Source organism: Vulpes lagopus, chromosome 8 (assembly GCF_018345385.1).
Source record: "Vulpes lagopus strain Blue_001 chromosome 8, ASM1834538v1, whole genome shotgun sequence".
Taxonomy (NCBI): Eukaryota; Metazoa; Chordata; class Mammalia; order Carnivora; family Canidae; genus Vulpes; species Vulpes lagopus.
In genome coordinates this window covers 130252040-130389539 of record NC_054831.1, presented here as the reverse complement: position 1 = coordinate 130389539, position 137500 = coordinate 130252040, and the positions used below count along the sequence as shown (strand labels likewise).

Below are 137500 nucleotides of genomic sequence, written 5' to 3'. Positions count from 1 at the left end.
GTAAACAAAACTGACTAGCATTTCTGCTCTTACGGAGTTTATAGTGTAGGGATAGGAGTAGCAGACAGTGAAAGTGGTATATAAATGAAATAGAGAACATAAGGGCTGGAAAATAGGTAAGGAAAAAAACGCATCCAGGGGCATTGCTAGTGAGAATATAAAACAGCACCCCTGCTGTAGAAAATACTTGGCAGCTCCTCAAAAGACTTAGAATTACCATGTGCCCCAGCAATTCCACTTCTAGGTATATAACCAAAAGAACTGAAAAAGGGGACTGGAACAGATATGTGTATACTAGTGTCCATAGCAGCATTATTCACGGTAGCCAAAGGGCAGAATCAACCTCTCCACCGACAGATAAATAGATAAGTAAAATATGGTGTATCCATACAGAGCAATGTTACTCAGCTTTAAAAAGCAGTGACATTCTGGGGTACCTGGGTAGCTCAGTCGCTTAAGCTTCAGACTCTTGACTTCAGCTCAGGTCATGATCTCAGGGTCATGAGATCGAGCCCTGTGTCAGAGCCTGCACTGAGCACAGAGTCTGCTTGGGGTTCTCTCTCTCTCCCTCTCTCAGTACCCCCCAACTCACACTCTCAAAAAAAAAAAAAAATACACTGACATCCTGACACACGTTACAACATGGATGAGCCTTGATAACGTTACGCTAAGTGAAAGAAGCCAGTCATAAAAGGACAAGTATAGTATGAGCTAACTTTATATGAAATGCCTACAGATTAGGGGTTCCCAGGGGCTTGGGGGAGGGAAAATGGGGAGCTATTGTTTAGTGAGCGCAGAGTTTCTGTTTGAGGTTGTACATCGTAATTTGCTCGGGGCCGCCAGTGCAAAGTACTGTAAACTGAGTGTTTAAGCAACAGAAATTTGTGTCTCACCGTTCTGGAGGCCAGAAGTCTGAGATCAAGGTGTTGGCAGGGCCACGCTCCCTCTGAAGTCGCTAGGGAAGGATCTGTCCCAGGCCTCTCCTGGCTGCTTGTAGTTCCAAGGCTTGTGGCAGCAGAGCTTTAGCCTTCACATGGCCTTCTTGTGTGTGTGTCCACATTTTCTCCTTTTTTTTTTTTTTTAAGATTATTTATTTGAGAGAGAGAGAAGGAGCAGGGGGAGGGGCAGAGGGAGAAGCAGACTCCCCGCTGAGCGTGGAGCCCAACTTAGGGCTCATTCCCAGGACCCCAAGGTCATGACCTGAGCTGAAATTGAGACTTGGACACTCAACAGACTGAGCCGCCCAGGCGCCCTGCAGTAAAGGCACTTTATAAAGATGCAGCAAGGGCAGGGGCGAGGGCAGGGGTCTTTGTATGGGAGATGGGGAGCCCTGCTGGGGAGGTGGTAGGTAGGATGGGTAGGAGAAGAGACCGTGGACAAGTGGAAGGTCCTGAGTGGCAGGTTCGCTGTCTGGTGAGCAGCAAAGGACAGAGCAGCAGGAGGGCAGGGAGCAAGGTGTGGAGAATGGGAGGAGACGTGGTGACAAAGGATTTGCTTGGGTAATCCTTGCAGGCCCCCGTGAAGATGCTAGCTTCACCCTGTGGAGGTGGGAGCTCCTAGGGGCTGTGGGTAGATGTCCCGCTCAGGGGTCCCATGGGTGCTGATGGGAGCTGATGGGAGCTGGGGGGCAGCTTGGGGGTCACTTGGCCCAGGCTGACCTCCCGCCTGCAGTTCTGATGCTGACCTTCAGGCGCCGCGCTGTCTGCGCACCGCCCCTCCCACCTCTTCAAGCAAAGTTCATTTTTCTGCCGGGAAATAGGGCTACCTGGTTCCACATCTCAGCTTGGGATCTTCCCAGCTTTGAGGCCAACCAAGTCCCCTAATTGCTTTGAGCCCGTCCAGGCTGTGAAGTTGGGACATGGGTCTTTACTTCTCAGACAATCATTATGAAAGTGGAATAGGATGTCAGGAAGCCCAGTGCCTGGCCCATAGGAAGCACTCAGTGCAGGGAGATGTGGAGGTGGCGGTGTCCACCTTTGGCCTAGGCCCTGGGGTTGCAGCCCTCATGGTGCTCCTGGTCTAGGGATGAGCTCACCCCACCCCAGTCTGGGGGCAGGACACCTCTGTGGGACAGGCCTAAAGGAACGGGCCAGGCAAAGAGAACCCATGGAAAGAGAAGGGAACAGCATGCATGAGGGCCCTGGTGCTGGAAGAGGGAATGTTCTAGAATTTGGTACCTGAGTGTGATGTGGAATGGATAGCTTGTAAAAGGTGAGAGGGCTGTTCTAGGGTGAGCAAAAGAGCCTCTGTGTGATGGCAAGGACATTGGGTCTCATTCTGAGGGTTGTGGGGGCTGGGGAAGGGTTCCACAAGAGGGTGAGGGCCCCAGCATGCTGCGGGAAGCTCATGCAAGCCGCTGGGTGTGGCAGGGTGGGTGAAGGTACATGAGGAGCCTGCAGGCCCCATTCAGGCAGGGGAGGCTGGGGCTCCTGCACCCCTAAGCAGGCCTCCTCCCTTAGGAAGCGGCGAAGGGCTCAGGAGCCCCAGCCCCTTGGAACGCAGCCCTGGCTGTGAGCCGCCATCCCCAGGACCCACCACCTCCCCAGCCTCTCCAGACCTGGACCCAGAGGCAGTGCGGGGGGCCCTCCGGGAGTTCCTGCAGGAGCTGCGGAGCACCCAGAGACAGCGGGTGAGGCTGGGTATGAATGGCTGGAGAGGGAACCGGGTGGCCCAGAGGGGTGCCGCGGGTTGTCAGAGCCGAGGTCTTCCTTTTCCCCGGTTGTTGGGGCCTCAGGATGAGCTTCGGGCCCAGATGAGCACCCTGAGTCGCCAGCTGGCTGAGTTGGAGGCTGAGCGGGACAATGCAACGTCACGGGTGAGGCAGCTGCAAAAGGCCGTGGCCGAGAGTGAAGAAGGTGAGTGTGACACCCCCCCCCCGCCCCGGGTCCTTGCTCTGCTCTCTGTGCTTCTAGCAGCGGCAGTGGGACCTGTGGGATTGGCCCGAATGGCTCCTGTGTCCCTGCCCTGGCCACCGTGACCTGAGTTGGAGGCTATCTCCTCTGGGGGACCCTCCCTAATTAGCCCCACTCCACGTGTCCAGACCAACAGGCCCTCAAGGGCCCTGTGGTGGGTGGAGGGCAGGCCGGGCACCCTGGTTCGGGTCTTGAGGCTGCGCCTGGCCAGGCCTGACGGGGCTGGGGTGCTGCAGCCCGGCGTGGTGTGGATGCGCGGCTGAGCGGGGCCCAGGCCCAGCTGGCGCTGCAGGAGGAGAGCGTGCGGCGTAGCGAGCGGGAGCGCCGGGCCGCCCTGGACCAGGTGGCCACCCTGGAGAGGAGCCTGCAGGCCACGGAGAGTGAGCTGCGGGCCAGCCAGGTAGGCGGGAGCCGCGGGCCACGGCGAGGGCAGGGGGTGTCCGCGTGTGCCTCAGCGGCTGCCGTGAGTCCTACTCTGTGCATCTCTGTTGCCGTCTGCCTGGGTGCCACACCCACCAAAGCGACCGCCAGCGTGTGACTGTCCAGAAGCACATTCAGAATCCACCCTCTCGTCCCTCCCTGAGGTCACCAGGCTGTAGAAGGAAAAGCCTGGGCTTGTGAGCCTGATGGGAAAGAGCCCAGGTTCAGTCCTGGGCCTGCTGCTCGTTTTCCTCCTCTGTATGAGGGGAGCACCGCGATTGTCCCCCAGAGACGATGCACGAATGGTCTTAACATGTGTTCAGGGGACCTCAGTTTCCTTGGTCTCTGTGTAGCCGCACAAGCGGTGCTCTGGGGGTTCTCTGTGTGTTTGGGGGACATCTGTGCTTGTGTGTGTGTCTGGGACAGGACACCTTGGCCCTGGTGGTGACAGTCCACCTGGGGGACTGACAGCCTTTCTCACGGCCTCAGATCCCCCGCTTCCTCCCCCCTTCCTCCCTGGCCCTCCAGCATCGCCCCCATAGCCCACCCCCTGCCTCTGGCTCCAGGTCAAGTTTGAGCTGGATTGTTATGTCTGTGGTTCCAGCTCTGGCCTCGGGCCCAGCCGCAGGGGCCGCGGGAGGAGGCCAGGAACAAAGCTGGGCAGGGGCCAGAGTGGGGCTGCCAGACCCAGACATGGCAGTGTTGGGGCTGAGCACGGCGGCAGAGGGGCCAGGCCTGGGGAAGGGTTGTCCTCGATGTAAAGGACGGTGGCGGGAGCGGAGGGGCCCCAGTCTGTCTTCCTGTCCTCTCCCCACTCCTCAAGCTTCCTTTGCTGTCTGACCCCCTGTGAGGAAGAACATCACCCCCCAAAACCAGGTAGAGCCCAGGCTCCCACGCAGCTCAGCTCAGGTCACACAACCAGCTTCTGGACCCGCCTCTGGAGAGAGACGCGACAGCAGGGGAGCCCTGGAATCTGCATTCTGGCCCTCCCCCCACCCCCCAGGGCTCTGTGAACACCTAGTACCCCTGGGCCAGGGCAGTCCCCCCACTATACCGATTATACCGATGTGAAACTGGGCCCCAGAGCAGGAGGAGAGGATCCTGGGTCCCAAAGCCTGTTAGACCCAGCCAAAACCAGAACGTGCTCTGGGATCCTCGGGTCAGCCCATCCTGCGAACACAGCGGCAGTCTGAGGCCTCAGGAGGGTCACAGGCTGGGCACCGGTCACCCAGGGAGTGGTTGGACCGGCCACCTCAAGGCTGAGGGTCCTGAGGGGGGGTGGGGTTGGGGGGTGGCCGGGCAGCGGGGGCCTGATCCCTCTACACCCACAGGAGAAGATCAGCAAGATGAAGGCCAACGAGGGAAGGCTGGAGAACGACAAGCGCCGCCTGAAGGAGGTGCTGGACGCCTCCGAGGGCCGCACCATCAAGCTTGAGCTGCAGCGACGCTCGCTCGAGGGGGAGCTACAGCGCAGCCGCCTGGGCCTGAGTGACCGCGAGGCCCAGGCCCAAGCCCTCCAGGACCGGGTGGCCTCCCTGCAGAGGCAGGTGGGTCCCCAGTACCATCTGCGGGCTCCTCATCTGGAGCCCAGTGCTAAGTGCTTTATGGGGATACGTCATACTCCCAACAACCCTGCGGGGCAAGCAGGGTTTCTTTCACGGACGACAGAGGCTCAGAGGTGATGCCATCACCCAAGATCACATAGCTAATAAGAGACACAGACAAAATTAGAGTTCAGGACTCTAACAGAACCTGTGCTCACAGGAAGCCTGTGGGACAAGTTAGAGATGTAGATTTCACTCATGCCCCTTTTTGCCTTGGCTGCCAGGAAGCTCAGCTTTATTTACTTATTTTTTTAGAGATTTTATTTATTTATTTATTCATGAGAGAGACAGAGACACAGGCAGAGGGAGAAGCAGGCTCCATGCAGGGAGCCTGATGTGGGACTCCATCCCAGGTCTCCAGGATCACGCCCTGGGCCAAAGGCAGGCACTAAACTGCTGAGTCACCCAGGGATCCCCGGAAGCTCAGCTTTAACTAGAATGTTCAGTGGCTCTGCTAGCCCTGCATGGTCAGCCACCAAGGCCAAAAGCAGAACATTTCCAGGTTGTGTGATTACTCTTTCTCCTCTATAGCAGGGAGGAGAGGGGAATGAGGACAGGGAGAAGGCCGTGGGGTCTGAGACAACCAGGTGGGTGGCACTCCCCGTGAGGGTAGTTAACTAGCAGTGGGACAGGGCCCAGGATGCAGTGGGCTGAGTCAGTGGGAGCACATGGGAACGGTGAGCATCAGGGATGAGGTGGGAGGAGCTGGGCTTGGGCTCGACCTCCCTGCTGGAGGCCGTGGCGGGAGCAGAGCCACTTTACCATCCTGCATGTCTCCCTGCCAGGTGGCGGACAGTGAGGTGAAGGCAGGGACCCTGCAGCTGACAGTGGAACGGCTGAGCGGGGCCCTGGTCAAGGTGGAGGAGAGCGAGGGGCTCCTGCGGGACAAGGTGCAGGGCCTCACAGAAGCCCTGGCCCAGAATAGCGCCAGCCTTACCAGCAGCCAGGACAAGAACCTGCACCTGCAGAAGGCCCTCACCGCCTGTGAACATGACCGCCAAGTGCTCCAGGTATGGGGGTTCCGGGGCCTGGCTGGGAGTGAGCTCTGAGAGTTAGCCCCCGAGGGCAGGCCTGGAGGGGCCCTGAGAGGGAGCCAGGCAGCGGGGCCCTCGGGCACCCTAGGGAGCCAGGCAGAGAGGCTTTGAAGGGGGGTGGGCCCAATAAAAGCATCTGCCAATAGGAGACTTGCAGGGGGCAGTAAGAATCAGCCTACTCGTAGAGGCTTAGAGGGACCCAGAGGCAGTGTTGTGGGCAGAGTTGGGGTCGGGGGGGGTCCCCACGTGATGAAGGTCAGTGGGCCAGGCCCACCGTCTTCCTCGCCCTCCAGATAAGGTCTTTGAGCTGTTTTGTGGGCTGTGACCCTGACCCGGAGGTACAGAGTAGAGGGGAGCCTTTGCTCCCTCCTGGCCCCATCAGCCCCTGTCCCCCAGGAACGGCTGGAGGCCGCCCGGCAGGCGTTGTCCGAGGCTCGGAAGCAGAGCAGCTCCCTGGGTGAGCAGGTGCAGACGATGCGGGGCGAGCTGGCGGACCTGGAGCTGCAGCGGGCGGAGGCAGAGGGCCAGCTGCAACAGCTCCAGGAGGTGAGGGTCGGGGGGGGGCCCCTCTGTCCCCAGGACGCTGAGGCCCTCAGGTGGAGTGGGACCTTCCTTACCCAACCTTATCCCAAACCCAGGCCCAGCCTCCCGTGGGGAAGCATGGTCCGTTCATCCCACAGCCCAGTTACAGAGATGGAGAAGCTGAGGCTGGCCTCAGAGGTGATGAGGAGATCACCTCGGAGAGGTGACCTCGGGTGATGATGTCTGGCGTGGGCCTCACAGCCGCCCTGCCAAGCCGAGGCCGGCATCACCGTGGCCACGCTTCAAGGGCGCACTCCGAGGCCCGGCAGCGGCGTTAGGGGCTCCCTGGCTTCTGCAGGTGCTGCGGCAGCGCCAGGAGGGTGAGACTGCGGCCCTGCACACGGTCCAGAAGCTGCGGGACGAGCGGCGGCTGCTGCAGGAGCGCCTGGACAGCCTGCAGGGTGCCCTTGCCCAGCGGGAGGCCGAGAAGCGGGAGGTGGAGCGGTCAGCGCTGCGGCTGGAGAAGGACCGGGTGGCCCTCAAGAGGATGCTGGACAAGGTGGGCTGCGCCTCGGGGCCCTCCCCTCCCTTCCTCTGGGTCCTAGCCCTGCTCTCGGCCCTGTGTCTGCAGGGTCTGGGGGCCTCGGGTGTCCCCGGTCCCTGGTCTTGCCGCCTCAAAGCTGCCACCCCTCTCTGAGCCCTCTCTGAGCCCCCCCTGCTTCGGGCACCCTGATGCCCTCCTGCTGTCCCCGCCCAGGTGGAGCGGGAGAAGCTTCGCAGCCACGAGGACACAGTGCGGCTGAATGCGGAGAGGGGCCGCCTGGACCGCACGCTCACAGGGGCCGAGCTGGAGCTGGCTGAGGCCCAGAGGCAGATCCAGCTGCTGGAGGTCCAGCCCCTGGCCACCCTCTTTCTCCCTAGCCCCGGACCCCACCCCCCGCCCCCGCCCTCGGCCTGAGTGCTCAGCAGCCCAGGGTCCTCAGCCTTCATAACCCACAAGTCGGACCCTTGGAGGGGGCAGCCCAGAGCCAGGTCCCAGAGGGAGGGGTCCTCCCCAGCGTGGAGCGAAGATGCCCCTTAGCATGTGAGCCTGTGTGGGTGTGTGTGTGGACATGTAGCAGCGTGAGTGTGCCGGGGAGTATTCTTGTGCATGTGGCATGAATCTTGTACATGGATGTGGCAAACCTAAGTATTAGGAATATGTTTTATGTGTGTGTCTCTCTGTACAGATGTCTTCATATATGTAGGTGTGTGTAGTGTTGGGCTTTTGCACATACGCATGTATCCGTGTGAACACGGTAAGTATTGACACGCTGGCTTTTGTGCCTGTGTGTGTGTGGGCCGGTCTCTGTTGGACTGTATCCCTGTGGGTGTGTGTGCATGTGTGTGCATGCGTGTGCATGCCTGTCAGTGGGGCTCACTAGGTCCCCCGACCCAGGATCCACAGACCAGGTGGGCCAGGAACAAGGGAGACAGACAGGGATCTCTGCTGCACCTACTGCCTGCACGGACTTTGTCTTGAGGGGCCTTGAGGCTCCTGGGAGGTGCCTGACATCCCCTTGCACACACGTGCCTGCACACACACGTAGGGCCGACCCCTGACAAGCCGCCCCTCCTGCAGGCCCAGGTGGTGGCACTGGAGCAGGACCAGAGCCCAGGCCGGCTGGAGGCGGACGAGCAGCGGCAGCTGGAGCTGCAGCAGGAGGTGGAGCGCCTGCGCAGTGCCCAGGTGCGGACGGAGCGCACCCTGGAGGCGCGGGAGCGGGCCCACCAGCAGCGGGTGCGCGGGCTGGAGGAGCAGGTACTCGGCCGGGCTGCGCTCGGGCCCCTCCCCAGGACGCAGCAGAAGCAGAAGGACGTTCCCTCAGGAAGCCGGGCCGGGGTGGAAGTGTGTGGGGTCGGGGGGGCGGGCACAGAGGGCCAGCCTCGAGCCCTGGTAGGAGCCCTCAGTGGCACCCATGACCCAAGCGGCCCGGTGCACCCACGCTCGTGTCGGTTGTGGCCTAATGCTGGGGCTCCGGTGTTGTCACTGGGACTCAGTCCCCTTGGCGTGGCTCTGCTGTCCTCGTGGCTGTCCCCTGAGCACTGCAGGTGGCCTGAGCGGGCCCCAGCCTGGGTTATCCTAGAGGAAAGGGGGCCTTTTTCCTGGGAGCGACAGCACGGGCTGGGGAGGACCCGTACTGGCCAGCGTGGATCCCACTCCCCTTCCCACCCGTCCCTGACCTGACCTGTGCACGGGTAGGCCAGCCCTGGGTCACGGGTCCCCCGTCGGACTAGCAGCAGGCCTAACGATGAGTGTGGGGACCGGGGGCCCCCTGAAGAGATGGGAGGAATGGCCAGAAGATGGCCAGCTGCCCCGTGGGACGCACGGGAGGGGAAGGAAGCACCCTGGTGCTTCATGAAGTCCGTTTTTTCCTGGGACAGGCAGGATGGGGTCCCTTCTGGGGCCCCAGCAGCAGCCACCCCCCTTCTCTGACACCAGGCTGGGGGCCTGGGCCGTGGGTCCACCTCCTCTCTCTCCTCCAGGTGTCCACACTGAAGGGGCAGTTGCACCAGGAGCTCCGGAGGACCTCAGCGTCCTTCCCCCCTGCGTCCAGCCCCGCGGGGCAGTGAGCCCCTTCCTCGCTGGCATCCTGGAGACGGCTGCGGCCCGGGCAGGACGGCAGCCCCCTCTCACTCGGCCCGCCCAGGCCCTGGCCTGTCCTGGCCACCGGAGCTCGGCCACCGGAGCTTGGCCGGGGGCGGGGAGGGGCCGGGTGGCAGGGCCGAGGGCCGGGGACTCCAGCAGCAGCTTCTCGCGTCATCCGTGGGCCCCGCTTCGGTCTGGTCCCTCCCGGGGATGAGCCTCCCGAGTGGCTGAGCCGAAGCCGGGGGTCTCCTGGACCCCCCTGCCTCTGGTTGGCCTGGAGCATGGGCTCCCGGGAAGGCGGGGGAGCCTGGGAGGCAGAGACCCAGGCCCGCCCCTGGCTTTCCAGAGCTCTCTCCGCCTTAGTCCAGCGTGTTTGTCAGGAAATTCCTCAGAGTCCAGAGTCCTTGTATTTTTATACCTTTTTACAGTGTTAACTGTTCAGAACGGTTGTGTTTTTTGTAGCAAGGAGACCTCATTTTCTAAAAACGGTTTGTAGAGACGTGTCCTGCTACTTGGGTACTCCTGTACTCCTGCGCCTGAGAGATGCGGCGGCAGCGAGACAGCAGGGCCTGGGCCAGGAGGGACGGGGCGGGCGGCCGGGGGCGCGCAGGGGGAGGGGGCGGCTCATGGAGGGCCCTGGCATTCCCAGCCTCCCGGGATGTCGGCACAGGGAGGTCCCTGGGTAACAGATGGGACTGTGACCCGAACTGCTCAGGATCAGGACCGCAGAGGCAAGACCACAGGTCACCTGAGCGGTCCCTTCTCCCCAGGGGGCCAGGCAGCCTCTGGGTGAGGACAGGTGGTAGTGGGAGGCCGCTGGCCACCGCTCTGGCTCCTGCCCGAAAAATGACCGAATCTTTTGTAAAAACCATTTTAATTTTGTATAAAACAAGGGTGGTCTATGCCCGGGAGCTGTACGAAGTCCTAGTGGACCAGCTGGGGTGTGAGGGGCACAGCCTACCTGGAGGGGCTGGGGGCAGGGGGACGGAGAAGGCACATCAGAGGCCCGGATGCCCCTCATCGGGGGGTGAGCCCTGGGCAGTGGGGAGCCCCCCTTGGGCCCCGCGGTGGCCGCAGGCTGGGAGAGGGGCCGAGACCAACCCCGCGGGGCCGTAGTCCACTAACTTCTTACAGAATAAAAGGAATGTCAGGCTGGGGAGAAAAGCACCAGGTCAGGCAGGGCCTGAGGGCCCCGGATCCGAGAAAGGCCCAGGGCTTGGGGTGCCAGCTCCGCCCTAGCAGCCCCCGCAGCTCCTGGCACAGGAGGCCGCCACAGACTGGCACAGGCCGCTGCTGGCCATCACGCCACATTTGGAGAACTTGTCCCGACACAGGTCAGCTGTGGTGGGGGCAAGGAGTGGGGTCAGGGTGGGGGAGGTGATGGAGAATCAGCCCCCTTCTTAGCCCTGAGACTGGGAATGTCCTGAGGCTAAGCGGCCAGGAGGGAGGGCAGGACCAGGTGGGCAGGGGAAGGGATGCTGAGGGGTAGGGAGCGGGGAGGGGTCTCGGGGTGCAGGCCCTCCTACCTCGGAGGAGCTCCTCGTGAGCACAGACTGTGCGGACACAGATCTCCTTGTTTACCACGTACACGCGGCGGAGACTGGGGGTGCAGAGGGGATGGTGGTGTCACCCCAACCTTACCCAGCCCCGCAGGGGGAGCCCACGCATCCCGCCCCCTACATCTGGGCTCAACCAGGGTAGGGTTCCACTTCAGGATTCCCGCGTCCCTAAAGCCCACCTGGGCTGGCTGCTGCCCTGCACCCCGTCCCCCGCCCCACCCCTGCTCACCTGTAGAAGCAGACCTCATTGAGACACTGCTTGCAGGGCTTGTGGATGGAGTAGAGGCGGGTGCAGGGGTACTGCTCCTCGCGGCAGTCTGTGTGACAGGCGGGATCAGATGTGGGGCTGGCGGGTGGCACCCAGGTCTCCCACCGACTTGTTGGCCCTCCCGAGCTGCCCGCTTTTACACGGTATATACGTGCACGGGCTCGCAACCGCACTCGGAAGCACATATTGGTAACTGATGGCAACCCACTGCCACCCCTGCCACGCGGGCACGTGCAGGGCTGGGCACGCTCACCAGAGCACCCCCGAGCACTGAGCTCGGTGAGAGCAGCCCTCAGTCTGGCTCTCGGGCTCCTGGGGCAGCTCTGTTGGCCTGGGCTGCTGTTCCCCTTTGTGTCACCTGCCGCGGGCACCACCCAGTCCTGCTGGCTGGCAGGCAGGAAGCCCCAGCATCTCCCTTCCCCTTCCCAGTGTCTGGGGGTAGAGGGCCCTTCCTGAGCCCATAGCCAAGCCCAGGAGGAGGGGGTCCCCCAGAGCTGCCTGGGGGGCCATGGGGTTGCTGGCCTAAAGCAGGGGCAGGTCTGCAAGCCCCTGACCCTACAGCCACCCAGCAAAAACAAAAGGCCCGGCTGTCTCCGTCCCAAGAGGGCCGCACCCAAGCGACCCCGATTTCTGGGCCCGTGCCCCCGTTTTCTCCAGCTGTCGGGGGAGCTCTTACCCAGAGGCCCAGGCTCCGTGGGCTCTGTCTCCACGCTTCCAGGCGCTGGTGTTGGGAGAGGGGCAGGCAGAGATCACTGAGAGGGGTCCGTTCCGGGCACCTGTCCCGCCCTGGTGGGGCCCCGCTCCCGGGGTGGACAGGAGCCGGCTGCCTACCTACGGTGGGGGCTGGGATGACTTCCTGTGGGACTTGCTGCTGGGACTGGAACTGGAACTGCTCCGCGGGGGGCCGAGGAGTCACCTCTGAGACGGGACGATAGGGGGTCCACTCCGTCCTCTCCACCCCAGCCCCCAGCTGCCCACCTCCCGCCCCAGCCCTTTACCTTGATAATCATAGTAGTCCGGGTTGTCTGCGAACAAAGACGGATACGGAGCCGTCGGGGGGCAGGCGAGCTCTCGGTCCCGGGGGCCCAGGAGGTCGGGGCGAAGCCCAGGACCACCGCCCCCTCTGACTCCCGCTGCCCTAACCCCCGGGCCCCTGCTGGTCATGCACACGGGGGGCCAGGCCTTGACGTGGCAGGGGCGTGGGGAGACCTGCGCAGGGCGAGGCCCTTACCTATCTGGTCACTGTAGTGGGTGTACTGGACGTGGTCCGGGAACGGAGGCAGTGGGTCGAGGTCGTATTGGCCCTGAGCTAGCAGGCCAGCTGTGAGGAGGCAAAGCATGACGGGGTGCCCTGTGGGGGCCCCGGGGCACTTCTGGGGAGGAGACGCAGAGGTCCCAAGGGCCACCCGCGAGACCCGGAGATTCTACAACCAGAGTCTCAAATCCAAGGGGCCCGAACTCCTTCCTCGACGGTAAAGGCCCTCACATTCCCTGCATCTGTGTCACCCTGCTGACCTTTGCTGGCCTGTCCCCCCCGTGCTAGTGTCCTGGCTATTCCTGGAACTCAGCACACTCCTGTCTGCCCCAGGGCCTTTGCCCTCAACTTTCCCTAGGCCCGTAATGTTCGTTAACTTCCTTCACGTCTCAACTAAAAAGTCAGTCCCGCCAAGAGGCCCTCCCTCCCTGGCCCAACCACCCTCTCCACCTCCTCCCTCGTTTCTTTCCATCCTAGAGAGACACGCTGACGCTGACGTTTATCACATGCACCTGATGTAGCAGCCTGAGGGCAGGGATGTAGCAGCGGGGGGCTGGCCCAGGGCCTGGCACATAGTAGGAGCACGGCAAGTAGCTGTCACATGACACGTTAGACCCCGCCGGCCCTTCACCCCCATGGGCAACTCCTCATTTGACCGAGAGGGATCAGGCCCTGGTCAAGGTTGTGTAGGGTGGCTGGTTCCCAACCGGGTCGAGGACCCAGACCTACAGACTCCCTGCCCTGTGCCTCTCCCTCCTACACTTGGGCTCCCGGCAGGGAGGAAGAGCAGGGGCTCCCAGTGCCCGGGCGTGCACCCACTCTCCAGAGCCCCGCCCTGGCTGCTGCTGCTGCTGCTGCTGCTGCAGAGGCCTGGGGTCAGGGGCTGGGAGGGGTTGGCCAGGCCAGTCTGTGGCCCAGGAACCCGGGGAGCTGAGCTCTGGCCCCAGGGCACAATAAAGGTTGGGCCCAGCTGCCCTCCGGCCACACCCGGGAGCCCCCCAGGCAGGAACAGGAGCCACTCACCAGGCAGGAACAGCAGGAAGAGGTAGGCAGCTCTCATGGCTCCGGGGTGAGGCCGTCTGGGCTGGTGTCAGGACAGCTGGAGGAAGAGGAGGGGCAAGCTGCGGCTCCGGTGGGGACGCCGAGCCCACCTCTGCTCCCCCCCATCCAGCCCAGAGAAGGAGGCCCCGGAATAGAAGCCAGGGGGCCGGCGGGGCGCGGCAGGGGCTACTTCGGAGGGACATCTGCTGTCCCCCGTGGCCCAGCGGGCGTTCGGGTCCCGCGGAATAAGGCCTCCAGCCTTGCAAACGGACAGAACTCAGCCTGCCCTTCTCACCAAGGGGGTGTTTCTGGCTCCCCACTAGCCTTGACTCTGCTCCCCTCGCCCACAGCCAGGCCCTCCTGAAGCAGCGCCTCCTGGGGTGTCATGCACTGACCGCATGGACCCCTGACCCAGGCCCATCCTCAGGACCCTGCTCTGCCACCATCGCTGCTGCCTTGCGGCTGCCAAACCCACCACCTGTTCCCAATTAGCCCCCGGGCCCTGAGTGTCTTGCTCTGCAGGAAACCGCATGCATGCATGGGCCCCGGGGCCCGAAGGGCAGCCAGGCCTGGGCAGGGCTCCCACCCCCAGAAGATTCCTCTCCTGCCAGGCCTCCGGGCTCCTAAGACCTGGCTGTCTCCATCGCAGACTCACGAGACTAAGGTCTATTTGTCTGGAGCAGCAGGAAACACTTAGGGTGGAGTCTGAGGAGAGCTGCTCTGGATCCTAGAAGGGCAGCGCTGGAGGGACCGTGATGTCACCCGGCCCGGGGCTCCTGAGCCCCCCAACTCTGCCTGACAAGCGCTGTGCGGGTCATTCTGCGGGGAGGGCCCAGTGGTCCGCAGCCTTCACCAGGCTCCCGAAGTCCAAGAACTGCCGTCTTTGGCCGCGCAGTGGGCTTGGCAGGCTCTGCGGGTCCCCGTGCACAGTCCCAGCTCAGTGGGAGGCAGTCTCAAGACTGTCATCCTTTGCCGGGAGTCCGGGCGAGTGTCCAGGGCTCAGCCGTCCAGGAGGGCCCCTCCCACCGCGGCGACGGGAGCTCCTGCGCCCAGCTAGGCAGCGAACCCAGACCCAACCGCCCAACTGCCCGCTGCTGCTGCCGCCGTCTAGGGGGAAGGCGAAGGGACGTGGGCCTGTGGGCATCCGTCCCTCTCCCTCTCCCTCCCAGTCCACAGCCTTCGGGGTCCCAGCCTGGCTCCTCCACTCACCACCTCCCTTCCTTACTGAGGTGGGTGGGGTGGGGTGGGGATGAGCCCCATGACTCAAGCTGCCCCAGAGGCAGGGGACATCTGGTTCCCCACATTCTGAAAACCCTTGGCCTTCTCCTGGCAGGAGGGACGGAAAGACCCGGAGCTCTTTCCTTGCAACTCCCCACAAAGCCTCCCTATCCTGTCCTCGTCCTCGTCCCCCGGGGCTGGTGGCAGCCAGGCCAGCTGGACCTGTCATCACTCTGGAGCAGGCCCTGAGTTGGGGCCTAAGGGGCCTTAAGACGTGGGGCGGAGCCGTGTGCCCCCCAAGCCCCTCCTAGGCCTCCCGGCCCCCTGCCTGGCGTCTTCCTCCCCCAGGAGGTCTGGCACCCAGGCCCGGGCCCACCGGGAGAGCGGCCCCAGGGCAGGAGTGCGGGAGTCAGGACCGGGAGCCGCGGGGGTCACGTCTCCGAGGCCGTCTAGAGTCGGATTTGGCGGCGCCTCCCCTGCCTGCCCCCACCGCAGGCGATGCAGGGATGGGGCAGGGGCGAGCGGGGCCTAGGAGCGCAGGCTGCCCGGGGAGGCCGGCGGGGGGCGGGGGGGGCAGATGTGGGCGCGCGGCTGGGAGCCATCAGCCGGCTCGCTCGGCTCCCCGCGCCCTCCCGCGCCCTCCCGCGCCCTCCCGGTCCCGGGGTCCCTTTGTCTCCGCTCGGGCCGCCGCCCCGCCGCCCCCTCCTCTGGCTCCCCCAAACTCGGGCCCCTCCAACGACCCCCGGCCCCCCAGGTGCCCCCCAGCATCTGCTCGCACGGCCCGGGGTCAGGAGGGTCCCCGCCCGGGCCGCGGAGCCCGCACCCCCCCCCCCGCCCCCGGGCCCCCCGCCCCCGCCCCCGGCCCCCCGCACCCGCACCCCGCCACCCCGCACCGGGCCCGCACCCCGCACCGCGCACCCCGCACCGCGCACCCCGCACCCGGCCCGCGCCTACCTGGTCGGGTCCCTGCGCCGCCCGCCGAGTGCGCCCGCGCCGAGCCCCCCTCCGGGCCCCCGACGGGCCGGCGCCCGCCCTCAGCCCCGGAGCCGCTGGGTCCTAACGCGCGCCCCGCCCGCCGCCGCCGCCGCCGCCGCCGGGGAGGCCCTGGGGGAGGCCCTGGGGGAGGCGCCCCGGCCCCGCCCCTCGCGCGGACCGCGGGCCCCACAACGCCCGGCCGCCCCCGCCGCGTCTGGGCTGCTGTCTGCGGGGGGTGGGTTGTGCAGGACGCGCCGCCCCATTGCGCGGAGGAGAAGACCGAGGCTCCTAAGGGGCCCGCTCAGCTCTGTCCCCTCTGGCCCCCACAGCCTCCCTCCCCGGCCAGCTCCAGGGGGGGGCCTGGCTTCCAGAACCAGCACTGCCCTCAGCCCCTGGACCACAGGCCCCCAATATGTCCCAAGGGCAGCAAGGCCTGCAGCAGGACGCGCGTCCAGGAGGCCACCCTGGGCAAGGGCGCCGCCGTCCATGGCTCAGGCCACCTCCCTCCCTCGCTCGCCGCCCTGCGTCCAGCCCAGCACCCAGCCACCAATCCTGCTTCCAGATGTTTCTGGAGCCCATGCAGCCCCCTCTGCGGTGTAAGCCACGTGAGCTCCCGCCCGGCCTGTGTAATGGCCCCTCACAGGCCCTTCCCCATGGGCCCTGCCCTCCTGGGCCCACCTCGGCCACTGGCCCCTTCCTCCATAAGGCCTTTTGCTGGGTTCCCAGGGGAAGGAAGCTAAGGCTGCCCGTGCCCCCCCACCCTGCCCCCCAGGACCCTGCCCTTCATCTGGGTCTGGCTCGGGGCTCCCCGCAGCCCAAGGGCCTTTGGGCACTCTCACTGAACCCCTTCCTCCGACGGGCGCCTAGCTGCTCCTTCCTGCTGGCCCCCTTGGGGGGCCCCCCTCCTTGGGGTTAAAGACCAAGCCTCCCTCCTCCCCTTTCTCCCAGCGCCCCAGGCCCTTCTGCTCCGCTGCTCACAGCTGTCCTGTTGGCCTGCGTGTGCGACCAACCAACCGTTTGAATCCGGCTCCTCTCCCACGTGAGCCCGCGAGCTTGTGAGCTGCGTGGAGACCGCAAACGAGTCTGTTTTTGCTCATCCCCCATTTAGGCTCATTAGGCCCAGTGCCAGGCTCGGAGCAGCCGTTCAGTAAACGTCAATGGAACGATGAACGTGCGCTCAGTGCTCCCGGGAGAGGCTGGCTGGCTGGGGTGTGGGCTCCCGCCTGGGCCGGGGAGCGCGGGGATCTCCCTTCCCCCAGTCACGCACCCCACAACTGCCTGTCCCTTGAACTCCGAATCCTATTAGGCACAAACTCCGTAAGTCCCATGCATCATTTGTTCCCTGGTGCTGGTGTGTCAAAGGGATGAACGAATGAAGGAAGGAGTGGATACCAGCCGGGCCTCCCCGGGGTCTGCCGCTCTTGAGCAGAGTCTGGCTACCTGGCGCCCTCCCTGCTCTTTCTAGGTTCTTAATCCCACTAGGGGAGGAGGGCGCACCTGACAGAGGGGGCAATGGAGCCCCACAGCTTCCCATTCCCGGGGCCAAGCCCCCAGATCCTCTCTGGGGCTTCGGGCCCCTCCCCTGACCCTGAGGACCTGAGCAGGGGGCGGCAGCTCTTTGGGGAGGGTGTAGTGGGTGCAGACACTCTTCTCCCCACGACCCTGGAGATTTGCTCCTTCCCTGCTGGCCACTCACACACGGCACAAGCAGAGGCCATCCCGTCTGTCGTGCTAGCACCTGTGCCCAATACCCGAGTGACTGAATCGGCTAAGGGGACAGGAGGGCCTCGAAGCCAGGCCTCCAGGGACCTCCAGCCTCCCCCCGACCAGCCCCAACCACCCCGAAATGGGCTGCCCGGTGCCTCTGTGCCCAGTACGGGTCTACGGCTGCGCCCCTTATCGGAAGCTGCTTTTTCACACCCCACACCCCACCTTCTCAGTTTGACTCCACATTTACGGAGCTCCCTCCCGCCAGGGGAGCCAGGTGGGGCACCCAGGCTTTCTGTGATGAGGTCGGCGGGGCTCCCCGGGGACAGGAGGCGGTCCTGCTTTCCTGCTCACTCCTGCCCAGCGCAGACGGGCCGGATGACCGAGTGGCCTCTCCAGGGCAGGGCTTGGCCAGTGTCCCGCTGGTGGGATGAAGTCAGAAGCACCCACCCTCCCCGGGGGGACAGTGCACGTGGCTCGGGCTGGGACAGACGTGGGCTCGGAGCCTGGACTTTCATCCGAGAGGGAAACTGGGCCACAAACTCATCATGGGGTGCGGGGGTGGGGGCCGAAGGGAAGTGGCCTCGTTCAATGCCTCGGAGCCGCTGGCTCTTGGGGGACACAAGTCTGTTCTCCGGCTGCCCCCACAGGAAGGCAGGAGTAAGAGTGTGGATGCTGGAGTCCGAGCCAGCTGGCCCCACCTCTGACTACGCACGTGGCCTCTTAAGCCTCAGTTTCTCTATCTGGAGAACGGGGACGAGACTCCACAGTGGCAAGGACTGAACGACGACACACGTGAAGTGCTAAAGGGAACACGAGGCATGGGCTCAACCCGCAAATATAGTTCCTGTCAGATGAACAAACGGAGGCCCAGAGAGGGGAGTCGCCCAATGTGATCTGAAAAATCAGGGGTGCCAGGGGCAGACCCATGCCAGGGGCTACCAGCTGGACACCCATTCGTGGTGCCACACAGGAGACAGGCTGCGCCAGGAAAATATCATGACTTTATTTGCTACACTGACAGCGGCTCCGGGGGAGGGGGGCGGGGGGCTGTCGTCTACACAGGATGTCTGAACTGGGGGACAATATTATTTCCCCAGCTGAGGGCAGGGGGGCCGGGGTGGGCAGATGCGGGACAGGAGCAGGGCATCTGCCAACCTCCGGGCGGTGGCTGTCTCTGGAGGTGGGTCCCAGTCGGTGGCTCAGAGGCAGGGAGATCGGGCGTCCGGGGTGGCCAGGCCGCGCTACCTCACGGGCCCGGTGGGCGGCGGCCAGGGCTGCTCGGCCAACTCCCGCTCCAGCTGCTTGAAGCGCTTCTTTGAGGCCTTTTTGGGCCGGAGCCGCCGCAGGCAGGCCGGGAGGCACTGGTCCAGCACGCTCTGCGGAGGACGGGGAGGGTGCAGAGGGGCAGCTGTGACTGAGGCCACCCCCCAGGGCCCCTCTGTCCCCCAACCCAGGGCAAGCCCCACCTCCAGCACGAAGGCCGCCACAAAGTTAAAGGCCACCAGGCCCAGCAGCAGCAGCTTGAAGCAGGTGTCGGCGATGTTCCTCAGCGCCAGTGGGCCCTGCAGGAGGCCAGGGACCAAGAGGAGGCCCGCCAGGATGGAGCCCAGGAGCGCCAGGGCCAGCAGGAAGGGCACTGGGGGCGAGGGCGGCATCAGGCCAGGGGGACCCCCACGGGCGCCAGACCCCCCAGCCCGTCCCTCCACCCGCACCCGGCCTGCGGGGCAGCAGCGGTACCGTTGGTGTAGAGAGGCCGGCGGAAGGGCGCCCCCTTGGACACGGCTGCGGCCAGGATGAGGTACTGGAAGCCAGACAGGGAGAAGACCACGGTGTTCTCATAGTTGGGCAGGTTGTCGGGCGCGGGCACGGTCTTGTTCAGAGGCACGAACCTGGCGGCACGAAGACCCGGGGTCGCGAACGGGCCTGCGGAGGGCAGGGGCAGGCTCCGCGGGCGGCCCCCGACTCACCAGGGTTGGGCCACGGTCAGGAAGTAGCCTCCCAGCTGCACGCCGGCCACCAGCACCACGTGCAGCAGGAGGCTGCTCAGCACAGGGACGCTGAGCAGGGCCCCCGGGGGTCGTGCCCGCCCCAGCGCCAGCGCCGGCCCCGTGCGGCTCATGAGCACCGCCACCGTGGTGGTGATGACCAGGTCGATGGCCAGGAACTGCACGTCACCCAGGTTGGTGTTGATCTGCCGGCAGGGGAGGGAGGGCAGAGGGCGGATGGCAGGGGGCACCGGGTGGGCCCTCAGGAGGCGGCGGGAGGGGGGGAGGTGTGGCTCTTGCCCTGCGGCCTGAGGGCGGGGGCAGCAGCCTCCTGGCTCTGGGGAACTCCCAGTCTGATGGGGAAGCCGCTGCCCTGCCTTCAGGGTGTCCCTCCTCCAGTCTGAGGGAGGAGGCCTGAATCTGATGGGGTGGCTTCCTCCTGCCTACAGGAAGCTCCCAGGCTGGGGGGCGCTTAGGGTCTGCCCGCCGAACCCCTCGGTCGCCAGAAGACACCACGGTTCTCGGTGGATGCAGGGACAGATACTAGCACGAGATCGGCGCTGCCCCACTGTGTCGCCTGGCTTCCCGGGGGGGCGGGGGGAGAAGGCGCATGTGCTCAGAGCGGAGCTGGGGAGGTGCCCTCTGAGCTGCTGTGACACGGCCAAGGTCTGAGCCAGGCGAGCAGGGCAATAGGTGCATCCTGTCTCCGGCCTTGCATGGGCTCTGCCTCAGTCTCCCCTGTAGACGGGAGCTCCCGGAGGACAGGGACATGTTAGCACAGGACAGCTGCCCCACTTCTGAGGACCTACTGTGTGCATGAGGCACTGTGCTTGGTGCCTCGCCACCCGAGGTTCAGGAGTCGCCCAAGCCACCCGGCTAGAAAGCGGCAGGGTGGGGTCTGAGGCCACGCCATCCATCCCAGAACCCGCTGGCTGAGGCCACGCTGCTGAGCGTCCCGGCTCTGGGCCTGCTCCCGGCAGCGGGCTCTGGCCCACTCACCGTGTAGAGGATCAGGACGGAGATGAACTGGGTCAGGCTGTACAGAGCCATGTACTTGAAGACGCTGAACGAGGTGTCGAGGGAACACCGGCCTTCCCTGGGAGCAGGGTAGGGGCGTTATGGGGGCCCAGGCTGGCTGGCGGGCCCTGAGGGGCGCCCCTCCGGCCCCTGCCCGCCTCACCTGATGACCATGGGCACACACTCGATGCTGGCCATGCTGGAGGTGAAGGGCGAGACCACCGAGGCCTCAGCCTGGGAGAGCGAGATGCCCACGTCGGCTGCCTTCAGGGCCCCGCAGTCATTGGCGCCGTCCCCGCACATGCCCACGCAGTACCTGCACAGAGGGGGCCTGGCTGGAGCCTGTGAGGCGCCTCCCGTCTGTGCAGCCATCCCTCTGCCCGCATGTGGGAAGGGCTGGGGCCCTGCTGGCCCTTGTGCCTGGGACATCCCGGGTGCTCGGTAAACTGAGGCAATGACTACTTTTGGTGTGAGGGACCCAGAAGAGCCTGTCCGGGTTCTCCCAGAGGGTGATGATGACTCCTAACGCCTGCGGTGGGGTGGGGGGGCTCATGCATGATGCCACCCACCGCAGCCGCCGCCAGGGATCGGCTTGCCCCCCGCAGGTCCTTTGCCTGCTACTCACTGGAGCTTCTGGAGCTCACAAACCAGCTCTGTCTTCTGCTCGGGAGCCATGCGGGCAAAGACAGTGCCCTGGACCAGGATCTGAGAGCACAGGGAGACAGGGAGACTGAGGCAGCAGCAGGGTCAGGGTGGGAGAGCCACGAGGAGGGAGCGGGGCGCGGGGGCGGCTTCGAGCCACCAGAGGGGCTCAGGGGCAGCCCTACCTTGGGCAGCAGCTTGGGGAAGTGCTTCAAAAGGACACCAAAGGTGGACCCGCTGAGGGCCAGGTGGCTGGATCGGGGGTCTGGCTCCATGGTGTAGCTTGCGGCCTGGTCGGGATCCTGGGGGCCCGGGAAGCTCAGCTCAGCTTCCCCTGCCCACCCACGAGAGAGCTGGGGCCTGGGTCAGGTGACACAGGGCGGGGTCATCGGTGGGGTTCGTGGCTGGAGCCCCGGCTCAGCCTCACCTTAGCCCCGTTCACAGCTGCGGGGGATTCCAACGGCAGGAGCTCGAGGGAGGCAGGCTGGCCCCGCTCAGGCGGGGTGGCGTGGATGATGACCAGACGCTCCCGGGGGCCCACCATGCCGCAGCCCTGGGCCACGGTGACTGCTGTCTGCAGGTTGTCCCCTAGGAATGTGGGGGCAAGGTGAGAGCCCAGCGGCGGCCCGGGGGGTCACCCTCACTTACAGATGAGACACTGAGGCCAGACACGGTCTGTGTGCTGTGCCTGGTGGGGTGAGCTCAGGCAGGTTCATCAAGGTCTCTGAGCCCCGCCTTCCTCACCTATGAAACCTATGAAGGTCTTAGGGGACAGTGGGGACCTGGGCCAATGTCCCACACATACCACTTATGTGTGGACTTCGCTGGGAAGGGTGTGTGCGTGTGTGCGTCTGTGCACGCAGGGACGGGGAGGACGAGGAGGACACAGACCTACTGGGCCCCTCCGTGTTGCCCTGGCTAGAATCTTCTCTTGCTCCATGAAACTATCACCACTTTCCAGGGTGACATAATCCCCCACGTCCTCTAGGGGGAGCTGAAACGCGGAGAAGTGGCCCAGCGGGCACAGGGCCGGAACCCAGGCAGGTGAGCACCACCCGCGGGGCCTCTGGAGGTCGTTCTACTCCTCCGGGCCTCACCTTCCACCCTGGGCAAGTGGAAGGTTGATTTCCACTTAGGAGGGACACTGTGAAGACCGAGGAACGTGTGAAAGGGGCCTGGCCTGAAGCAGGGGCCAAAAAGAAGGGGTGCTGCATGCCCTTCCCTCTGCCCTCCTGACCCCGGCCCCGTGGCCAGGGGCACCTGTCACCATGACGGTGCGGATGCGGGTCCTCCGCAGAGCCTGGATGACCGGTGTGGTCTGGGGCTTCAGTAGGTTCCTCATGACCAGCAGCCCCAGGAGACTCAGCTCCCGCTCCACGGCGTCCCTGGAGGGTGGGCAGACCGGGTCAGAGGGCATGCAGCGGCCAAGGCCCCCCCCCAGCCACGGGGCAAGGACATCTTCCCGGGGCTCTGCCTGCAGAGGGCCTGAGGCACAGTCCCAGGGGGTGGGGCAGGGCCGGCCCACCTGCTCAGCTGCTGAGCGGCCTCCAGGCTGGGCACGATGGGCAGTGGCTTGCTGGCAAGGGCCACGACGCGGTAGCCGGCGGCCGTGTAGCTCTGTAGCATCTGGGCGAAGTCTGCGGGCACTGCCAGGGAGAGGCAGGGGTCGCTGGGACGAGGGGGTGGGAGGCTGGGGGCCCACCCCCATCTGGGCCGCGGCGCCCCCCATCCACCTGTCTCCGGGTTGCAGAGGCCTGCCACCAGCTCCGGGGAGCCCTTGACGTAGGCCTCCGGCTGAGCAGCTCCTGGCCACGCCACCACCACGTTCATGCGCTGCAGGGCTGACGAGAAGGGGAAGCGGTTGAGGATGCTCACGGGTACCGGGGGCTCCTCCTGCAGGGAGACAGAGGGGCAGCTGAAGGGCCGGCCTGTGGAACCCCCCCTCCCCAGCCACTGCTCCCCGTCCCCCGCCACTCACCCTGCCCTGCAGCTGGGCCTCCTGAAGCGGGGGTCTCATCACCGCCAAGACCTGGGTCCCGAACGCGGAGTCTGCAGCCGGCCCCTCCTCCAGGACCTGGGGGGCAGGCAGGGAAGGTTGGCCTCCGTCGGGCCGGGCACTGGCTTGGCCCCGGGCAGCCCATCCTCGGCCCCGGAGGGAGGCGGCGGCAGAGTCAAGTTAGACTCGGGGAAGACTTCCTTCACGGGGGACCAGATGGAAGTCAAGAACATGGGCTTTGGAGTCGGATGGACCCAAGTCCAAACCCTGGCTTTGCCACTTACAAGTTGCAGGGTGACCCTGGACAAGTTATTCCAAATCTCCCTCGGCCTGGGCTTCCTCCCTGCGAGGCAGGTTTGGAAGCTTCCTTCCTGGGCTACAGGAGGAGCACGAGCCAAGGCCCGGGCCGCGGGGTGCTGGCACAAAGTGGGTGCTCGCACGTGGCCTTGGCCATTATTAATGATGGCGGCACAATGGATGCCACCCGAAGTCCTGGAATGAAGACCAGGCGGGGTTGGTTAGAGCCCAGCTGCCCAGAGGCAGGGGCTGACCTGCTCGGCCTCCTCACCCAGCCAGTAGATTCCACCATCTTGAGGTCCATGGGGTCGCCCACGGGGGTGTCCTGGAGCCGGCTGAGGGCATGGCAGGTGGCCAGCGCTCGGAGCAGGGGCCCCGCGGGCAGGCGGCGGGGCTCTGGGACCAGAGGCAGGAACGCCTGCCCTTTTAGGGGCACCACACCCATCACATCCAAGCCGTCCTCCGTGAGGGTGCCCGTCTGCAGGGGGCAAGGGGCGGGCCAGTGATGAGTCCCGGGAGGAGCTGTGTGCGGCTGCGCTGGGCGCCCACACCCCGGGCCAGCGGGGGCCCCTGGGAATCCCGGGAGCCAGAGCAGGAGCCAGAGGAGGTCCCTCTGCCAGGGCCGCTCCCCCCAACCCCCGATTCCTCTGTCTGGCACCGCTGCCTCCAGAAAGTCTTCCTTCACCCTACGGCAGGTCAGGTGGTCCCTGCCTCGGGCTCCCACCACGACCACTTTGCGACCCTATCACTGGTTTGTCGCGGGGCCAGGAAGAGGGCCTGGCCACACCCGGCGCACGGTGTGCGTGCTGAACGGGCGAGCGAGTGAGCGCCCGCGTGCCCCACGCTCGGATCCAGCTGCCCAGGTACACGTCCGGCTCCTTCGCCAGCCTGGGGGCTCCGAGAACCCGATCAGGCCCCACTACTCAGTTTCAAGACTCGCTGGGGCCCCCAGGGCCCTCAGAATAATTAACGTCCAACCTCGCCAATGGGGCTGCCCAGCCCCCCCGTCCCGCCCGAGGCCCCACTGTTCCCAGTGCCCAGGCACCCCGTCTGTTCCTCCGAGGAGCTGACTGCTCCTCGGCTCCCGCCTGCCCTGCCTCCCGTCTTCGGTGGTCCCCCCTCATTGAGGTCAAAGAGGAGCCTTCCCTGAGGGAGTGACCCCCACGTCCCACCTATAACGTTACCCAGTTCAAGTCCTCCCCCAAAGCCATCACCACCTACAGCTCTCTGTGGGCCCTGATCCGCTTATTCTTGGTTGGGGGGTTGGTCTCTGCTGGGTCTCGGCGCCGAGAGCAGCACCAGGGAACGACTAAGTGACCTCAGACGGTCTTGCCTGCCAGACTGGGAGCCGGGCATGCGTGGGAGCTGGCCAGGGGGTGTGGGGTCTCTGGGCGTTTCTGGCCCCAGGACAGGGCCTGGCACCAGGCAGCAGCCTGCGTTACTGACTGAGGAATGCAGGCGTGGAGGCCTGGCTGGGGCGCCCGCGGCCCCCGCCCCGCGGCCCCCACCTTGTCAAAACACACGAGCTGGAGCTTGCCCCCCAGATTGATGCGCAGCGGGTGGATGCAGAAGATGCCCTGGCTCCGCAGCCGGCTCTGGGCGTAGAGTGTGCACACGGTCATGGCAGCGGGCAGCGCGGGTGGCACCACCACCGTCACCAGGTCCAGAGCCCGGATCACGATCTCATTCAGAGGCACCTGGCGGGAGGCACCGTGACTCCAGGGGCCAGGCTGGCCCCGGGTCCCCGCCGGCCGCCCCTGCCCAGTCCCTGAGGCTCACCCGGTTGCGGTGGAGGATAAAGATGCTGTAGACGGTGCCGAGGAGAGCTGGGGAGACAGCAAGGGCTCAGTGGGATTTGGGATAGGGCTTGGGGGAGGGGGGCACCAGCAGAAGGCAGTGCAGGGGGTCACTCACCCAGGACAGAGAGAGCAGCCACAAACTTCATGCTGTGTTTGTAGAACTTGAAGTCGATGGGCCGGGGATGCAAGATGGAGCTCACCAGGCCCCCTTTTGCTGTGCAGAACCCTGGGAGCAGCCAGGGGTGGGGGTGGCGAGGGTCAGGACAGGCCCTCCCGGCCCCTGCCCTCCCGCACCACACTGGGGGCTGTGAGACCTGCTGCTCCTGGGAGGAGGCATCACCCAGTGTGGGGTGACTCGTGACGGCCCACGGGTCTTGCCCGGCCCTCATGGGGCTTAGTGAAAATGGAACGAGTGGACGGTATCTATGAAGTGGGTGGTTTCACTTTTTAAAAATCTGGATATGTGGCTCTTGCTGAAAAACTCAAGTCTGGTGACGCTAGGGCCCGTTCCCACGTGACAAGAGCCTGCCGGCGTCGTACAGGCCTGTTCCCTTCCTAAGGGGTGGGCTCCTGCTTGCTGGCCACAGCCCCGCGCACGTCAGCCGACCGCACGCATGTTGGAGGTGTGGGGGACTTGCCCAGGGTCCCCCAGTAGGACAGCGGCAGAGATGGCCCCTGCCCGACCCGGTGGCATGAGCCCAGCATCCCCTCCTGCCTCCCTGCTTCCCACCTGTCTGAGTCACCACTGCCAGGACATGGGGTCCGACGAACGCCCGGGCCTGCAGGACGAGGGTCCCACAGAAGAGTGTGTGGCGCCGGTGGGTCTCTGGGCAGTAGGACACGGGCCCCTCCGGCAGGGCCGTCTTTAGAACCGGAACGCTCTCCCCTGGGAGGGATGGGGCAGGAGGCCTGTGAGGGGTCTCCATGCCACTCCTTCCCACACCAACCCAAGAATCAAGCACAGAATCGTTTCATAAGCCTCAGGTCCCACTTAATTCTTATAACCATACGTGTAGGCATCATTGCCCCCATTTCACAGAGAGGGACACTGAGGCTCAAGACAAAGGCCATAAAGAGGCAGCCAGACAACCCGGAAGGATGGGTGCCAGCCAGGGACCAGGAACGTGTGCACATGGATGCAGCGGGGCGGGGAGACGTTTGGACTCTTGGAACTATTCTGTAAGGAGCTGTATCACTTTTGTGACTCAGACCAACACACCATGGGGGGTGGGGGCGCTTCTGCCCTAGGACGCTGCCTGGAGGAGTGGATGTGGGGTGCAGGGTTAGCAACCCAGGATTGTCACTCAGAGCAGAAGGGAAATAGAAACACCAGGGGCAGAGGGCCCAGTGGGCAGGGAGGCCAGGGGCTAGGGGGCCGGGGGGTAGGGAGGCAGGGGGCAGGGAGACTGGGGGCAGGGAGGCCGGGGGCTGGGAGGCTGGGAGATCAGGGGCAGGGAGACTGGGGGTTGGGGGGCCAGGGGCTGGGGGGCCAGAGGTAGGGAGGCCGGGGGCTGAGAGGCTAGGGGTAGGGAGGCTGGGGGCAGGGAGGCTGGGGGCAGGGAGGACAGGGGCTGGGAGGCTGGGGGCAGAGGGTCAGGGGTAGGGAGGCTGGGGACAGGGAGGCCGGAGGCAGAGGCCGGGGGCTGGGGCTGACCTGTCAGGGAGCTCTCGTTGACCACGCACTCGCCAGCCACCAGGGCCGCGTCGCAGGGCACCAGCCCGCCTTCCCGGGGCAGCACCAGGCAGTCTCCGGGCACCAGCTCGCTGGAGTCCACCCATTCCTCCTCTGCAGGCAAGCGGGGGCCTCAGCGTGGCCCGGGCCCAAGCCCCGCCCCAGAGCCTCCCTCCCGACCAGAGCTCTCACCTCCCCCGGGCCGGCACACGCACACCCTCGCGGACAGCTGCACCATGTCCCTCAGAGTCTGGCTTTGCTGTGGGCAGGGGGCACGTGGGGAGTGGGTGGGGGCGGCCCCCGTGGGGACCTGCCCGCCCCGGCCATCCCCCTCACGCGCCCACCTTTCTGGTCTTGTAGAGTGACAGGCAGATGGAGGCAGTAGAGATGAGGAAGATGCACAGGGCGTACGAGTAGTAGCGGTCGGCCAGCCACAGCCCGATGCTGAAGGCCTGGAACCCATAGTAGGGGTTCAGTGCCTGGGGAGGGGCGGGGAGGCAGCATCAGGGCTCGTGTCCCCGGGAGGCTGGCCCTTGGCCCCGCTCAGCGCCCCCAGAGGTCCCGGGGCCCCTAGCTTCTCTGCTCTGAAGAGGACACAGGCACTGAGATGCCAGCCAGGCCCCTGCTAAGCCTGTCATCTAAGTGTCATCCAGTGGTGGTGACAATTCCACACTCCATTTGCAGATGAGGGAACCGAGGCACAGAAGGGTCAGGTCACTGGCCCCGAACCACGCGGCCCCCACGTGGCTGCCCAGGGTTTACACGAGCCCGACTCCAGGAGCCAGTGTGACTTTCATGGGTGTCCGCCGCTGGCTCAGAAGGCCGGGAGGTTCTGTGTCCTCCGGGGCGTCCGGCTCACGGCTCCCCACTGTCCCCTAGGCCATGTCACCTCTCTGAAGCTTGGGTCCTTGGTGTGTGAACCGTGTCCCTACTCATGCAGCTGCCAGAGGGTGAAGGTGGCTTAGGTGCAGCAAGGCCAGGAAAGGCCGGGGCTGTGTGGCCTCGTCTCCCAGCCTCTACTCCCAGCCCCAGCCTGGACCACAGCCTCCAATTCCTCGCCCTGAGCTGATGGGACTGGCTCTGAGGTGACTCTCCCCTATGGAGGAGGGGACAGCTGCTCCGGCCTGCCACTGGCAAGTGGCCCTAAAAGGGCAAGCCCCAGCCAGGGCCACACCACCAATCCAAGCCAGAGCCGGGGTGCAGCCCAGGGACAGTCCTACCTCGTCCACCAGCAGCTGGGGATAGGACTTGACCGGCACGCTGATGACATTGGGGCCGTAGATGGTCTTCCTGTAAGAGAAGTGGCCAGGCCAAAAGATGGAGGGGGCAGTGGCGGCCGGACCCTCCAAGGGCGACAGAGCTCATCTTACAGCCAGGGAAACCAAGGCCCAGAGAAGGCAGGTGACCAGAAGGCCATGCTCAGGGGGGCAAGACAGGGGTCCCCAGGGCGCAGGGCACCCCTGGTCCGGGGCAGCACACCCACCTCACGGCTTGGTCCTGGAGGCTGAGGCCGGAGCAGGAGCGGTGGACGTCCTCGCAGGTGCGGCCGTTGTCCAGCAGGCTGGGGTGGGGGGAGGCAGGGAACACATGTGGGTGACGGGGTGTGGGCACCGCCTCCCCTACCTATGGGACTCGGGGCTCCAGGCCCCTCCTGGCCCACTGAGCTCCTGGGAGGAGGCAGCTCTCTAACTCTGGGCCTAACTTCCTCCAGTTCCCCTGGTCGGGCCCCAAACCAGGAAGAACAGTGAGGGATGATGATTAACAGTTGAGCGACAAGAATCCCTATTTTTTTTTTTTTTTTTTTAAGAATCTCTATTATTTAGCGACGGGCGTGTTCCTCACCACGATGCCTTCCGTAAGTGACTTAACCTCTCTGTGCCTGTCTTCTCATCGGCAGGACGGGGATGGTGACAGCACCTGCCACACAGGGCCACAGCGGATAAACGAGAAGCCATGTAACGCATGTGGCTAGTGCCTGGCACCTACCACGTGACAGACGTGTCAGTGATTCGTGCTGTGCTTCTCTACGCGGCAGAGGCTGGTGCCACCTCCACGTCCCCCGGGCACTCACCTCTGCAGACGCAGCTCACAGTTACTGAGCACTTAGTAGGTGGCGGGGGGCGGGGGGGACGAGACCCCAATCGGATGATCCGAGTCCAGAGCCTAAGGTCTGATTCAGTGTTGCCACCTTGGCCTGAGGCTGAGCCAACCTTTACACGAAGCTTATGTACTTGCCCCTCAAAATAACCCTGGGAGGCCTCTGCTAGGGATTCTCTTTCTGCCCGGGGTACAGACAGGGACTCCGAGGCCGGGGAGGTTCAGCAACTTGCTCACGTTGCCGGGGTCTGAGGTGCACAGCCCAGGGTGGAGCCCACGCAGGGCCACGTCATGCCACCTCTCGGCCCAACCCAGCACGAGCACGCGGTGCCAGCCTGAGCCCTACCTGGCTTGGCAGAAGGCCTGCTGGCTCTCGATCCAGATGTAGCGCTGGCCCCGGAAGAGGTAGTATCGCAGCGTCCGCTGCTTGGTGGGAGAGAGAAGAGGCTGGAGACAGCTTGGGGGGGGTGCAGGGGCAGAGGCCAGTGTCGCGGGAAAGAGGCAGGGAGGCCTGGAGGTGCCGAGGTGCTCGGCCCAGCAGCCCGGACATTGGGGCAAGGGAACCAGAGGTGCGTGGGGAACGGGGACTCCGACCCTCCCATTGTGCAGAGTGTGGCACTGAGGCCCAGGGAGGGTTAAGGGCCCGCGGGGAAGCCAGCTGTGCACTCACGGCCTCTTCGTTCTTGCAGAACTGGGCAGTGTCCTTCCACGCACCCTCTGGGACGGCCCCCACGGCTGCCTGGCTCCGGCCATCCTCCGCCTGGCCCCGGGCCGGCAGCTCCAGGCTGGGAGCGGGCAGGGGTTACCGTGGAGCCCTGGGAGCTGGGCCAGCACCTCCCCATCCCACGCAGCCACAGTCCCTCCCTGGCAGGGAGCCGGGGCTTCTGGGCAGGGTGACGGGGCCACCTCACCTGCCCTCACCGATGGCCTCGGTCTGCACCTGCACAGTGTAGAGCTGCCAGGAATTATCCTGGAACACAGAGGTGGGGGCTTGGTACCAGGAGACACTGGTCCCCTCCCAGGTCCACCCTGCTACCCGGCGGCCCCCGCTGGACAAAGCAGGGACCAAGGACATACATGATGCCCTGGGGAGCCACCCAACTGCCCCTCCCGCCCATTGCTTGGATGGGAAAGAGGAGGCCGAGAGAGGACAACTGTGCGCGGTCCTACAGGAGGTGAGCGGCCAGATGGGGCTGAGACCCCCTCCCCTGCGTCCCCCTCGCCAGCTGCCTCACCTCTTTGTCTCTTATTTCGATGACGAGTGTTTCTGCGCGGGCCAGGTTGCAGGGCCGGAGCCGCAGCCGCACCCCCCACACCGGCTTCCAGCGGAAGAGCAGCAAAGGGATCCCTGCCATCATCCAGACCACGATGTGATAGCCGATGACCCTCCATGGACTGCCACAGTAGCCGCTGAGCCTCTGCGGACGGACGGACGGACAGGCCGGGTGGGCGCGGGGCGGGGGCGCGCCTGGGGCCTCCCCTGCCCACCCCGCCACCTACCACGGATGAAACTGAGGAGCTGAGGGGATCTACAGATGTCTCTATCGTCAGGGTCCCATAGCCGGCGGGCGTGCTGCCCACGAGAGGGCTGCTGTCTGCGGGTGCAAGGGAGACAGGTCATGGGGGGCTCCTCCTTCTCTTATACCTTAAAATAAAATGAGCATCGTCATTTGGTGGCCCCACGTGGGAGCTGCTGTGGTCAGAAAGGAGCCGGAGGGGCAGTTCTCCTGGACGGCCGCCGTCCTGGCTGCTCCAACCCATCTGTCACACCTCGGGGATACACGGTCCCCACTGCACCTGCCATTCCTCAGGTACAGAGCCCTTTGTTAAAACTGACGTGTGGGGCACCTGGGGGGCTCAGCGGGTTGAGCGTCTGACTCTTGAATTCCGCTCGGGTCATGATCTCAGAGTGGGGTTGAGCCGTGTCAGAGTCCACACTGGGAGTGGAACCTGCTTGGGACTTGCTCTCTCCCTCTGCGCCCCCCCCTCCCACTCATCCCCTGCATCCTCTCTCTCTTTTTTTTTTTTTTTTATTATTTATTTATGATAGTCATACAGAGAGAGAGAGAGAGAGGCAGAGACACAGGCAGAGGGAGAAGCAGGCTCCATGCACCGGGAGCCTGACGTGGGATTCGATCCCGGGTCTCCAGGATCGCGCCCTGGGCCAAAGGCAGGCGCCAAACCGCTGCGCCACCCAGGGATCCCCCTCTCTCTTTTTAAACGTTTTATTTATTTATTCATGAGACACAGAGATGGAGGCAAAGACACAGGCAGAGGGAGAAGCAGGCTCCCTGCGGGAAGCCCGATGTGGGAATCGATCCCAGGACCCCGGGATCACACCCTGGGCCAAAGGCAGGTGCTCCATTGCTGAGCCACCCAGGCGCCCCTCTTTCTCTCAAATAAACAAAAAACAAAACAAAACAAAAATAAACAAAAAACCCTGAAACGTTTCCAGAGGTTGGCAGAAGTGTTCCATTGATGGGGTTTCACATAGTTACTAGAATAAAGCTTTTGAGAACCAGCTTGCTGAGACCAAGGACCAGCACGGAGGGGCGGATGGGAGCGGGTTGGACACACGTCCTGGAAAAATGCAGCAGCAGGTGGCACAGATCCTTGTGGTGCTTTGGGTCCTTGGCCTGAAAAGCGGAAGGTGTCAGAACCAGGACCAAAGGCAGTCAAACCTTTAGACGCTGAGCAGCACAGGAAAGGGAGGATAAGGTTATTCAAGGCAACTGTATTTGCAGCTGCATGAGATGAAGGTTCTAGCATGAACCAAAGTGGCACCTGCTGGTGAGTGAGGCCCCTGGGGTCGTGGCCGTGATGGGGCCCAGCCGCCTCGGGACCCGGGTGCCCTCAAGAGTCCTGGCAGTGCCTGATCCTGGAGACGCTGGAGACGCCAGCCTGCTGCTGGAGCTGCGCGTCGGGGGGGGGTCCGGGGCCAGGAACGCGGCGCTCAGGTGTGATTACGGGCTTACAGTGAGAGACAAACACTACGGGGATGAGGCAAGCGGGAAGATAACAGGTTATTTTAGGTGCAAAAGCACAACCTTTGTATTTCTGCTAATGCTGGCACCTGGCAGGGCCAACGAAAGACTTGAAGTTAAAAGAAAACAAAGCATCGCTATTTTATGAACTGGTTCGACAGACCCAATGGCTCAAGCCTTCGCGGGCCTGTTATCTGACTGTCCTGCTGGCTCTCATTCCAGTCTGGTTTCCTCGTGCGTCTGGTTATCCCTGGCTGGGTGCGGGCCCAGGATCGGGTCCCAGGGCCTGGTGAGCGCCCCGAGCTTCCACAGCCCTGTGGAATAGCCCCAAGCTACTCGCTCCCTGGGAACCATGTGTCCCTCTTTTGCATCTGGTCCCCACCCGGAGGGCAGAGGTCAGGGCTGCTTATCCCTGTTCAACTCCCGAGCCCAGCAGAGTCCTGGTGGCGAGGAGATGCTGAGAGGTCGGGTCTGGACTTTATGGCAGGCAGGAAAGGAGCCCCCACTCTGAAGGTGGGAATGGGGGAGCGAGCAGAGAGGAGGGGTGAGGGAGGACAGAAGCTGCTACATCCCAGCTGAGCACTCACCAGCTTACTCAACCCTCTGCGGGGAAGGGCTGACTATCGCTCCCGTTTTACAGAGGAGAAAACTGAGGTCAGAGACCAGCACTAGGAGGCTCTACTGCAGGAATCCTGTTCTTCCTGTCTCCCCTCCTGCAGAGCTGGGGTCCTGGTGGGACAGGCGGCTGGCGGGTGTCCCAGGGCTGCAGAGGGCCTGGGCTCGCCGCCCCCGCGGCTGGGCCACCTGTGGGGCTGAGACACGCAGGGGCCCCTCTGGCAGCAGCGCTGGGCACCCATGGGGTTCGCTCAGAGGGACGGCACACAGCCGGCCAGGTGGGGGCGGCCTGCGGATTTTCTGAGCTCCTGCCCCTTCCCCACCGCAGCCAGTTTCCACCCACAAGCCCGGAGGGTCCCAGGCCACTGTCACAACATCCCCAGGCCCTCAGATGCTCCGTCCCTAGACACCTGGGCTTCTGCAGCTTTCAGAGCAGCCAGCGCTTCCAAGAGCCCACCGTGTGCGACATCTGCTCCTGGCCCGTTTTACCACCGTTAACACAAGAATCCTGCTGCGGGAGCTCAATTGTTATCCCCTTCTTAGGGGGGAAAATGAGGCTCAGAGAGGTTAAGTAACTCGGCCAAGATCACGCAGCAAGTACCCAGCAGTCAGGGTGCGAGTCCAGGCAGGCTGACTCCGGGGTGGGTGGTCTCCGTGGGCTGCACCACGCACGAGGCCCCGTCAGACCAGGCAGCCCGTGCTCTCCTACCCCAGCCCCACGGCCCTTCGTATGGACGGTCCTGACAGTTACTATGGCCATGCCGGTAAGAGCAGCCAACAGCCCCGAAGCGCTTCCCAGGGGACGAGACCCACTCTATGCCTCCACGCAAATCCAGCCACACGAGGAGGTGGACTCCTTTTTCTCATTTTACCAACGAGGCTCAGAGGGACAAAGAACCCCCGCCACACACATACACCAGTAAACGGTGGAACCAGGAAACTGGGGCTGGATCCTCAGCTTTCAGGGCCCAAGTGGGCACTTTCGGAGGCCAGGGCTTCCGGCCAGGCCTCCCCAGGCCTCTCTGAACTTCATGATTCAACAACCCAAGCCCCACCTCCAGCCAGGCCCTCCCTGTCCACTCGGCTGACTCAGAAAACAAACAGAGCCACCAGCTCCAGGAAGAGCCGGGCCTCGGGGGATGGACACGCACACGCACACGCACACACAGCCTGCAGCCCTCAACCGTGGGGGTCTCCAGCCAGCAGCAGAGGCTCAGAGCTGGGGGGGCAGGAGGCCAGGTCAGCCTTCTCTGGGGCTCAGAGACCCCGCCCCAGCTTTCCTGGGGCGGTCCCGTCCCTTTTACTCTCGTAGGAGGGGGGGGGCAGCCCCATCCCGCTTGAGTGAGGCTTGTCAGGAGAGCATTTCTTCCCCTTCCTGGCAGTGGCCTGCAGAGGACACACAGCGGGGGGCCCTCTGCTCGCTGCTGGAGCCTGGAAAGGGGTGACTCCTGGAGCCTGGAAAGGGGTGACTGGCTCTAGCCCCCTGCCTGGGGGGCAGAGGAGCAGGCCTCTGGGACAAATGACACAGCCTGGCAAGCTGGCTTCTCAGGTCCTTGGCCACCAAAAAGCCACAGACCTCTCTTGCCCCACTTCAAAAGGCGGCGGTCCCAGTGGCCACTGGAGTCCCAGCTGTCTTTCTGCCAGAGTCCTTCACCTGCCGCAGAGGCCGGCTCCCTGAGTGGGGCACGCTTCAGGCCTTAGGGCTGGTCTTGAGTGTTTCCGTGGCACAAGGGAAAGAGCACCTCGGGGTTATGAGGGGTTGACGTGAACTTCACGTACATTAACTCACGGATTCCTCACCACCGTTCCACGAAGAGGGTACTACCTTTATCCCTATTTTACAGTTCAGGAAACGGAGGCCGGAGGAGGTGTAGCAGGTTGCCCAGGGGCCACAGAGCCAGTGAGTGGTGGGATCTGATCCAGGCGGTCTGGCTCCAGCGTCCACGCTCTTAACCACCGCACTCCCAACCTCAGGGCTTCTCCCTCAGAGCCCCGGGCTCTCCCAGAGGCAGGCTGTGTTTTGGGAGGGAAGTGCCTTAACTTTTCTGGGTCTTCATTTTCCCTCTCGAGGAGCGTAACTCTGAGCAGCTGGCACATGAAAAAGTGTGAGCAGCAGCCGCCCCAGGGTGTCTGAAGTTCCTGAAGCGTGGGCATGTGTACACGGGCAGCTGCTGGCTTCCCTGCCAGGGAGGTGTGGCTCGTCTCTGACCCATTTCTCAGGCTCTCCTCCCACTTTCCCATCACCCTGTCTGAAGCCACAGCTGTGCCCCTGCTCCCCTGTGCACACTCAACGGCTTCTCCCTGGCTCCCTGGGGGGCTAGGGATGGGGAAGAAGCCTGCATGGCATGCTGGGCCACCCGGAGCGGGTCACTTCGCTGGTGCTAATCTGATTTCATCCTGCAACAGTCCTGCAGTTTATCCCATTTTATAGGTGAGAAGACTGGGTTTTGCAGAGGCAGCTGGCCCCCTAAGGTGTCTAGCAGCTAGACAGGGTCTGTGTTGCTCCAAAGTCCTCTCTGCCTGCCTCCGCCATGCCCACTGGCAGCCATCCTGCCATCAGGCTTGAACAGGGTATCCCCATCCTGCTCATAGCGCCGGGCATGGGGCTGGGACGCAGGAACCATTAACTGAATGAGCGAACCAGTACCCGTGTGGACATCTCGCTTCCATAACACAGCATGGAAGCAATGGCTCGGAGTCACTGACCCTGCCTCTGGGGCAGTCAGAGGCCAGTTCAGAGGGGCGAGCTCCTTTGTCAAGGGCCCCTGCCAGAGATCACCGTGTGACCCTGGTCTGCTTACTCCCCTCCTCCCACCACCTGGGGATCACAATGTTCCCTCTGGGAGGTTTGTCCTGGTGCCTAGCACACACCCCTCACTTCAGGAGCAGCAGCTTGCTCTCCCAAGTCAAGGAAGAAAAAGAGAGAGGCTTGACGGAGGAAGTCCCTTCTGCGGAAAACTCTAGTCTCCAGGCAAGGTCAAAGCCCAGGGCGCTCTCTCCAGCGGGACACCTGTGAAAATACTCGGAAGTGCTTGTTTGTCTCTAGTTATGGTTCAGCCTCCCCAGGGATGGCCCAGGAAGGCCAGGGCAGTGTCTGATCTCTTCCAGTAACACCAGCTCGGGGTGGCCCGGAGCAGGCTGTGTGGGATGAGAATACTTTCCACGATGATTATATTGCTCTTCTGAATACCAGGGACCGATCTTCATGCATCGCCCTCGGAGGGAGGGGATTATCACCTCATTTTACAGAAGAGGAAACCGCGGAATGATGCTTCAGAGCACCTGGCCCAGAGTCATACAGCTGCAAAAGGGAGAAGCTGCAAAGGAGTGGGTCTGAATGAACACATTCATCTTGACTCATCCTCACGGCCACCCCAGGAAAAGTATGGATTTGGATCCCACTTAGCATGAGGCACAGAGAGGTTATTATGTCCACAGTCACACAGCTATGGGTGGTCAAGGCTAGACATGAACCTACCCTGACTCCACGGCCCCGGGGCAATGCCACCAGCACCGGGGAGTGGAGGGGCTGGAGTCAAAGCCATCTGAGAACCTCTTGTTTCCTGCGGAAGCCCTGGCTTCCTGCTGATGACCTGGCAGGGGCCCAGACAACAGGGCTGCCTCCTCCCTTGCCTTGCCCCCCGCCCCCCCCCCCCCCCACAGCCAGAAGCTCCTCTCCTCTGCCAGGCGAGAGGGGATGTGTGTGTGTATGCGTGAGAAACAACCTGCTAGGAGTGCCCTGATCTTCAGCTCTGGAGTTCAGAGGGCGTCTTTCCTCAGCTTTCCCCCTCCTTCCCCGGGGGGGTGTGGGGGGGTGCACTCTGAGCTTCCAGTGGGGTGGGACGAGAGGTGGGAGACGACGGGGAGGGAGAGACCAGAACTGAGGGTGTGTGCAGCTGTCGAGGATGCTCAACCTTTGGTGGACCCTTTGCGGCGGTCTGGGGTCTGAGTGACTGACGCGGAGATGGGGCCCTGCTGGAGAAGAGAGGTCTCCTGGCTCCTGTCACAGCAGGGGGGATTTAGACTCCAAAAGGGGTGGGCTCGGACGCATGGTCTGGGATGGGTAACACGCAGGGTGTGGTCCTTGGACCTGGGTGTTGACGGGCTTCCTCGGGGGAGGGCCTGAGGTAGGGGATCGAGAGTGGCACTGGTGTCCGGGACACTGTGACCCTGAGATTCGAGAGCCCTGGCTTCTCCAACCTCATTCATTCATTCATTCATTCATTCATCCATCAGTCCATGCATCCAAGAGGAACAACCACCCGGAGGCCCGGGATGCAGCGGGTCTTCCCCTCCCTGGACATCTGTCGTTGCAGAGGGAGTGCAGTGGGAGTGGGGACCCCAGGCCTCGGCACAGCGCCCAGGGCCGCGGGAGGGCGCGGGGGGCTCGGCTCCGTGCGCCGCCGCCGCCGGGCTCCGGGCCTGCCTGGGAAGGGCCCGGCGCCCACTCCCCGCGACGGGGGCGGGGGCAGGGGGCGTGCCCGGGGGTCGCCCCCCTGAACCACGAGCCCGCGTGGGGCTGCCGCGCGGCGGCGCGTCGACGGGCGGCCCCGGCCCCCGCCCGGTTCCGAGAGGCCCGAGCTGCGCACTCACCTGCGCTCATGCCGGCTCCGCGAGCTCATCGCCGGCCCCGACGCTGCGGCCCGAGGCCCCGGGCCCGGGCGTCGCGATGCCCCGCGGCGGGGGCGCGGGCGGGAGGCCGGGGGCGCGGGCGGCGGGCGCGGGGGCGCGGGCGCGGGCGCGGGGCACCTGCAGCAGCTGGCGGCCGGCGCGGCTGGAAGGTGCCGCAGTCGGGTGTGCGCGCAGCCCGCCCGGCCCCGCCCACTGCGGCCCCACGTCCGCCCCGCGCGCGGGCTGCCGGGACTTGTAGTCCGAGCCGCCTGCGCCGCCGCAGAGGGGACCCTCCGCCCGCCCGCCCGCGACGGGCCACCCGGGGTGCGGGGCGCCGGGGGACGGAGCCAGGCCTCAGACGCGAGAACACACACGCGCACGCGCACACGCACACGCAGAGCCAGGGCTCTGCTTCAAGGGAACAGCGCAGCTCTGGCTCACCAGCCTCGGATCCACGCACAGGTGACACGTAGGGACAGTGCACGCACCAAACAGGGGGTGACCCTCGGAAACACAGACATGAGCACCGCCTGCCCCTTCCCTCCGCCGTGCGCGGCACACAAGGGGTCAGCCCCAGCTGCCGGCGGCGGTGTGCCTCCGGGCTCTGCAGCCTGCACCAAGCTGACCTCCGTCGTTGCCAGGCTGTGTGACCTCGGGCAAGTCACCTCCCTCCCTGGGCCTCCTTTCAGCGATGCCGCCTCAGAGAGTTGTTGTGAGGCTCACAGGAGGGAAGACTTAAAACACTTGAGGCTGGCATGGCTTGGCCGATGTCAAAGAAGGAAGACAGACCTGCCCAGAGACGCAGGGACTCAGACACGTGCGTGGACATGGGGAGACTCTGCAGCGATGCAGGGAGGCCTCTGAAATCCCGGAGAATAGCGGAGGTAGGGCCCAGACCCCAGGAGTCTCACATCATGACTGCAGATACACCTGCGCAGGTGGGACGCATGGAGGCCCTGACGGGCACCGGACACCTCATACCGGTGTGCAGCATTTAGCACGCTTCCCCATCGCAACAGGTGAACACACGGTGTCCCCTGGCTCCGGGGTCGGTGGCCTCTGGACTAAGGACCTCCAAAGGCCGATGGTGAATCAGAGACCCCAGGGTCTGGGGTAAATCCAGGAAGAATCCTATTAGGATCCTATTAGGGCCACAATGGGACTGGCCCGATCCATGGTCCACCCAGTGTGATCTCCGGCATGCCAGGCTCTGTTCTGGAAGCTGAGAACATGACGGTGAATGGGACAGACCCGGGGAGCAGCCAAAGGCAGGCAGAGGAAAACCCTAACAATACTTGTCATGGAGGAATGCCTGGGGGGCTCAGCGGTTGAGCATCTGCCTTCAACCCAGGTCAGGGGATCGAGTCCCGCATCAGGCTTCCCGCAGGGAGCCTGCTTCTCCCTCTGCCTGTGTCTCTGCCTCCCTCTCTGGGTCTCCCATGAATAAATAAATAAAATCTAAAAAAAAAAAAAAAAAAAAAAGACTTTTCATGGAAAGGGCAGGAAGGAGTCCCGAGCTTCGATGTGGGGGTGCAGGGTAGACTCGAGGAAAGCAGGGAGGCCTCAACAGCATCGATACCTGGCAAGAGCTCGATACACACATTGGCTAAGGGCGCAGGAGGGCCGTGCAGGTGCAGGCTCTGCTCTGCGCAGGTGCGGGAGTGGAACCAGGGACGCTGAGCGGTGGCGGGTGCAGCGGGGCGGACAATAGCGCCTGGAGCGCAGGCAGGCTGCTGGCAGGGCAGCTTGACCACCTGGGGGACGCGGCTGGCTTCACTCAGTTCAGCTGACAAGTCCCGTGTCATCTGCTGATGACATTTCCGGGGCAGGCAGGCTACTTCTGAGTCCCCACGTCCTCCCCCAGGGCTTAGCCCAGCTCCCCTTGCCCGAGGGACCCAGACCCCCACAACGGCTGGGTGCGGAGAGGTAGCCTGCTAGGGTGGCCTTGTCCAGAGGCGGTGTGGGACCGGCGCCGGGACTGGGCTTTGCGATGTGCATCTGGCACTTTCTAGCTGTGTGACCTTCAAAGAGTCCCTTTCCCTCTCTGAGCTCCCGTCCTGGGCTGGAAATCGGCAGCTGTTCAGAGGGCGGAACGAGATAGCCGGTGCCTGGGAGAAGCCGGTTGCTTTCTTCAGCTTCTGGTGCTTGGCTGGAAGCTTCGTAAAATCATGGGGCTCAGGGACCACCCTGCCAGATGGGTCCCCTCAGCCACGCTGCTCATACTGCTGGGCTTTGAAGCGGCCCCACTCTCTGAGCCCTCCGCGAAGGAGATGCACCTGCTGCTCCGCCCAACGCCTGGCCAGGCAGGAGGCCAGAGGACGCTCCCTCCCAAACCACAGAGGATGTGGAAGGCGCTCCCGTCTGCTGGGGCTACCTTTGGGGGAAGTGGCTGTCACTGTGGTCCTCTGAGTGGTCTGTGGGTTGGGCTCCAGTCACCTGTGGGTCAGGACCCATCAAGGAACTTTCCTTAGAGGGTGGCTTCTTCTTTGCCTCCCCTCCCCCCTGCCCCGGGAGAAGGACATAAACTATGCCTGGTCCAAGAGGCGAAAGGATTGACAAGTCACTAGTGTGAACCAGTTTATTCTAGAGCATTAATTGCCTTACTTCTCAATTTCTCCAGTTTCACTAGAGTTTTGCAACGAAAGCGGATTTTCTCACCTAGTGACAAACCCCATGACAAGACGATGGCTGTCTAGACACATAAAGTGGGGTTTCAGCAATTTGCCTTGTAGTCTCCTGGGCAAGGAGGGGAAAGGTTGGAGAGAAATTAGGGTGTTGGGCTCGGCCGGTGGTGCTCTGTCCCTGCACCGAGGGGTCAGTGTGACACGAGAAATGAGCGCTGGTGGTCCTGCCCAGGGAAACCATTCAATGAATGGCTCTGGTCAGGCCGATGAGAAATATCCCAGGTCGTCACCGAGGTGGTCCCTGTGGCATTGAGGGGACTTCCATGCCGTGGGGATTTGAGACAAAGCTCCTGGATTGCGTTTCTGGAGCATTTGCCCTACTGTAGGATAGATGCTTTCTCGTTTGTCTTTATTTTTTGAAAGTTAATATGTTAAGTATTTATTTTAAAATTTTTTCAGTTTTTGGGACCCCTGGGTGGCTCAGCGGTTGAGCATCTGCCTTCAGCCCAGGGCGTGACCCCAGGGTCCTGGGATCGAGTCCCGCATTGGGCTCCCTGCAGGGCACCTGCTTCTCCCTCTGCCTGTGTCTCTGCCTCTCTCTGTGTCTCTCATGAGAAAATAAATAAAATCTTTAAACCAAAATTAAAAACAAACAATTTTTAGGTTTTTTTTTTTTTTTTTAAGTATAAAGGATTCTCTTCCCTGAGTTCACACATCTGTCACCTCACATATTTACTTTTTCTGGGGGGTAAGAACTCACATATTTCTCATTTGGACTCGAGCCACAATTCTGAGGGGTGAATGCCGTTAATTCCCATTTTATAGATCGGAAAACAGAGGCACAGAGATTCAAGTTGCCCAAAGACCAGGGAAGAAGGCATGGCTGGGTCCTGTCTTAGGGAGACTCGAGGAATTCCAGTTACGACCTTTGTGGATGAAGAAGGCCCGTTGTCTGCACACGATCTGGGCACAGAAGTGGCATCAAGGACAAAATACCGTCTTTCTCTGCTCAGGTCTGAAGTTTTTATTTGGAAAGCCTTTGGGACTGTTGAAATGGGACATTTGCCTGCAGCTCAGGGAAAGATGACGTAGGCAGTAAATGCGACTACGGGGGGATCACGTGTTCCCATGTGGCCGGCAGACACAGATCTGACAGGTGCACAGGCAGATTTCGGGGCAGCTCCCGGGACCCTGCCTCCTCCCCGAGCAGGGCGTGCAGAGCTGGTCTCCCCGAGCCATTGCCTTATTCGTGAGAAATCCTGCCTCTACAGATCTAGGCAGGAGGGCAAAGTCCAGTCATCCGTGAACCCAAGGACCGTGCCCTTCCCGGGGCTGACGGAAGCGGATCGGGGGCGAGCGGCCGTGGAAGCGGCGGCCTGCGCTCTCCGTTCTCGCTCCCCAACTTGGGCTCCGCCGCCTGAGGGCGGGCCGGGGTACCCTGTGGTCTTACAGCTGGTGGGGGGTGGAGAATTGGGGATGGCGACCCCGCAGGGTGAAGATCCTGTTCTAATTTCTAATAATTCATTGTTTTCAAAAATTTTTTAAAGATTTTATTTATTCGTGAGAGACACAGAGAGAGAGGAAGAGACAGGCAGAGGGAGAAGCAGGCTCCATGCAGGGAACCTGACGCAGGACTCGATCCCAGGACTCCGGGGTCACGCCCTGGGCTGGAGGCAGACGCTCCACCGCTGAGCCACCCAGGCGTCCCTGTTCCTTTTTAATTTGGTGACTTGGCTCCCAGGTGGGAGGGAACAAATCTTGCTCATCTTTACCCCCAGCGGCCTCCCCTCTCATAATGGTGGAGACGAGTGCTTTTGAGGTGTCCCTTTACAAAGCCAGAAATGCTCGTTAGGGTTCATCCTGGGTGAGTCAGGCATTTTTCTCAGCCACTTGCCTCATGATGCAAGAGGCCCTTGTTTCCTGGGTGATCTCACCGCAGTGGGTGGAAGAGCAGCCTGGGAGCGTTCCCGGGTGAAAGGAGGGTCCGCCCTCCCGGATGGGCAGAGCAGCAGGGCAGTCGCCGTGCACCTGAACCACAGGCCCTTACCCAGTGGTTAGAGGCGGAATATAAACCACACACACAGGTAGATCTTTATTAGCATCAAAGAAGCCCTTATAGGGACGTCCGGGTGGCTCAGTGGTGGAGCGTCTGCCTTCGGCTCAGGGTGTGATCCGGGGGTCCTGGGATCGAGTCCTGCATTGGGCTCCCTGCATGGAGCCTGCTTCTCCCTCTGCCTGTGCCTCTGTCTCTCATGAATAAATAAATAAAATCTTAAAAAAAAGAGAGACCCTTATATATTGGGTAAAAATAGAAGGCTGCTCTTAGTCACAATAGTAAAAAATATGGAAGGCACCCAAGTGTCTACCCACAATGGAGCATTCTTCAGCCTTAAAAAGAAGGTTCTGGGGCGCCTGGCTGGCTCATTTGGTAGGACACGCGACTCTTGATCTCAGGGTTGTGGGTATGAGCCCCATGTTGGGTGTAATTACTTTAAAAAAATCTTTATTTTAGAAAGCGAGAGAGCAAGAGAGAGCGAGAGCAAGACCGTCTTGCGGTGGGGGTGGAGCGGGTGGGCAGGCGGACACAGGAGGGGCAGAGGGAGAGGGAGCCAGATTCTTCAGTACACTCCCTGCTCAGGGCAGAGCCTGACAGGGGGCTTGATCCCATGGCCCAGATATCGTGACCTGAGCTGAAATCAAGTCAGATGCTTAACTGAGCCACCCAGGTGCCCTGTATCACACCCCGTTTTTGTTTTTTAAAATATTTTATTTATGGGCAGCCCCGGGTGGCTCAGCGGTTTAGCACCGCCTTCAGCTTGGAGTGTGATCCTGGAGACCTGGGATTGAGTCCGTCAGGGTCCCTGCATGGAGCCTGCTTCTGCCTCTGCCTGTGTCTCTCATGAATACATAAACATATATTTTTAAAATTTTATTTCTGAAAGGAAAGCTTTCTGTATGCCCATGTGTCATGACATCAAGGTCTGGAAGGAAACAGAACAGTTAATGGGGGGGTGGTGGGAGGAGGGCGTGTGCGACATGGGGTCTGCAGGGCCTCCCACATCTGATCTGATGCACTTTTGCCATCTGGCTTTTCGGTGAGCGCTGCTGCCTTGGTGGTAAAGCCGGGGCTGTGGCGCTGGGAGTCTGCGCTTGCCTCCCTTGCCGGGAGCGGCCCCTCGAGGTCCGCCATGGAACTCGAGGTCACAGGGGACCTGGTCCTTGCTGTGCTGGAGGCGCCTAACCTCGCCTCAAGGAGATACAGTGACTTAGCAAGACAGGGCTTCACGTCATGCTAATCCTGAGCGCTGGAGGAACCGGAAGGCTGCCTGATGACAAGAGCTAACACTCAGTGAGCTTGCAGGGGAAGGGCTGGGTGCTTCCCCAGCCACGAGTGAGAGGGGGCACAGTCACACCCCCCCGACAGACAGAGAGGCTAGGGGGAGAAGGAACCCACACAAGGGCTCGGTTCGGGAGCCCTGGCGGACTCTTCCTTCTGGCACCTGCACATTTCTCTTCAGCAAGTAAAAGGGACGGGCTTGCTTTTTTGTTAATAAAGTAGAATAACATTTATTTATTTCTTAAAATGTTTATTATACATGCTGTGCTCATGGAAAATCAAGGCCTCTGAAGGGACTCAAGTTGGATGTAAAGTGTGTCCAGCCGAGCCGGCTACTTCACGCTCAGCGTCACACTGACGCTTTCTTCCCCTTATAGGTGGCCATCATTTTCTTGATTTCAGCAATAGCTTTGCCTGGATTTAGCCCCTTGGGTAAAGAAGAGAATAGAAACCACTGGTAAGTGAACTGAACGAAGAACCCAGGGTCTTGGGTGAACTCCGCAGCGGGAATAGGGTCAAAGTGAGGTGGAGGCAAATGACATCCTCGGAAACTCAGGGCTCCCCGCGTCCGCCTGCAGTGCCCCCCACCCACCTCGGCCCCAGGGCCATGTGTGCAAAATGCACACACCCCCAGGAGCAGGCAGCTCTTCCACGGGCCACGGCTGGGGGCTCAACCAGCCAGTGGCCTGCAGACCCTTGCATGGGCACCCAGGAGCCCTCTCGGGTCCCGGGAGCGACCTTCCCCAGGGGGACCCTCCCAAGTGCCATTAGTAGTCTGTAGGGTCTGCAGGAGGCGCCCTAATTGAACCCCGGGAGTGCCAACCTCTTACGAGCAGGGAGACAAGTGAAGACCTGGCAAAGTGAGACAAGGACTCGTCTGAGGTTGAAAGAGAGTCACCCGTGTTAGCAGGACGACTCCGACCCTGGCACTGAAGTGTGTGGGAAAGAGGCCGGAGGATAGGTGGTGAAGACCGTGCGCAGGAAAGGGAGGACTGGGCAAGGGTTAGCGGCCCTACCCTTCAAGGGTCCTGAGTTTGCGTGCAAACCTCCTGTCAGCAGGCGTGCAGAGACTAAGTAAACAGGGGGTGGCATTTTCTGCAACTGTCTCACTGGTGCCAAGCGCCTGGCTCTGCTCGAGATCAGGCTGGCTCAGCCATCTGGCCCTGCACCCCCTGCCCACACCCGACTCCCCAGGGCCTGTGCTGTGCTGTGTGCCCTGCAGTCCCCACAGGAGGACCGCCACGGCCTCCTGCCCGCCACTGCGTGCTCCAGGGAACTAGCCTGCCTTTCCAGGCCAAGGTGTTGTCCTGGGAAGCCTCAAAACAGGAGACCCACGGCCACTGTGGAACACCGTGACCTTGATGCTCAGGTCACGTGGGTTTCCTCTACGCCATCCACTTTCCCTCACTCCAGGTGCCGTCTAGACTTGCGGCTGCCTCGTCCCATCCAGCTGAGAAAGTTTTGTCAATTCAACCCTACTGCCAAAAAAGGCACTTCCATAGTGGAAAAAAACAGGTGCGGGAAGAAAGAAAAAAAGAAAAAAAAATTTTCAGAGAGACAGAAAGGGAGAGAGGACCCTCTTCAAAGACTGATCTGGGGCAGCCGGGGTGGCTTGGTGGTTTAGCACCTGCCTTCGGCCCAGGGCGTGATCCTGGGCTCCCGGGATGGAGTTCCACGTTGGGCTCCCTGCAGGGAGCCTGCTTCTCCCTCTGCCTGTGTCTCTGCCTCTCTCCTTCTGTGTCTCTCATGAATAAATAAATAAAATCTTAAAAAAAAAAAACGACTAATCTGGAATAGTCTCCAAAATAAATTAAGGGGAAAAGGCAGCGGGAGACAGAACAGGACGCGTGTGCATCAATGTGCAGCGTGAAGTCTCTGGAAGAGCACCCAAGAGGCCGGGGATACCAGCTGCACGGGAGGCGGCAGGAGACAGGGTCGGGCTGCAGTGGCGCCCTCTGACGCTGCACCCACACCCCTGCCTGTGCCCCGTTTACCACAGGACTTAGCGGGTCTGCGCCCATCTGCACAGCTCACCGGGGGCAGCGGGGGCCCTGTCCCATCCAGACAGCAACCTTGGCAAGTCACTGCCCCCAGCCCCTTCCCGCCCAGGGCTCAGCTCCAGCTCGCCCCCTGCCCCCCAGCGGGGCCTCACCACTACCACAGGTCCCTGAGCACCCCCAAAGCCCATGCGGAGTTTCCGAGAAACACAGGGGCCCAGCCGCCCCCGGAGCCGCCGGCCCACAGCCCCACAGGCTCGGCCACCTGGGCTTATTCACTCCCCGTGCTGTGGTGAGCACATCGGTGCCTAACCTGCCCACAAGTTAGAGGCCCGGGGGCCCCTGCCAGGCCCCATTGCCGACACCAGGAGAAGCGCCATGGTAGAGACGGGGCCCCTGAGAACACGGGCATCCAGGCCGAAGAGCAGGGAGTTAGCAGTCTGGGTTTCCTGTGTAAGGTCGGCTGTGCCGCACCCCCCCGCCTTCTTCAGACTGCCAGCTGGTCACCCTTGTCCACCTCCTGCCTGCTCGCTCGCCGCACCTTGCAGCGAAGCCCTCTGCCCAGTCTCTGCTCAGGTGGCAGCAGGTCCTGAGCCACGGGCTGGATGTGGGGTGGCACCGAGCAGGGGGCAGCCAGTCCTAGCAGGTCGTCCACCCGGGATGCAGGCTGCCACGGACGTGCTGAGAGAAGACAGGCAGCTGGCTGCAGGCAGACGTCAGGGTGAGCCCGGGAAGCGGGAGAGGGCGAGGAAGCGGGGTGAGCAGGAGCCCCGAGACGAGGGAAAACACGGAGAGGGACCTGGGGCTGTGCCACCTTTCCTCCTGTAGTTCCTACCGAGTCACGGTGAGCTTGGGTTCCTGCTCGGGGACTCCCTTGGGCCCGTGTGCGCCCTACAAGTAAACCTTCCTCCGGGGCCTGAGCATGTCTGTTCCTCGCATTAGATGCCAGCCGGAGCCCAGGATCGCGTCAAGGGGACAGGTACTCTGGTGCCTCCCCACCTCTGACACGTGAGCTCGGGGGCAGGGAGGCAGGGCTGGGGGCCACCAGCGCCACGTACCTTGGGGCAGGTCCTTGTGCAGTTCATGATGGTGTGGCAGCGGTACAGAGAGAACGGGTCCTGCAGCTTGGCCAGGCGCTCCTCAGTGAAGTCGTCTCTGGAGTCGATCATCCAGCGGTAGGCCTGCAGAACCGGGGTGGGGGGTGCTGATGAGCCGTACTGGCAACCCAACGGTCAGCTCAAAGCCCCGGGGGAGCAGAAGGGAGGCCCTCAGCTTAGGGGCCTTGTCTCTGCTCTTTAGTTCTTGCCATCTTCCAAGGAAAGGTCCCTCCTTTGTAATTCCTCTCCATCAACGCCCCCCACCCCAAAGCGAACCACACCTGGTACCCTGGTGCTTAATGACGGTGACTAGGCATCGCCTCATTATTTCAAGGTGCTCACTGGCTTCCTGCCCAGATTCTGAGTAGGGAAGGCAGGGCCCGTAAGACATGACTCTGTCTTCACAGATGACTTAAGAGATCTGTCCAGAGATAATATTGGTTCCACTGATGGACTCATAATTGGTCAGTCCACCCCAAAGGCAGCTAACTGCCTGCCCGTGGGCAGCTCCATTCACCAACTCAGCGTGGGTACAGGTGCCAACTGTGAAGGGGTGTCATTACCAATCCTTTATGTAGATGGGAATCAATATTGCTAAGTGGTCACACAGCACATAACTTCCCTTTTTTGGGAAGATGAGAAATGAGAACTTGTTTTTTTTGGAGTTGAGAATCTTGTGAAAAGCACTGACCACAAACTTAAAAAGCACAGCTTTCTGGGAACAAAGGCAGTTTCTTTGCAGGGAACTACACATGTGGTGATGTGCCTGAGAGGCAGTGCTGCCTTCTCGCCAACTAACCCCTAAAACCGGGACTCCAGGCTTTCATTAGCCTGGAAACAAGTTCCAGCCTGAGCTGGGAAGCTGCCCCTCAATGAAATTTCTATTCCCTGCTTGCACTTCAAAAATCCCCACGTGAGGGAGATGGGGGGCCACCTGACAGCTGTGGTCTGGGGAAAGCGGCAAGAGCCAGCAGCATAGGGGATAGGTTTAAACACCTGCAAGGCCAGTTTTGCCAAAATGCGTGCCACGACCCCTCGGGGTGACCCTCACCACACAGAAGTGAGGCACTTTGCAGATGAAGATTTGCTGAAAGCCAAGCGAGGACAATGTAGCCACCTGCCCTGTGACAGGCGCCTGCTGGGACCCTGGCTCCAACAATACGCTGTCCTCTTAGACTTCTGGATGTCTCAGTTTTGTTTTAAAGATTTATTTACTTGAGAAGGAGAGAAAGAAAGAGAGAGGGAAAACAAGGAGTGGAGGGAGAGGAGAGAAGCAGACTCCACATTGAGCAGGGAGCCTGACATAGGCCTCGATCTCACAACTTGGAGATCATGACTTGAGTCGAAACTAAATCGGATGCTCAACAGACTAAGCCAAGCAGGTGTCCCTGGATGCCTGTTTTAAGTTCTCTTAGAGCAGCAAAGGAGCACCTTACCTGCATGAGAACCGCAGGCCCCAGGTATTTGTCTCCATTCCACCAGTAGCTAGGGCAGCTGGTGCTGCAGCAAGCACAGAGGATACACTCGTACAGCCCGTCCTGTGTGGAGGGGAAGGGCAGTCAGGAGCACGTGATGGAAGAGACTGGCATGTGTTCAGCTGGCTGAACGGGAGGTCCAGGATCTGTGCATGAACAGAGCGCCTACTTGCGTGTGAGTTTTCTTGGCAAAATCTTAGGGGTGGCTTGCAAAGATTTATCAGATTCATAAAAAAGATCTTGGTGTTGAAATGTACGTGTTTGTCGGGTTAGAACCCAGAGTTCTTAGGTCCAAGCACAAAGTACTTATCTTCTAATAAACAATAACCTCTCAGTTATCTAAAAACAAAACCAAAAAACCCATTAGAAACCCAACCAACCCACCCAAACACTTCACCGCTTAGAATGTACTCTAGGAAAATGAGGAAGGACTTGTGTGCTGGGGCATCCAGGAGTCTACAAAAGCCACTGCCCTGCCATGTGGAATTTAAGAAACAAGACAGATGAACAAATGGTGGGGAGAGGAAAGTAAACCATAAGAGATTCTTAATAGAGAACGAACTGAGGGTCGATGGAGGGAGGTGGGTGGAAGATGGGCTAGATGGGTGATGGGTTATCAAGGAGAGTACTTGTGATGAGCACTGGGTGTTGTAAGTGATGCATCATTGAACTCTACTCCAGAAGCCAATATTGCACTGTATATCAACTACCTAGAATTCAGATAAAAGTTTGGGAAAAAAAAAAAAAAAGCCTCTGCCCTGGTGCTGAGGAGAGACCAGGCCAGCAATGGGGATACCATCCTCAATGAGCCCCGTGCGCTCAACTCATTTCCCATCATTTGATCACAACAATCCTGTGGCATGAGGACTACTAGAGTCTAGAGAGGTTAGGTGGCTGGTCCAGGGTCGCACAGGCAAGCAGCCAGGGCTGGGACGGGACCCCAGGCAGTCCAACTCTGGAATGCCTGCTCTTTAAACCTGCCACGCTGACTCAATCTGTCCACCCAGTTCTAACAAACTGGACCTCCTGATTTTGCAAAAAACAGAAACTGATTAAAAGCAGCAAGACAGAAGGGCACATTGACATCTGAAGTGACAGCTTATTGTAACAGATGACACACAGTTGATGGTCATGATTGTAACTGTGAGTCTTCAACAAAATCCATGTTCTGTTCAGAGAGCAGGCGGGAATGCAAACTGCCCCACTGATCTAGAAAGCATATGGGATAGGCTCAAGAGCCTTCGTGATGGTCACATTCTTTAGCTCACTTACAGAAAAACCTGTAATAAGAAAAGCTCCAAATTTTGGCTAGAACTTGAAAGATCAAGATGTTTATCTAGCCTTCTTTGTAACAGGGAGTGACACTGTCCAACAGTAGTGGAATGGTTAAATAATATACAGTGCATTCAACTGAAGTAGCAGAGAACAAAGTCTAAGTGAATGCTTACGAAGAATGCTCAAGAACACAGGAAAATGCTTACAATAACCTATGTGAAGAGGGCAGGACACAAAAGCATATTTGCATTCTGATCCCAGCTACATAAAAATGTAGCAGATAAAAGAAAAGCAAAAGTAGCTGACAACAGACATTATCCTTGGGTGCTGCAATATCACAGATTACTTAAAAAGAGTTATCTGGATTTTCCAATTACCCACAGTGAGCATTAAGGCTTTTAAAATTGTGAGAAAACATTATGCTCAGCATATTAACTTAAGGAAGTGAAAAATGCTTAACAAATTTTTGGTATTTGAGTAATCCTTGAACTTCCAGAATACACACTCAGGGTAATCCGTCATGCTCTAGGAGTAGGGCATCCAGGAGGCTTGCCTACGGAGGAATGCGGGAGGGCCAGTTGGCTCGGAGAGACCAGTTCCAACCCAGCCCGGTGGCCCTGGGCAGTCAGACTCCCTGCGAGTGAGGAATGCAGGGCGAGCCTTGTGCCAGAACAACAAACTCCTCCTGACACGGGAGAAAGCTGTCTGCACTGCCTTTACACCACTCTACGATGAGCACTGGGCACTCACGTGAAGACTCTCCTCTTACATCTCTGCCTCTCTCTGTGTGTCTCTCATGAATAAATAAAATCTTAAAAAAAAAAAAAAAAGTTTTACAGGGAAGAGGAGGGGGCCTAAATATTCCCCAAGACTTCTAAAAGGTAAAGTGTGTTTACTCATCCACATGCCTAACATGTACTGATAAATAACCCGTGCTGTGGCCTCGGGGTCCAGAAAGGACTAAGATCCCGTCGCTGCCACTGCCGCTGCCCCTGAGGGGCGCCCGGCCTGCTAGCATGGTGGCAGGTCAGTGATGCTCCTTGGACAAGTGCTGTACTGGAGGAACGTGAGATGCGCTGACCGTGACATGGCACATGTCCTTGGTCCTGTGCAGATGTGTTGTTGGGACCCATCTCTATTGGGTCCCCTTCCCACCTCTTCCTCTCCACAAGGACACAGAGTGTGCAGGGAGTACGAGTGCAGATCAGAGGCTTCTTGGAGGGAACAGCGCCAGAGCAGGAGACTGAGAACTTGAGAACGACTCCTTCACTGGAAGACTTCAGAGCCCGGACACTGGGACGCCAAGAGAGTGACAGGGCCGTCACCGTCCCACCCGGCAACCCTTGGGACACTGGGTGTTAGGAAAGAACAGCAAGGTTCTGGTCCTGGTTTTGCCATGAACTCTTTTGCTATGAAACAGGGAGATGGAAGCTCCAGCGCCCATGGCCAGCATGTCTCTGATGTGCCCACTGTTGAAGAGCCACTCTGATGGAGCTGCCTACTTGGCAAGACCTGATCTTTTGCATACAAGTTTCTCTTGAAACAAACAAACATCCTGCAACATGGTAATCATGAGCCCTTCTAGGCGGGGCAGACATGCTCTGGATCCTTGACCCCTTGAGGGCCCCTTATGGGTTCACACTACCCCCTGGTCCTGAGAGGACGGCTGTCCAGCCCTTGGACAGATGCTCTAGAGGTTCCTTTCCAGCATACACTCCATTAATGGTCTGCATTGTCCCATGCAGCTACTCCCCCACCCCACCCCCCCGCAAGCCACACTTCTCCCAAGCATCTTTGCACAGAATTCCTCAAAGCAAGACAGTAAAAGGGGACTAATGACCAGTTTCTCACGGTCTTCTATGGACTGCAGATACTGCTGCTTGCCCTCCTGGGATTCATCCTTCTTCTTCAAATAAGGTTCAATGGATTTGTACTGAGCATAGAAGTTGCTCAAGTCCTGAGTAAGGGGAAGAAGAAGAAAAGAAGGGTCAGATTCTACTATCACTCCCTAGCATTCTCAGTCACCCCATTTCTTGGATGCTGCCCACTTCCCCATCGCATAGCAGCAGAAGTTGGACTCTCTTCCTTTGGCGTGGATCCGTGCAAAGGTGACAGAAGGAGAAATGGTCAGTGTTCATCGTGGCTGGGAAATCTCTCCTCTACCCACTCCTGAGGCCTGGTCCATGAAGGCGCTCACGAGTGGGGAGGCAGACACTGTGGAAGTACACTGTGTAACAACTGTTGCCTTCCCCACTGCTATTTTCCACATGAATTCTTTGTAGTTATGGCCACATTTTTGATTCTGGGACTGTTCCAACTCTAAAGTCCCTGTTAGTCCCAAACAATCCTCTTCAATGAGGGGCTGGAGAATCTTCCAGGTGTGTTTATCTTCCACCATTCAAATTCCTCAATTAAACTCAGGAAAAAAAGCCTGCCCTAAAGAATGATAACATATCTCTCCCTCACACACACCTTTTCCCATCTCCCTGAAAATAAAAAAAGGTGGGGTGGGGAGAGTGGGGGGGGGGGGGAGAGGGTATGGGAGGGAGAGGGGGCGGGGGAGGGATGGGAGGGGAGGCAGAAACTCACAGGAACCAGATCCTTTATCACATACATATGCGGCAGAGGGTAGATTTTGGAGACTTTGCTGAGGTTGGTGTCGATCCGGCGGGTGCAAGCCAGAGTGTTGCCTCCGTTGATGTTCATGGCACAGGAGCCACAGATGCCTGAGACAGAGAAGGCATTCAACGCTCTGTACCCAGGCTCGGGAAGTCCAGCTTCAGACTCATTTTCTGGAATGTCATTCCCTCATTCCCCTACCATCATGAGCAGCACTGACATGGAGTACACCCATGGCAGAGGTGCCCCACTGCTGTCTTCCTGCCTGGGATGGAGATCTAATGACCAGTTCCAAAAAGCCATGAGGCAACCCTAAGGCTGGAATCTGCACACTACAGACAGCACTGGAAGACAGAAAGGGCCTGGGGCATTGTTGGCATCACAGAGTTGCCACGCCAATCCCTAGCTCCATGCTTCATGCATTTTCAGAAAAAGGAAAAAAAAAAAAAAAAGGCAGCCCAGCCTGTTATTTGAACTCAAACTACTCAAACTCTGACAGACAGAACCCAAAAAGCAAATCAACAGTCTTGGCCATCTTCTGGCTGAGGCCTGGATATGGATTATCCACATATGACTCTTACTCTATTGTCTTCATCAAAACTAGCAGCACAGTGGGGGCCATGAAACCCACATAAACTGCCCGAGCACTGTCTTTCTAGGGAGAAGAATAAACTAATGTGAAAGCAAAGCAAAGCTAACCAAGCAAAAGTTAGGTGCTGACCAAGGACCCTGAAGATGACACTTTTGTTTGCCCGGGCTCATTTGCTGTGTATGGAAATTTCCTAGATATTTTAGAGTTTAAAGAGGACTATGCAATCTGAACCCATTTCTCTGAAGCTGTTTTCTTGAAGATCATCAGGCCAGAGAAATGTGATTAGTTGTGAAACCTGTACTGGGTTATCACTTTGGTAAGACCGCGTTCTCTTCTCCTGCTAATCTTAGTAAGCGTGTAAGATAACACAGAGCCCTGTTTTAAGCAAATACAGCGAAGTTCCCCAGGAGACTGAATGCTATCAATATATTTGTGTGTGCCTGGTATCCAACCAGAAGTATGCTTTTATAAAAAATGGTATGCAATTTAAAAAATAAATCCAATGTATCTTCTCTGAAAAAGACTCCCCAGAAAATTCTCTTAACAAACAATAAGGGAAGAGAAAGGAGTGGCAATTAGTATCACTCTGCCTCATACTTTTTAGTCCAGATGGGCCACATCATATGTTCTTGGCTCTGACAAAGTCTTACGGGGAAAGGTTACTGAAAAGCATCTATATTTCCTAGGTTGCCAGGATTTACGTGGGGAAGGTTGGTATTTAATTACCACAGAGCGTTCCCTGAACAGCAGGGCTCAGCCAAACTACCATAATATCTGTCAGCATTTGGTACACTAAATCCCATCCTGTATGATTAGCTGAATCAAAGCAGATGTCTTAGAAGGAAGGCTGGAATACTTGACATGTACCGAACAAAGACAAAAAGCAATGGGCCAATATCCATAGTGACTTTTCCTTTTATGGAAGGTCATTTTAGGAAGAAGCTTCGATCACTGGTTGTGGTCCAACCTACTCTGTTTTGGTTTTACCCCAGGTTTTCTGAGCCTGGTCAGCAGAGCACACCGCCTGAGTGCGGTTCTGGAATCTGACAACCCTGGCTGATGCCTGGCTCCCCAACTACCTATGTGTTTTTTTGGAAGTCCCTTAACCTCCCTGGGCCTAAGGTCCACTCTCTGTGCTCTATGGCCGTCAGGACCAGTCAGCCCTTGTGATAATCCTCTGTGATTTTTTTCCCGTGTCTGAGGACTGCTAAATGATTATTTATGAGTTTTCTTTTTCTTTTCTTTTTTTTTTTTTTAAGATTTTATTTATTTATTCATGAGAAACAGAGAGAGAGAGAGAGAGAGAGAGAGAGAGAGGCAGAGACATAGGCAGAGGGAGAAGCAGGCTCCAGGCAGGGAGCCGGACGTGGGACTCAATCCCAGGTCTCCAGGATCACGCCCTGGGCTGAAGGCAGCGCTAAACCACTGCGCCACCGGGGCTGCCCTATTTATGAGTTTTCTTAGTATCAACTCACTTTATTTAAATTTATACTAAAAAACTGTATCACTGTTAGACTTTCATTAGTAATTACATTTTTCTAGCATAACAGCTGTTACTGTGGGAGACTGTTCCTGCCCAGAACGTTCCTACTGAGCAGATACTTTATATACATGTACACTCGTAATGCTGGGAGCTGGCAGCGGCACACCTGTGCCCCCTTGCTGGACAAGGGTTAATGTGCACAAGCACCGACTAGAAACTCCACTGCCGTCCCCAGTGAATGAGCTCAGCAGTGGTGCAGAGATGGGCTGCGTCCTGCTAGCAGATGGGAGTTAATGCCTGAGGGGTGGGCAGCTCATGCCAGATGCAGGAACCAGGCGACATAGGATTCCCGATGGGAAGAAAACTCAGAAATGTACAGAACCTGTACTACACTTGGGAGTTTTAGGCACATTTACCCAAGGAAAGGAAGTGCAACACCTGGTCTCCTGGCAGATCACCAGCTCAGCTGTGGCAGGCAGGCCGCGGAACCAGAGCCTAAGTGTCTAAAGCCTAAAATGCTTACCTTCTCTGCATGATCTTCGGAAGGTCAAGGTAGAGTCAATTTCATTCTTAATCTTGATTAAAGCATCCAACACCATAGGACCACATCTGACCAAAAACAACAAAACACTCCGGTCATATTGACGGGATGTTCAATCTTCCTGCCCTTTGTTGTAATAGGACCTGAGACATCTGCATATGTCAGCTGCTCTTCTAACCCATTTGGCTTTCTCAGGGCACACTCAGAATTTTTTTCTGTACTTCTATTTTTATGTTATCCTTACACATTCTAAGCACTGCGGAGTCACGCTGCATATACATTTCTAGGAGAAGGAAAGCTACAGGGGTAGAGACAGTCCCCCACTCCTAAGCGCTGTGAGTGTCCATGTGCGTGGGTGCAGCAGGTGGGAGGAAGGGCAGTAGCACTGGCTTGGAAGCTGGAGCGCAGGCCTGGTGGCAGGGAGCCTGGTCTGAGTCCTGGCTTGGACGCTTCCTAGGTTCTCGGCAAACCCCGGCTTCAGCTCCTCACCGACAAAGCAGAGAGCAGTACCTACATCTCATGGGACTACTGCAGGTGAATTAACACACGGGAAGATGAAAGGGGGAGTGTCTGCCACATATTTAGTTTAACCATGATCATCATCATGCAGAGAGTGCAGCTCTATGGACTTGTTTGCTCTCTGAGCCTCTTCCTTGACCTGTAAAATGGAACTAATATATATGTCACAGGATTATTACAAAGATGAAATAAAACTGCGATTTTCATGGCATCTGGTACACAAGCACTCAACAAACCTATTTCCTGGCTGCTGCTCTGTGCCTCTCAGTTATATATATATATTTATATTTATATTTTATTTTATTTTTTTTTTAGTTTTTATTTATTTATGATAGTCACAGAGAGAGAGAGAGAGGCAGAGAGACACAGGCAGAGGGAGAAGCAGGCTCCATGCACCGGGAGCCCGATGTGGGATTCGATCCCGGGTCTCCAGGATCGCACCATGGGCCAAAGGCAGGCGCCAAACTGCTGCGCCACCCAGGGATCCCTATTTGTTTATTTATTATAGTCACACACACACACACAGAGAGAGAGGCAGAGACACAGGCAGAGGGAGAAACAGGCTCCATGCACTGGGAGCCCGATATGGGATTCGATCCCGGGTCTCCAGGATCGCGCCCCGGGCCAAAGGCAGGCACCAAACCGCTGCGCCACCCAGGGATCCCCCTCTCAGTACTTTTCTATGCATGGCATTTAAAAACATATCCCTCTCCCCAAATATCCTTTAGCATTATCTAGGTTTTTTTTTTTCTAGCTTTACTGAGATATAATTGACAATGTGCAAATTTAAGGTGTACAGCACGAAAGTGTGGCACAGAATCTGGAGTGTTTATGTTGTGAAATGATCATGAGGTTAGTTAACACACCGCGTTATCTGTACTTCTTTCAGCCATGTACAAATACCTCCCAGCCCTATCTCTGCTAACACTGGGAGCCGAGACCTTTAAAAACCTCTCCTAGTTTGAGAAGGGAGAACTACTACCATTGTCAGTGTTTTATCTGAGATCTCTGAAAATCGCAGTGGCTGAATATTTGTCATCAAGTCAGTGATTTTTCTTCACTCACGGTTTATTCAAAATCTGCTCTGTGCCAGGTCCCATTCTGGGTGCTGGAGGCGCACCAGAGAGCAGACGAACATCCACACCTGCGTGGCCTGTTCCTTCTAGTTGACTACTGCTGGAGACAGTCCATCCATGGTCTTTACCTCTTTGATATCTTGGGGGTGTTTTTTAAAGCGTTTTTAAAAGCTGTGAACCTTTCACCTTCTCACTCTCAATATTCCTGGTCACCAAATGTGTAGTTTCAACACCAGCTCAGTGTCCTACATTGTAACCCGATCTAACACCATGGACCCAGAGACAGCACCACATGCCACAGGTCCCACTGACTGCCGCACCTTCCTCAGACTTCAAGTTTGGGTTGTCACCTGTGCTCTTAGATGAGTGGCTATAAATCACATTCTCATAATCCCCTTCTTAGGTTTGGTAATTGCTAGAGTGGCTCACAGAATTCAGAGAAATAGTTAACTTACTAGACTGTGATTTAGTAGAACAGGCAAATGGAAGAGATGCATAGGGCAAGGGAAGGGGGAACAGGGCCATGTCCTCTCCCTGCACCTTCACGGGTTCACCTACCCAAGCTCTCTGAACCCCACATTCCAGGGATTTTATGGAGTCTTCAGTGTGTAGGCACAACTGATTACAAACTGGCTGTTGGCTTAAGTGATTCGACCTCTAACCTCTCTTGCCTCCTAGGTCAAGGGGCAGGGCTTTGTGTTCTAACTCTCTAAACACAGGGTTGGTTCCTCCCAGTTATCTAGATTTCTAAAAATCATGTCATTAACATAAACTGACGGCTGAAAGGGGCTTGTTATGAATAACAAAAGATAACAATAACAAAAGGTAACTTGCTTTTACCTTTATTATATATCTGGAGCTATTTCAGGAACTGGGAGCAAAACCAAAGTCTTATAACAAAAGATGACCCTATAGCTCTGAACACCTAGGATTACATGGGTTTTAGGAGCTGGAAACCCTGGACAAGACCAAAATATATACCACAAATCTATTATATCTGATGCTAACCCTGCCCCTCCCTCATTGGCAGCCTTTAAGCAGCAACTGGCTATCTAACTTCTAATTTGGGTAATGGAATTTTTAAAACGCACAGATTTAAATGCTTAAATGTGCTTTAAAGGTGTCAAACTGATCACCTTTTCCTCTTACGATATTATCACTGTTAAATCTAAAAAGACCACACTCCTTCCTGAGGTTTCATGAATACTTAGAAATTTCTAAGTTTTTACATCTTTAAAAATTTTTTTATTACATATTATGTATCATTTTTTTTAAAAGGAGGGGGCAGAGGGATAGAGAGAGAACGCCAGGCCCCATGCCCAGTGTAGAGCCCAACTCCGGACTCCATTCCAGGACCCTGAGATCATGACCTGAGCTGAAACCCAAGTCAACTCAACCAACTGAGCCACCCAGGCGCCCCTACTTTTTGTTTTTAAATTATTCCCCCTCAAATTGTAAAAACTGTTAAATGCCCCAAATCACTGACTAAACCTACTTTTGCTTCTGATTTGTGATACTTATTTCTGGTATTTCACGTTAGAATTTCATTAAAGTGTAGTCTATTTTGGAACTTTTAAACATTCTAATGATCTGTCTATTCTTGTCCTGGCATATTTTATTTATTTTATTTTATTTTTTTTAATTAAAAAAAAATTTTTTTTTTTTAATTTTTTATTTATTTATGATAGTCACAGAGAGAGAGAGAGAGGCAGAGACACAGGCGGAGGGAGAAGCAGGCTCCATGCACCGGGAGCCTGATGTGGGATTCGATCCCGGGTCTCCAGGATCGCGCCCTGGGCCAAAGGCAGGCGCCAAACCGCTGCGCCACCCAGGGATCCCTGTCCTGGCATATTTTAAATGACAACAATCTTCTTTGTTAATCAAAGGACTGTCACTGCCTACCGTTTTCCTATGGAAGGACAGTTGGTGCTTAAATTCTCTATTACACACAAGGCTGCAAATGTTTTCTGTACACAGAAATCAAGTTGTTTTGGCTGTGTCCCTTGCATTATTGTCATATGAATTTTAGGATCTGCTTGTCAATTTCTACAAAAATGACTGCTGGGCTTTTGACAGTGATTGTGTTGAATTTGTAAGTCAGTTTGGGGGCATATTGCCACCTTAACAATATTGCCTTCCAGGGGTGCCTGACTGGCTCAGTCAGTAGACTTAGTCTCAGGGTTGTGAGCTGGAACCCCACAGTGAGTGTAGAGATTACTCAAAAAAAAAAAAAAAAAAAAAAAAAAAAAAAAAAAAGTCAACCCACAAATATGGGATGTCTTTCCATTTATTTAGGTCTTTAATTTCATTTCAACAAAGTTTTATAGTTCTCAGTGTACAAACCTTGCATTTTTTTGTTAATGGCTCCTAAGTATTTTATTCTTTTTGATGTTGTTATAAGTGGAAACAGTTTCTTACTGGGTTGTTCACTGTTAGTACACAGAAATACAGCTGAGTTTTCTATACTGGTCTTGTATCCTATGTCCTCACTAAACTAATTTTAGTTCTAGTTTTCTGGTGTGGGTTTGTTAAGATTTTCTATATATAGTGCCATATAGATCCTCTTCATAGAGGATCTTTAGTTTCCTAATTTTCCTGTTGCTTAATGTCTTTGGTTAGAGCCTGCAGTAAAATTCTGGTTAATGCTAGTTTAAAAAAAAAAAAAAAAGCCTTTTTGCATATTGACCTTCTACTGTGCAACCTTGCTAAATTTACTTATGTTCTTGTAGTTCTGTAGATGCTTGGGAATTTTCTAAGTAAGTGATATTATTATTCGTGACTAGGTACAGTTTTATTTCCTCCTTTCCAAACTTCATGCTTTCTTTTATACTTGCCTTTAGAATACTTGTTAGAATGTCTAGCAGCATCATCCAGAACAAAAGCCAGGAGTGGACGTCCTTGCTTTGTTCCTTACGGGCAAAGCACCAACTATTTCACGATTAAGTGTGCTGTGAACTCATAGGTTTTTCCAGAGATTCTCTTTATCTGGTTGAGGAAGTTCCCCTCTTTTTCTTTTTTTGCAAGTTACAGTTTTTCTCCTTTATCCTGTTATGGTGAATTACACTGATTCACCAATGTTAAACCAACTTTACATCTCTGGGACAAACTCAAACTTGGTTAGGAAGGCATCATCCTTTTTACAGTTATATTTGATCTGCTGAAATTTTCTTGAGAATTTTTGTGTCTGTGTTCAAAAAGATACCAATCTGTAACTTTCCTTTTTGTAATGCGTTTGTTAGATTTTGGAATCAGGTTTTGATGGCCTCCTAAAATGAACTGGGAAGTGATTATTCCTTGTTTATTTTCTGAAAGGATCTTATACTGGTGTTCCATTTTTCTTAATTGTTTGATATGATTCATCAGTGAAGCCACCTGGGCCTGGAGCTTTCTTTGTGAAAAGGTTTCTGATAACACATCTACCTATAGCCAACATAGCACTATTCATCTTTTCTATTTCATCTTTATGTCAGTCTGGTAGTTATATTTCTCAAGGAATTTGTCCACTTCATCAAAATTATTGAATTCACTCCCATAAAGTCATTTATAATACACTTTTAGTATCATTTTTAAAAAAGTTTTCTTTATTTAAGTAAACTCTATGCCCAATGCGGGGCTTGAACTCATGATTCTGAGAACAAGAGAGTTGCATGCCCTTCCTACTGAGCCAGCCAGATGCCCCACTTTTAGTATCATTTTAATATTTACAGGATCCATACTGATATCCATTCTTTCTGTTTTGCTACTAGGATTTTGTTTTTCTTCTAATTTTTGACCAGTCTGGCTAGAAGATGATCAAATTTTTAAAAAAATATTTTCAGGGGATCCCTGGGTGGCTCAGCGGTTTAGCACGGGCATTTGGCCCAGGGCGCGATCCTGGAGTCCCAGGATCGAGTCCCACGTTGGGCTCCAGGCATGGAGCCTGCTTCTCCCTCCTCCTGTGTCTCTGCCTCTCTCTCTATGTCTATCATAAATAAATAAATAAATAAATAAATAAATAAATAAATAAATCTTTAAAATTAAAATAAATAAATAAATAGAAAATATATTCAGAGAAACAACTGGTTTTGTTTTCTCTATCTCTTCCTCATGACCCACTGTTGCGCTTATTATTTTTCCTTCTACTTAGAGTTTATTTTGCTCTTTTCTACATTTTTTTTTTTTTTTTCAGATTCTAAGAAGCGATTACGCCTGTGATGTCCAGCTATTTCCGATAATGTTGCTGTGTAGTTCACATACAAGTTTTGGGGTGAATATAAGTTTGCATTTCTCTGAGATAAATCCCCAGGAGTGCAACTGCTGAGTCATACGATAGGTTAGTTTTATAAGAGATTGATAAACCTGATTTCAAGGATGCCCATTTTTTGAATGGAATCATACAATGCACTTCAATCCATAACCTGTTTTTTTTTTTTTTTAATTTTTATTTATTTATGATAGTCACAGAGAGATAGAGAGAGGCAGAGACACAGGCAGAGGGAGAAGCAGGCTCCATGCACCGGGAGCCTGACGTGGGATTCGATCCCGGGTCTCCAGGATCGCGCCCTGGGCCAAAGGCAGGCGCCAAACTGCTGCGCCACCCAGGGATCCCTGTCCTGGCATATTTTAAATGACAACAATCTTCTTTGTTAATCAAAGGACTGTCACTGCCTACCGTTTTCCTATGGAAGGACAGTTGGTGCTTAAATTCTCTATTACACACAAGGCTGCAAATGTTTTCTGTACACAGAAGGTGGCTTAGATTTTAAGGTGGCTTAGATCGCTGATTTAAAACCTTTCTTTTTTTTTAAAGTACAAGCCTCTGAACCTACAAATTTTCCTCTAAGCACTGCTTTAGATGCATCTTGTATATTTTAAATGCTCTATTTTCATTATCATTTTAGTTCAATATACATCTTCGTTTCCCTCATGGTTTCTGCTTTGATGCATGGGTTATCTGTTACTGCTTTCTAGTTGAATCCCATTGTGGTCAGAGAATACACTCTAGAAGATTCCAAATTTTTGGAATTCATTGAGATACATGTGTTTTGCAACCATTTGGTGTGTTATTTCAAAAATATTAATTAGATCAAGATGGTTGATAATGTTCAGATTATGTCTTTACTTTTTAGTTATTCTATCCACTGCTGAAAGAGCTACAGATGTTTATGTGTTCCTTAACTCTTGAAATCCTCCAATTCTGCCAACTTTGAAGCTTGGTTATTAAGTGTACACAACTGTGAGACATTCCTGATAAAATGATCCTTTATCATTCTGAAATGTCCTCTTATTTCTGGCATAATCTTTGCCTTTAAGTCATCTGATTTTACCATAGCCACTCTACCTTTTTTGTTTTATAAGATTTATTTATTTATTCATGAGAGACACAGAGGGAGAGGCAGAGACACAGGCAGAGGAAGAAGCAGGCTCCTTGTAGGAAGCCCAACTGGGACTTAATTCTGGGACCCCGGGATCAAGCCCTGAATTGAAGGCAGACGCTCAACCGCTGAGCCACCCAGGCGTCCCACCACTCTACCTTTTTTTTCTTTAAAGATTTTATTTATTCATGAAAGACACACAGAGAGAAGCAAGACATAGGCAGAGGGAGAAGCAGGCTCCCTGTGAGCCTGATGTGGGAATTGATCCCAGGATCCTGCCCTGAGCTGAAGGCAGACGCTCAACTGCGGAGCCAGCCAGGCATCCTGCCACTTTTTTTTTCTTTTAAAGATTTTATTTATTTATTCATGAGAGACACACAGAGAGGCGCAGAGACACAGCAGAGGGAGAAGCAGGCTCCATGCAGGGAGCCCGACGTAGGACTCGATCCCGGGACCCCAGGATCACGCCCTAGGCTGAAGGTGGCACTAAACCGCTGAGCCATCCGGGCTGCCCATCCCGCCACTTTCTTATGCTTAGTGCAGTTTGCATGGATGCTTCTTTCTTTCCTTCCTTCCTCCCTCCCTCCTTCTTAAAAATTTTATTTATTCATGCTCACAGAGAGAGACAGAGACACAGGCAGAGGGAGAAGCAGGCTCCTTGTGGGGAGCCCGATGCGGAACTTGACCCCAGGACCTTGGGATCATGACCTGAGCCAAAGGCAGACACTCAACCACTGAGCCACCCAGGGCCCCAATATCTTTTATTTTCAACCTGTCTTTATATTGTTAAAAACAAAACAACAGGCCCCAAATGGAGTCACTTATGCCAATCTCATGTCATCAAACTGAGACGACTTAACTGCAGTTTTGGTTCTTCCAGAAATGGAATTTAAAACCAGTCAATCAGAAATCATCTAGTTGAATATCTGCCTAATTGACTCTGCCATCCCATAAAGGAAAGTGATCTTGTTGTAACCAATCTGCTTTTTTGTTCTTCCCACTCCTGTCTGCCTGTAAGTCTTTCATTTTGTATAGCTCCTTTTGTTTCTTTTCCTTTTTTTTAGAAGATTTGATTTATTCATGAGAGACACACTGAGACAGGCAGAGGGAGAAGCAGGCTCCCTGCAAGGAACCCAATGTGGAACTCGATCCAGGACCCCTGGGATCACGCCTTGAGCCAAAGGCAGACGCTCAACACTGAGCCACCCACGTGTCCCTCTTTTCTTTTTTTTAAGTAGGCTCCATACCCAGTGTGGAGCCCAACATGGTGCTTGAACTCACAACCCTTAGATTAAGACCTGAGCTGAGATCGAGCTGGATTGTTAACTGAGCTCCTATCTGCTAGGATGGATGTTTCCTGATTTCTGAATGGTTAAATAATACTAATTAGGATCTTCAAAATTTACTTAGTTGAATTTTGTTTTTAATAATAATTAAAGTGCATTTCTTTTAAGTAGGATCAAACTGGGTTTTGCTTTTTATCTATTCTGACAATCTTTGCTGTTTAATTGGAGTGTTCAATGCCTTTACATGGTATAATTATTGATGTGATTGGATTTGGGTCTCCCATTTTACTATTTGTCCCAAAATTTTATTTTCTGTTCTTTTCTGCTTTAAGTAATATTTTTATTTTTTAAAAAAAGATTTATTTTATCAAGAGAAAGTGAGTGTGTGAGGGGAGGGGCAGAGCGAGAGAAATCCTCAAGCAGACCCCACACCCCTCCCCATATGGAGCCCAACATGAGGCTCGATCTCAGGACCCTGAGATCACGACCTGAGCCAAAACCAAGAGTCAGAAGCTCAAACTATTGAGCCACCCTGGTTCTCCTAAGAAATATTTTTAGGTTGAATAAATATTTTTGGAATTCCATATAATCTATGTTGGCTTTTTAGCTCTCTCTGGTTACTTTAGAATTATAAGGTACATCCTTAACTTTATGATCTATTTAGAGCTCATATTGTACCATTTCATGTAAGACCTTCCAACCTTACAGGTCAACCTATTCCCAGCCCTTATGCTAGTTCTCATAGGCATTACATCTGTATAAATTGTGTGTTACACAATACAGTATTATAATTTTGGTTTCAACAGTCATATATATACTTTAATGAAATTAAGAAGAAAAATGTTTAAATTTACCATAATTAGTGCTTTTCACTCCTTTTGCAAGAGCCAAGTTTCTTTAGCCTAAATAACTTCTTGTATTTCATGTAGCACAGGTCTTCTGGCTATGAATTATTTTTTGTTATCTGAAAATGTCTTCATGTCATCTTCATTATTTTGCTGAATGCAGAATTCTGGTTGATAGTGTTTTCTTTTAGTAAGTTAGAGATGTCGTTTCATTGTCTTTTGGCATCTATAATTTCTGAGGAGTAGTAAACAATCATTTGTATTGTTTCCCGGGATGTTACATGTTTTCCCCTTTCAGGATTTTCTCTTTGCTTTTGATTTTCAGCAAATTTGACTATGATGTTCCAGGGTGTAGTTTTCCTTGTATTTTAACCTGTGTGGGATTCACCAAACTTTTTGGATATGTCAATTAGGTCTTTCAACAGCTTGCGGTGAATTCTCGGCCATTAGTTCTTCAAAATATTTTTGCCTGTTTTCTTTCTTCACTCTTTCTAGGACTCCAATTACGTATATTAGACCTTTTGATATTGTTCTATAGATCAATGAGGTTCTTTTTAAAAAACCTTTTTCTTAAGAACAGATAATTTCTATTAATGTATTTTCAGGATCATAGGGTCTTCATACTGTCATTCTCAACCTGCTGTTAGCCTATTCAGTGAATTTTCTATTTCAGATATTGCTGTTTTTCACTTCCAGATTTTCCATGTGGTTATTTTAAGTTTCTATTTCCCTGCTGAGATCTCCTATCTCAGGAGCATCTTTTCCTTTATCTGTGAATACAGGTGTAACTACTTAAAATCCACATATGCTAATTCCAACAACTGGAATGGAGGCTGGGTGGCCTCCACTGATTACCTTTCCACTTGAGTTTGGGTCGTATCTCGGAGTTCTTTGTATGATTAGTGATTCTGGACTGTACACTGGACCTCATGAATAACATAATATAGAAACTCTGGATTTTATTCTCTGGAAAGCACGGTTCTCTAAAATACTTTTAAAATTTAAGTAGGCTCCATGCCCAACATGGGGCGTGAACTCACAACCCTGAGATCAAGAGTTGCATGCTCTACTGACTGAGCCAGCCAGATGCCCCTGATTTTTTTTTTAAAGACTTTATTTATTTATAGTGAACCACCCACAAGCAAGGAGACAGACAGAGGGAGAGAGACTCTCAAGCACTCTGTGCAGACTGTGGAGCCTGATGCAGGGCTCAAACCCACAACCCTGAGATCATGACCTGAACCGAAATCAAGACTTGGCTGCTAACCAAGAGAGCCACCCAGGCACCTCTGATTTTTTTTTTTTTAAAGCAACAACAACAACAACAACAAAAGCAACAATTAACATGAGCTGAACTCTCACCTTGGGCAGTTTAAAATAGAATTTGGCCCCCTCCCCCCTTTGTGTTTATTTTTTAGGAGCCTCCTCCATTTTCTGGTTGTTGTGGTGGCCATACAATGTATCTTCTAGCTGTTCACACTAGTAAGTCTGGTTTTATCGAGTTTTTGTCCTTGTACCACCCCATCGACTGGGGTTTGCCCTCAAGTAAAAGCATGCAAAACCCAATTCATTCACCCGGTAACATTCTGTTCTTCCGAGTGCCTCCTGTGATGGCTATTCTCCTATGCTCGCAGGTCATTACTTCTGTTTTTTTCAAAGTTTATAGCTGCTATTTGTGGGAGGGACAGTCTGATGAAAGCTATACTATGACTGGAAGTACATGTAATTCCTCTTCAAATCTTTTATCATTAAAAACTACTTATGAATTTAACTCTTCCAGTTTTAGTATCATTCTGTAAGTTCCGATTTGCAGTGCTTTTATTTTCTAAGTAGTTAATGATACTCTATACTACTCCTTAATGAAGTAGTTACTTAAAAGAGTGCTTTTTAATTTCCAAGTAGTTTGTTTTTAATGTGAATATTTATGGTCATAAAATGTGGCTTGTACAATTTCCCTTTCTTTGGGTTTTACTAATGATTTTTGGTTGCAGAGTATTTAGTAATTGTCTGCTTGACAAGAAGGTCACAGACCAACTAACTCCACTGCTTAGAATTTACATGTCGATACAGAGTTAAAGAATACATTGAGAGTAGTAGTTTTTAAACCTCTTTTTGGCACCATGGAAGAAAAAATGTTTGTTTAAAAGAAAAAATACTCATTCACTGACAAATAAAATAGAACAGTACTGGTTATGCTGGAGAGGGGAGGAGTGGGGAGGCAAGAGCCCAGCTCACTAGGTTCTTCTCTCCCTTCGGCTCCTGCAGACATCCTTCAGGGTGGAAACCGGGGAGAGAAGAGTAGCTCAGAGGGAGGTGGGGGACTCAACCTGCTGTTGCTGCCTTTGAAGGTGGGAACTATGAGCTACAGAGCACAGTGGCCTCTAAAAGCTGGGACTAGCTCTCAGCTTATAGCCAACAAGAAAATAGGGATCTTAGTCTTGCAACCGTCAGGAACTGAATCCTGCCAACAGCTTGAAGGAATAGAAAATGGATTTCCCTGTAGTGTCCACAAAGGCACATGGCCTGCTGACACTTCGATTTTAGTCCCATGAAACGTTTACCAGACTTCTAACCTGCAGAACTGGGAGGTAATAAATTGATGTGTTTGTGGTACTTTATTAGGACAGAAATAGCAAAAATAATACAGAAGTCCACATTTTTGTTATTATTTTAACTACATCCCTATCTTGTCCTATCACCATTCTAGCTGAATTTCTGGAGTCTCTCCAGCTTTACCAGTACTCCTAGAAATCTGTTATCCTCTGATTTGGAGAAAGGAAAGGTATTTTACAAAAGTTATTCTTCTTGGTATTAGTTATCTTTTTTTTTTTTTTTTTTAAAGTAGGCTCCATGCTCCGTGTGTAGCTCAACGTGGGGATTAAACTCAAAACCCTGAGATTAAGACCTGAGCTGAAACCAAGAGTTGGATGCTTAACTGACTGAGCCATCCAGACACCCCTGGTTATCTTTTTGAATCAGGTACCTACTTTATTCTCCTTTGAAAAAGAGACGATAAATTGCAGAGCCACTGAGTGGTCTATTTTTAAACCTTCCAAGGATGTAAAAATCATATCCCTGAATCAGATCGAGAGTTCCCTTTTACTTATCAAATACCTAGCTCTCACAGAGATACTCACTTATTCAAATCAATTTCATAAGTCTGCATATGAGGTTTATCTCCAGTCTTGTCTGGGTCCCATCGGTAGATGGCAAATTTCTTGATTCGGGGAGCTGTGGCTGCCGCTGTCTGTGCCCCCCGGCAGGCCTGAAATTGAAAAAGTTCACAAGAAAGGAAAAAAACTACTAAAAATGCAAGATAAATCCTTCTGTTTAGCTGGCACTACACACTACCACATTGGATACAAACCCACACAATACTGACAGTCTTTTTTTTTTTTTAAAGATTCATTTATTTTAGAGTAAGAGTGCGTGCGTGCAGGCAGCAGGGAGGAGCAGAGGGAGAGAGAGAATCCTTAAGCAGACTCCACACTAAATACCTGAGATGGGGTTCCCTGATCACCCAGAGACCACAACCTGAGCTGAAACCAAGAGTCAGATGCCTAACCAACTGAGCCACCAAGGTACCTCTGACACACAGTCTTCCTGAAAAAGCAGCCATTCAATATCCAACAAATACTAAGCACTTAGCACATACTAGACATGGTGCTGGGGGTGAGTGAAACAGCACTTAATGAAATGAACTTTTTGCCCTCACAGAATCTACTTTGTACAAGCAAGAGAGAAATGAAATATTCATAATAAAGTACAAAGAGGGAAGAATACAGCAGAGACTTACACTAGTACAAGAGATCAGGGAAGGACCCATAAATGATACTCAAGCTGTGGCTTGATGAGTAGGGATTAGGGGAAGGAGTAGGGGTGTATAAACTGAGGGAACAGGTACAGAGGCCTGGATGGGGGACAGCAGAGCACACCTGGGAGAACCAAGAGAAGTCCAGTATGAGTGAGGGAGGCTTGATGGAAGTGCCAAATGTGCGGGCAAGATTTTGATTTTATCCTAAGAGCAATTTGATAGCACAAATTATCAGGTGGGTGACATCATCATCCTTATTTATTTTCTTTAAAAGATTTTATTTATTTATTCCTGAGAGAGAGAGAGAGAGAGAGAGAGAGAGAGAGAGGCAGAGACACAGGCAAAGGGAGAAGCAGGCTCCATGCAGGGAACCCGACGTGGGACTCAATCCTGGGTCTCCAGGATCACGCCCTGGGCTGAAGGCAGGTGCTAAACCGCTGAGCCACCCGGGCTGCCCATCATCTTTATTTTTGAGAAGAATATCACTGTTTTGAAGGAGGCACTGTCAGATAACATATGGAAAAAAACAGTAAAGCTCCTGCAGTTGTCAAAATGAGATGCTGGGGCTTTTAGGGGTCTTAGTCAGTCTGGGCTACTGTAATAAGACCAAAGACTGGGTGGCTTATACAACACTTGTTTTTCATAGTTTGGGGTCTGGGAAGTCCAAGATCAAGAGTCAGGCAGACTTGGTGTCTGGTGAGGACCCTCTTCTTGGTTCACAGATGGCTGCTTTCTTGCTGTGTCCTCACGTGGCAGAAAAAGAGAGAGAGAGAGAGAGAGAGAGAGATATCTTGATCCTTTTCCTCTTTTTGTAAGGGTGCCAATCCCATCCTAAGGGCCCCACCCTCATGACCTAATTAAAAAAATATTTTTTATTTATTTGAGAGAGCGAGAGATCGAGCAAGTGCGAGCGTAAGCATGAGTGTGGAGGACGGGCTGAAGGAGAGGAGAAGTAGATTCTGTGATAAATAGGGAGCCCCACGTGGGGCTGGATCCCAGGACCCTGAGATCATAACCTAAAGGGAGATGCTTAACTGACTGAGCCACACAGACACCCCTGAATCTTCATTTTAAAGATGAGAAACAGGAGTCTCAGGTATCAAGTGATGGGCCATGATAACAACTGATGAGAGAAGCCACAATTGGAACCCAAGTCTGCTTGGCTGACTCCTAAACACTGTTTATTTGTGAATATTTGCAGATCTTTTTTTGGTCCTATCTTCTTTTATGTGTTAAAGTCCTCGAGGGCATGTGTATTAGAGTTCTCCAGAGAAACTGAATCAATAGTGTATATGTTCACACATACATATAGTGTATATGTACACATGAAAATATATATACATACGTATTTACAAAAAGATTTTATTATAAGGAATTGGGTCATGATTATGGAGGACAGGAAGTCCCAAGAGCTGCAGCTGGCAAGCTGGAGACCCAGAAGAGTGAATGATGTAAATCCAAGTCCAAGCCCGAAGGCCCATGAACCAGGAGAGCCGAGGATGTGGTTCTAGTCCAAAGGCCAGCAGGCTTAAGACTCAAGAAGAGTTGATGTTTCAGTTCGAAAGCAGGGAGGAGAAATTCCTTCTTATTTGGAGGAAGATGTGTTCTACTTATGCCTTTGATTGGATAAAGCCCACCCCTATTAGGAGATCAATCTGTCTTACTTGGTCTATCGTGTTAAACGTTAAACTCACCCCAAAACACCCTCACACAAACACCCAGAATGTTGGACCAACTATCTGGGAACTCTGTGGGCCAGCTGACACATAAAATTAACCACTCACAGCATGGAACAGGTTACATTTTACACCTCCCAGTGTACCAGTCCAGGCCTTTACATACAGGAGTTCAATTCATGGTTAGGAAAAATTGAAGAAAAGTAAAAAAATTACACTGGAATTTAAAATACAATAAAGTTATATTTAAAAAAGGAAAAAAGAAAAAATAGCCAACCTTGACCATTAGACTAATACACACATGCTGTCCTCATCCCACAGCCCTTGAAGCTCTTTCCATCCAGGTGGACGACACCGGGTGGAGGCCACACCAAGTCCCCTGGACCCCACCCTGAGGGGGAAGAGCAGGAGTCCTGTCAGTCCAAATAGCAACTAGCAGCTGAATCCTCAGTTTGTATGCAGACACATGTAGACTACCTCCCAGCTCAGCTAGTTCTCTTACAAACTGGTAAAAAAAAAAGTGAAACTTAGGTTAACTGTTTAACTAAAAGAAATGTGATGGTCTTATTCGCTGGCAAAAAGTGTCCTGAATTAGGGGCGCCTGGCAGTTAAGTGTGTGCCTTCAGCTCAGGTCATGATCTCAGGGTCTTGGATCGAGCCCCACATCGAGGTACCTGCTCAGTGGGGAGCCTGCTTCTCCTCCTCCTCCCTGCTCATGCTCTTCCTTGCTATCTCTGTCTCTATCAAATAAATAAAATCCAGAAAAAGTCTCCTAAGTGAGGCTGAAAATATAAACACATCAGCTCTCAGTATGAAAAAAGGAAATACAGGGATCCCTGGGTGGCTCAGCGGTTTGGCGCCTGCCCTTGGCCTAGGGCATGATCCTGGAATCCTGGGATCAAGTCCCACATTGGGCTCCTTGCGTGGAGCCTGCTTCTCTCTCTGCCTGTGTCTCTGCCTCTCACTCTGTCTTTCATGAATAAAGTCTAAAAAAAAAAAAAAAAAAAAAAAAGGAAATACAGAGAGAAGATGAGAATGACAGTGAAGATAAAAGTAGTATTTTTCTTTATCACCAAATTGGCTCAGAATAGCCACAAAAAAAGAGTCATTTCTACAAATGAACATCTTCCACTAGGGAATCCAACTTTTTTTTTTCTTTAAAGAATTAAAGGGGGAATCCCTGGGTGGCGCAGTGGTTTAGCGCCTGCTTTTGGCCCAGGGCGTGATCCTGGAGACCCAGGATCGAATCCCACGTCGGGCTCCTGGTGCGTGGAGCCTGCTTCTCCCTCTTCCTGTGTCTCTGCCTCTCTCTCTCTCTGTGACTATCATAAATAAATAAAAATTAAAAAAAAAAGAATTAAAGGCAAGACTCTATTCTATTCCATTCTATTTATTTTTAAGTAAGCTCTATGTGGGGCTTGAACTCACAATCCCTGAGATCAAGAGTCACTCCCTCTACTGACTGAGGAGCCAGGTGCCCCAATAACTCCATTTTGTAAAAAGAAAGGAACATTTGCTTGACGCCACCTTGTGGCATTTAAGACAAAGTGGAGGAAGTTAAAAGATCACTGAAGATACTCCAGCAGCCTTTTGCTAGCTTACTGCTCCAACCTTGTTTTGGTTAGATTTAATGAGATATTATTCATTACAGTAAAATTCACTAATTTATAAACAAGTTTTATAGTTTGATGAGTTTTTAGTTTGATGAGTTTTAATAAAGTGGTATAGCTCTTACCATAATTATGACAGAACATTTCCATCTAGAAAGTTCTCTAAGTGTTTCTTTACAATCAGTGCCCTCTGCCTACGCCTTGCAACTTATGTGCCTTCTATCATTACAGATTTGCCTTTTACAGAATTTCACATAAATGCAATCAGACAGGGAATCTTGGGTCTAGCTTCTTTCCCTCAACATAATGCTTCTGGGATTCACTCATGGTGTTGCATATATCCAGAGTTTGGCGTTTTAAAAAATTAAACTTCTCATTTTGAGATCTAGAATAACATGCATTTATAAGAAATAATGAGACCCCTCATATCCTTTACTGTTTCCTCCTGTGAAAACACTGTCCAAAACTATAGCACAATCTCACAACCAGAACATCAACACTGATACAGTCAAGACACAGAAGATTCCCATCCCCAGAATTGCTCTATCAAAGCCACACCCACATCCCTTAAACCTCTCGCCCTACTCCTTAATCTCTAGCCATCACTAATCTGTCTCCATTCTTGTCATTTCAAGAATGTTACATAAATGAAATCATCTAGTATGCGACCTTTTGGGATTAGCTTTCCTTTATTCAGCATAATTCTCTGGAGATTCATCCGAGTCGTGTGCACCCTGATAGTTGTTTCCTTTTCTTACTGACTAGTGTTTCAAGGGGTGGGGAGATGGACCCCAGTCTGTGTAGCCATTCTTCTGCTGAAGGACATCTGAGTTGTTGCCAATTTTTGGCTATAATGAATGAAGTAACAACATTTGTGAACATATTTCCATTTCTCTGGGTTAAGTGCCCAGGAAGGTAACTGCTGGGTTGTATGACAGTTGCATATTTAGTTTTTTACAAAATTACGGAACTATTTCCCAGAGTGGGTGGCTGCCTTGCCTGTAGTAGGTGGTAGTGAGAGAGGGACAAAATATGTTTAAACCATCTAACTCCTTCAAACTTTCTTCTTGCCAAAACATTAGTGAAGCCTGAACTTTCAAAAGAACGTGGGACTTTGCAGTTGTCACTGTAGTTCCATGGCAGTGAAGCCTGCTTTAATAGTCTGACAGAGGGCAACAGGCATCCAGCCCTATGAAGCTTGGCCTACTCCCACAAAGGCCTATTGAAGGTGAACGTGGTTACCTGCCACAGATAACCTCACCTTAATACCTGTTTTTAAAACTTAACATCTGTTTCATATCCACTCTACAAAAATGAAAAGGTCTAGACTTGATCATGCAGATCTTCCCAAAAGTAATTAGGTTTTTAATGAATCATTTAAATACTTATCATATGAATGATTCGAGACAAAACCAAAGCAAGGGTGCACCACAATAGTAGAGTACTATAGGGCAATAAGCCCTAACATAAGTTTTGGGGTACCCCAAAGTGTCATGAACTTTTTTTTAAACAACTAATTTAAATTCATTATGTATATTTTATATATTTTATACAACACTTGGTGGGATAAAGGGGAAGGGCTTAGCTTACGGGAATGAGGAGAGAAGATATGGAAATCAAAATCATCAGAGGAGGTTATGGTTCTAAAGTGAAGGAGTTGGTTCATCTTGAGGGCTGTACTAAAAGTTAATCCAGAGGAATATGGCAGCTGTGATAAGAACAAATAAATTCATCAGACAGAGAAATCTAAAAATTTGTTATGTAGGTGACCTAGCAGAAGTTAAAAAAGAGAAAAGAAAGAAAGAAAGAAAGAAAGGAAAAGAAAAGAAAAGAAAAGAAAAGAAAGCTTTCATAATCATTCATTGAGTCCTTACCATGTGTGGAATTCTGTACTAATTGTCTCTAATTTTTACATCTTTACAATGGGAAGTTTTACTATTCTCAGTTAAAAAATGAAAGTAAAAACTACACAACAAAGAGCCAGAATTCAAACACAGGTCCAAAGTTTGGCCCTTTACCTGGAGAAAATGCAAATCCAAAATAGAACAGCACAAAAAGATAATTCCTTTTCACAAACAAATCCAAGGAACACTCAACTCATACAATTAGCAAGGTCTTAGGTAGTAGCTGGCCCAGACCCATTCATTTGTTTATTTGTTCAATAAATAATTACAGAGTGGCTTCTATGTTCCAGGGACTGTTCTAGGCCCTGGAGATCAAGGACAAGACACATGTATATTCTGGTCCTCAGGGAGCTTACAGTGGCTGGAGGCACACACAACTAGCATTTACAGTGTGTGAGCTGGTGATAAGTGCAATGGGCAGGGGTAACAATAAAAAGGAGGGGGTGGGGGTCCTGGCTACAACTCAACAATTCTAATTGGGTGGCCAGTGAAGACTTCACTGAAAAGGTGACAGCTGAATGAAAATCTGAAGAAGACAGGTAAGCAAGCCATGCCTGTACCAGGGGAAGAGTGAATCAGGCAGAGGGGACGCTGAGCACAAATCTTGAGGTGGAAACATGTTTAAGGAGCAACAAGATGGTAAGTGTAGTTGAGAATGGAGTGAGAGAGAGGGAATGGGAAAGGAAATTAGGACGTTACCGGGAGAACCAGATCATGTAGGACCTTGTAAGGTTTTTTTTTAAAGTAATTTCTATGCCCAATGTGGGGCTCAAACTTAAGACTCTGAGACTGAGTCACGTGCTTTACTGACTGAGCCAGCCAGGTGCCCCTAGCAAATTTATTTAAATGTACTTGATGGAGATTGCATATTTGAGATTCAAACTCTAGAGAATATGTATATATATTTTTAAGATTTATTTTAGAGAAAGAGAACGTATGGAAGAGGGAGGGGCAAAGAGGGAGGGAAAGGATGAGAACATCAAGTAGTACTCTCATGACCCCAAGAGCACGTCCTGAGCTAAAACCAAGAGTCCAGTGTTCAACCAAATGAATCACCAGACACCCCCACCCCTACTTTTTAAAATCGAGTGCTGAGGCCAAATGTGGGCCTTAAACTCATGACCCTGAGATCAAGAGGTCCATACTCTGCCAACTGAGGCAGCCAGCCGCCCCTGCCTTGTAAGGGTTTTTGCTTTTACCCTGAATAAGATCAGAAACTACTGAAGGTTTTGAGCAGAGGAGTGATAAAGTTAGACTGAAGTTTTGAAAGGATCATTTTGGCTTCTGTTTGAGAATCATTCAAAGATGAAAGCAAGAAAACCAGGTAAGAATTACAGTAATCAGCTAAGAGATGATGATGGCTTGAAACAGACTGGTAGTTGTGGATGGTAGGAAGTGGTAAGTTTTTGAATATATTTTAAGAAAGAATTGAAGATTTCCTTAGACATTGGATGTGCAAGTGGGGTAAAGAACAAAGATGCCTCCAGTTTTTGGCTCAAGCCACAGGGTGTAAGAAGGATAAGTAGGGAAATGGAGTAGTAGCTGAATATGGGTTTTTTTTTGTTGTTGTTATTGTTTTTGTTTTGTTGTTTTTTAAAATGGGAGAGATTACAGCGTGCGTGCATGCTGCTGATCTGATGGGGAAGGAAACACTGCCCATGGAGGGCAGAGCAGACTTACTGGAGAACCACCTTTGAATAAGCGATGGGATACAGCAAGAGTGAAGGGTTAGCCATAGGATTCCTGCTCATTTTTCCCACAGTAACAGGAAGAAAGGGGGAATATCTGGTCAGAAAGAGGGAGGTAGGCAGCAAGATGAGGTTTTTTTTTTTTTCCTGTTATGGCCTCTCCAGCAGTTTAAACTATAAGCTCCAATGGAAGAGGATCCTTCAAAGGCATTTCAAGGCATTTCTTCCCTGATCCATAAAACTAATGAGTACTCAAGGCTGAGTGTACCTTTCTAGAAAATCTTGGATGAGATTATCTTCATAGTTCATAATTAATTTAAGGAAGGAAGCAAGACAATTAACAACTGGACTGAACCAAGTGAGGAGGATGCAAAGGGTGAATTCTGGATCAAGCTGAAGGCTCCCTGTTATTTCTTTAGGAAAGCTTCCTTAAGGAACAGGTTTGGAGCTCCATAGAGCAGACACAGATTTGGAGGTAGGAGTGAAAAGATGTGAAAGTGGAGAGGAGGAAGGCAAAGAAGTCTGTATAAACCTGAGTAAAAGAGAAGGCGCAGGCTTGTTTCTGAAATGTGTGAGTGGCACTGGTTCAAATCCAAGCTCTACCCTCTACCACTTAGTAGCTGTGTGTTCTTTGGCAAATTACTTAACCTCTCTGATTTCTACCTCCTCTTTTGTATGGGAATGGGGAATATTAATGTCTACCGAATAAGATTAAACTCGAGGGTCAAGCTGCTAGCATAGCCCAGAAAATAATTTCTGATTTTCAACACTGGCAATATCATCAGTTTCTATATTATTCTAATTGGCAGATCGGTATCCTAAGACCTGCCAGTGCTAAGAGCTATGTGATCCACAAATGAGAGGGGGCAGTACTTGCCCTAACGTTGTTCAAAGAAATAAGGCAACACAATCACAGTTAATACATTAGAGCCAAACACTTAAAGGCAGAGCTATGGCCCACCGGTGCAGACTAATGCATAAAAGGAATTCAGACGAGAAATCCTACTGTGTTGTAGGAACCTGAGTAACACCAAACTCATTACTGCATTCTTCGGAGGAGGCTTTCCCGGGAACAAACACACGTTCCTAGGAGGTGGAGGGACTCTTCTATTTCTCTGCCCTCAGGAAGTTCTGCAACTGCCTCACCTGGAATTACGAAACTGACCTATGAAACTAGCCTTCTCCTCCAGCCCTCCATGGATGAGGGACTTGACTGAGCTTTAGAACTCACTCTCATTGGTGGCGCTCTCAGAGCTTAAACTGCTTGCTCAGCAACTATAGAAGAACTGGTAAACAAGGTCATTATTGGTCATCAATTTAGTGCTCAGAGGACACCGACCTGGGGCTCTGGGAGGCAGCCCTCCTTCCCTATCAACCCCTTTCCAGAAAGACTACGTAACAGGATCTGCCCGACTTCACCTACAGCGTGTCAGAATGAGCTAGTATTAGAAGGCAGGCCACCCGTCCTGTGTCGTAGGGCCGGAGCAGCATCTAAAATGAGACAGAGTCTCACGTTAGGTGCAACCCCCCCCCCCCCCAAAAACAAAAACAAAAACAAAAAAGAGAGAGAGAGAAGCACTGATCATTCTTGGTTCACCTGGGCCCAAATCTGTGCTAGGAGTTTCCCCCCATTATTATGTTCAAACATAACAGGATTTAGGTCCTGGATCTACCAGTTCTTGGCTGCGGTATTTTGAGCAAGGAAATTTTTCTTTATTTTTTTGGGGGGGAGGGGAAGGGCCCACCAGGGCACAGCGTGATCCGCCTCGTCCCCCGATTGGGGCCCAAACGTCTGGATTCGAATTCTGCTTCCAACAGCGTCACTCGCTTGTCATGTGACCTTGGGCAACACTCGAGACCCCCCGCCAGCTTCCCTCCCTCCCCCCGCAGCTTCCCCCCTCCCCCTCGTATGTTTAAAAAAAAAGTCGTCTCCGCCCCGGTAACCTCCCAGGCCGCGGCGAGGCGCGCAAGGATAACGGCCAGGGATGCTCCGGGCCTAGCCCCGAGCACTGCGCACTGGCAGCGGGTCCTCCCCTTCCCGGACGCCTTCCGTCGTGCCCCCTCGGCCTCCCCCCGGCCCCCGAGGCGCCGGGCCGCCTCCGCAAGTCCCCTGCCTGCCCGCTCCCCACCCCCGGCCCCGCACCTCACCTGCAGGCAGGCTCCGCCGAGGGCTGCAGCCGGGAACCGGCGTTTCAAGGAGACTCCGACCACCGCCGCCATCTTGGCTCCTGACGTCACGCCCCGCCCTTTAACCCCTCCGAGGTCGCACTCCGCCGTCGTCCCGTCGAGCACCGCGGCGCCGAGCCCGCCTCCACCCGGGACCCGCTAGCCGCGTAGGAGCCGCCGAGTGGGAGGCGGTTCCGGTTTCCCGGGTGGGAGGAGGGAAGGCGGAGAAAGCCAGCGCGAGCGTGCGCAGTTGCGGGGTGCGCGGCGCATGCCCAGTTGGCCTCCCGCCTCCCTAAGGTGACCTTTAGCAGAAGGGGGCGGGGTCTGAGGGGGAGGGCGGGGGGAGGAGCCGGCCGGTCCGAGTCGAGTCCAGTCTCTTCTTCAGCCCCTTTTCTTCCTGAAAATTTGTCAGTAGTTATCACTCACCTCTTAGTGACCAGCTTAGTGGCTTTGCTCAGACATTTGTCAGACACACTGCGCTTTGTCCGAGACTGTAGGTGTCCTCACCGAGTCCTGGAACGCCGCGATCCCAGGCACGGCGTGAAGGAGCCCAGATGTCAAAAGATGATGGGTCATCCGTCCGTCCGTCCATCCGTCCATCCATCCGTCCGTCCGTCCATCCGTCCGTCCATCCATCCTCTCACCCATCCATCCACCCACCCATCCATCCATCCATTCATCTATCTATCCATCCACCCAGGCATCCCCCATCCACCCACTCACCCACCTACCCACTCATCCATCCACCCACTCATCCATCCATCCATCCATCCATCCATTCATCTATCTATCCATCCACCCAGGCATCCCCCATCCACCCACTCACCCACCTACCCACTCATCCATCCACCCACTCATCCATCCATCCATCCATTCATCCATTCATCTATCTATCCATCCACCCAGGCATCCCCCATCCACCCACTCATCCACCTACTCATCCATCCATCCATCCATCCATCCATCAATCTATCCATTCACCCAGCCATCCCCCATCCACCCACTCACCCATCTACCCATTCATCCATCCACCCACTCATCCATCCATCTACCTATCCCCCCATCCACTCACTCATTCATCCATACACCCATCCACCCATTCATCTATCTATCCATCCACCCAGGCATCCCCCATCCACCCACTCACCCATCTACCCATTCATACATCCACCCACCCACTCATCCATCCATCTAGCCATCCCCATCCACCCACTCACCCACCCACCCATTCATCCACCCATCTACCCATCCCCCATCCCCCAGCCATCCCCCAGCCACCCACTCACCCACCCACCCACTCATCCATTCATCTACCCATCCCCCCATCCCCCATCCACCCACTCACCCATCTACCCACTCACACATCCACCCTCCCACTCATCCATCCATCTACCCATCCCTCCATCCCCCTAACCATCCTTTATCCACCTACTCACCCACCCACTCACCCATCCATTCTTCCATCTATTCATCCATCCCCCATCCACCCACTCACCTGTCCACCCACCCACCCATCCACCCATCCATCTATCCATCATCCATCCGAAGATACACCAGCAGCACTGCTCTGTACTGGGTGCTGGGAAGCTGTAGTGAGTGAGCAAGCTGGGTGCAGTTCCTACCCTCACCCGGCTTACTGTCAGATAGGCACACAACTCGGCACTCACACCTCACACCTGGTGAGCTCTGCTCTGTAAAATAGTGGGGAGAGGGGAGCTGGCCCTTGGTGGCTTACTTAGCCATTTAGCACCAGAAACCATGGCTTGAACACCCGCAGTGTGCCTAGCCCTAGGCTCCATCGTCTCAGTTAAGCCCTGCAACAGTCTTATATGAGAGTTCTGTGTGCGTCTGTCTCCAGTTTAGTCGTCTCAGCTGCCTTTCCGACCTCTCCACCTCTCCGTGGCTTATCTCAGGGCCTGCCTCCCTCTGGGGGCTTGATTACCTCAGTCCTCCAAGTCGCTTGGTCTCTTGGGTCACCTCTGGCAGAGTTTATGTAGGCAGTTGGCTTTGCAGGTACCCGTGTTTGTCAGGAATGGTGTTTTCCCTTCTCTGCCAGTTAGTTTCTGACTTATGAAGGCCACCTTTTAAAAGTCTTTGGTTTTCTCACAGCTCATTTAGGTGCGGCTGGGGAAATTAAGATGGCCAGACAAATTGGTTGGTTGGGACTGAGCTTCTGGAGTCCTGGGCTAGAACCTGGTTACACTGCTCAGTGGCCTTGTTTAAAGGAGGTGTGTAGTGAGGCTGCAAGAAACAGCCTGGACCTCTGGGTCTAACCTCAAATCTTCTCAAGGCTGTGTGACCTTGAGCAAATCCCTCCCCGTCTCTGGCCTGTAGTTTCCTTGCCTGTATCATCAGGGTGTGGGGCCAGCTGATGTAGGGCGGCTGCCTGGAGGAGGGGGCTGTCTTGAAGGTAACTATTGACAGGGCTGGGGTCACCTTGACTTTTCACTGGGGCTGACCCAGCACAGGAATAGGGCTCCTCTGAGTCTGCCTCAAGGCCTTTTGGGCCACTCAACGTGGATGAAATCATGGGAAGATTGTCCCTCTCCAACTCCTTCTGGCTCAATTTGTCTTCTGAGATGAAGGGATGGAGGAGCATCCTCTCCCTCCAGGGAATAGGTTTCTAGAGATTTGGTCTAGTTGGCATTTTTCACAATTCTTTCATCTGGATGGCAGATACTATTCCTAGAGAAGCGACTACCCTCTTACTTTGCCCAGGTCACCTTGGAAAAAGCAATCTGAGGCCAGCAGAAGTGAGATCTTGATTTATGGAGGGGCTCTTGATGCCAAGGGGCCCACATGCCCTGCAGTCACATCGTTCCTGGGCTTCATAGGGATTTGGGGAGCTCAGAGTTATAGAGGAATAAATTCCTGGACGGCCGCACCTCCGCCCTGAACTTTGGGATTCCAGAAAGGCACAGCTGCAGGGCTTAGTTTTCATGGCCTGCTCCTGACAGATCTTCCCAAAGTGTCCTCATGGTGAGACCCCGGGGGCTTTTTTGTTAGTCTGTTTCTATTTGTCGAGGGAGTGAAGTATTGCTTTTCAACAGTCGGCTACATGCCTTAAGTTTATGATGAGCCTCATCGCTTACAAATGTGTTTACATAAATAGTCTTCCCTAGTCCTCATAACAACCCTTCTTGGTTGGAATAACTGCCCCCATGTTACAGACTTTCTTAGTCTTTGGATAATGGAAAAGCTGAGAAATCTTGGGTGGGAATCTTGTTTCAGGCGCTCTGCCTTTCTTCAGGGCTGGAAATCCAGTCCTGAATTAAAAATTTTAAACCAAAAAACATTGCAGTGTATCAACTATCGTTCACACAATCAACTATATTTCTAGTGTCTTGTGATTTAGGGCAACCTGGCCAGATTTCCCCCCTCCAGCCAGAGGGCCTAGGATTTAGGGGAGATTTATCAGATAAGATCTAGAGGAGAAACACTAGATAATTTTATAGCCTGGGAGAGTTATGTGTCTCTGAGAAAAACCAGCCTCACCCCAGATAGTCTCTGTCGTGGGACTCTGGGGCCTTTTCTTGCTTTTTTTTTTTTTTTAATTTTTATTTATTTATGATAGTCACACAGAGAGAGAGAGAGAGGCAGAGACACAGGCAGAGGGAGAAGCAGGCTCCATGCACCGGGAGCCCGACGTGGGACTCGATCCCGGGTCTCCAGGATCACGCCCTGGGCCAAAGGCAGGCGCCAAACTGCTGTGCCACCCAGGGATCCCCTCTCTGGGGCCTTTTCATCCAAAATTCAGGGTTTCATTTGCCTTTGGCCAGTGGGTTCTCTCTTCCATTTCTGGCTGACCCCACGTCCCTTTGTCCGGCTATCTTCTGAGCATCTCTATCTGGGTGTCCCAAGGGTCTCTGAAACTCAACCTGTCCCCAGCCGTACATCTCACTGGAGGCGTTCACAGCTCCTCTCTTCTCGGCACCACCAAGTAAAAAACCTGGTGAGCACCCTCTTTCCCCCTGCCGCATCCGCTCAACCGCCAACCCCCAGCATGGCCTGCAAGTCCTCCAGGTCGGCTGCCCCGTCTGGAAGACTCACTGGTCCTGTGTATCAGGCCCTCTACACAACACTTTGAGGACATTTTCTCTAATTGTTACAGCAACTCTGTGAGAGAGGGATTTCTGACTTTCATTTAAAGTTGAGGCTGCTAAAAAAAAAAAAAGGTTGAGGCAGCTGAGCCTTATGACAACTCACATGAGTCATACAGCTAGGAGGTCAGTGTCCTCCGTTTGGGAGATGGCTGGGCTCTAGGCAGGCCCCCCAAGGCTCCTGGGAACGCGGTGGTTGCAGCTACCCTGGTCCACCTGCAGAGGGTGCCCCTGCCTCGTGGAACTGCCCACGGCTCCCTAATAGCCCTTTTCAACCTGCACTTAGAAAGGGCTTATCTAAACCTTCTTCCCTCTAAACCCCACCATATAATTAGACTTCTCAAAATATTCTCTCTGAGTGGGATGGGGACAATCATATGCTACAGACTTCTCCAATTTCATGAGCAGCCTCTATGGAACTCCCGGAGCAGAAGTCACGGGTCACCCCCCACTCCAGATGGGGCTGCGTTTCACACAGCTGAAGTCAGCTCAGCTGCTGGGATTTAGCAAGTGGCCCAAGGCCTGCTGGGGACTGTCACGTTGCTGGGCCCTATAGCATCACATCACACCACACACACACACACACACACACACACACACACAATTAGAGCTTACCCACCCTGCTAACCTCTGTCTCACTCCCGTCCACCTGCCACATCACCAGCATACTCTCAAATTAGCAGTTAATTTGATCCTCTGGATGTGTGTGGGTGTGTGCTTTGTAAACACAGCACATAATAAAATTGCCTGTCCAGCTAAATCTGAGTTTTGAGCACCCCTTTCTATCAGAGACAAAGCAGGGTAAATAAAATGCCAAAAAGGAGTAGTGGTAAATACTCATTGGTCATGACTAAGACGTTGGCTCCCTGGAAACAGAACAAGTCAGAGGGGTGCAAAAAGTTAAAAGCAATTTCGACCTTCTAGAGAGCAGGGAGGTGGAGTGGCTATGTATGCAGGCCTTTGGGGGTGCAAAAGCTGCTTTATTGGTCATTTGCTGTGTGACCTTGGGCCAGTTACTTATTGTCTCTGTGCCTTACTTTTCTATTGTGGGAAAATGGGGGAAAAGGATCATAGTCACCTCCCAGGCAGGAGCAAATGAATTAGTCTCTGTAAAGAGCTGGTCAGTCTTAAACTGTGATGGGAAGCCCAGCTGGGGGAATAAGAGAAGAATAAAAGAGATTATGCTAATCACGGATGGGAAGACTTCAGCATAAATAAGATGCCATGGGTTTCAGGCAGCTTTAAAAAAGTATTTAAAAATACGTATGTAATTAAATTCTCCTGATGTAAAAATTTCAAGTAACACAGATAAAGTTTAAATCCCCTCCGTCACACTTCCTTCCCCAGAGGTGATTACTATTGTCAGTCTCACGGGATTGCTTCCATATCTTTTTCTTTGCGTGTGTATACATATGTATGTTTCTTTTTTTTAAATTTATTTATGATAGTCACAGAGAGAGAGAGAGAGAGAGAGAGAGAGAGAGGCAGAGACATAGGCAGAGGGAGAAGCAGGCTCCATGCACCGGGAGCCCGATGTGGGATTCGATCCTGGGTCTCCAGGATCGCGCCCTGGACCAAAGGCAGGCGCCAAACCGCTGCGCCACCCATGGATCCCCACATATATATGTTTCTATAGAAATCCATGGCTTTGTTTGATGTTCCTTTTTTTTTTTTTCCTTTTTAAAAAAACAACATCAAGTGCTGGGTCTTGGAGCTCTTTGCATGTCAGCGCTCATAGATCTATTTCATCGACGTGCTGCCAAATGTAGGCAGGTACCGTGGTTTGATCATCCTTTGCGTAGTTTCTTAAAAATTATTTTTCTGTTAGCTTAAGAGCAGTAAAAAAAACCCTAAAAACTGTCATCTTTCTAAAATGCAGTATTGACCATGTGGCTTCAGCTACCCCAAACTTTCAGGGGGTCCCCATGGCGAAACTCTTGTGTTTCTGGCAGCGCTTTAGCCTATATCTTAGCCAGTCACTACAATCACCATTTCTTACCCCTTTTAAAAAGAATTTATTTATTTATTTATTTATTTATTTATTTATTTATTTATGAGAGACACACAGAAAGGCAGAGACACAAGCAGAGAGAGAAGCAGGCTCCACGCAGGAAGCCCGATGTGGGACTCGATCCCAGGACACCAGGATCACACCTGGAGCTGAAGGCAGATGGTCAACCACTGAGCCACCCAGGCATCCCTATAATCACCATTTCTTAAACATGGTACCCATTTACACCCCCTTGTATCTCTGCTCAGCTTGCCAGCACCTGCCTTCTCTGACTGTTCCTACATTCATTCAATGCTCATCGTAGCCTAAATGAACACCAGGGCCACCCTTGGTCACTCTCCCAGCTGGAAATAAGTGTGTGTGTGTGTGTGTGTGTGTGTGTGTATGTCCACAGCCTTTTGTACCTTTTTCACTCCTTCATTCAGCAAATATTCATCAAGTGTCTGCTCTATCGGTTTGCCTCTTTTCTTTCCTGTCTGTCTCCCTGACTTGGCTGCCAGTTCCCAGGGGGGTGAGATCATGTCTCATGCACAGAGGTTTCGGGGGAGAACAGATATCCTGGTTTGCCCTGTCTGGTTCCAGTTTCACCTGTTATCCGGGCGGAAATACTGGTAGTGCCTCCTTTCACTCCGGTTTAGATGAAAAAAATCATGTGATCACTTTAGTTTTATGCATGATAGATGCTTACAGTAACTGTTAATTGGAAAAAAGAAGGGATGGCAGATGAATGAATGTAATTTGCTTCTCACATTTGGAGATGCCATTTAACCCTGAGCTGCAGACTGGAGAGAACACGCTACATTGTGGAGAGGTCGTTTCACCCTGGGGTCTGTTGCCTGGGAGGGGTTTATAGGAATCCTGTAATTCCCAGATATCATGCTTGTAGGTAGTGGGGCATTCTTGTAAGATTCTAATGGGCCAAGCTAAGAAATGATGGGCACAAAGGAAACATCTATGGGTAAAAGAGCTGGTGACCTGCTGAACTTGGGATAGGAAGCTGCTTCTCAGATAGGGTAGTCCAAAGCAGAGGTTTGGCAGGTGGGCTCTGGAGTCAGATCACCAGGGTGGGAATCCCGGTTCTGCTACTTCTTGCTGTGGAAACTCGAGCCAAGTCACTTCCTCCTGGAGCCTCGGTTTTCTCATCCACAAAGTGGGGGTTGTCACCCCACAGCTCTGTCGGGGGACTCAGAGGAGATGAGGAAATGTAAAATACCATACGAAATCATCTCTATTTGAACACTTTAACCTTCAAAATGGCTTTTCACATAGTTCAAGCTGGCAGATGCCTGGAGCCTAGAAAGTGTGTAAGACATGGTGGCTGTTCCCATCTCACACCTGATTGGGCTGATCTTTCCGCTTCCATGGCCTAGCCGAACAGACATTCCTGTCTTGTTGAAAATGTATTTGGGGCCCCTGGGTGGCTCAGTCTGTTAGGTATCTGACTCCTCATATCGGTTCAGGTCATGATCTCAGAGTCATGGGATTGGGCCCCATGTCGGGCTCTGTGCTCAGCAGAGTTTGTTTGTCCCTGTCCCTCTGTTCCTCCCCCCTGTGGGTGTGCTCTCTCTGTCTCTCTCAAATAAAAACAAATAAATAAATAAAATAAATTAATTTAAAAAATCTTAAACCCAACCAACCAGCCCATATTTGTGGAGCACTATGTGCCAAGAATTTTAGGAGCAAAGTAGAACAATCCTTACAACATTTTCAGTAGCAGGGTAGCATGCATGGAGGGCTCCAGAATGCACATCAGAAACTGGTCCGTAAGCGTCATCTGGTGGCATAGCCCCGACGACAAAGTGGGCCTTAGCTTACAGAGCATGAGGGGCCAGGGCATGAGCAGCCTGAACCAGGCACTCGCCTTCGGGACTAGCTAGGGAAGCCCAGACCTTTGCTTTCTCAGAGATCAGGGCTCAAAGGGAGCCTGGGCCGTGCAGAGGTGAAGCACAAGAGAAAAGGCAGATTTCTCACATCGGCCAGCCTGGAGACAAGGCTGCAGAGCTGAGCTTTCTGCCTGGGCATGTCCTTTTTCTGGTTGTCCAGCTGGAGAAGAGATTCCACGTGCTGTCATTTGATGTCACTTCCTATATTTAGTTACCAAACACATCGCCTTCGGTCCCCTGGAGCTGATGCCGCTTGGGTGAGGATCCTGGGGAAGTCCCACTCGGCAGGCTTCAGAATCCATCCCTGGCTGCTCTTTTGTTTTGAGGGAGGGATCCCACTTGCACAAGCTTTTGACTATGCTGAGGTATGGATCAGGTCCCATCTGGAATGAAGGGGCTGAGATAATGGGGACCCCAGTTCCACTCACCCGGGACCTGCAGACAATATCCCGCAGTGACATGCAGAATCAGGTTGTATCCCACGCAACAGGAGGGGAGGAGGCAAGAAGTGAGAGTTCTGTTTTCCATGGGGCTGGTGGGGGTTCTCGTACTGACAGTGGGCAGAGGTGGCCTGGCCAAAGGTACTCTCCTTCCTGAGGGAGAGGCCAGTTCTGATAACGTCGCAGCAGCCACACTTCAGGCTAGAGGACCTTCTGGAGGGGCAAGGCTCTGTACACCAAGGCAAGGGAGGGCAGATGTCTATTTTAAGCTTCTCTTTTCAGTATTACAATAATAAAATTTTGTTAGCCATTGCAGTCAGACTAGCTGGACTCTAGGGATTTAAGGAATGTGCCTACTCATAATAGGGTTCACCTGGCAGAGAAGATTCTAGAACTATGCTTTCAAACATGGTAGTTACTTGTGGCTAGTCTGAATGAAGATGTCATATAAGTATAAAATATTTATCAGCATTCAAAGACTTACTGCAAAAAAAAAGAGAATGTGAACTATTTCATGGATATTTAAAACTTCTTATTGTATATTGAAATTATAATAATTTGGATATGTTAGGTTAAAGAAAACATGTTATAAAAATGAGTTTCATCTGGTTTTTTAATTTTTTAAAATGTGGCTACTAGAAAATTTAAAATTACATGTGTGGCTTGTATTTTATTTCTGTTGGAAAGTGCTGTTCTAGGAGTCTCAGGGTGACTTCCAGCAATCCTGAGGTAGGTCAGTGGCCAAGATACGAAAGCACCACTATACTGGATTTGACACATCAGCATCCCCTGGGGAGTCTAGAAATTGGTGTATGACGAAACTCCAGTGAAGATTGCTCTTGCTGTGGCTTGGGCCACCTTAGTTGGGTATAAAAGGGAAGTGTGACCTCAGAGAGTTGGGCCTATGGGTTTAGCCTCAGAGTATGAGAACTAGTGACTTTTATTTTGCAGTGGCCTCTAAAATGGTTTCACCAAGACATCAATCCAGAAGTCCAAGATGGGGCCAAGGAGCAAGAAGCCCCCAGGTAGATCCCAAAAAGCTTAGGAGTGGCTTTCAGGCTCAGCAAGCAACTAGGTGGCTTTACTTCAGAACATTCGAGAGTTTGTTCACAAAGACGCTGCTAGACCATGGCTATGTAGAATGGGTTTTTATACCATGGGTCAAATCACAAATGCCCACGTGTAACATGATATGATCCAGAGCAGTAGACACTGTTGGTGCCTTGATGGATCATTTTCGGTTTGTGAACGCATTCCCCAGCCTCTGTGACTTTGCTGGTAATGGCAACTGTGATCCTCTTTGGATGATTGCTCATGGGTTACTGGTGCCCTCTCGCCCATTCAGAGAGCCAAGGTTCCCATAGCCAATGACTGACTTATGCAGGTGTGCAAAACTCTGCCTCCAGGAGGGACAACTCTGAGCTGCACTTATGTATCAGAGCTCTCCAGTAATCAGGTTGAGGTTACACCTCAAGTCACATTCTTTTTTTTTTTTTTTTTTTGGTCCCCCCCCTCCTGCCTCAAGTGACATTCTTGTTTGGCTTCTTTGCTTTCCTTGTCCCACTCCCTCCACTCCTTTCCTGATTGTTCTTGGAGGCACTTCATAAACAACAAATCACTTATTCTCAAATGCTCATTTCAGTGTCTGCTTCTGGGGAACACCACCAGAGAACATAGCCAGACTTTATTGTGGGTATTGGTCTTGACCTTGGGTGGTGGCCATGTAATACACATCCATTGAAAGTGTGGGGGATTCCAAACTCTTGAGACACCCTTGCTGAGCCCTGACCTTGTACCCAGAAAATCAGGGGCTGCAAGACCAGAATGGGGTCCACGTCTGCCCTGCTTCACTCCAGTCGTGTCCATGAAGCAACAATGAACATCACACCAACACATGACTTCCCCTCTGATGGTTTATTTTATTGCTATTTAATTAGGCTCTTCCCCAAACATCTTTCGATCTTCATCATGGCCTCTCATCCAGAAAGTTGAAATTGTGCCCTGCTTCTTGCCATCTTCATGGCACCCCCTTCCCTCTTAGATAAAATATTTCAACATAAAGATCGAAACAGGAACTTAGCTGAGTTTTGCAACACAGAAATGTATCCTAGGCCTACATTTATAGAAACTGGGGGGTGGGGAAGAGCAAGGAGTCCACAGGGATGGGGGAGGTATGCACGCGGAGGGTAGTCACACGGGGCAGGAGGCAAGCAAAATGGGAATAGATATCTGAGTCCTGGAGGCTCCAGAATCATCAGAAATTACCAACTTATCTATGGGGAAAGTTTTAGAAAAATCTATAAACACACACTGTCTCCACATGGGAGGTACTCACTTCCCTTTAAGGTAGACTAGAAAAAAAAATGAGAGAAAACCCGAAACCCCACATTAACTAAAAACACACACACACACAAACACACACACACACACACGACAAACTCTAAGTCTCAGGATAAACACCTTCAAATAGGCACTTGGTGTTTTCAGCTCTGGGGTTGCAGAGATCTGGGGCTTGGCCCCCCAAAGGCAGGGGCACAACAGCTTCTGAAGGCTCTGGGGTCTGATCTGTCAGATGGTACTGGCCCAGCTGGTTGAAAAAGAACCCTTTGCCTTCATCCAAAATAGTGACTTGCAGGAATTTCTGTGCCCTGTGCATTTCCTGAATCTAGTGGGTTGGCACTTCTAAAGAGCACATCACTGAACGGACAAGTGCTGGCCATTCAGATGTGGGCACTGCATGTTGAGAACTGGCTGGCTCCGTGAGGCAGAGACCAGGACCAGGGTGCTGCTAACCACCACATCCTCACAGCACAGCACCGAGCCTGGCACTTAGTAGGCACACGACAAATGTTTTCTGAATGAAAAAATGAAATAACCCAAGAAGAAAATCCTGTTCTCCCGAGAACACACATTTATAACCTCATTGGCTATGGATTGGTTCTTTTTAATCCTCAAAGTAGAATTATAATTCACTTATTCTCCCCACAACAGTTGGGCCTAAAGGAACTTTTTTTTTTTTTTTTTTTTTAGTTGAAACTGAGTCTTTTGGGTTGGAGCCAGGGACTTAAACTAGTTATGTCCAAATGGGAGGATGTTCAGCAAATGTGCTGGTGAACTTCCATGGGATAGGCCAGCTGCTGGCCCAGAACTGGTGGTTGGGCTGGGGGTCAGGCCAGGTCCTTATATGTTGAGTCTAAGGTCTAGGGAGAACAGGTGGGTCTTTAATTATACCATAGGGGCAGGTCTGAGCCTGGCTGATAGTGAAAAAGTCCCTGTGTAGCTGCCTGGAGGGATGGCATGAGGAGTAGGAAGTAGAGGCATGCGAGGAGGGAGACCAAGGACTGCCCAGAGAATGGGGAACCAGGCAGGAGAAGGATACGGCTGAGCCTGGGCATCTTCACCCACGGCCCTCTCAGGTACAAGGATGCTGGTCCGGGGGGAACCGCTCAAGCATTTGGAGAGCCTGTGTCCATCAAAAAGATGAGGTATAAGGAGCGTCTTGAAAATGGAGAGGTCTGTTCTGATAAAATTCACTTCGGGGGAAGGTTCTAAGCTCAATTATTGGACCCTCAGGGAATGGGGAAGCTAGTCAGTGCTGTCTACACTGCAGAGAGAAAGCCAAGGGGATCTGAGAGAGGCTGGGAAGGAATGAATAATTGGAAGCAGCCAGCTGGACACCCCAAGGGAGCTGAATTTGGAATGACAGCAGCTCAAGGTACATCTGGGGCCCCGGGGTCCCTTTCCACAGGATCTACCTTGGCCCTCAGGGCATGGCTGCCAGAACCGGTGATCCCAGAACCACCAGAACCTCCTTCCTTTCTCTCCTCCTTCAGTTTTGGACAAGAGACTAAGGACTCTTTGGGGAATGGTTTGGGTATAGAGGTTTTTTGTTGTTGTTTTTCATATCAGGGCTATATAGACACTGGCCCAATGCACAGCTATTTTCAGAAAGGAAGGGTTGAGGTTCACTGGGGGTGACTTTGGTGGATGCTGGGGCCCTTCTGAGAGATGGCAAGGTACCGATGTCCCCAATATGTGCCCCCTCCCTGGAGGCCTCCCAGTGGGGCAGTCCAGTCCTTGTCAAGTCCTTGCCAGGCAGGGGGGAGCTCTGGGGGGTGTGTGTGCCAGGGGTCTGGAGAAGGAAGGGGGGAGGGAGGTGCCAAGGCCCCCTGTCATGGGAGCTCTGACAGTTGGGTTTTCTCTTTCTGGTTATACAAGTGCCTGACTTGGGCTTGGACTGCTGAGAAGCCCACATCAAAGAAAGCTATCTGCGATAAGCACGTTGCCAGCCACAGGACTAGATAAAACGCCAGGCTTCCTCCTTCCCCAGGCTCCTCTGTTTTAGAAATCTTAGCTGCTTCTAAAGCTATTTCAGGCCCCTTGATTTTCCTTGTCCTGTGCTTTGAATTCCTGCTCTTATGTATCAAATTCACGGACAAAGAAGAGCCTACAACACCCTAGGTCCTCACCCCCTTGCCCCCCAAAAAAGCAGACCCCAGGCCTGTGCCGCCTCTCTCTCTCCCTGCGACTTGGCTGTGTGGCCCCAGGTGTGCCGTGCAATGTCCAGGTCCTGGAAGTAATCATCCTTTTCTTCCCCACCCCCAAAGTCTCCTGACCGTTGTTGCTGATGGGCGTCTTGCAATCAATCCCAAGAACCACGAGGGCCAGTCCAGCCACAATATCAGCTATGGATGGGCTGAGACCTGCACCCCACAGCCCCCCGAGGGCTCAGGGCATCATGTGCCACCACTTGAAAGAGAAGGGCTTCCGGCGCACGTTGGTGCCGCAGTGCACCTCCCCCAGGAACTTGTGGTAGGCCGAGATGTCGTCCACGAAGGTGCAGCAGAGGCCCAGCGGCTCCAGCAGGGAGCGCACGTGCGTCTCCAGGCAGCACACGTCCTCCACCTGGGGCCCAAAGGGCTTGGGGATGCCCAGGTCCTTGTCCAGCACGATCATGTTCACCTGTGACCGGGTGCAGCATCAGCGCCTGCTCAGTGAGCGCCAGCTACCCACCGGCCCGGTTCTAAGCTCGTGGGACGTTCCCCTTCCCCTCCCACGTGGGCGTGGCCATCATCTCCTCTTTACAGAGTAGGAAACCGAGGCACAGAGGGGGCTCGGCGGCTCACAGGTGGCAGAGCTCAAGTGGAAAACCCGGCGACCTACCTCTGCATGTGTGTGCGTGTACGAGCACCTGCACGTGGTTACACATGTCCGAATCGGCATGTGTGTGCAAGTGTGCCTCTGTGTGTGCGTGCGTGTGTGTCCTAACCTCCTCCGGCTCCTAGAAGGCTCTCTTCTATGACAGCATGCATCCCTCCTGTCCGTAAAGGCCTCTCTAACTTAGAGAGCACGTTCCTATCTGTCAGGGTAAAGGATGTCCCAGGATCCCAGGAGGGGCTAGGATGAGCCTGTCACCCCCGGGAGGGAATGCAGCCCAGAGAGGGCAAGGGCCTGGGCTGGGTGGGCGAGGCCGCAGAGCTGCTCAGCCGGGACGGGGACCTGGATCTCCCGACCCAACGGCCTCCGCTGCCCAGGGGTCCCTCCTGGGTCCGGCTGCCCTAATGGGCCTAGATGAGCTGGGGGCCCGGAGTGCCTCACCATGTTTGGGAAGAAGGCCCTGGCCTGGCGGTGCTCATCCATTTTGAACAGAGCGGGGAGATCGATGATGTCCTGCTCCGTGAGCCCCAACTCCTTCTTGAGGATGTCACGGTTCCAGTCCAGGCAACGCTGGGTGACGGGGAGGGGAGGGCAGGCCAGTGAGGGAGGACACTCCTGCCACTTCGTCTACCCTGCTCCTGTCTAAGCAGCAGACCCTGGGTCCCTGCACTCCAGGGAGACTTCCAGGCTCACCCAGCCCCCTGCCACCTCTCCAGTGCCCCTCCCACCACAGCCCAGTGACAGTAGCAATAGAGCGAGACAGAAGAAGATCACAGAAATCACGCTTTTAGGCAGAAATGAGACAGGGACTCAGGAGGTGGGATCCACCCATGGCAAATTTGCTTCAGGGAGCTCTGATCCCCTAAAACAAAAATCCAGGGCGTATATTGACACATTTTTCTAGAGGGCAGGTCAGTAGCTTGTGTATTTTTAATTTTATTTTTATTTATTTTTAAAGTAGGCTCCATGCTGGATGTGGAGCCCAATGTGGGGCTCAACCTCACAACCCTGAAATCAAGACTTGAGCTAAAATCAAGAGTCGGCCTACCTGACTGAGCCACCCAGGCGCCCCTGTATCATTTGTTGAAGGGGTGTCTCTACCCCAAATGTCAAGAGCTCTGGCCTTACAGAGCCTTCTGTTTTTTTTGGTTTTTTTTTTGTTTGTTTGTTTTTTTTTAATAGCACTGCTGATATGCTTTCCTTCCCTGGTCTCCTGTCTGCTCCTGGCCTCTGCTGACCTGCCCTTTCTGTCTTTGTCCCTCCATCTAGCTTCTGGTTTTAGCATCGGAGCAACGCAGGGAGGCGTTGAACCCCTGGTCACTCCCTGTGGAAGCCCTGAGGATGTGAAAGGGGTCACAGGGCACGAACCCTCCATCCCTCCCAGGGCCCCCTGCTCCGCCCTCACCTGGAAGTACTGGTTCTCTTGCACGAGGCTCTCATTGGACAGAATCTTGTTGATGGTGATCCGCTTGCTGCTCATCCCGCCCAAGCCTGTGGAGGTTAGAGGTCACAGGGAACAGTCTAGCCCTAGGGAACCCATCCTGGGTGCTCCCCTCTGCCAGCCGCCCAGCTTTTGGGCTAACTGCTGGGAGGAGGGAGATGGGGCTGGGACAGGCTGGGGCACAGGATGGCAGCCCCCCCGGGGAAAGCAGGCCCCCTCTGCCAGGGCAGAGTAGCAGACACTGCTTTCTCCAGAGTGGGCCGTGTTGCCTGGGCCAGGGAAGAGGTGGCGGTGCCTTGCTCTCTCTCTGGCCATAGGGTGGGGTGGCACCAGTAGGTACCTGGGTCTCCCACCTGGAGCCTGCTTCTAAGGACAAGCAGCTGACCAGGGTGAGTGTGGCAAAAGCAGGATGCCCAGAGGTCACCCTTCCTGTTTTCCAGACCTGCCGCACACTCCGCCCCTGCCCTGGTCTGTGCCTGCATCTGTCTCCTACTCCACACGTGGCATTTGATCTGGTTAGTTATACCTAAACTCATCGAGCACCTACTATGTGACAGACACTGTTCTAGATGTTTTACGTGGATTAACCCAGGAATCTTTCCTACATTTTTATGAGGTGGCTGCTAGCATTAAAGATGGGTGAGCTGGGTGGCTCAGCGGTTGAGCATCTCCCTTCGGCCCAGGGCTTGATCCTGGTGTCCTGGGATCCAGTCCCACATCGGGCTCCCTGTGTGGAGCCTGCTTCTCCCTCTGCCTGTGTCTCTGCCTCTCTCTCTCTGTGTCTCTCATGAATAAATAAATAAAAATTTTTTAAAAATGGGACAACAGAGGCACAGAGAAGTTAAATGACTTGTCCAAGGGCTAGTGGCAGAGGCTGCATGCAGACCGGGCAGTCTGATTCCAGAGCCTGAGCTTTAATAATAATTCTTCTTCTTCCTCCTCCCCTTACTCCTTCTTCTTTTCCTTCTCCTTCTTTTTGCCTAATCTAGGAAGAGGCTGCTAGTCCCTTGCACTCCCCAGTCTTGCAGCTTGTCAGTGCCAAAGAGATTGGGGCTGTCCCACCGTGTACCTGCACCGTCTCCCCACCACCACTTGGACTCCTTTGTACAAAGATAACGGTTTCTTTATTCTATGGGCAACTTTAGGGTATGTTTAATATAGAAAGAAGGCTCTGGAAAATCCAGACCTGTGCCCGCCAATCCAAGTAAAAAATTTCCTGAAGGCAGGGAATCAAAAAAGGACACAGGGCTTAGCTTGGCCCTGTCTGTTCTGGACACCAGTCCATCAGGAACGCTGCCTTGGGGTGTGGAGGGCAGTGATGTATGTATAAGTATCAACCAGCCTCAGTAACCCGACTTTTGGGAGTAGGGAGATTGGAGACACCATCCTGAAAAGCGGCACAGAGTAATTTAAGAAAAACACAGAAGATACCGTCACGGCCTCTCTAACCTGGCTCACTGTCTCCACTCGATCAGATCAGCTTTCCCTCTTTCCATGATTAATTTAAGAGCACACCTACTCCTCGTCTACCTCTGTCCCAATTAAGTGAATGTCCCAATTAAGCAGATAATTTCTCACTCTGGGACTGACAGTGATGAGGTCTGACTGTAAATCATGTCTATCTGTTCCCGCTTTTCTTCCTGCCCCTAAACTGCGTTGTGCATATTTTTCTCTGTCACCTTTTCTTTCTTTCTTTCTTTTTTTTAAGATTTTATTTATTTATTCATGAGAGGCACAGAGAGAGAGGCAGAGACGTGGGCAGAGGGAGAAGCAGGCTCCCTGCAGGGAGCCTGATGTGGGATTCGACCCCAGGACCCCAGGATCATGACCCAAGCCAAAGGCAGACGCTCACCACTGAGCCACCCGAGTGCCCCCTCTGTCTCCTTTTTAAGCTTCTCGAATACAGATCACATGTCACTTAACTCTCTTTTGGGTCTGGTGCCATTTAAAGTGTACACTAGGTCCTAAGAAGCGTCTGGGGCTGCTGCTGATAAGGAGCAGGGGGCAGCTCACGGTCCAGCTGACCACAGCGAGGGTCACGAGAAGCCAGGGCTGCTTACGACCGTGCTGACCTCACAGGCCGGAGCAGCCCAGCCGCCCAGGGAAGCGGAGCTGGATGCTCAGGGGCAACGTGCTCACCTGCCCCGTCCTCCTGGGTCCCCTGGGCACTCACCTTTGAACATGATGGCTTCCCCGTGGCCCTCCCTCTGCTTCTCTCGGAAGAGCTTGTAGCAGGCCGAGGTACTGGCCATGAGCATCCGGAATTTCTGCGAGAGGACGTCCAGAGGGACAGTGTCAGCCGAGGGGACATGGCCAAGTAGCACGAGGGAGTCCCAGGGGGCTCAGAGCCCCGGATGCCCGTGGTCTCGGGCCTCCTCGTGCCAAGTGGCAAGGGCGGCCTGCCTGGCAGGGTTTTCTCTGTGTCAGAGCAGCGTCTCTCACCCTTCCTGCTCTAGAAACTCCTCCACCTCAGCAACGCCATCGAGTCAAAGCTCAGAGTCTAGGATGGCTTCTTCTTCAGGGTGGAAGGGCTTCTGCACGTGGCCAAGAGGACAGGCCATTTGCAAAACTTTTCCAGGGTAGGAACTTGCAGCCATCCCTTGCCCTTCAGAAAGTGAAACAGGCCCCGGCCCATAGCCCATGGCTCCCTAGAGCCTTGCGGCCAATACAGTAGCCACAGCCCTGTGGCTCTTGGACTCGTGAGTTGTGGCTAATCGGAGCTGAGATGTGCTGTGAGGAGTAAAATACGCACCAGAGCTCGAAGACTTGGCATGAATAAAAGAATGCAGCATCGCTCATTAATAATTTTTATATTGATTACACGGTGAAATGCTAATATTTTGCTACCCTGGGTTAAAAATTCACCAGCCGCAGCGACAACAGGCGAACCAGCTTGAGCCTACTTCCTTCTTCCTCGGTGCAGCCACCACCTCTAGGCCCTGCCCTCTGCTGACAAGAGCTGGTAGCGAGTGGGTTCCCCGTCATCCCAGTCACTCCAGCCTCAGGGGCCAGCTCACCTTTGTGCCCGGGATGGGGACGAAGGTCATGAACTCGTCCACATGGCCCACGGTCAGCCAGTCCGAGTAGAGCTCCACGGGCGCCTGCACCTGCTGGGCTTGCAGGAAGTCCCGCACCACCTTGGTCATCCTCCGACCGCCGGACCTGGGGCAGGGGTGGGGAGGGGGCAGCTCTTCAGATGGTGTTACGCTGCGCCTGCCTCGCCAGAGGGCCTGCCGGAGTGCAGCCCCTGGAACCCAGCCTGGATCCAGGGTGGTGTCAGCAAAAGGCTCGGGGAGGAGCCTGAGCCACGGGGCTGAGAGACCCTGGTGCTGCCAGGGAGGCAGTTGCGCCCAAGGAGAAAGAAGGGGGCCTTAGCTGTCGCCATGGCCTGTATGAAGGACATGGAGCCCAGCCTTCACCCCTTTCAGCTCCCGAGGGTGTCAGGGGGCATAACAAGGCCAGCTTCTGGGTTCAGGGGTCCTGCAGGGACTGCTGGAGGGGGCTAGGGCACAGGCATGGTTCCAAAACCTACCCCAGGCCATGTGCCTCTTTGTTACATTATCTTCTACTTAACTTCAATCTTTAATCAGTTCAAGTGACACCTCCTCCAGGAAGCCCTTCTTCCTGATTAGTGACTCTCTGAGGTCTTTGATCTCCCCGGGACCCTTAAACTATCACTCAAGGTCCTCACAGGGGCAGCCCCGATGGCGCAGCGATTTAGCATCGCCTGCAGCCCGGGGTGTGATCCTGGAAGCCCGAGATTGAGTCTCACGTCAGGCTCCCTGCATGGAGCCTGCTTCTCCCTCTGCCTCTCTCTCTCTCTCTCTTTCTGAATAAATAAATAAATCTTTTTTTTTTTTTTTTTTTAAAAGGCCCTCACAGTACCTTGCCAGAGGAAGAAATTCCTCTCTGATTTGGCCTCTGTCTGGATCTGTTACCTCCTCCCCTTCCTTCCTCCTTGTTCTACTTCCTAAGCTTGCTGCCCCCTCAAGCCTTTCCCCTCCTGCTCCTTCTATTTGAAATGCTCTTTCCCTCTGATCTTCCCACGGCTGCTCCCTTCTCATTCTAGCCTTGATTCCCAAGTCACTGCCATTTATTTATTTATTTATTTATTTATTTATTTATTTAATTTCATTTTATTTTATTTATTTATGATAGGCACATAGTGAGAGAGAGAGAGGCAGAGACATAGGCAGAGGGAGAAGCAGGCTCCATGCACCGGGAGCCCGGCATGGGATTGGATCCCGGGTCTCCAGGATCGCACCCTGGGCCAAAGGCAGGCACTAAACCGCTGCGCCACCCAGGGATCCCTATTTTTTTTATTTTTAAAGATTTTATTTATTCATAGAGACACACACACACACACACACACAGAGAGGCAGAGACACAGGCAGAGGGAGAAGCAGGCTCCATGCAGGGAGCCTGACGTGGGATTTGATCCCGGGTCTCCAGGATCGCGCCCTGGGCCAAAGGCAGGCGCCAAATCGCTGCGCCACCCAGGGATCCCCCAAGTCACTGCCTTAAATCCACGAAAGCTAAAGCGCACCTGCCCCATCACTCTCTACTATATAAACCCTGTTTTACCTTCTTTATTCCAACTTGTTAGCATCCAGAAGGGGCTCATTTATTTGCTGGCTGCCCTGTTGATTTTCTGTACTCCTCCCACCCTAATTGAAAATTTGCCAATTGCTGGGGCTTTGTCTGCTTGGCTCACTGATGTATTCCCAGAGCCTAGCACAGTGCCTGGTAGAGAAGGGCCTCAATTAATATTTGTCTCTAAGGAGCCCTCCCTGGATTCCCCAAGGGGGTTAGAGACTCCTCTTTGGGTCCCCCTGGCTCCCTATCATTTTTTCTGTCACTGTATATGGTCCTCCCTTGCACCTCTGCTGTTTCATGTCTGTGATCTCCACTGTCTCCTTGGAGGCAGGGGCTGGGCTTCATGTTTAGAGCACCATGGATGGCACCAGGTTGGTCCATGGGAAATATTTGCTGAATGGATGAATGACTACTGAGTGGAGGGAAGAGGGGAGGCGGACACACAGGCACTGCCTCTTCCAGAAGGTAGAGCATCCCATGTGGCTTGGAGGGCCTTGGTGCCCAAATCCTGGCTGATCCCATATATGCAGGTTCCTGGCAGCCCTTTTGTGAAATGAGGACCCACGGTTCCCACTCTTCCCAGTGACTGTCTTGATCAAGGAAGAATCTGCCTTTTCATTGGGAAGTGGGTCCCCTGGGGAGGGAGTGACAGTGTTGTGGACAGGTCAGGGAGCTAGGGACTCACACTTTGGGAAGGGCCATGTCTTTTCCACCCTCTTTTGTATATGGGCACCCCCAAGGACTTATTAGTACTCTCCTACTCAGCCTCTTTCGGTTACCTCCTATGGACTCTTTTGTTCTTTGCCTACCTGGTTTATAATCTCATTATACAACCTCCCATTTGGGGAAAAACTATTTATTTAGTTTTATATTAGATCCTAAGTCCTACTAAGATATAAAGGCTAACTTGGTTTTATTTTTAAGAGTGTCTGTATCTTTTTAGATTCTCCCAGCCAACCCCTCCATGTGTGAGCCCCCCAGGCCACTCCTAAGGAGAAAGAGTAACTCCCTGGCCCCACCCACTCCCGCCGTCCCAACCCTGGCTCCTCTTACAGAGGAAAGCTGCTCCCGATGAGGATCCGGCCCAGGGGGTAGGTCTTGCCGTTCACAGTCACTGGTGGACTGACCTCCAGGTTCCCAAAGGAATCAAGGCTGGTGACAGGCTCGAAGAGGGGCTCCCGGGTCACGTAGCCAAAATCTGGGCCCTGGGCAGGAGGCACACACCCATCATTAGCCTTCTGTAGCCGGAGGTCCTTAGCCCCAGCTCAGCCACCCTCTGATGAGTACTCTTACACCACTTGGGTCTGGCACTGTGGGCATTTGGTTTCTAGGGGGTCACCCACAGTCTTCTTATTCCCACTGAAGAGCAGGGGCAAGGTATGGGGAGGCTGAGTTTGTGGGTATGCTGGCCTGTGTGGGCATGCATGGAGGTATGTAAGTGTGTATTAGTGTGTGTGTGTGTGTGTGTGTGTGTGTGCACGGGGTCTCTGCATGTGCCTGTTTCTAGACACAGAGACATCACAGACTCATATTGGTGACTTCAGGGGTGGTTTGCTTTTTGTGCTGTTGACATCCCTGCTCATCTCTTTCTTTATCTGACCCTCAGTTTCCCCATCTGTAAAAGAGGTATTGGTTTAGGTACTAGAGGGAGGGTGGTAGACGGTACCATCATTCCCAGAGACTTGCTACCCTCTTCCCAGTAAGAGGATTTTGTATCCTGAGCCATTGTTAGTATGTGGTATCTCCCAGCAGAAGGAAGGGAATTCCCCACCCAGTGTTGGACCCGGTCATGTGACTTGCTTTGGCCAGTGAAATATGAGCAGAAATGACATGTGCCAGTTCGGAGCAGAAGCCATCAGCTCCTCTGTGTATGTCTACCAAATCTTTCTCTTCTCCTCGTGCTAGGAGAATGGCATTTCTCAGGCTGGGGCTGCTCCTGCAGCCGGGGCTCTAGAATGGGGAAGGCACGAGGAGGCCGGGCCGTGAACAACCAGCCCACAGTCAACACAGAATCACAAGTGAGAAATGGACCTTTGTTGTTGTCAGCCACGAAGATTTGGGAATTGTTTGTTACTGCAGGCTTACCTAGTAAAAGCTGACCGATACATGAGGAATGACAGATTTGCCACATACACACCATCCCGGCCCATTCCCAGCCAACCCCTGTATCTGTTCCCTGAGCCCACAGAGAGCCTCTGAATCCTGCTTAGAACAGAGCTCCAAAAAATTAGAGCTGGCACACAACGTGACCCCAGTGACCCTTGAATTTTAAGGTTCCTTTCAGGATTTTTCAGTGAAAAAGTAGGGGCCTCACTTGGGAACTTGCATTGGGGCTGGAACTAAGCTTGCCTGATAAAAGTTCTTGTAAAAAAATTGCATGGGGTAGGAAGATGTAGCTTATCCTGGCCCAGCTGAGAGGCTCAAGGGACAGCCGTGCCCAGTGATGTGGACAGCTGCAGCTTAGGGCTTTTTTTGCTTGGGAGCTCCAGATGACAAGGTGTGACTTGCTGGAAGCTGGGCAGCTGGGCTTTAGGGCATCATGCAGGCGGGCAAGCACGTGGCACAAAGCCGGGCTTGGCCCGGGTCACCAGGAACAGTGCAGCCTGGGACCTTGGAGCCAGGCCAGCCTGGAGCACCGAAGGCACGTGGTGACATGGGAAGAGGGGTAGAGTCAAACTGGCCTCCAGTAGCAGTTACCAAGGCCTCCCAGCAAACTGAGGCTTGTAGAGGTTAAGCTGCTTGTCCATGGTCAAGGGGTGGAAGGAGATACAAGGCCAGGCTCCTCCACCATCTTCCTGTGGTGAGGGCACTAGGTTAGGGAAGGTTCCCAAGATGTACATGTGAACCATGAATGTCTCCGGACTCAAGCAGAGGCTGCCCTGCCCGCGACCTCGGGAAAAACTCTTGATCTATCCCAGTCTCTACTTCATGCTCTATCCAAACCGCCCTCCCTGTTCCAGGGGGAAGGTGAGATTTTGGTTTTGCCCTTACTCAACCAGTGGTTAAGGGCATAAATGGGAGTGGTAATGGCTTCTAGAACCAGGGGGTCAGATTGCTTAAAAAAAAAAAAACCCACACAAACTGAAAACCATACCTTCAGTGAGCTTTGAGGTTAGAACCATGATTTTTGACATTTAAGTATAATTTTCCTCTTTGAAACTTATTTTTCTTGGGGTACCTGGATGGCTCAGTTGGTTGGGGGTCTGCCTTTGGCGCAGGTCATGATCTCGGGATCCTGAGATCAAGCCCTGCATCTGGCTCTCTGCTCAGTGGGGAGCCTACTTCTCCCCCCCGCCTCCCCATTGGCCGTGCACACCCACGTGCACACACTCTGTCAAATAAATAAATAAAATATTAAAAAAAGAAAGAAACTCATTTTTCTGCAAGTTGGGGATGGGGCTGGGGACAGACCCCCACTCCACCTCTTTCCTATAGTTCCCATTTTATTTATTTTAGATTTTATTTATTCATTCATTCATTCATTCATGATAGACATAGGGAGAGAGAGAGAGAGGCAGAGACACAGGCAGAAGGAGAAGCAGGCTCCATGCAGGGAGCCCAATGCGGGACTCGATCTGGGACTCTAGGATCGTGCCCTGGGCCAAAGGCCGGCGCTGAACTGCTGAGCCACCCAAGGATCCCCCTAGTTCCCATTTTCTACAAGAAAACTCTCCTCTGAGTAAATTTTTTAATCCAGGGGATCAAATCTCATCTGGGTGGCTTTTTACTCCTGCCTTCCAAAATGGGTGAAACTGATAACAAATGGTACATTTATTGAGCACTTGTGGTGTGCCAGGCCCTGGGGAAGTGTCACACTTTCCTTGAGGAAACTCTTCAAGGAAAGGACCATGGAGGTCACTACCCCAACTGATTCATTCTGCAGATGAGAAGATGGAAGCAGTGGGCAACAGACTAACTTGTCAAGGGGTGCCCAAGGTCTCCGGAGCTCTCTGTTCTTTAAGAGCCCCCAGGATTTTTTCCCCCATGCCCCACCCTGAGGTGGCCCTCAGCATCTCACCAGAAGCTGCTTCACTGGGAAGTCCTTCAGGTTTCCATCTCGGGGCGAGTCCAGTACCACAGGGAAGCCTTTGTGGGGGGCCTCTATGTAGCCAAACTCAACTTCATCCTGTGGGGACACCAAGGAGAGCTGTCAGACGAGGCAGCCTCCCTAGTTCTCCTCACTACCAAGCAATGGCAACGGTTCCTTACATATCCTTCAAATAGTCTCTGCACACTCTAAGCATATTTGCATTCATATCAACCCCATTTCTTAAAACATAATCAATAACATCCTTATGTTCATTTTCCTGCAAGTAGCACCTTAATTTGAAGCTCATTCTGTATTTATAGGTTGGCTTCTTTTTAGCTGTTGTATAGTACTCCACTGTAACCCCCCCTATCTAATGTGGATAGACATTTAGGTTGTTTTACAGTCTTTTGCTACTTCAAGAAGCAACGCTGCAGTGAATCACCTTATACAGTTATGTGTCTGTGCACATGTGTGTGTATGAGCCAACAGCAGAATTCCCATACATGGAGCTGCTGGCCAACTCTTCTTGCCTGAGCTGTGGGCCACATCTCTCCCAGCCCATGGTGCCTCACCTGGATCCAGCGGTCACCTCGGTTTACGTACTGGAAGCAGACCTTCAGTTCACAGTTGGTTTTCTCAACCAGGTTCTTCACCTCTTTCAGGAACAAGTAATTGTCCTTCATGCTGAGAGGTTCAGGGAAGAGAGGGAGGCCAGGAGGAAGGGTGAGGAGGGACAGGGCCAGTCTAACTGAGGTGGCAACAAGCAGCTGGCACCTCTGGGCTGTGCTGGGAAGACGAGGCCATCTCATCTGTTCACAGTCACCTTTGCAAAGGCTGCTGTGTGGTGTCTACCAAGGTCACGAACACATAAAACAAGAAGGGGGGCTCTTGCCCGCGCCCCCGTCCAGATTTCTGAAGAAGGGCTGTGTCTACCCCAGGGCCTCAGGATCCCACTTGTCATGGCCAGCATCCACCTGCCGGGACTCCTCTCTCTCACTTCTCATCTTGCTGCAGCTGTCTAGCACATTATAGGTGCTCAAAAAAGAGTGTTGCATAAGATGAGCTGAACATCTACTGCATAGGAGGCTCCCAACCAGATGGTGTGGGCCAAGAATGAGAAAAGGAATGATAGCTATTATTTTTGAAGCACAAGCTGTGCCAGGACCTTGGATTAATACTTTGCCTGCTTCGTTTAATGCCCACAGTGACTCTGTGACGTCAGCATTTCAGAGAAACAGAGGCACAGAGAGGTCAACTGAGTTGCTCAAGGTCACAGGGATGGTAAGTGACAGAGCCAGGATCCAAACTCAGGTCGGTCTGCCCCTGAAGCCCCAGCTATAGTGACTCTGCTGCGCTGCCTCCCGGCGCCGTGGCCCATTGCTTACCAGCACACAAACACCGACACAGGAGGCAGGATGTTGGGGGTCATGATCCATGGAGCAATCCGGAATATCACGGTGTCCGTGAAGATGGGAGTCAGGGGAATCTCCTGGGCATGGGAGAGGGGAGGGGATCACAGAGTCTTGTCCGGGTACCTCTCGTACCTGCCTTCTAGGGTGGGTGAAACTGATAACAATGCTACGTTTGCTGAGCACGGGCGGTGTGGCAGGCCCTGGGGGAGTGCCACACGGGCCGTTTTGCTTCTGCCTTACAGTAACCACAGGGCAGAGCTGCTATTATAACCCTTGTTTCACAGGTGGGGAAACTGAGTCACAGACCTCTAGTCACAGACCTGTTTCGCAGCTGTCCGAGGTCACGTGGTTAGCAAGGGGAGAGCCTGGATTTAAACCCACGGGGGTCAGGCTGCTGCAGCCATACTGGGAACCACTACCAGATCTTGCCCCATCAAAGGCTCCTTCCTGAAACTGGGCCAGCCCTGCCCCTGCTTCTGTTTCTGCTCTGGGCACCTTGTCCTTTTCTACAGGTGAGCATTTTAATGTTGTTTGGAGGAATTTTGCTATGTTCAGATTGTTCTTTAAGGAAAGGTTCAGGAAGCTTGCCTGGAGCCTGGGGGAACATGAGTGGATTCCAGGGTTCCTTTGTGTGGTTGGCTTCGAAGAGCTACAGGAAACGGGCACCTGCCCTTGGTGGAGGCCATGGGGGCAGGTGGGACTATGGGCCTCGCTGGCCCTTCCTGCCTGGGTCCACCTCGTGAGTCTCTGCTGGTGCCCGCTGGAGGGATCAGTCTGAGGCCCTGATGGCCAGGCTGCTCCAAGCTCAGGTGGGAGCAAAAGCCCTCCCCCGTCCAGTACTGTTAGGGCTGCCTTTTCTCCCTTTCCTCATCTGAGGGACTTGAGGGTGCTTTGTGAATGAGTTCTTACAAGCTTGGATGCTCACAACCACCCCAGGAAGCAGAAACATCTGCTGTTTGTCTTACAGATGGGAAGCGAAGGCACAGGGAGAAGATTCACCTGCCCAATGTCTCCTGGGCTGGAAACTAGGCAGTCTGACTCCAGAATCTGTTGTCATAAATCTAAGCTATGGGATGCCTGGGTGGCTCATGTTATGCCCAGGTGGTTCAGTGGTTGAGTGTCTGCCATCGGCTCAGGATGTGATCCTGGGGTCCTGGGATTGAGTCCCACGTCACGCTCCCTGCGTGGAGTCTGCTTCTCCCTCTGCCTGTGTCTGTGCCTCTCTCTGTGTGTCTCTCGTGAATAAATAAATAAAATCTTAAAAAAAAAATCTAAGTTAGATGCAGCCTCACCTTCTACAGAGCCCACTGTGTCCTGCACCAAAGTAGTCTGGAAGTGACAGTGAGGAGGGGACCTTGAGTCTGGGAGGGCAGCCAGGGGTGGGAGCCTGGGGCTGCGTCTTTGGGATGAGAGGTCCTCGTCAGTAGGACACACTCTAAGTGAGGGGAGCCTCTCCTCGAGAGGGGCAGGTGTTCTCCTTCTTGTTCAGTTTCCCAAAACCAAGAACAACAGTGAGTGAGGTGTGTGGCCATAGGGTGGGGGCGTGACCTGCATGCAGCTGGGATTTGGGGTTCCGCCCGTGGTCAGAGGTGGTATGACCTACAGGGAGGGTGAAGGGTCCGTCTGGGGAGGGAAAAGCAGGGCATATAAATAGTCGATAAGCCTCATGTGTGTGGCCTGGTTTGCTCCCTGGAGTAACCCCTGGGGATCTGTGCCTCAGAACTAGGTCCATGCTACTGCAGGGAGGGGGAGGACCAGGGGACAGGTGTGGGGGATGTCAGAAAATATCACCCACGGGGATCCCTGGGGAGTAGGTGAAGCAAGCACGAGGATCCCTGGGGTGTAGCTCAGAGGACCCCAGCTGACATGTGTGGGTGGTCGTTGGGGAGCATCGAGGTCTCTAAGCTTGGCCCTGCCCGGTGCTTTGGGGGGGAGTGGGGCATAGTGAGGACCGCTGACAGTGGCCCTCTGGAAGGACCCCACCAGGTCCCCAGGGGCAGCCCTTCACGGTGGACGCCTGCAGCCCTCACCTCGGCCATGTACTCCAGTAGGCTGACGTGGATGGAGACCAGGCCTGGGAAGCCCTCGTCGGGAAAACGCAGGCCTTCCACGAAGAACAGCAGCTCTGCGGAGCCGCCCGTGTACTTGACCACGTGGTAGAGCTTCCGCCGGCCCAGGATGTGGATGTAACGCTGGCCGAAAAACGGGTCTGGAGGGAGGAGGGCCAAGGTCAGGTTCCTATCCCTGCCAGGGAGGTGTCACTGGGGCGGGGGGTGGGGGGGCAAGACGGCAGAGTAACTGGTCCTCTGGACACAGAGAGAAACGCACAAGCAGGAAGTGCCACCAGAAGGGCCACGGCCCGGTCGTCGCCCCAGCATGGCCACGCTCCCCAGGTGGCCCCAAACCAGGCCCCCCTCTCTAGCTCCTGGCTTCCTCATCTATAAAACGAGCCGAATCCCAGGAGTGGCCCACGTGAAACGACAGCAGGTGATGACAGAGCAGCTAGTGGTGTGGAGGAAGGATATTACGCCCCTGCTTTACCGATGAGGAAACCGAGTCTCAGAAAGGAGAAATGGCTTGCTGAGGTCACACGGCCAGCACGCGGCCGAGCTGGGACTCTGATTCAGGTGCAATTCTGAACCCCAAGCTCCTGCTCCCCTTTGACAAACAAAACACCAATGTGCCCATCTGTACCTCAAAATCCAGAAGCCGCGTTGGCGTGGAGGCCCACACGTGGTCTCTGGCTGTGGCGTCTCTTGCCTGGGAGGAGAGGCAGGTGCCCCCAGGGCTTCTGCCCAACTGGAACCCCCCAGCTCTTTACAGTACTCTTCCCTCCGCTGGGCCTTGATTTGTGTCCCTTCTGGGAAGTACACCCAGATCCCCCGGAGACCAAGCCAGGGACCTGTGTGGGCCTTCTGCAGCCCTCGTCCTTGCCCATCACAGCCCTTCTGAGTGGGTGTGATCTCACTGTTTACCTGTCGACCCCGAGAGACTGTCACCTGGGGGGCAGAGACAGGCCCGGCCGGGCCCAGGGCCAATGCGGCATGTGGTCGTGTTTCATAAACGTCTACTGGATGCACCCGTGGCTCCCACGCCACTCCCTACGGGAGAATTTTTGGGCTAGAGCAGAATTACTCTGTTCCCAGCATGGCCGAGGACCTCTGGGGGGAGGCGGGCAGCGGAGAGAAATGTGAAGATGCCGTTTCTCTGTCTGCCCAGAGCAGTGCTCGGCCGGTGGTAAGATAAGGCGGATGTGGGAAGTGTCCTAACAGGGCTGGAGAGAGCAACCGGCAGGTTACTGGTACTGGGGTGGGGAGGGTGGGGGCGGGAGGCAGGGTGGGGCTCATGTGAGCAGAGGGAGGCCGACTTTGAGATGCCCTGTGGGGTAGCAGAGGTGGGGTGCGGTGAGGAGGGGAGATACTTGCAGTGCCAGAGGCATGGAGGGAGGACCCTATGCAGTTCCAGAAGGAGTTTCTTTATGCCCTGTGGAGCTGGAAGGGTAGAGTCAGGCTCAGCTTGGTACTTATTGTCAACAACGACCGCGACAGTTCATGACCTGTCACCCACGGGTTAGGACACATAACCAGGACAGTCCTCGTACAAATAGGGTGCGTGATCAAAACTAGCAAATTAAATGGAGGAACCTCCGAAGCCTGAGCTCATAGGACGTAAGACAATGTGCCCAACTGGTCCCTGGGTAGACGTCTTGCTGAGGGCAGGTTACCTTAGCGGTTATGACTTCCAGAGTCAGAGAGATCTGGGTTCAAATATCATTTGGACTTTACAAGCAGCAAAAACTCAGGGAATTCACTTAACCTCCCCGAGCCTCAGTTTACCACTTGTTAAATAAGGATAATATCACACCTAGGCCACAGGTCATTGCAAGACAAAATGACACAGCATCCGTAGCTTAGTGAAAGCCGGTAACCATGGGTACCCATCGGTGCCGGTGCCGCAGCTGGGCCCCGAGGGTGTCAGTAGGAGGAGAGCCTGTGAATGAGCTAGCGAGACCCTTTCTGCCAAACTCATGGCCTTTGCGTTTGGATGCCTATGAGCGAAGGCAAAGAAATAACACCTCCCCTCCCCTTCCCTTGGGTGGGCCCCAGAAATGAGAAAGACTCGGACCCTGGATGTGCCAAGTTGCTCAGCACGGCCTGACACTGAAGCTGAACTTCTCACTCAGAAACGCCCTGGGTAGATCCTAATCGCTGACTAGATCCAGATGGATCCGCATAATCAAAGCATTCTCTTCCAGGCATTCAGGCTGCACTCCGAGCTGAGGCTCCGGGAGAGAGCTCAGGCCTAGAAGCTGACTTGTCTTTGCAGGAAGCTCCAAAGTGTCCCCAGCACTCGGGGCAGCTGGGAGGGCCACCTGGGCCTGGGGAGGGAAGGGGTCTGGCCTGGAAGCTGTGTCATGGGGAGGGACACGATCTTGCTCATCTGCATGTAGGTCTTCTACAGTCTCGTGGCCTGAGATTTACATGTGTCTCTCTTTCTGGTCTTGGGCCAGTACCAGGCACATCGGTTCCGTGGTGGGAACAATCCTGCCACTGTCCCAGGGAGCCTCCTTCCCCCGCCCCCAGCTTGGTGCAGGCGGCCTGAGCACGGCCGCCTCTCCCTGCGGGAACCAACAGTGCCCTTCTGTTGAGTGGCCCACATGCCTGGGCCTGGGCCTGCCAGCCACCCTGACCTCTCCTTGGCCCCAGGCATTGGCCCCACCAGCCGGCGCGTGGTGTGGTTTGGCATAACCCTTCTGGTCACCTTGGAGCCATTCCACCTCCCAAGGAGACTCTTGATGGTGCGACCAACCGTCCTGGTTTGCCTGGGACTCAGGGATTTCCCAGGATGGGCGATTTTCAGTGTTAAAACCAGGAAAGTTCCTGGGCAAACTGGGACAAGTTGGTCACTGTATTGTTATAGGAAGGGGTCAGGCCCCAACTTTGGGACCAAGGGAAAGAATCTGAGGCTGGAACCCAGTGTCTTCCTAACAGCACTGGGGACTTCTGTCTGTTGCAAGGATTATAATTAATAATCATGATAATAATCCCAGCAAAAGCAACGAGCGCCATCTACAGAGGGCATTCTGTGGTCCGGCTGCCGTGGGGAGTGCCTGACACATGCTCCTCGTTTGGTCTCCAACCTGAGCAGGGGTAGTCATGCCTCTCATCATCCCCAGGTCACGTCACAGCTGAGCCCCAGGCGTGGGCTGGTAAGTGGGCTTGCCCCGATGCAGGGCTTGAGCCTCCCAGGCTCCAGAGCTCCCTCTCAGGGTCCCTCGGCCTCCAGCTCCCTGCCCTTGGGGGACACAGGTGACATAAACCATTTGTGTAACATGACACATGCTCACCCATAGGTGTGCTCAGGCTTTGACGAAACCTGGAAATGTTTGCACGGAAGAGGGGGCAACTGTGCCACAGTGGGATTACTCCCCCGCTGTTCTTTCCAGGATTCCACATATTGTGGGAAAACTGTCGTGGAGTCATGGCTGCACCAGTACTGTGCCCCCCTTGCCCCACAGGACAGCAGCCCAGATGAGACAGGCTGGGGAATGGGGTCTTGAGGTGCTTGTCTGCTCAGAGCCCCTCTCGGATGGCAAGCGAGGGGCAGGGATGTCCTTACGGGGCCAGACTGCAATCCACTCCCATTAATGAACAGAACCCGCTAGATAACGTCCAGGTGTCACTACCAGGAACACAACGCGTGTCACTGTTCCACGCCACGGCGGAGAGGAGCAGGCCTGCGCCGCAGCACCCCCATCCTCTGTGGCAACCTTGGACCGCACAGGGTAAACATCAACATCCCCGGCCCCCTGGGGCAGCAGAGCCGGCCTGACTCTGGGGACATTCCAACCTGCGTGAGGTCACTGCCAGGGCCCAGGGTGGATCAGGACGGCTGGCTTCGGGTGGCAGCTGTCCGCTGCTGTCCGGGCTAAATCACTCCCTGAGGTGAGGGTCCCGGGCCCTCATGCCCAGCTCCTCTGGCGTCTGCCCCGGCTCTAGTGGGCCTGCCCCGAGGGGGCCCCAGACTTAGGCCAGAGATCCCGGGCCCCCCGGACAGCTGGTCGCACGGGGAAGCCCCACCCTGCATCAGGGCAAAATGCAAAGCTAACTATTTTGCTGAGAGAGCTTTTTAATACATAAATCAGATCTTGACAGTCCCTTGCTTAAAAGCTTCTAATGGCTTTCCACCGCACTCAGAATAAAACCCAAGCCCTCCCCCATGCCCTGGCCTCTGCCCAGCTCGCTGACCTTGGCTCCGACACCCCCCCCACCTCTAGTCTCTCCCTTTTGCTCCTCCAACGCTCCAAGCCGGTCCACCGCTCTCTGCTTCGTGTGTGCCTCTGCTCCCTCTGCCTGGAACACTCTTCCCTCAGCTCACGAACGGCTGGTTCCTTCTCACTGTTGATTTGGGTCCTTTCTGGCCCCACTAGGCCCAGCGATGCCTCACCTCTGCCCCCAATATCCCCTAGTACTTGGCAGGTGTCATTTGCTCCGGTTGTGCTCCTTGTCACGCCTCCCTCACCAGACCACCCCCTCCCGCTGGGGGGGGGGGGTGAGGTTGCAGAGTTCACTGCAGGGGACCCCATACTGAGAACAGCATCAGGCGCCGAGGACAGCACCTGGCTCAACACGTATTTATAGAAAGAATGAGACAGAGCGAGCGGCTATGAAGACTAGCTCTGTGCCCGAAGCATGTTCCCTACACAGCGGGGGCCCCGGATGCCCTGTCACCATCAGGAGGAGCCAGGGGTCCAGTCTGTGTGGGTGCCCACAGCCTCATGGGGGTCTCTTGAAACGCTGGAGGCAGTTCTCGGCTCCAGAAAGCCTGAGATGGGCAGAAAGCACCCGGGGGAGTGCTGCGTGGGTAACCCACCTTCGGTATCATGCGGGTGGCACGGCTCCAGAAAAGCTGGACCTCAAAAACCTGGTTCATGGGAAGAAGGGGCCCTCGGGTTGTACATAAACCTGCATCACTACCGACTCCTCTGAGGGAGGAGCGGCCTATCCCTGGGGCCTCTCGACTTCACGGGACAACAGCGCGCCCAGTGATGGTTACCAAGAGGCGGGTCCTGGCCCTCTCAGGTCCCCTGCACCTGCAGGAACCACCGCTACTGAGGGGTGGCTCTGGGGAACGTGGAGGGCAGAGCTGGGCCCCGGGGAGGTCCGCTCAGTGGGCACCGGATGGATGGAACCTTCTGGGGGGGGCTGCGCTGGGGTCACTCACTTTCCACATAGAACACGCCCACTTTGTCCGAGTCAGCCATGGAAATGTAGAGAATGATCTCGTATCCGGCGGGGAGGCGGTCCGGGCCTTTGGTCCGCAGGATCATCTGGGACATGTCCTTGAGGTCTGGGGTGGGAAGATGCAGAGGAGGTTAGAATTAAGACACACGCGGCTGGAATGTGGGCTCGTAAATAACTGTCACTTTTCCAACTGGGACAGAAAGCCCCACACACGTGTATTGTGGGAACTGTAGGGCAGCACAGAGACTGGTTGTCTCCTCCGACACTATGACCTCCTGTAACTTTTTGGAAATTTCCTTCCAGGCCTTTCCCTATGTGTATCTGTATGTGTAACTGCTAAAAAGCATGGCTCCAACTGAACCACATTAATCGTTTTGTCTTCTGTTTTTTAGCAAGAGTGGATTTTTTTTTTTTTTTTTTAAGAAAGAGAGAGAGAGTGAGTGAGCGAGCAGAGCAGGGAGGTGCAGAGGGAGAGAAAGAGAATCTTCAGCAGGTTCCATGCCCAGTGAGGAGCCGGACACGGGGCTCAATCTCACGACCCTGAGATCATGATCTGACCCGAAATCAAGAGTTGGATGCTTAACCGACTGAGCCCCTGAGGCGCCCCAAGAGTAGATAACTGAGTCCACCATCCCCAGGAGACCGAAGGTCACCCCTGCCTCAGCCTTGGGCCAGCCCAGGACTGAGCGTGTTTCCACTGCTCTTCCCTGCCCCCAACCCCGAGTATGGGTCCCGCTGGCACCTTCCTTGCTGTAGACCTTCTCATCGTTCAGGTCCTCCTTGGGCAGCCAGGGTGTGTCTCGGTCACAGTTCACCAGCAGGATGGCCCCCTGGCCCTCGGGGCCCCAGGTCCAGGATGCCTGCGTCGCCAGGGAGAGGGGTCAGCGCCTTCTTGTCTACCTGCTGGCTGATTCCCAGCCCCACTGCAGATCCCCGCCCCAGGACACCAAAGAGACAGGCCCAGGATGAGAATGAAGAGCAGCCACCACGCATCGGGGCAGGGATGACTCGGCAGACGAGAATCCCACATCTGGTGGTGGTGGGGGGGATGGCGGTGGCAGAGGGAGACACAGGGCTCCGAAAACGGACCCTGCATTCCTGAACGTCCAGCCTGGTGAGGCTGTGCCTGGAGGGGGAGGAGGCAGGGAGACGGAGGGCGGCCAGGGAAATGGACAGGCCGACATTCTACGACAGGCTCTGAAGTCCCCGGGGGGATCAGGGGGAGAGGTCTGGACGGACGGACGCCCAGCTGTTTCCAGACATGTGAGCGCTCCAAATGGGACCTGCAAGGCGATCCATTCTCTACGCTGCAGCCAGGGCCATAATAGAACAAGCTCCAACCAGATCATGTTATCACGTCCCTTTCCTGCGTTAAGCTCTGTCGGGGGCTCCCTGTTGACTTAGGATAAAGCCCCAATCCCTGACTGCGGGCTGCAAGGCTGGTAAGACGGCTGGCTCTCCGTCCATCCTCCCACCTGCCCGGCTCGCTGGCCCCCGGCTCTCAGGCCTGTGCCCTCCCTCACAGGTCCTTGTGCTCGCGGAGCTGGTCTGTCTCCCCCCACCCGGCCAACCCCAGTCCTCCTCTGGTCATGGCCTCACCATCCCTTTCTGATTCTCCAGCCCTGAGCAGCTGCCCTGGGGTTACATTTAGGGCACCATACACGTGCTATTTGGGGGTGAACTTGGGACAATTGTGGAGAAAATATGAAACTTCATAGACCCAGATAGAGAGAGTCTGAGAAAGTTCAGGCCCACAGGGATTGTGTGACTTCACCAAGGCTGCAGAGCTCCTCAGGGGAGGCTGGGCTCCACAGAGGCTTCCATGGTCAAGTCCGTGTGGCATGGCCACGGACACAGACCCGGGGTCTCCTTGCAGCCAGCTGCCTCCAAAAGCCAGAGTCCCATGGAGGAGCCGAGGAGAAGGGACTCCCCAGCAGGTGCGAAATCCCCCATCCCTGGTACAGACAGTCTAGGGCTGGCTGCTAGGACCAGGCTTCCCTCTGGGCTGTATTCATTTAACTGTTTCAAGTATCCGTCTACATGTAATTTAAAACAGGCTTTAGGTTGTTATTAGGAGAGTAGCAGATGCCCGTGGCAACAAGGTAAGGATACAGACGGGCAGAAAATGGAAAACAGAAACAGGATGTACGCAAAGCAAAGCCAATGGAGCTTAAAAACTGGCTCGAGGTTGAAAGAACCCAGGAGAATGAGATGCAGAACACAATGCTATCCACACAAGCTAATCGTGCGCCAGCCACACGGTGTGTTTTGCAAGAATCATGAGGACAGAAAGGAACACACAAAAGCCATTAAATGGTCCTTTGTGGGGGAGCAAGATGGGAGCGTGGAATGTAGGGTAAGAGAGAATAAATGAGTGAACACAGGAACAGATGAAGGAACGATGAATGAATGGATGGGTGGATCACACAAGAGAGGGGCTGTGTGTGCACCCTTAAAAATAACATCCCTGGAACTGAGAGCAACGCGTGCAACCTTCTGCTTCTCATTCAGTTTTACAGTTTTTAGAAAATGCAGAGTAATGAGAGCAAATGCTTTGGCAGCACCTCCTCTGCGGCAGGACATTTATTATTTCCGACAGCTCTGTGAACTGCGTGTCCCATCCTGTGGATGGGGGAACAGAGTCCGGGAGGTGCTTTGCTGCCGTTGCTCTAAGGAGCTCAGCTCCTCTGTGGGCCCTGCCACCAGCACACTAGGTGTGGGAGCCTGCACCGGGCCTCAGTCTCCCCATCTGTAAAAGGAGAGCTGTCTGTGCTTAATGGGAGGAAAAACAGCTGCGTGCAGCCTCCCTCCTGAGCTTCTCTGCCCCCCCGGGACTCCCCAGTCCAGGGCTATGTGCCCTGGTAGCTTGGTACCTTTTTGGGGTTGTTCTTCTCCACCACACCATCCCGGTCTGCATCCACATCCAGGGAGATCTCTGGGGAAAGACACACAGGTGAGTTGTTGAGCCTGCCAGGCAAGGTGGGGGCAGGGCCAGGGCCAGGGCCAAGAGGAACACCTGTGGGACTGGGTGCAGCTCCCACATTCCCTCGGTCCCTGGAAGGAGAGGGCCTTGTTGAGGGTCATCTTATCCAAACCCCTGCCCCAATACCCCAGTTGCCGATGCAGAACGTAGGCAGATACTGTGCAGATGTCACAGCTGATAGACTTGAGAGGGGCTACCGGGTAGGCCGGGGGTCTCCCAACACTTCACCGTTCCGTGGGCAGTTCTGGGTGGTGGTTGGCATGAGCCTCACCAGACAGATCCAGGAGCCTTGGCTCAGAGAGGCCACGTCACGAGCCCCGTGGGAATGGGGAGCAGTAGTGGACCTGGGCCATGCGGGGCATTTGCCTTCCCTGAAGCTCCTATTTTGAAAATTTTCGGAGGAATTCCTGACTCCTTTTCTCTGTCTGTCCAGGTGGTGTGCATGGGGCTGTGATCTCTTCCAGAACTCCCGCCTCCCATCAGTTCTGCTTTGGGTGGGAAGCTGGGTCTCCAACCCCTCTCCATCTAAGGGTGCCCGAGCAAGCCAGGCTGTCAGATGGAGGATCCAGGCTGGGGTCCCTGTTTATTCCTTCTCTTGGAGAAAAAGGGGTGTTTGGTATTCCCAGGCTTGTCGGAGGGGTGGGGGGACAGGTTTTGTGGAAATTGCGGGGCAGTGAAAGGAGCCCAGGATTTACTGTTACTGCTGGTTTTCTGCTTACAAGCTGTGGGACTTTGGGCAGGTTAGACAGCCTCTCTGAGCCCCAGCTGTCCACCTGCGCAATGGGGCCCTTCCTAGCTAGACGAGGTGCACTCATTGCAACGGGAGGTGCGATTGACGTTCCAAGCTGGACCCTTTGTTGCGGCGGCTCTCCTGTGGTGTTTAACAGCATCCCCGGCCTCTACCTGCCAGATGCCAGTAACATCCCCCAACTGTGACAACCAAAATGTCTCCAGATGTTGCCAAATGTCCCCTGGGAGGCCAAATGGCCCCCGGAGTTAGAGACTAACAGGGCTGGGCAGGAGAGCTGGCCCGAGGTGGCGGGAGTGTCCCACAATGGGGTGAGCTGAGCCCAGGTCCTGGGACTGCCCCGTGGGCTCGGCCTCACGCTGAGCATGACTTGGACGGAGGCGGGAGCTGGGTGGGAGTGAATGCATTCCTGGTCTGTCCCCTTGGCAGCCGTGCTCAGTCCCCGGATCGGGCGGGGAGGAGGGTACTGATGTCACCCTTCCTGAGGCGGCTCACCCTGGGGATAATGCTCAAGTCCTCCTTTTGCTCAATAGCCTGATTCCCTGAATGTGGCTTTTCTGGGTCTAGAAGGAGGCAGGACGGGGGAAGCTCTCAGGGTTCTCGGTCCTTGGGAGAAGCAGCGCCCCGGTGTCCCCGCCTCTGCAGCCCTGCTGTCAGTTGGATGCGGTAGGGCCTGATTAAGATAAGCGCCTCCCATTGATCCCGTGTGCATCACACAGCAGATCACCGTTGAGCATCCACTGTGTTCCAGGCACCACAGGAGGCATGGGGACCCAGGGGGACCCATGGGGACCCAGGGGATGGCATTTGGGGTACACTGCATGCCCTGGGGTCCCCAGTCTTATGAGATAAATATTATTGTTGCCACTGTACAGGTGAGCGAACCCAGACTCAGAGACATCACCTGTCAGCAAATTGGGCTGATAACCCAAGGCTGGTGCAGGGTAAGGATTCTCGGGACAAAGCGGGGAAGGGGGTACCACCAGCTGCTGTTAAGAGACTGAAGCCTCAGAAGGAGGAACAGTATTGATTTTGGCTTCTACACCTTCAGGAACTTCGCAGCTTGGACACTCCCCAGTGAATGCTGCCTTTCAGGGAGGTTGGCTTCCCGAAGCTCCTCCCTGGGCACCAGCCCCAGATCCGGGTTCCCTAAGAAATCTCTTTCTTTGCTTTTCAAGATAACAATCTCTCCCCGTGTGTGCAGTTCCCTTTGCCAGAGGCAGAGCACTTCCCGTTCCTATTCTCCTCTCAATCATACCAGCCAGGGAGGAGTCACCACCCACCCAGCCACCCTCGCCATACAGATGAGGAGACAGAGGCACCCCGCAGGGAAGTGACCAATGGGTCCCCAGGGAGTGTGGAGCCAGGCATCCCACTTGGGCTTCTGACTCCAGACCCCTGACCTTGGCCTGTTTCCTCCACTGACCCAGGCTCATCCCCACCTTGGGCTGTTTCTAAAACCCAAGTCTGCCTCCAAAGACCCAAAACCTACTCCCTTATGGCCGTTCCCAGAGGAGCTGACCACATCCCCACCTGGCAGCCCTGGGGCTTTTGTCTCCAGGTCAAAGTGGCACCACACCATGGCCGTGGTGGGTCTGTGAAAACAGTGCATCACAGGAGAGAAATTATGAGCACTTGATTGTGCTTCACCTCATGATAAATCCCTTCAATTTAAAAATTTTATCGCTGGAATATTTGCACGTAATGCAATAAATAAATAAATAAATAAATAAATAAATCAAATAGCACCAAACAGCTTCTAAAGAAAAATAGCAGTTTCCTGTCCATCCCAGCCCCTCACCTGCCTGAGGCAACCTCCATAATATTAAGTAATACACTTATGGCTCTTCCTTGATTTATTGACTTCAAACAAGTGTCACTGACTTCCTGTTATGACATTCAGGCATTACGTAATTGGGCTCTCTCATCACCCACCGCCCAACCTCCAGGGCTTCTCCCCTTCAAAATTTCCTCCAATGTTCACAATTTAACTAGATTTCAGTGGGATGATCCTTGTAGGGACAGAGAACAGGGCTGTCATGACCCACCCAGACCCCTGCCCTCTTGAGATAGCTCTGTCTTCCCTGCGGGGCAGGAGACAGGACAGCTGTTTCAGGGCATCTGGGCCCCAGACGACATTTCCCAGAGGCTCTGTATGCTACCTCGGCTCCCCAGAATAGCCCCAAGGTGTCGGATGGCACCTGGGGTGTGGGGCAGATTTATGGGAAATGTCACTGGGATTGAGTTCAAGGTAGCCTGAGAATCTAGACACCAAGGCTTCAGGCTTGACACAGGGGCAGAAGCATTTTGGCAGGCCACCGGCCCCCATGGACAGTGGCAGGGTGCCTGGCCTTCTTACGTAACCGGGCAGCTTGGGGTGTGGTGGGGAGGAAGGACTCTCTCCCCCACGGCCAACTGGGGCAATGCTCCTAGGCCCTGGGGAGGGGGCCCAAGGAATGAGGTCTCAGGGCTCATGTCCTGCCCCTGTTGCCAGGACCACAGCAAAGAGGGTGAGACCATTCTTCCCGCTTCCATTTGTCCTCTCCCGCAGTCCCCTTAGTAGGGAGGGCTTTGCGAATCAGCCCTACCTGGAGTCCTGAAGGCCATGAGGGACCAACAGGCTCAAAGCCCTCATTCTACAGCTGGGAGAAAGTGAGGTCCCGAGGGCTGGGCTGCTTGGGAAGTCACACAGCACGTCCTTGGCGGGACTGGGAGCCAAGCCCTGGGGCCTGGTCTGGCCAAGGGCACCATGAGTTTGTTCCCAAATTCCACAAGGAAGACTGAGGGACAATGGGGTTCTTCAACTTTGCCCAGGCAGAGGGACAATGTGGCTCCCCAAAAGCAGAAAGGAGAAAAGAGCAAGTATTGACGGAGCATCTACTCCATGCCATGCACGCACCCTCCCATCGGATCCCTGGGAGCCGGGTGCACGAGGCTGCCATGAGTCCCTCTGCGCAGAAGAGGGACCAGGGGCTCACGGTGGTGACAGTCACAATGTGGCCCGAGGGGCAGAGCCAGAACTTAGACTTATTTCTGTCTACTTCCCAGCCTGGGCTCTTTCTGCTCAGTGGGGGCTCAGGACAGAACTAGGGCTCTGGGGACTCAGACACATCCCCGGGTGGGGGCAGCCCCACCGTCCCGGGGCCTCGGGTGTGTTCTTGCCTCTGAGGTGCCCTCCCTGTGAAGGGGGGGATGAGGACACGGGCCGAGCGGGCTCAAGGCCCCTGGGGTCGATGCCTGAGGGAAGATAAGACCTGGAGGCCCACACAGACCAGGGGGCCCTTAGGGGAACCAAATTCCACCTATGTCTGATGCAAACGACTGTCTTTCATTCTGAAATTATTCCTCTGCCCACTTTTAGGTGTGAAAATGTTAGAATGGTGGTGATAGTTGTTGGCAAATTGTTTTATTCATATTTTTCCTTTTTTGCCAAGCACCAAATTTGTCAGGCTTATCGGGGGGGGGGGGGCACACATTTTACCTGTCCATGGAACCTGAGTATCTGGAAGTGTAGTTAGTGTCTTCTGGGGTCTCAGTCCTGCTGCCCCCTCTGAGCACAAGCCCCACAGTCCTTGAGAGGAGAGGGGGAGTCCAGTCCCGGCCTCCTCACCGGGTGCTGTCTGGCCATCGATCCTGTCTGCCTGGCTTTGGTGGAAGGCTCGCTAATGGTGGAGTCAGCTCTCTGGGACCCCCTCACTGAACAGGTCTCTGGCCGCTGCCCTTCTTGTTTATGTCCTCAGGTGTCCCTGTCTCTGTGGGATTGGGTTTCCTCAGGGCCGGTCATCTGAGACGAACCGGGCGAACCGGGGGCCGCGTGTGCATGGGACGTGTACACACGTGCCAGCCTTCCACTGCGACTCGGGAGGCTTTGGTGCTCATCTCCTGGGGCCCCCTGAGGGTGTCCCGAGGTGGGTGCTCCCTTGGTGCAGAAAGATGGTCAGGGTAGCCAGCAAACAAGCCAACTGGGGCGGCAGCTGAGGAGTGGAGGAGCATTGCCCTTGAGCCTACTTTGTTGGCTAAAGGCTCATATTAGGAATTAGTGGTTTTCTGGGGGGAAGTTCTGAGACCCCCCCCCCACTGGTCTATCCTTGGGATGGCTGGGAGAGTAGATTGAGATGGGGACAGTAAAGTATTGGTGCCTGGCACATTGTAGGTGCTCCAGAAAAGTTAGGTGTTTCTCCTCCTCCTGTCCTCCTGGTTTAAACATTATATGATTTAAAAAAAAAAAAATATATATATATATATATATATATAAAAGTAATATCTCCATTGTAGAAGAGTCTACACGCCAAGTGCCCTGGCACCCAGGCAGGCAGGGGAGTGCTATGCAGATGGTAAGACCCTGGGCAGGGAGTAATCCCGAGCTCTGGACTCAACCTGCCAGGGAGTTGCTGTGCAACCCTGGACAAGTTCCCAAACCTCTCTGGGCCTCCCTGTCCTCAATGCAAAATGAAAGGCTTGGACTACATAAGTTGAGGAGCTAGGCTGGATCACTGTGTTCCCAAGGCAGGGTCTAGGGAGGGCAAGGGGGTAGCTGGGACTGTCAGGGACAGAGCAGACTTTATAGACAGGCCATTTCCCTCACTATGAGAGGCAGGCGCTTCTCCAGGCTGCAGGGGAGAGGCAGGGGAGGAGCAGACTTTGCTCTCTCTTCTCAGTGGCCCCCAGAACCTGGGGCAGGGATGCAGACATTGGGGTGAGGTGCCGGAGACCGGGGCATGCCTCCTCCTGCAGGACGCCCCTCAACCCAGTGCACAAGGGCTGGGCACGTGTGGCATCACTTCTCAGTCCTGCTTTATTCAGAGGAAGCTCCGAGTGCCAGGCCTGCAGCACTGAGAACAGGCCAAGTGCTGCTGAGAAGGGCAGCAGTGCCAGCCCCTGGGGAGCAAGGCACCCAGGTCGCAGCCACACCAACTTACCAATGGCCGTGAGGAAGAGCCCAGCCTGGTCAATGGGCATACTCCCTTCCTCGTCGTAGTAGTTGACAGTGACCTTGGCAGGGAGGGGCGCATTGGGAGGGAGAGAAGAGTAGAGATCACAGATCACGGGCAGGAAGATCTGCAGTGACCACCCTCCCTGACTCACGCCTCCCAGCCTGTCCAGTCAGTTCTCCCCAAACCTCCAAACCCTTTCCTCCAGGAAGCATTCCTGGGTTGATGGGCTGCTTCTCCCAAATTATCCAACACATGGGGGGCTCCCCTCCTCTAGGGCATGCAGGGTCCTGACTGCTTACCTATGGCCCCTGGTGCATTCTGTTGCCTGGGGGGGGGGTCCCCGCCCCCCTCTGGTATCTGCCACAATATATGACTCACTCCTGCTGAGCAACCAGGGGGCAGGGCTGAGGTTGTTTTCTTTGAATAATGGCCAGTGCCATCCCTGCCAGGGGGCGCTGGGTGACGTTCATAATTAGAGAACCCGGTGAAGAGATGTCTCAGCTTCACACTTGCCCTGCTGCATGGGCACTCAGCACCCCACTTAATACAGGATGAGGCCAAGGACATTTGGGGCTGTAACTTCTGGTGACTCTAATATATCACTCAGCAGCCCTCAGCTTTAACCTTCCACGACGTCGTCATTCCACAGTCTGGCCCTGAGCTTCCAGGACAGGCGCCACCAGCCGCAGGTGGGACCCGAGCACAGAAACGTGGCAAATCTGACTCGAGATGCGCCCTAAGTGTGATACAGACTTGGGATGAGAAAGAACGTACGCTAGCTCATTAATTTTTTTTTTATGTTGGCATCACGTCCAAAGAATAATATGGTGACATATCGAGTTAAGGAAAATACACGACTAAGGCGAAGCCCACCCGTTTCTTCCTGTTCTTTCAGTGTGGCCACGAGGAGCCTGGCACTGACACGTGTGGCTCGTGCTCTGTTTGTACCGGACGGCGCTGCTCTAGCCTGGGCCCCGGTTCCCGCGGCCCCCGGAGGACCGCCCCGGCCAGGGTACCTTGTCACTGCTGGCCTCCGTGCTGGCCTGGCTCATGGTGACCCGCAGTGTGGTGCTGGGTGACAGAAGCCAGCGCTGTTTGCCATTGGTGGCCACCTCCTCGGCCTCCCCATCGCGCACCACCTCCACCCGCACCCGCTCCGAGTGCTTCAGGCTGAAGGTCTGGGCCTCAGCTGGGGCCGCGCTGTAGGGAGACAGAGAGAGAGGGTCATGGGGTGGGGGACCCAAGGGCAGGTGGGATAAGGGGCTCCCAAAAAAGAGTCCTGGGGGGGGAGGGCAGCAGGGACCTCCCGGGTTGTCAGGTCTGGGGGACCCCCAAGGACCCAGCTGCACCACAATCGCCTGGTAGGGGGGAGGGCGCTTGGTAACCGTAGAGATTCCTTGGGCCAGTCTTGTACCCACTGAGTCAATGTGTGAGGGCAGGGCCTGGGATCTGAATTTTTTTTTTTTTTAAGATTTTAATTATTTATTCATGAGAGACACACAGAGAGGGAGGCAGAGACACAGGCAGAGGGAGAAGCAGGCTCTCCGTGGGGAGCCAGATGTGGGACTCGGTCCCGGGACCCCAGGATCACGGCCTGAGCCAAAGGCAGATGCTAAACTGCTGAGCCACCCAGGGATCCCCAGGGATCTGAATTTGTAACAGGCTCCCTCATGCTTCTGATGCCAGCCATGTAGGGCCCTAAGCATGTGGATATTGAGACCCAGACCAAGAAATGAATCTGCTCCAAAGGCAGCGCCCACCCCCGATCCAGAGTCAGCCAAAGGGCAGGAGGCAGGCGTCAAAGCGCTGGCTTTGCCCACCAAAGGAGCCTGGAGCTTGGGTCCTTAGGGGGCGAGGGTGGGCTGGCTCTGTCAAAGGATCCCTCCGTCCTGCCACACTTTCTATCCCAGCTCGGAGCTCCCCCTCTGAGAGTCATTCCTTGAGGTTCTGGAGTGGTTTTCTATCCATTGGTGACACCTTTGGAATTCTTGAGAAGCCATTAAGATTTCAGGGCTCTGATTGGGTTGCCCTGCACGTGTGTGACTCCCAAATCCACATGCTGAAGCCCTGACCCCAGACCCAATTGCATGTGCAGATAAGCCTTTCAGAAGGTCGAGTTAAATGAAGTCACGATCACGAGGTCCGATCTGAAAAGACTGGTCGCCTTCTAAGAAGGGGAAGAGAGATGTTTCTCCCTCGCCCTGGCGAAGGCCAAGCGAGTGCAGGTGGGAGAGTGACCGCCTGCGAGTCAGGAAGAGCTCCCACCCCAACCCGACCACGCGGGCCCCTGACCTCAGACTTCCAGGCTCCAGGACTGTGAGAAATACATCTCTTTGTTTAAGCCACCCAGCCCACGGTGTTTGCCACTGCCCAGGACATTGGTATAGGGGAGGTGACAGGAAGGACAGGGAGACTGGGGGAGGACGGTGCCCAGGGAGGACAGTTTTGCTAAATCCAGCCCCCCGGCCTGAAGATTTCCAGAGGCTAAAGAGGGCTCAGAGGGATTTAGGGGGGATTCTCATGGGATTTGGGACTAAGACATAGGTACAAATGTCTGCCTCAAAGACACATCTGCTCTTCCGAGGGCCTGGTGCTCCTGGGTCCCAGAATAGTTCTCCACTATGATTAGGCATCAGAATCGTGAGGGGGTGCAGTCTAAATCTCCAGGGCTTTCTTTTTTAAGGCCGGAGATTTGTGGATCCTTTCCCTGGAGAGTCTGGCCGGCAGGGCGGAGGTTCGGCCGGGGCAGCTGAAGATGTGAGCAGTGGCCAGGGGTCAGGTGAGAGGTTTACACCAGTGGTTCTCAAAGCTCAGGAGCATTACCTGGAAGGCTCGTCCCCCCGCAGATTGCTTGGCCCCCTCCTCAGAGTTTCAGATTCAGTAGGTCTGGAGTGGGGCCTGAGAATTTGCGTTTCTACCATTTTTAGGAACTGTTGGTGATGCTGGCCTAGGCCTATGCTTCGAGAACCACTGGTCTAGACATTCAGCAGTGTGGTCTGCTGGTTAGAGCCCGGGGGCAGCCAAGGCTGTGGGTGGGAGTCAGGCAGGGTCTCTCTGGCCCAGGCCACAGGCTGCAGGGGCTGCTGGCAAAGCCCACTGGTCTGGGACACTGCAGAGAGAGCGGGCAGGGGTCTGACAGTCCACACCCGGGGCTGGGAGAGGAGCTTGAAAAAGAGGCTCCAGGGCCCCTCTGTTTCTCGTCCGTCTGCCCCCTTCTCAGCCATCACGGGGCCACGGGGCTGGTCTGAGGCTGGACACTTGTTGGCAGTGGTTGGCTGCCGTATGTCCATACCCATCTTTGGGAGAAGTGGGGCCTCAGCGAAATCCTAGATTGGGGGTACTTTTCCATAAGATGTGGATGTGAGCCCAATTTTGCCACTGAGCTGCTGAGGGAGACGGGAGTGTGCTCCTCGCACCTTCTCAGTGTCCCTCTGCCGACCTAGAAGACACCCACCCACCCACCTGCTGTCCTACAGGCTTCATCCCCTTGTCCCTCACGGGGCAAGGGCTGCATTTAGTCTTAGGGTGTTGCCATGGGGTACCTGTCCTCCTCTGGAGTGCAAGTCCCTAAGGCCAGGGTCTGGCCCCTTCCATCTCTCCTCCTCCAGAGTCGAGCACAGGGCTGGCCACATCACACACCCCCCAACAAAGAGGGCAGAGCTGAGCAGGATAGAGGTGAGCCTTTTAGAAGCGCCTGACAGCAGTGCCCAGACGGCACGCGCATAGAACGCTGTCAGGTGGCACGTAGATGCACAATCGAAAAGGAGATTTATGTATTTATTAAATGCATTATCTTCTATGGCAACTGGTAAAGAATCGCCACTTATGGTAATGATAAAAGATCTCCATTTATTTATTTTTGAAAGTAGGCTCCACGCCCAACGTGGGGCTCGAACTCATGACCCTGAGATCAAGAGTCACATGCACTTCTGACTGAGCCAGCCAGACCCCCACCCCCATAAGATCTCCACTCATGAGAGTAATGAAAGTAATGAAATATGAGTCGATGTAAAGAAAAGTGTTAAGTTATTAGTGCTACAGGTGGAATAGGGCTTTCAGAAGAGTCACGGGTCTGAGCAATGGTGGGTGGGCTCGGGTCAGGGAAACAGGCCTCTCTAGTGGAAGTCCCAGCTTTGACCATCAGCTTGCTGGGTGGCCTCGGGCAAGTTGCTTTCTCTCTGTTTCACCGAACGTAAAATGGGGGCACAGCACCAGGTAGGGGTGGTGGCTGGTATCTGGGCAGCTCAGAGGGGGCAGGTCCCGGACACAGGGCTGAGGAGGGGGACATGGAGAAGCTGGGGATCTCTTGGCTGGGCCCCCCTCCACTTTCAGCAGCTCCTAACTGGGACTTCACCTGGTTTTACATATTGGGTTTCTGCATACAGTTCTAGTCAGAAAAAAAAATGCTCTAGAAGCTGGCAGGCAGGGCAGGATGAGTCTTAAGACTTGACTCTGACCGTAGTGGTTCTAAGTGATGCTTTCTGTCACCTGTGTTCCTCTTGGCAGCAAGAACCTGGAGGAGGCCCCAGAGGCTCCAGGGGTTAGCGTCTGGCCCACATGGGAGCTCCAGGGCCCCACACCCTCCTACCCCAGCTCCAGCCCTGCTCTGAGCCGAGCAAACAGCTCTCCTTAGGGCGGCTCTAGCAGAAGCAACAAAGGCACCATTGTCCCCTGCGGAGCCTGCCAGAGGCCTCCCTTCCCGGGAAGAACCTCTCAGGACTCATCCCCCAGAAACCAGAGAGCCAGGGGCGGGGGCACCTCGACTGTCCCTGGAGGCTGCAGGGAGGGGGTCCAGGATGGTATCGAGGGAGCCAGCGGGGACACAGGCAGGGGCTGTGACAGTGGCCATGGCTGCTGAAGATACTGTGCACAGGACAGGCTGCTGGTCCCTGGGACCACATGGTTCCCAGAGCCCAGGACAGGGCCACGCTCCATACAGACTTGGGGGAAACGAATGAACGATGGAACCCATCCTTCCTGGTTTCCCAAACCAAATTACTAGAAGGATCAAGAAAAATGAAACCCGATTGCTTGTCGGCTTGAAAACACTCAGTGGCTCCTGGTGCCAGCCGATACAGCAGACGCTGGTGCCCGTCCGGTGACATTCAGCCACCGGGCCTCAGCTTCACCCTCCAGCCTCATCCCCCCCGACGCCGCTCCAGCTCACTGTACACTCTGCACAGGTGGTTCCCTCTGTCCTTTCCCCTGACTTCTCTGCCGGGCAGCGACCAGCCCTCATAAAAGACCCAGCTCAATCCACTTGTCTCCATCCGTGTTTTTTTCCCCTTGTGGCCGCTTGATCCCAGAAGGTGGGGGTTGCCTCTTTTTTCTCTTTCAGCCTCTCGCCCAGTCCAGGCCCAGGGCGAGTACAAGCATTGGCTGAAGGAAGGGCGGGGAGAGCAGGGCTTGCTCATGTGGTCACTCACGCCCTCAACACCTACTGACGGAGCTGACGGAGCACTTACTATGTGCCAGGCCCAAGAGAACCGGCTCCCCGGGCCCACGGAGCACATGTTCTAGGGGAAGAGAGAGACGTTCAGTGGACTACACAGCGGATGACGATGCGGCTTTGGCTGTGAGAATGGCTCTACTATAGAAGCAGCGAGTGCCTTGAAGCCCTGGCCTGCAGGTCAAGGAGGGCTTCCTGGAGGAGGTGGCACTGGAGCTGAGGTCTAACCCTGGACTCTGAAGGACAGCAAGAATTAGCTAGACCAGTGGATCTTAAATTTGGAGCGTGCATCAGCATTACCTGAAGGGCCTCGTAAAATACAGGTTGTGGGACCATCCTGTCTCTGGCTCGCTGCTCTGGGGTGGAGCCTGAGAAACGTGCTTTACATTTCTTTTTCTCCCTTAGATTTGCAGAGGAACAATCGACAAATATAATTATATATATTTAAAGTGTCCAGCATGATGACTTGCTATATATCCACATTATGGAATGAAACCGCGTTCCTTTCTTTTCTCGGTTTTGTAACTCATTTGATGGCAAATTAACAACGGTTACCTTCAAAAGTTATGACTCCAAACGTGCTATCATTTCTCGAGGGTGATCAGAGACCTGGAATCATAGACAACTTCCCACAGAAGAAGCTCGATATAAGTCAGAGTTGGTGTATCACCAGCATTTATAAAACCCGGCCTAGGGAGGGCACGAGAACCGGCGACACACGCACGGTCTTAACATAGCGAACATTTAGCCTGGAAACTGTGTTTCTAACAAGTTCCCAGGTGCTCCTGCTGCTGCTGCTGGTCCAGGGACCATAGTTTGAGAACCAGCGAATTGGACAAAGAGAGGAGGAAGAGGAGCAGAGATTTCCAGGCAGCAGGGACAGCCTGGGTGGGGGCCGAGGTGGACATCAGCCCGGGGCGGCGTTGGAGGCAGCGGGGATTGGTGTGGCCGCAGTGGGTGAGCAAGGGGGAAGGAAGTGGCAGGAGGAGAGGACTTGGCTTGTGGTGAGGAGCTGGCCTTTCTACCTGAGGGCACTGAAGGCTTCTGGACTTTTTTTTTGGGGGGGGGGGCATGGTTGTTTCTGCACTGCAGGCAGATCACCCAGGTGCAGGGTGGGGCACGCATTTCAGGAGAGCAATACTGGAAGTGGGGGACTGAGGGCGAAGGTGACCGCAGCGTCTGGGTGAGTCATGACAGGGGCATGGGACAGGGTGGTGGCCGTGGAAATGGACAGAAACGGCCAGTCGGTTGGTGTCAAACACAGGCGCTTTGAGCAAGACTGGAAAGCAGTGTCAGGGTAGAAGAGGATGTTTACTGAGTCCGGCCCAAGGGAACAGGCTCTGTGATCTAACATCTGCTCAGCCCCGCACATGTCCCATGGCCTCTGGGGAGCCAGTCGGCCTCTCTGGTCTTCACTCACTCGGTGGCGAGGGTCACCAGCTTGGCCTCGCGGGGCTGGGGTGCCCACTCAGCCGCAGACTTGAGGGCATGACGTGTCTGCTCCTAGCTGGCGCCTGGCCCTCTCGGCTTATCCATCTGTCCCGGGCCTCGTTAACACCAGCCAGGGATCACCCCCCCTCCCCCAGTGAACCCAGCTCCTGGCAGCCTGGGTGTGACATCCTGCCCTCGGGTCTTTGCAGGAGTCTGAGAGGGGGTTCGTGGGTGCCAACCTGGCATGCAGGCCCATGGCGAGCACCCTCAAGGGGAGGGATGAGGGGAGGAAGGCAAAGCCTCAACTTGGCAGGATGGGGGCTGGAGCCCTGAGGTGGGTAGCTGCCCTGGACAGGGGATGCGGCTATCTTCAGCCGGCCCCCCTTCTCTGCCTGGTGACCTCAGCCGCCTCTCACACCAGGCTTCCAGCTGCCCGTCTCCTTACGGCAGAAACCATCTAATCTGCGTTCACTCCCTCCCCGGACACCTTCAGTAACCCCCCGCCGCCTGTGTAACAAAGTCTAACACGCGAGCCTGGCAGTCGAAGCCCTGGTTTGAGCTCACTGACTCTCCAGCCCTACACTGTAGGCCACTGAGTCTGTGCCCTTTCTGCTCCCGTGTGTCCCAACTGTCCTGCCAGGTACCTCTGCTCCCGCGTGGTATGACCTGGTCACACTGTGAACCCCTGTCCCTCCTTACAGCTCAATTGCCACCTCCTCCAGGAAGTCTTCCCTGATCCCAGCTGCCAGGACTCCTCCCTCCCTCCCCTTTGTTGGTGCTTTTAACGGCCCCTAAAACAAAGGTTCAACATTCCTCTCCCATGAGTGTTATGGATGCTTTGAAGCCAAAGCTCATTATTGTTTTAATAATGTTACAATAAGCCCAATACGAGTTCACGATAATGACTTTCTGAGGATTTAGCATGTGCCAGGGCCACCCGCCCTCAGGCCATCCTTTTGAAACCCCATGAGGTCTGTACCAATATCATCCCCTTCTACAGACGAGCATGTTGAGAGCTGCAGAGAGTGAGCACCTGGTCCACGTCTCAGAGACAGCAGGGGCAGCGCGTGAGGTAAACTCAAGCTCTCTGAGCTCTGTCCCAGTCTGGCTGCTGCCTTCCTGGGGGAGGATCCAGACCTTACAGTCTTCCCTAAAGGTCCTCTACTGGAGGGTGCGGGGATGTTGGGCCCGGCTCAGGAGCGGAGCAAATGAGAAGCCCTTAGGAGCCTCTAGAGCCCCCGACTTATTTTGGAGGTGGGGTCAGGGGCCCAGAGGAGGGACACCAAAGGCTTGGGTGAGTGACCTAGATAGGCAGGCTTGGGCCCATCACAGCCTGGCCACGGAGCCTGGCACGGTGGGCAGGCAGTGCTGCCTCTGAAAACTGGCCACCCCCACTGTCTCACAGGTGTCACCAGCTGTGGGGTGACACAGTGGTGAGCCTCTGCCACCGTGCTCCCCACCTGATGCAGGGCCCTCTGGGCAGGAACGGAAGGCTCTCGGAGACCCCAGTTCTGCAAGTGGCTGGGGGCTTGACACACAGGGTACCGGGTCCTCCTTAGGACCCTGCCACTCCCCAGGAACCAGCCCAAAACCAGAGCCGAGGAGCAGCTCCTGGCAAGACCTCCTTTTTAGGGTTGAGAGCGCTGGGTGCTGCCCTAATTTATGAGGCCACCTGACCTGGCCTGATTCCTCCCACCGTCATTCTCTCAGGAGCAAGCGCCGCTCTGGCCAAGCTCGGCCACATGCCCTTGACCTTCCACTGGCCAGTCCGACAGTGCTCATCCCTTGAGGCTGGGGGTGGAGAGCTCAGCCCAGTGAGAGGCCAGTCTACATGCATCACTGGCCACCTCCATCCATTCATTCAATGAAGGAGCCCTTCATTGACTTGAGGGCTGGAGGTATATGGGAGCAGGGAGGGCAGCGGGCATGGAGGGGGACACGCCCCCAACATAAGTCCCAGAAGGCAGCCTGGCAGAGTGGTCAGGGGCCCGGGCCCGGCACTGCCACCATTCACCTGCTGTGTCAACTTGGACAAACATTCTTTATCTCAGTTTCCCCAAATAAGGGGGCATAAAATTGTTGTGAGGTCTAAACACATGTAAATTATTAAATGCACGTGAGATGAGCACGGAGGGCGTTAGGAAGGCAGTCTGGGCATTCAGTAAACGCGAGCGAATAGTAAGTAAATAAGATCTGCAAGGAGGAAAAATAGTACAGAGGTGGAGAGGGCCTGGGGCGTGAGGTAGGGCACCACGAAACGAGGGTAGTGACGAATGCTGCTCAGAGGGGCTGATGTCTGCGTTAAGCCTTGATGGATGAAAGGTCAGGCTTGCAGGAGTCTGAGGAATAGTACTCCAGGCAGAGGGACGAGCACATACAAAGGTCCTGTGGCACGAATGAGCTTGGTGTGGTCAAGTGCTAACAGCATCCACAATGTGGCCAGAATGGAGTGTGTGCAGGGTAGTCAGCGGGAGATGGGATCGGTGAGGCAGGGGCTGGCCCTCTCTGGGAAGGGGACACCATGGCACCCCACTTCTCTAATGCTTCTAACGGGATCACAGACCCCACCCCCCCATCATCTTTCTCCTAAGGATGCTTTCTAAAATACTCACACCAGCCAAGGGACAGGGAAGAAGTCTAAGAGGAGTCCAGGGAGTTAGATGGTGAATTTTGATTCTCCAGGCTCTTCCTGAAGGTGGGGTACGTATCTGTCCTCCTCCCCGTTTTCCCAGCATTTTTCCTAAGCCCGCTCCTCCTGCCCTGATACCCTCTTCCCATCTGTTGCCAGAAAGTGATGGGCGAGACCCAGTCAGGAAAAATGGCTGGTCAGCCCCTGCCTCGGGGCATCCCGGGGTGGGGGGATCACTCCCACCTCCCATCTCATCCTGAGGTCAAGTGTCACCAGGAGAATGCTGTGCAGAGGCAAGAGACAACCGTGAAGGTCATCTGTGCCCTGAAGCTCCTGCAGACTTTAAGAAAGAGATCCTGACCTCTCTCCACCAGACAGAAGGGGACACCTCTCACTCCCCCCTGGGCAGATGCACAAACCAAGGGAGGGACAGGAGAAGCTGTCTTCACGGCCCCGTTTGTGGGTCAGTGGGACAGTCAGGCACAGAGTGATCGCCCCCGTAACTTGACTCCAAGGCTGCCCTTCCCCTGGTCCCTCCGGCTCCGGGGGGTGTCTCCGCAGAGAAACCAAAGGGAAGAAAGGAGGGTGAAGCCAGCAGGGAGATGCCACACGTGCTGCGCCCCCTCCAGCTTCAAGCCTAAATCAGATAGGGACCTGGGCCAGCCCCAGGGAGGAAGCAGCTGCCAGGCAAAGGGACCGTCCGGGGAGATGGCGTTGGGCAAGGCGTACATGTGCCAGATCTAAGATAAGATGCTTGGGGGAAGGAAACAGCAAGTACCTTTAGCAACTGTCACAAAGTAAATCTCTAGAAAAAAAAAAAAAATCCTGACTTCCTTTTTTCTGTGAATTTACTGAGTTTACTGGAAACTAGCCCTCAGAATGTGCCCGGGTTGGGGCATCTCCCCCAAGGGGCCAGTGCGGCTCAGGAGACCCACCAGACGGTCTGCTGAGGAACGGGGCAGGCGAGGTCCCCCCTGGGCTGCAGGACGGGGAGCCATGTGCGCATCTCAGGAAAGGCGGCCCACGCCCTTGGGAAAGGGGGGTGGGTGCTGACACCTGTTCACTCACTCGGGAGGTGAAGAGGCCAAATATACTCCCTTACTAACGGGGCATAGGGTCCACCAGGCCTTGTTGGAGACCCTGGGGGGCATCATGTGGGGTCTACAGTTAGAACCTGTGCCTGGGTCCAAAGGACTCCGTGGGAAGTGCGGGGCTGAAAGGGGGCGGGGGAAGCGAGTGTGGGCAATGGAGGGTGCAAGAGACGCAGGCCGGCCGAGAGGGTCACCCTGTTCAACTTGCTAATTTTAAAGTCACACAGTGGAGGTTAAGAGCGTGGGCTCTGGGGTGCCTGGGTGGCTCAGTGGTTGAGCCTTTGGCCCGGGGCCTGATCCTGGAGACCCGGGATCGAGTCCCAGGTCGGGCTCCCTGCAGGGAACCTGTTTCTCCCTCTGCCCGTGTCTCTGCCTCTCTCTCTGCGTCTCTCATGAATAAATGAACAAAATCTTAAAAAAAAAATTAAAAGAGCATGGGTTCTGAGTCAGATATGGGCCCGAGTCCTGTGTGACATGGGGGCACTGGTCTCACTTCTCTGAGCCTTGCTTCCTCATCTACAATATGGGATAATCTCAGCGTGACCCCCAAGGTCTGTGGTGAGGAAGATACAAGATAGGGCATCTGGTTTCTAAGTGCTCACTAATATCCCTGCTATTATTAATACTGACGCTAGCTCTTACTGCTACAGATGCCAGCGGCGACAGAAGTCACAGTCCCGTCTCCTTCGTTCTGGAAGACGCTTCCTTCTAATAGACCAGTGGCTCTCAACGGGTGGTGATGTTGTCCTCCTGCCAGGTGTCCGATGGCAGGGGGACTGCTCCTGGCATCTAGGGGTGGGAAGCCAGGGCTGACGCTAAACACTGTACAAGGCACAGGACAGCCCCCCACGACAGAGGATTATCTGGCTCCAAATGCAGTAGCGCTGAGGGTCAGAACCCCCGCTCTAGGCCTGTCCTGTTCAGGACATGTGGACATCAAGCTAAAATTCAGCGAATCTGCCTGGAGATGTGCCGTAAGTATAAAATACATGTTGAATGTCAAAGGTTTAGTATGAAAAGGACAATGTGAACTATCTCATTAATCATCTTTATATTGATTATATATCGGAACGCTAGTATTTTTGGATATACTGGTTTAAATAAAATATACTATGGAAATTAATTTCACATATTTTGATCCTAAAAAATGTGGCTGCTAGAAAATTAAAATTTACACAAGTGGCTCTGTTTGTGGCTGGCACTCTCTTTCTGCTGGACAGTGCTGGTCTACACTGCGCTCCTTCTCTTGGGGGTGGTGGAGTCTTCAGTGAAGCGCAGCTGGGAGATGTGGGTCGTGGTGGCAGTGGCCACTTTCTTGAGAAAGGACAAAAGGGATCATCACACCTCTGCTCCCTGCCAGAGGGAGGGTGAGTCCACACCTCCTCGCTCAGTGCCCCTGCTGGGGCTGGGCCTCTCTCTGCCAGGACAGGGGAGGGCAGGAGGCCCGAGCCCGGCCCCCCTCTTTTCTCCCCATCCCCCCACTGGAGGCACCATGCCAGCAGTTCGGGCTGCAGCAAAAATGCCCCAGTGAACAAACAGGCGGGTATAGGGACAGCTGAGGCTTACAGACCTGAGTGCACTGGCTCCCAGCCCACTCCCTGGCAGTGCCCAGTTTAGGACTGGGGGTGGGGAAGAAAGGTCTGGACCACACTCCCCTGCTGTGTTATGACCCTCAGAAACCACATTTGAGGTTTCCATGTGGACGACTGAGGCCAGGGGCAGATGAGCAGAGAGGGTCCCTGGTCTGCGTGGTGACAGGGCCCTTTGCCCTCAGGAGGCTGGGGCCTAATGGTATCGGCATGGCCAGTGCCTGCTGAAAAGGTGGCAGGAGACTGGCTGGGCAGGGCTGCCAGGGCCACCGGAGGTGACAGAGAGGATGGGCTGGGGAGGGTGTGTGAGAAGACACGGGGATGGGATTTGGTGAGGGCCTGGGGGAGGCAGCTGTGCTCCAGATGACAGAATGACTTGGAAACGATAAGCCACGTTGGCACCTCCAGCTCAGCTCAAGGCACAGAGACGTTAGGGGAGCTGCCCAAAGGGTATCAGCATGGGATCCCACCTGAGAGTCCTGAATGCTCCCCTCGTCAGCACTGACCCCTCCCCCTCTGGCAAGGGGGAGCATTTCACATGCTCTGATCGAATGCTCATGATCCTGCGGGGACCCTCTGCACCCCTTTACTCACACCAGCCACACCTTCGCAAGGATGCCCCACAGAATACCGGCGGTGGACCACGGACTTGCCCCCTTCCTGGGGGCCGGGGGCAGCGGGGAGGGGCATGACCTCAATTCCCCCACCCTGTGTCCTGCCGCTGCCTCAGAAATCCTACACTCCACCAAAGTTTGGGTGCAAGAGAAGAGGGGGAGGAAACAGGGTCCAGAGTCAGGGGCGCCTTTCTGCCAAAGACCCTGCCTCTGCACCCTCCAGCCTGGCATATCAAAGTCCTCCCCAGCCCCAGGGTGAAGTCAGGGGAAGGCATTCGGGGACAAGCAGCTCACAGCCAGTGCCTGGGGACAGGCCACCAGCAGCAGCCCCCACTGGGCGAAATTGGAGCCTGAGTATCCCCCAGGGCCAGATCCCGCCCCAGGGCAGCTCCCCTCTGGCCTGGCCCCAGCCTGCATCGGGGCAAATCCTGGAGGAAGCTCATCTGAGGTGGGTGGTGAGTCAGAAGGGTCTGAGAGGAGGGGGAGGGTGGAGGGGAGAGGAAGGGGGAAGAGCAGGGGTCCCCTGGGGTGCCCTGGGAGAGGGCCTGGGGCGGGTCAGCCGGAGGGAAGACTGGGGTCCAGGGGAGGGGCTCTGGGAAAGGAGAGACGACGGAGCTGGGTCTGTGTCAGGGTCTCAGGATTTCGGGGAGGCTGCCAGTGTGGGGGCGGCCAGGTTTCTGGGTGTCTTAGGATTCCTGGGTGCAGGGGCCTCGGGATGAGGAGCAGCTGGCGCTGGAGGAAGGCGGTCGCGTCCCCAGCCCCGAGGAGGGCCTCGGGGTTTCTGGGGCCGAGCGGGGGGTGTCGGGCCGCGGCGGGCCCCGCTCACCTGTACACATCCGTCCAGAGGTAGGTACCCAGCACGTACACCGCCTCCACGCGGCTCCCGTACTGCAGCCGCACGGTCCTCTCGCGCAGCATCTTCCCGCAGCGCAGAGCCGGGCCTCGCTGGTCGCTGGTCGGGGTCGCGTCCCGCCGGGGCACCTGCCGGAGCACCTGCCGCACAGGTGCGCCCACTCCCGCGGCGGCGGCCCCGCGCTCCGCCTTATCTAGGGCCGGGGGGCGGGGCGGGCGGGCGGCCTCCTCGCGCAGTGGGCCGCGGGCCCGTCCGTCAAGCGTGGCCACGCCCCCCGCCCCGCCCGCGCCCCCCGCCCCGCCCCCCGCCCGCCCGCCGCCCGGGTGAGGTCAGCGGTTGCCAATTTCCTCCCTCCCTCGGTTGCTTGGCTCCCTCGGCTCCCTTGCGGTGGGCTCCGGCCACCGGGCCCGGGACGCAGGGCCACTGTCCCCTCGGGGGGGGGGTGGCGCCCAGCCTGGGGTCCCGACCTGAGTCTTCCCTAACGGGACGTTTGCAAAGTAAGGGCACGGGAGCAGAGGGCGTGGCCAGGAAGCCAGGTACAGGCTGAGGTCCCCTGCACCCCCAACCACCAGGGTTAGGGTGAGGACTGGGGAGGGAGGGGTTGGCAGGGGCACCCAGCAGCCTGCAGGGTCAGAATGCCCAGCCAGGGCCTCGCGGGGTGGGGCGCTTCTTCCACCAGGAGTGGTCAGGGGTGGGGGTGAGAAGGGCCATCCTGGCTGTGGAAGATGGAGGAGCCCCTGGGGCCGGGGGGCTGGAGGCCGCTGGCGAGGAGGGCATTGATGGGAGCAGCGTTTGTGGACTGAATATGGATGTTCTGGGGACGGACAGTGAGGAATCCCGTTCTGGCCTGGGCCACTGGGTAAAGGAGGGTGCCACTGCAGGGGTCAGTTTGTGTTTTGGGGGGGTACAAGGTGACATCCAGTGGGTTCGGTCCCCACCCCTGTCTCAGACCTTTCCAGCCCTAAAGCTAAGCCAGGGCCTAGTCAGATAATTCAACCAGGTGTGAGTAAGTGGTCCTCTGTAGAGGGGACAGGAGCTGGGAGGTGGACGGTGGACTGGGATGGGTAAGGGGACAGGTTACAAGAAGGATGGGGTGGGGGCAGGCTGGAGGGGGGGGTGCATGTTTCAGAAGGGGGTAAGCTTGCTGGGGGAATGGGAGCCCTGGAAGGTGGTGCAGGGTGGAGGCTCATAAGTTCCCCGGGGCTGAGACACACCCAGCCTCTGACCCCAGTGGCCTTTTTGAGGAGGCCCAAATTAGGAGGTGGTGATGAGCCCAGCTGCTGGTGGGTGCCAGGATCTGGGAGGAATGTGGGTAGACAAAGGGGAAGGTCTGAGTTGGGCTGGGGGCGGGGCACCCGCCCACAAGGGCTCACAGACCCAGGGAGACGCTGGTAAATTTTGAAGGGCTCCTGGCAGTGCCAAGTGAGTGCACCATCCATCAGGAGGCAGCTCGAGCATAGTTACCTGCCAAAGAGGCAAAAACGTGTGCACCCTGGAGCTGACTCTGAGAGTCCCCCCCCCCCCCAGGTGGGCTCTTGTCTGGGCATCCCTCTACTGGAATTACATTTGAGTCCCTACTTCATGGCAGATACTTGGCAGATGCCAGGGTTCCCACCTTCCCGGGGATCACAGAGCATGACACCCTCATCTCACCCACGGGGCAACGAGGGCCCAGAGTGGGGGGGTTGGGAAGGGACACAGAACCCCTACTGAGGCCCTGGCAGGTCACAACAGTGATAACGTCAAGCAAGCGGTGGTGATTGCCAGGAGAGAAGGAGTAACAGCGGGCCCTTAATGCGTTCTTTCTGTGTGCCAGGCACTGTCCCAGCGGCACTTTTCATGTATTAGAATTAGATCATTGTACCCTCCCGATAACCCCGCCGCTTTGCAGACGAAGAAGTGAGCTGCCCAAAGGTTAAGGAATTTGCCCTCAGACTCCCAGCTCCCAAGAGTGGCAGGGCCGGGGTAGGAGCTCGCATGGCCCTGGGGGCAGGGGGGCTGGGGCAGGGGCAGAGCAGGTAAGAGCAGAGAAGGAACGTGGTCTTTTTTTTTTTTTTTTTAAGATTTTATTCATTCATTCATTAGAGACACACAAGAGAGGCAGAGACACAGGTGGAGGGAGAAGCAGGCTCCCTGCGGGGAGCCCGATGCGGGACTCGATCCCAGGACCTTGGGATCACAACCTGAGCTGAAGGCAGATGCTTTTCAGGTGCCCTGGGAACGTTGTCTCTTAATTGGTAGGTGAAGAAACACAAATCCTAGTTCCTTGGTGGGGACTGCCTCTGTGGGGCCCTGGACAATTCGCCCTGCCACTTGGTGCCTCATTTTTGTCATCTGTGAACGACTGACCTCTCAGCATAGATGTGAGGATGGTGTTAAATGAGACCATGTGTGGAAAACACAGTGCCTGGCACAAGCAAGCACTCAAGAGATGAAAGTCCCTCTCCGTAAAAAAACCCAACCTGGACCCGGTGGACCCAGTTTCGGGGTTCCTGCCCCTGGCTCAGGGCCTGCGATGGGTGTTGGGCCGCAGTGGCTGGTTGGTGTGAGGGGAGCCTCCCGGTGCCCAAGGGTTTAAAATAGCTGAAGTGGTCACAGCTGTTGGTGGATTCAGGGCCGGAGGTCTCACGCATCACGGCTGCTCCCACCGCTCCCCCGGGGGCCCGGAAGAGCCGCGGGGCATCTCATTGTGCCTTTTGGGGAATGCCAACAAAGAGCAGGCTTAGCTTGGGTCAGTTCCTGGCACTGATCCGCACCCCACGCCCCCAACTCCGGCTCCTGTCAAGTGTGTGGCTGGAGAGCCTGGGCTGGGAGGGCTCCCGTGAGCTGTTCCGTGCTGTGATCCTTTCCCGGGGGTCTGTCTCCCTGTGCCAGGCCTCGGGGAGGTGACTCGGACATCTCACGGGCCTGCTTTGAGGGAGTGACAGCTCACTGAGGGCATCGTTCATGCAAGAATTTCAAAAGAAAGAGACATACAAGTAATGCCTGCTTATTACAGAAAAAGAAAAAAAAATATGATCACCCATGACCTCAGGACCAGAGACACCACTGTTCACTTTTTTTTGAGTACGGTCTTGCAGGGCCGGCCTGACACAGTCCAGTGCTACCGTGGGTGACGGTGCTTGCGGGCTGAGCCCTTAGGCTCTGCCAGGAGCCGCTCTGAGGGCTTTGCACCTCTTAGCTCATTTAATCCTCCAACAACCCTATGAGCTGGGAGCTATTATTATTCCCAATTTGCACAGAGGTACCAACTGGTCTGGCGGTGAAGAGCAGGCATGGCCTTTGGACTCGGCAAAGCAGGGGTCAAGTCCAGTTCTGCTCCTCACTAGCTACGGGACCTCTCTGGACCTTGGTTTCTTCTTCCTTATGGGAGACGCTGGCAGTGCCCAGCCGAGCAGGGTTGTAAGGAATAATGAGGCGATACACATAGTAACGTGCTTAGCTCATCAGAGCCCAGTTCCAACTAAGTCCAGTAGATGATGGCTACTTTCTAGATGCACGTTTTGGACTGTACGTGCTGCTCTATAACACACTTTTAAAAAGCCTCTGCAGTTTATCACAGCATGTATTCCTAAGGTCTATCATCATCCGCCTTTATATTGTCCAGAACTTCAGAGTTTGCAGATGAAACCGAGGTTCTGATTAGCCAAGGAGACTCAGACAGGGAAGGAGATTGGAGAGAGAGGTCACCCAGCCGGAGAGCAAATGGAAGAATGCAGAGCAAGGAGTGGATGATATTTAGTGAGCGCCACTGTGTGCCAGGCTGTACCAGGCATCGGGTGGTCTACGATGTAAAAACAGGTCGCTGTGGCCATTCTTGGGAAGGAGAGGGCAGGAGCAGAGGAGCACCCTTGAGCACTGCTGGGGAGGAAGAACTTTTCTCTACCGTTCAAGATTCTTCTAGCTGGTCTAAATCAAACTGACATGAGACAGATTTTTTTTTTTTATGAGACAGATTAATGAGAGAAAATCAAGCAAAGTTTAAGAGCATGTGTGTCTACCTTCTGTATACATGGGGGAGACTCTGGGAAACGGAATAACTCCCGAAGTGGCTGAAGTCATCACCTTAAGTACCATGCCCAGTTAAAGACAAAAGAAGGGGCTGGGGTAGGGGCAGTCAGTTATGGGAAGTGACCAGGAAAAGCACAGGCGACAAGGGTCAGATTGTTATGCAGGTTTAAGTCCATGCTTTCTCCACTTATAGAGTTTCTAGAGATTTAGAGTCACTCTCCTATTCCTGGTACAGGGAGGGAGACACACTTACACGTGGAGCTTCCCTTTTACACATTAAATGCCTCTTATGAAATGGTAACTTCTATCAGTTTTTAGAACTTCTTTTTTCTTTTGTGTTTGCAGTTTCTTAAAAAATAACCAGTTTAATGTAATCAATATGCCCCGAAGGCCTCCTATTATGGGGTGGCAAAATTTGCTCCCCTATATTACCGCTAGGCCCCCTGAAGCCACTCAGGCAGATGCCTGAATCTAAGGCTCTTCTATACAGAAATTCTGGAGGGGCCGCTAAACCAGGACTTGGGGACCCAGAGGAGGAGTGCAGGGCTGCCTTGTAGATGAGGGGAGGGGGCCATGATCCTAGGTGAGACTTGAAGTGTGGGCTGCTGGGGAGGAGGAGTTGCCGGAAAAAGGCAAGTATACATCCAAGGGTCTAGTGAGTTCCATCTGGCCAATGTCTGGGTAGGGCAGGGGCTGGCCTGGCCAACACTAGGTCACACAGTGTCTTCTAAGTCATAGGAAGGACTGTTGGCTTTATCTTAAGATTGTAGGAAAGCCTCACAAGGGTCTTGAAACATGGCAAATGACTTGATGGGTGGTTTAGGAAAATCATTCTGGTGGCGGCGTAGAGCTGGATTTGACAGGAATAATTCTTCTTCTTCTTCTTCTTCTTCTTCTTCTTCTTCTTCTTCTTCTTCTTCTTCTTCTTCTTCTTCTTCTTCTTCTTCTTCTTCTTCTTCTTCTTCTTCTTCTTCTTCTTCTTCTCCTTCTCCTTCTCCTTCTCCTTCTTCTTCTTCAAGATTTTATTATTTATTTATTCATGAGAGACCACACAGAGAGGCAGAGACACAAGCAGAAGGAGAAGCAGGCGCCCTGCGAGGAGCTTGATGTGGGACCCCAGGATCATGCCCTGAGCCAAAGGCAGACGCTCAACCACTGAGCCACCCAGGCATCCCTTGACAGGAGTTCTGACAGGAGGCCAGAGTGGGGAGGTGATGGGCCATCCGTCCTCAAGGCAGCTTCTCTGTGCCCAGGGACCTCCCCACACTCTGCCCTCAAGAGCAGCTCCCGACGCCCTGGGTCTTTCCTTGCTCCCTCACATCCCCTTTCTGCAGCAAAGCCCACCCCATGATCCCACTCTCTCAGAAGGGGTCTCTGGCCAGCCAGTGAGGGAGGGGCTCTGGGATGGGCCAGTAAGTCCACTTCTGTCTCAGCTCTCAGGCCTGTTGCCATTCCACTCAGAGGAAGGGAAGGGCTGCTGTGATACATTTACTCAGTGGCTTAAGCAATGCGGTCATTTCACCTTTAGTACCATAGCACTCAGAGACACCTGAGTGTGGGGGATGGGGAGAGGGAAAGATTGACTGATTTTTAGAGGGTGGGGAGGGGCCAAGGGAGAGAGAGAGAGAGAGAATCTCAAGCTGACTCTCCACATTGAGTGTAGAGCCTGATATGGGGCCGATCCCACAACCCTGAGATGATGATCTAAGTCAAAATCAAGAGTCAGATGCTTAACCAACGGAGCCACCCAGGTGTCCCAAGAGATGCTTATTTTAAGGAATTGCTTCATGCTGTTATTGGGGCTGGCAATTCTGAAATTTGTAGAGTTGGACTCCAGGCTAGCTGGAAATTCAGGAAGAGCTGCTGTTCCTGTCTTGAGTCCGAAATCTGCAGGATGGAAACCCAGGCAGAGTCTCTATGTCGCAATCTGGAAGCAGATTTGCTTCCACGAGAAACCTCTTTGGTCTTAAGGTCTCGGACCGATTGAATGAGGCCCACCCGCCTCGTGGAGGTGAGCTGCTTTTCTCAAAGTCTGCTGATTGAAATGTTAAATCGTGTCAAAAAAGAAGACCTCGGGGCGCCTGGGTGGCTCAGTCGGGTAAGTGGGTAAGTGTCTGCCTTCAGCTCGGGTCATGCTCCCAGAGTCCTGGGATCGAGGCCCCCACATCGGGCTCCCTGCTCAGTGGGGAGCCTGCTTCTCCCTCTCCTTCTGCCTGCTGCTCCCCCTCCATGTGCTCGCACTTGCTCTCTGTCAAATAATTTTTTTTTTAAATAAAGAGAATACCCCCACAGCAACATTTAGTTTAGTGTTTGACTAAACAATTGGCATCATAGTCCAGCCAAATGGACGCATAAAATTCACCATCACAGCGCCGAAAAGCAGGCTAAGGGTTTGGTTCACTAGGCCACCATCTACGGGGCACTGATTTCCTGCCAGTCATCCCTGCCACAACCTCAGAGGGAAGTACTTTCATTACCCTCCTTTTACGTTTCCAAGGTACAATGACTTGCGCAGCATCCTGTCCCCAGTCCTTAAGATTCAAACGCAGGTCAGGGGGAGGACAGAGCTTGGATGAAACCCTCCACACCCTGAAAACAAAGCTGCAAAGGTAAATCCCAAGGGAGATGGATGTAATGGGCCAAATCTCTGAAAAGCTGCCGAGGGGCCAGAGAAAACTGACTCCGTCTATTTGTTGTGCTGCTCGGCGTGGCAGGCAGCCACCGGCCCACTGAGCCACCGAGCATTTGATATGTGGCCAGTCCGAATGGAGATGTACGGTGAGAGAAAGATACAGATTTTGGAGACTGTGCGTAATTAAAGTAAAAAAGATAATTTAAAAAATTGACTAAATGTGCGAGTGATAATATTTTGTATATATTGGATTGGATAAAACATATTATTAAAATGATTTGTACCTAGTTATTTTGATTTCCTTTTTTTAAAAATTTTGATTTTCAAAACATAGCTGTTGGAAAGTTTTACTTTACGCGTGAGACGTGCATTTGGGGCTTGC

General features: G+C 54.8%; 5 protein-coding genes, 1 long non-coding RNA gene and 1 other non-coding gene across 17 annotated transcripts in view; 2 read left to right on the top strand and 5 right to left on the bottom strand.

Moving 5' to 3' along the window:
• CROCC (ciliary rootlet coiled-coil, rootletin) overlaps positions 1 to 9607 on the top strand; it is a 40777-nt gene extending 31170 nt beyond the window's left edge. For 2 of the 5 annotated variants that reach the window (XM_041765929.1, XM_041765928.1), the window contains exons 28-37: positions 2460 to 2629; positions 2735 to 2855; positions 3149 to 3312; positions 4664 to 4879; positions 5722 to 5946; positions 6367 to 6516; positions 6851 to 7051; positions 7250 to 7381; positions 8114 to 8293; positions 9019 to 9607. In XM_041765929.1, coding sequence (XP_041621863.1) covers positions 2460 to 2629; positions 2735 to 2855; positions 3149 to 3312; positions 4664 to 4879; positions 5722 to 5946; positions 6367 to 6516; positions 6851 to 7051; positions 7250 to 7381; positions 8114 to 8293; positions 9019 to 9105 — 1646 coding nt within the window. In that variant the 3' untranslated portion in view covers positions 9106 to 9607. The remainder of the gene's footprint in view (positions 1 to 2459; positions 2630 to 2734; positions 2856 to 3148; positions 3313 to 4663; positions 4880 to 5721; positions 5947 to 6366; positions 6517 to 6850; positions 7052 to 7249; positions 7382 to 8113; positions 8294 to 9018) is intronic. The other 3 variants (XM_041765930.1, XM_041765932.1, XM_041765931.1) reach the window with 3 other exon arrangements.
• Positions 9608 to 9978: 371 nt separating this feature from the next.
• Positions 9979 to 15496, bottom strand: MFAP2 (microfibril associated protein 2). Of its 5 annotated transcripts, none has more exons than XM_041765939.1 (9): positions 15417 to 15496; positions 13227 to 13302; positions 12180 to 12269; positions 11947 to 11973; positions 11780 to 11866; positions 11625 to 11669; positions 10910 to 10997; positions 10648 to 10721; positions 9979 to 10460 (listed from the first exon to the last, which is right to left on the bottom strand). In XM_041765939.1, exons 2-9 carry the CDS (start codon positions 13261 to 13263, stop codon positions 10357 to 10359), a joined length of 552 nt encoding a protein of 183 aa, XP_041621873.1. In that variant the 5' UTR covers positions 13264 to 13302; positions 15417 to 15496; the 3' UTR covers positions 9979 to 10356. The 5 variants fall into 5 exon arrangements, with proteins under 5 accessions (XP_041621873.1, XP_041621871.1, XP_041621872.1 ...); XM_041765937.1 differs by having other exon boundaries at positions 12180 to 12299; positions 15417 to 15481; XM_041765938.1 differs by lacking the exon at positions 15417 to 15496 and adding an exon at positions 13900 to 15320 and having other exon boundaries at positions 12180 to 12299.
• Positions 15497 to 18129: 2633 nt separating this feature from the next.
• Positions 18130 to 37028, bottom strand: ATP13A2 (ATPase cation transporting 13A2). 3 transcript variants are annotated; one of them, XM_041765150.1, is made up of 29 exons: positions 36845 to 37028; positions 30153 to 30247; positions 29888 to 30070; positions 29564 to 29622; positions 29323 to 29437; positions 28999 to 29075; positions 28039 to 28116; positions 27776 to 27845; positions 26900 to 27007; positions 26748 to 26814; positions 26538 to 26669; positions 25614 to 25769; positions 24999 to 25109; positions 24864 to 24910; positions 24593 to 24781; positions 23356 to 23562; positions 22770 to 22865; positions 22525 to 22684; positions 22317 to 22437; positions 22052 to 22176; positions 21219 to 21379; positions 20977 to 21093; positions 20775 to 20854; positions 20313 to 20465; positions 20132 to 20228; positions 19115 to 19338; positions 18885 to 19036; positions 18614 to 18783; positions 18130 to 18523 (listed from the first exon to the last, which is right to left on the bottom strand). In XM_041765150.1, the coding sequence occupies exons 1-29, from the start codon at positions 36852 to 36854 to the stop codon at positions 18389 to 18391; spliced, it is 3495 nt and encodes a 1164-aa protein (XP_041621084.1). In that variant the 5' UTR covers positions 36855 to 37028; the 3' UTR covers positions 18130 to 18388. The 3 variants fall into 3 exon arrangements, with proteins under 3 accessions (XP_041621084.1, XP_041621083.1, XP_041621085.1); XM_041765149.1 differs by having other exon boundaries at positions 26900 to 27034; positions 36845 to 37027; XM_041765151.1 differs by lacking the exon at positions 23356 to 23562 and having other exon boundaries at positions 26900 to 27034.
• Positions 37029 to 43056: 6028 nt separating this feature from the next.
• SDHB (succinate dehydrogenase complex iron sulfur subunit B) lies at positions 43057 to 75979 on the bottom strand. Its single transcript, XM_041765153.1, has 8 exons — positions 75823 to 75979; positions 66120 to 66247; positions 53885 to 53970; positions 51257 to 51393; positions 50508 to 50624; positions 47354 to 47455; positions 45879 to 46001; positions 43057 to 43250 (listed from the first exon to the last, which is right to left on the bottom strand). The coding sequence occupies exons 1-8, from the start codon at positions 75892 to 75894 to the stop codon at positions 43173 to 43175; spliced, it is 843 nt and encodes a 280-aa protein (XP_041621087.1). The 5' UTR covers positions 75895 to 75979; the 3' UTR covers positions 43057 to 43172.
• LOC121496661 lies at positions 70325 to 101421 on the top strand. Its single transcript, XR_005989299.1, has 3 exons — positions 70325 to 73310; positions 100704 to 100779; positions 101195 to 101421. It is a non-coding gene; the product is annotated as an uncharacterized LOC121496661 (long non-coding RNA).
• On the bottom strand, positions 86174 to 130639 carry PADI2 (peptidyl arginine deiminase 2). Its single transcript, XM_041765152.1, has 16 exons — positions 130449 to 130639; positions 117836 to 118019; positions 116805 to 116877; positions 111028 to 111089; positions 108897 to 109014; positions 108135 to 108260; positions 102941 to 103119; positions 100884 to 100987; positions 100071 to 100182; positions 99487 to 99594; positions 96522 to 96673; positions 93890 to 94034; positions 93046 to 93139; positions 90837 to 90922; positions 89873 to 90001; positions 86174 to 89236 (listed from the first exon to the last, which is right to left on the bottom strand). The coding sequence occupies exons 1-16, from the start codon at positions 130538 to 130540 to the stop codon at positions 89003 to 89005; spliced, it is 1998 nt and encodes a 665-aa protein (XP_041621086.1). The 5' UTR covers positions 130541 to 130639; the 3' UTR covers positions 86174 to 89002.
• Positions 122930 to 123055, bottom strand: LOC121498351. Its single transcript, XR_005989732.1, has one exon. It is a non-coding gene; the product is annotated as a small nucleolar RNA SNORA72 (small nucleolar RNA).
• Positions 130640 to 137500: the final 6861 nt, after the last annotated feature.

Bases quoted from the DNA above. Each gene is read 5' to 3' on its own strand.
- MFAP2 (XM_041765937.1), bottom strand. From the start codon at position 13,263: ATGAGAGCTGCCTACCTCTTCCTGCTGTTCCTGCCTG. The intron at 11,974-12,179 runs GTAAGGGCCTCG...CTTTGTTCGCAG, and splicing joins CCACTACAGTGACCAGATAG to ACAACCCGGACTACTATGAT. The intron at 11,670-11,779 runs GTAGGCAGCCGG...TCCCAACACCAG, and splicing joins CATCCCAGCCCCCACCGTAG to CGCCTGGAAGCGTGGAGACA.
- SDHB (XM_041765153.1), bottom strand. From the start codon at position 75,894: ATGGCGGCGGTGGTCGGAGTCTCCTTGAAACGCCGGTTCCCGGCTGCA. The intron at 66,248-75,822 runs GTGAGGTGCGGG...TTTCAATTTCAG, and splicing joins TCGGCGGAGCCTGCCTGCAG to GCCTGCCGGGGGGCACAGAC. The intron at 53,971-66,119 runs GTGAGTATCTCT...GTTTTTGGTCAG, and splicing joins TATGAAATTGATTTGAATAA to ATGTGGTCCTATGGTGTTGG.
- PADI2 (XM_041765152.1), bottom strand. From the start codon at position 130,540: ATGCTGCGCGAGAGGACCGTGCGGCTGCAGTACGGGAGCCGCGTGGAG. The intron at 111,090-116,804 runs GTAAGTTGGTGT...GTCTTTCCCCAG, and splicing joins GCTCTTCCTCACGGCCATTG to AGATCTCCCTGGATGTGGAT. The intron at 90,002-90,836 runs GTGAGGGCGGAG...CCCGTCACCCAG, and splicing joins AAGAGAACCAGTACTTCCAG to CGTTGCCTGGACTGGAACCG.
- ATP13A2 (XM_041765149.1), bottom strand. The intron at 28,117-28,998 runs GTAGGGCTCAGG...CCCCCACCCCAG, and splicing joins CAGGCCTTCTGCCAAGCCAG to CCTGCTGGACAACGGCCGCA. The intron at 19,037-19,114 runs GTGAGTCGGGGG...TCGTGCCGCCAG, and splicing joins CTGACCGTGGCCCAACCCTG to GTTCGTGCCTCTGAACAAGA.